Below are 144,179 nucleotides of genomic sequence, written 5' to 3'. Positions count from 1 at the left end.
CATTCGCTGCCTTTATTATTAATTTTTTTCAAGTCCGGACACGTGTACATTATAGTGTTACACATATTGGACCATATTGTTTTGAGTTATTGTGGTCTTTGTCTTGATTTGGATTTTTGAATTACCTGTTCTAATCTTCTTGCAAGTCATTTCTATTGAGCCAATAAACATCCAACATCACAAACCACTCATCACTATGTCATCCGCCATTGTAGAAATTCATTAATGTATAATTTTAAAACTGGTCAATCTGATCTTTTAGAATATTAATAATCAAAATTTACTGTGTCTGATTTGTTGACCAATGGCCAGTCGTGTGTCAGTGGACGTTATGTCTTACGTTGTGGAGAGGAGTGTTTGTGCAATATTTTTCTCTGAACCTGTGTAATCAAGCTAAAGAGCCATTTCTGGTATATCGACGGGGGAGTATGTAACTAGCCCAGCACCCCAGGCTGTGCCGATCTCACCGTGTCACCCTGTTTACAGAACGCCCTTTCACTTCCATGGAACTTGCAGAAACAATGTAGTGCAGGATGCTTATCTGTTTCCATAACCCCCACCCCCCCACCCCACCTCTCAGAGCCTGGATGCCGTGACCAGCTAATGAGAGCAGCGGGTCGGCGTACCTATTACCCAATTTATATTTTGAGGATTTTAACAACTACACATCACCTATTTTGCATATGTCTATACAGATCTGGAACTCTGGCCCTTTAAACTTCAGTAAATGTGTTTCCACCTTCTTAGCACTCTGATGCCACATTCCCTTTGTGCTGTTTAATGTGTTTTTTGTATTGTGATAATAGAACTATTTGCTTTTTATCAGAAATGGGAATAACGCTGCATGTTACGATTGAAAACGATCAAAATCTGCTGCTACATTTTGTTTCTAAGGTGCTGTAAGAAATCTGCCTTAAAGAAAAACTACAAGTGTTACATAAAAAGCCTTTTAGTGTAAGAAATGGATTTGTAATTCAAGCCAGTAAGGATGTAGAAGGACATAATTGGTAACAGAGATCCATCCGATGTCTCCATACAGTAGGAAGCATTTTGGAGACATCGGAGAAGAGGAGCTGCTGACGAGTAACTTCAACCACTCATGAAATAGTAAAAAAAAATAAAAATACTCTTTCCATCTTATTTATAATGCACAAAAAATCTGAACCCATGACACTTCTGAAAGGGCGTGCCTTCATGTTACTCATCAGAAGAGATGTTTTTTCTGTTATTTGTACTGTGTTTGAGAAAAAATTAATGTATTGGAGTAGTCAGTTTAAAAAAAAAATTAAAAATCCCTGCCAGCTGCCATTCCAAAGGGTCGGGTGCCACTCTGCACTCTTCTTCCAGCTCCAGCGATGATATCCTGTCATAGGGTGATGTGAGCTCTGCAGCCAGTTATCTGCTCCCTGTAACTCAGATCAGTTGATGATTGCTGACAGGGCCGGAAGAAGAGTGCAGCAGGGCGCTGTCGGAATGGCAGCTGCAGGGGGGGAGTGAGTAGGACTTGTAGGAGTAGGACTAGTACTGTGTAAAAACATACAATTCAATTCGTTTTCATCAGATTACCCCTTTAAAGGGCACCAGTCAGGTTCACGCTATTCAAAAACCGGCAGCATAAATTCTGAATGGGCACCGACATTGCAGGCATGTTGATTCTATTCTGAAATGCTGCAGTGTTTCAGTAAAAACCTACTTTAAACTCTGAAAGGGGCTTGGTGTCACTGGGATTGAGCTTCGCTCACCTGCGTTACGTGGACTCACGGGTCGCTTCCTGTTTTTAAATAGGGAGGGACTTGTCAATCTAGGTGATCTGGGCAGGGAGAGGCTGGGATTCTAATACTGCATACTGCAAGGTTACAGCACCCCCACAGTGAGGGGGAGAGCGAATGAAGTACTGTTCATCCAAGCAGTGCGCCATTCACTTTCAATAGGATCACCGAGATACCCGAGCAACACCCGCTCAGGTGTTTCTGTCAGCCCCATTGAGATGTGACCCGCTGCAGTGGCAGGAGAGCGGGACATGGGAGTTCCATTCTTGAGATTGTCAGGGGTCTCAGCAGTGAGACCCCTACAGATCAGCAAGTTATTCCCTATCCCGTGGATAGGGATAACTTAAATTTACTGGTTGAAGGGGTTGTACCAGAATTTTGACAGTTCATTACTTGACTCGTGCGTCTGCTTCCTTGTTTTTCGTTCAGGCACAGATCATCCATGACAGGAATACTGCATCACATTCTGCGGTGATTGCCAAATCAAGTAATGCAGCACCAGAGAGAGTTCAAATGACATGGACTAAAGAAAAGCTTATTGCTGAGAAGCACAAAGTTAAAGATTTGAATGTGACAGGATACAGGGATATATTTAATATGAAACCGTAAGTAATAGTAACGTTGAAAAAAGCCGCCAGCCACTGTATGCTGCCAGTAAATAATGGTAATTAATGTGATGGTATTGCTTTAAGTAATCAAGTGGTTAAACAGACCAAAGTAAGGCTCATCCACGCTGTATTTGCGGTACACGATTAAGGAGTGTTCACGGAGCATTTTTTAATGCACTGCGTGACTTTGAGAACAGTGCTGTAACGGAACCCCCAATACAAAGGAACAAAACAGTTCACTTATAATGTGAATTGGACACCACTTTGATGTCTGTTTTACAAGGTTTGTTTGTCTCCTTTTTATTTGGAGCATGGAATATATAATCCGTGAAGATCTCTCTGCATTGAGCCCCTCCACAGCTCTGATTCTATGAAGGAGTCTTCTCATAGGTGAGAGGCTAGTCAAGCCCAAAGTAATTTCCCATTCTTGCTTTGACTAGAAGGTTCTCCCAGTCTTGTAAACAGAAACGATAATTCCAAAGTTAAGACATTGTGCGCTCCTAGGAAGAGTGCAGGACAAAAAGTGAATCCAATATGATAGTCGCAAAACGAAGACTTACTTCGGAGGAGGGGGGTATGATAGACACAGAAGCCTTCTCCTAATGATGCTGATCAGAGTTGTCAGATGGAGAGACGAGAAGCTCCAGGTGGATGATAATTAAATAATTAGCTAAAAGTTAACAAAATAACAAATATCGGCAACGCATTTCCGTGCTCATAGGCACCTTCATCAAGCCATAGACACATGCACAATAACATATGTATTTATATTCGAAAGTCATACCTGTTGTAACAAGACACAAAGGGAGTGTCCTTTCGAATACTATGTGATATGAATTGGGACGCGCCAACATCACTGGGTGATGCTGCCACGCCAACCTGGTGATGGTGCCGTGCTGCCGCCGCCCCCAGCCAGAATGTGCAGCGGTCTTTCTGAATTGGATTAACTCCCGTGGCAACCTGTTCAAATCATTGATCACCCTCACTGTCAGGAAGTCTTTTCTAATATCCAATCTGTATCTCCTCTCCATCAGTTTCATCCCATTGCTTCTGGTCTTTCCTTGTGCTGATGAGAATAGGGCTGATCCCTCTGCACTGACAGCCCTTAAGATATTTGTAGACAGCTATTAAGTCTTCTCTCCTCCTTTTTTACAAGCTTAACATTCCCAGATCCTTTAAGCGTTCTTTATAGGACAGGGTTTGCAGACTGCTCACCATCTAGGTACCTCTCATTTGAACTTGCTCCAGTTTGTCAATTTTGTTTTAAAATTTTAGTTGGGGTGCTCAGAACTGGACATAGTCATAGAATAGTAGAGATGGAAGGGACCTCCAGTTTCATCTGGTCCAACCTCCTGCTCAGTGCAGGTTTCACTAAATCATTCCAGACAGATATTTGTCCAGCCTTTGTTTGAACACTTCCACTGAAGGAGAACTCCCCACCTCCCATGGCAACCTGTTCCACTCATTGATCCCCCCTCACTGTCAGAAAGTTTTTTCTAATATCTAATTTGTGGCTCCTCCCTTTCAGTTTCATCCCATTGCTTCTAGTCTTTCCTTGTGCAGATGAGAATAGGGCTGATCCCTCTGCACTGTGACAACCCTTCAGATATTTGTAGACAGCTATTATGTCTCCTCTAAGCCTTCTCTTCTGCAAGCTAAACATTAGCAGATCATTTAACCGTTCCTCATAGGACATGATTTGCAGACCGCTCACCATCTTGGTAACTCTTCTCTGAACTTGCTGCAGTTTGTCTGTCTTTATTAAAGTAGGGTGCACAGAACTAGACACAGTATTCCAGATGAGGTCTGACTAAGGAGGAGTAATGTGGGATAGTTACCTCACGTTATCTAGACTCTGCTTCTCTTAATACATCCCAGAATTGTGTTTGCCTTTTTGGATGCTGCATCACATTGTTGGCTCATGTGCAGTCCATGATCTATTAGTATACCCAAGTCTTTTTCACATGTGCTGCTGCTTAGCCCGATTCCTTCCCTTCTGTATAAGAATTTGTTGGATCCATTACTTTTACCTGAATGAGACTCCCAACAAATGTCTGGATCGGAAAAATCTCCCATGATCACCATGTTGTGCTTTTTTGAGAGCTTGGCCATCTGATGTAGAAAGAGTTCCTCCATATCTTCTGCTTGTCCAGGCGGCCTATAGTAAATGCCTACAATGGTGTCCTTTCTGTTGTTCTCTCCTTGTATTCTTACCCAAACATTTTCTACAGAACTCCCAGGTCTGAAGCTTGAATCTCTGTGGAGATGAATGTTTTCCTAACATACAACACCTCCTCCCCTTTTATTAGGTCTGTTCCTTATAAATAAATTGAATTCTTCAAGCCTTGTATCCAATCATGTGTATCATCCCACCAAGTTTCCGTGATGCCTATGACATCATATTTCTCTTCCTGTGTTAGAAGCTCCAGTTCCCCTTGTTTGTTTCCCATGCTCTGGGCATTTGTGTAGAAACATGTTAGTTTGTGATCGGTGTCTCTTGCTCCTCTACTTTCCTTCTGAATTTTTTGTCTTTGTTCTTTCTTTCCACTTCTAATAGCGAGGTTGTCAAATTCATTAACTGTATATTTTTGCATTTCACTTTCCTTCCCATATTGTGATAGTTTAAAGCTCTCCCAATGAGGGAAGCAAGGCGCCCACCAAATATATGCTTACCTGTTTTTGCAAGGTGCAACCCGTCTCTAGCAAGCAGTCCATCATATAGGTAATGCACTCCATGGTCTAGAAACCCAAATATTTGCTGATGGCACCATCGACGTAGCCAGTTGTTCACCTCTAGAATCCTCTTCTGTCTTCTTATTCCATGGCCATCCACTGGGAGGATGGATGAGACCACCTGTGCTCCTAGTTCCTTCACCTTCTTTCCGAGGTCTTCAAAGTTTCTGCAGATAGCTGCAAGGTCATTTTTTTTTGCTGTGGCATGTATTAGTAGGAATGGGTGGTGTTCTGTAGGACTGAAGAGTCTTGACAGCCTATCACTTCTGAACGATTGTCTGCTTACTGTGAATGGAGGTGGGTTGGGGAAGAACACTCCCCGGCCGCCCCGCCTCCATGCGAGCATCAGTGTGAGAGATGCCAGTGTAACTGCAGAGGACCGAGCATCACTGGGTCGAGCTGCCCAATGGCTCATCCCGTGTAAAAGGCTCATTACTCTGTTTCCGTAACTCCCAGTGAAGTGAATGGGAAACAGCCACGCGTTTTTCATCTCAGCCATGACACTCCACTACATCTGTATATATAGTTATCTTGGGGATAGAATTCTATCTTCACTTGATCTTTTTTATGTAATTTCATTTAAGATGTACAAATTTTTTCTATATCTGACCATTGTTGCTCTTTTCTCCCGTAGGTCACATAGTTCTGGTTGAGTGCTAACTATTATTTAAGGCACCATATAGTAACACTACTTGGTAATGGATATTACTTATATGGTCGTCTTCTGTTGGTTTTTGGTTGACATTTCAAATCTATATTATGCTATACAATTGTCCTGTTATTGTGGGTGGGATGTAAAACAATGTAATTCATTAATGTTGTCTTTTTTCATGCATTCAGGGAATGGGAGAACTTGTAAGTTACTATGAATTTTTCTATTGTGTAAATTGTTTATATGGTTTGTGGTTGGATGTTTATCTCCCCTCCCTACAGTTTAGAACCAGCTGGATAAAGGACATTACACCGTTGTGGACAACTGCGCTTGTTTTACTTCAAATAGCTGTACCTCTGGTTCTATCAGTGCCAGTGACATGCTTTTAGTGTCATTTTAAATTCAAGATTCTTACACTTACAAGAGACATTCCACCCCCCCCCCCCCCCCCCCCATTGTAAACAAATGTCTCAGTCCATGAACGGGGCTTGAGCTACGGAAATTTGGCAGCAGTCTAATTTGTGTCTTTCCCAGCAGCAGGCCTGTTGGCTAACTATTTGGTCCTATAGGTGTGTACGCCTAATGTTTCTGCTGGGGCCGGCTTTACTTACAGTTTGATGCATGTGGGTCACAGCTTCTACCAACCAGATCTCTTCAACAGTGTTGTCCAGAGTCAAGAGTGCCACTCTCCGCTCTTCTCTCCAAATGGCACATGTTGCAGCTGCAGCACTCCACTCCCTCAGGCCCGTGGAATGACTGCTCCTCTCTGTCCCAGTTAGTGTTCTCCCATCTCCTCATCCTTCCTGCATTAGCACACTTCTCTTCTGTCCAGCTCTGCTTACTGTGCAGCTGACTTTGCCCTCTTTCTAATCAGAGTATCATAACTCAATATGTAATTGTCCACTGGGCATGCTCAGCTCAGTTTGGAGCAGCAGTTGTGGTGCTCCATTGTGAAGCCCAGAACCCCCTAGGGATTGCTACATCTCCAGTCCCTTCCAGCTGTGCAGCAAGTAATAGCTGAATAAAAGCTGATTTAATGATGTATTATAACTGTATTGTAAATCCTATTTGTAATTCTTTTTCTTTCAGAAATCAGTCAAATGTTAGAAGAATGCACACTGCAGTGAAACTAAATGAAGTGGTGCTGAACAGATCCCAGCATGCACAACTGGTGTTACTGAATATGCCCGGGCCGCCCAAGAATAAACAAGGGGATGAAAACTGTATCCTTTCTGGAAGCGGTTTCGGTTTGAAACATAAACTTCTAAGTCTTGTTTTGAGCGTCTTCATAGGCCGGTCCTAGCAGGCTTCAGTTTTATGAAATGTTACTACTGTCTGTCACCATTTTCTGACCACCATACATTTTTTATTGTTCTGTTGGGTTTGCTTGCGGTACAATCTATACTTTCTTTTCATTTTGGGTTGAAGAAGAAAACCGATAGAGCTCACCGTTGGACGTTCGCACATGAAAACCAAATGCCCTTGCAAAGTGTTCCACGGGTGCACATTGTAGCCGGCCAGGTCCAGGCCCGGAGTAAAGATGGGAAATGTGAGAATTTGACCCAGCACCAGTATTCTTTTAAAAAATTACTCCATTATTGAAAACACATTAAAAATTCCCACGTGCGCAGGGATTAGAAAAACAGGCCGATGCATTCCGACTGTCATAACAATGTGCTTCCAATAAAGGAGTGATTTTTTTTCTTAAGGATACTGTTGCAAAATGTGAAAAATTGATCCAGCATCATTTTGGGGTACATGTGACATTTTGGTCTCTTTTTATAAAATTTTACCTGGCTAACAGGGTGATCAAAGAAGCACATTTCTGGTGTTGTGCATTTCTTTTTCAGACAGCGTTCACCCTGCGGGATAAACAATGCATTACTTGAGTAGAACGGACACTTATGGACACAGCGATGCCACGTTCTGTATTGTGACAACCTGGGGGGGTCCTCACTTATAGGATTGCCATCCTTGCCTTTCAGCAGAAAATGGCACCACAGGCATAAAGGCTCCAGAGATCACTTGACACTCTGGCATTGGCCAGCTTTATTTCACATTACAGCAAGTCCTTGTGAAACATACAAGACTTGGGGTTCACAACCCACAGGGTCTCCATCACCTGGGACGTCTAGAGAGTGTCCTTCCCAGCAAGACCTTATGATGGGCTCAGACTGGTCTACGCCAGACCTCAGGCTCCCAGTCCTGATACTGCTGCTGCTACAGCCTCTCTCTCTAGCTGGCAGCGATCTTTCCCATGAGTGTGGCAGGAACTGATACTTTTATGTTACTTCCTGCAACACCCACAGACGGTCTTTCTCACCTCTAATACCAGAATGCCTGTCTTCAGCCCCCTACAGGCCATTCTGTGCACTATACTTCTTCAGTTTGTTTAATTTTTTTATGTTAAAAAAGGAAAAAGGGGGTTTTGCCTACTGCTTGCCTTTTATAGTAATAAAAAAACTTTTTTATATATTTTTTTTTGTTTAGCACCTATAAGGGGCTTGAACTAGTGATTGTTCGATCACTTATACCAGTGGTGGGCCGAGCGCTCTGTGGGTCAGCCACTGCACTTCATTATACGCAGGGCCAGCCACGGTCAGTGACAACTTGCCAACATGTGGCCTGCCTGTATATAAGAACTGCAGCGCCCAGCCTGCCCAGCTACTACTGTGTGTGCTTGTGAAGTAAAGGAGTACACTGGCAGATGAGGAGGAGGATTCCAGGGTTGGGCACTTAGAGTTCAGCCACTGTTGTTGCTGCTCCAAGTTGTTGGATAGTCCCTGTGCAGAGAAGAGCCTAGAGGAAGCCATGCTGAGTGAGTCTAAGCCAGTGAGCCATCTCATTGGTCCAGCGCTTAGTCCCACGTCGAGGCCGTGCTGATCTCATGCCACCCTGCCGGTTCGGAGGCATCAGGATTTACTTATGGAGCAGCCGTGAGCTGCCTGGTGCCATTATTAGTTCTGTCTCTTTCTCGAGCCGCATCTAGGTCAGCTCTTATTGCCCCGCAGCAGTGTATGAGTTAATGAGGGTGGCCCAACAGAGAGGAGTCAGTAGATGAGCCACGTCTGCCACCTCCGCTGCAGTAATAGGGAAGTTTTCTGGTCAGTGCTGCTTGCCTGTGTGTCTCAGGTTAGTATTAGTTGATTATTGAAGCCCTAATGGTATTTTCACATGCCTGTATCAGTTGGAAGTCTAGATATGGGGGAATCCGTCATCCCTTCTAATCATGTTAAACCATCTAAACCTACAGAACACAGCAGCAGAGCGGTTTCCTAAACGTTTTGCTGTGACTCTTGCATAAAGCATACCTTTAGAAATCGCTACTTAAAGTTCCCCGAGCCGTATGCAAATGGTGGCTGTCCATTAGGTGGGCTGGGTTGTCTGTGCTGCTTGGAGTTTTCTGCATAAGCCCGCCCCTCTGCCTCTGTATTGTTCCATGATCCGTGAAACAATCCCATCCTTCAGGAAGTGAGAAGACTGGCGGTGCATGTGCAGATTAGCCCACAAAAGGGCCAAATTCTCTGCACAAGCGCTGGGCCACACCCCCACTGCGCATGTGTGAAATTTCAATTCTCATCCACACCTCATAAAATAACTTATTTCTTTAACTACAGTCAACCAGATATGGAATTTTTAGAAGTCTTAACTGAAGGCTTAAATCGAGTACTACTTGTACGTGGCGGCGGAAGAGAAGTGATTACCATCTATTCATAATAATCTGATGGAGAAGAGACAAAAGCAAGGAACAGTTTCACAAAGTGACGAGATAAAGTCACCTACACTGTTCTTGGATACTTGACTTGATGTGCCAGTCACCGATCGGACGTAACACTCCACCAATGCTCATTCAGTAAACCGCATTAAACTCTAAGTGCCAGGGTCTCTGTCTAGTTATGACGATAGTCATCTATTCATGCAGTATATTACGTTAACCGGATCTACCATTTGGTTCAACATTTCAAAAACAACAACAATGCAGTAAAGGTGACCAAGAGAAAACTTCCTTTAAACCAAAAATGTTTGTTTTATGTTCAGTTTTTATATTATTTTCAGCTATTGGTGATCTGTGATCCGGTAATCTGCCACAATTGTGAAAATTGTCACATTTTATATGATATGTTTATATTTGTTTTCCTCTATAGCAAAGTCTTATGGAGATTGCAGAAGGAAGGTTTGCACCGCTTGTATCACGGATTGAGGTCTATTCGGACAGAATACTGCACATACCTGTAATAAAATGCAATTTTAGTGAAAATACAATTCAAATCTGGGATAAAATTATTGTAACTATCAGCCGCATGTAGAGATTATACAGCTATGTTTTCACTGCTCCAATGTGAGGACATAAAAATGAGGCAAAGGGAGGAAAGGAATATTGATTAATATGGAGTGTATGACCTGCTGTTTGTCTTTGGTACGTAAAATGTACTTCAGTGTAACGGCCCTCCTTCATGGCCCATTCATCGTACAGATTCAGCTGGATCGCAGGAGTCTGAATGATGATTGGTCCATGTAAACGCCAACAGTGACTGAATGCTGAATTTGTTTGCGGTTCAGTTTCTGCAGGTATAAAGATCAAACGATTGTCCTGTGTAAACGTCTCTGAACGCCGGCCTCGTTACTGTGAGTGGAGGCTGGTGGACGCAGATCGGTCCGGCAGCCTCCACTCAGTGAGTGTTGCCCTTTCGTGTGTGAAAGCACCTGAGCGAATATTGCTGGGACGGCGGCCGGGTGCTGAAGTGCCGAACGGTCACCCATGTAGCAGGGCCCTTGGTTAGGGGATAGATTAATCTGGTAGCAATTAGTTACTTGTGTTTAGATTTAAAAAGAAAGCACTCTAAGTAAACAAACCGAATGCAGACGCATTGGACACCAGAACGATCGTCATCAAATGAGTGAAAGTGAACAATAATCGTTCAGTCTAAACACAGCCAACGACCAAACGATGAACGATAAATTGTTCACTTTCCGTTCGTCCATTTTATGCAGGACTAAAAATCGTCATTCGCTCATTCAGTTTAAATAACACTCATTCCGTTATTATTTGAACAAACCAATGATGTATCTGCTTGGCAGAAGTGGAGCTGAACGAGAGCGAACTCACATCATTCATTCATTCATTCATTCAAATGATAAATAGTCAGGTCTAAATGGACTCTTAGGGCTCATGTCCACGGGCAAAAGAAGAATTAAAATCTGCAGCGGATTTTAACTGTTCTCCTGCCCGCGGATCCGCATCCCATAGGGATGCATTGACCACCCGCGGGTAGATAAATACCCGCGGATGGTCAATAAAAGTGATTTTAAAAAAAATGGAGCATGAAAAAATCTGGACCATGCTCCATTTTCATGCGGGTCTCCCGCGGGCACGGCTCCCGCGGGCTTCTATTGAAGCCTATGGAAGCCGTCCGGATCCGCGGGAGACAAAAATCAGATTTTACTCACCCGCTCCGTTTCTTATCTTCGCCGCCGCGTCATCTTCTCTCAGTCGCGGCCGGATCATTTTGCTTCGGGACGGCGCATGCGCGGGGCACGTCACCGACGTCATCCTGCGCATCCACCGGGCTGAAGAAAGAAGATCCGTCCGCGACGCAGAGAAGATGACGCCGCATCGAAGGAAGTATCCGGAGCGTGCGAGAGGTAAGTTTATTCTGATTTATTCTTATTTTCAGCCCTCATGTCCGCGGGGCAGGAGGGACCCGCTGCAGATTCTCCCTGATAAATTATATTTAGCAAATCCGCGCGTGAAAAAAAACGCAAATCCGCATCCCATAGGAAAGCATTGACCATCCGCTGTTAATTAAATAGCTGCGTATGGTATTTTAAGTGATTTGCGGATTTCACGCACGTGAAAAAAAAGCGACGTGCTTTACTTTAGTGTGGATCATGCGTGCAGGAGCTCATATCTCAATTGATCTCCTGCATGAAAGAAAAGGCATTACTAGTGCATCCACAGCAGAAATCCGCGCGGGCCTGATTTTCCCCATGGACATGAGGCCGCAGTCTTTGCTGCGCACCAGGAGAGGCTCCAGTAGTTCGCCTTCATTCACAGTTTGTCTTCCCAGTGTTGTTCACAATAAAACCTTATCAAGGAGCCATTGGATAACTGTTAAATGACTGGAGTAAATACCAAGAAGGGTTGCCATACTCCTCATCACCATTTGTATTTAGTGCCTTCAATATCCTAAAACTCTCCTTCACATAGACTGAAGTAGAAACTCACAGCCTCAAAAATCCAGATCACTTTGACCCTCCACGGAAAACAGATTTTTAAAAATAGTTTTCTTAGAGACTCTGTTATCTACTTTTGTGCTATGCACTAAGCTTATGAGCTGAATGTAGGTGAGCCTGGAGAGGTAAGTGCTCAATGTGAGCACTGAAAGCCACCGCTGGTAAGTAGTCCCTTCATTATACAATTAGAACGGACAGACTACTTAGCGTACGACTTAATTCTGACACTGGGGTAATGATGGGGAGGTAAGTCTAACACATCCCCGGACTCCGCAGGTCACCTACAGTCAGGCCTAAAGCTTATAGGACTAACAATATTTGACAGATTCCCTTTTCGAACCTCCAGCTGTTGACAGTCCATGTTTTACATTTACTCTCTTAATACCAGTGTTACTTGCAGGAAGATCTTCAGTTGTCCACTGGAGCATTTTAAGTGCATCTCTGTCTTGAAGGTAGTCAGATGTAACCGGGCTTACATTGTATCTGCTTTCTTAATTTACCTCAAAAGGGTTTTATAGGATTTTACATTAATGGCCAACTAAACCACCAAACATCAGCAAACTGACCGGCTCCAGCGCCGCAGCCCCTTGCCTGCAGGACTTGCACAGTGCGGTCCAGGAGGCCGTGGCTTTGTCGGGTTCTGCAACTCTGCTTATTCAAGTGAAAAGAGCTGCCCCCCCCCCCCCCCCCTTCCTTTTTGGATATATTGATAGTCTATCCTAAGAGGCCATCAATACAAAATACCAGAAACCCCTCAGCATGTAACAGACCACACTGTTGTAAGCTGTATCGTGGGTCCTGGGGTCTAAAACTAATAGCACAGACATGTGCTTCTCTGGCTCCAGTGTGCTTAGAACTGTTCATGGAAGGCTGGAGAGATGCGCACCCCGGTATACAGATGTGTTCGCCCTTCCCTTGGCTTGAATTTCATAAAGCACTGCAATTTCTCATGATTTACAAAGTGATACATACACAGAATGGGGTGAGAATGTGAAACCAATATGGTCTTTAGCATGGGAGTCTATAGTGACGGATGGCTGTCAGATGGCAGCCCTCAGAGGCAGCTATGGCACGTATAGATTCTTCATTTATCTTGTACCTCTTATTTCAGCATATGTCGAATTAAGGCCTTATTCACACAAGCATGTCTAATTTTGGTGCGTGGGGGGTAAAAAAAAAATCAATCTTATTGTGCGTATCCACGTGACATCTGTGTGCGCTCATTATTTATGTCCATATATGATTTTTCTCAAAAGTTTCCACATTATCTCAAGTGCACAAAAAAACTTTTAAATTATAGAATTGCTTTGCAATGATGAGTGAAGGACGGAGTGTGCGCAGATGTTGGCTCCAGTTTACTTAAGTGGGTGACTGTCATCTGAGAAGTTGGACCAGACTACGCCATGCTGCAATTTTTGTATTCTCTTTAGGATATCTTCCCATATGGTGGAAAGTGTAGCAGGATGTCCACATTGGACATTCCGGACCAAATTCCACTTCACAATCATGTTTGAAAACCCTCTGAAAATATGCAGATTTTGACCAGGTTTTTGTTGTGGCGCTGTCGCAGGTTTCACCCCCAGGTGCCATATGTGCGGCTTTTCAAATGAAAGCATGAAATTTGCTGCGGATCTGCAAGAAAAAGTGCATCAAAATCCGCAACTCTGGGGCAGAGTTTTGACCTGTTTTCTATCGCAGTTGTGATGTGGAATTTGGTGCAGAATTCCTGCACCATTTTCGGCTACATAAGGTGTCTGTATGCCCCTTGTTGCCTGCAGGGGTCGGGGTGATGGCCATTCACAGTCATTGCAAATACAGACGCACATGGATCTGAATAAGCCCCGAGGGAGGACACAGCTGTAGCCGGCCTGGTGACTCAGGTTTGTTGAGCCGATTGTTTTCATGACTAACTAATGATTTGTGTAGAACTTTTATCAGCGATCTAAATGTTTAATTTGTATTAAATTATATTTTTCATACTAATAATCTAAATATTTTATTTTGTTGTGTTACTAAGTGTCCTAATTTTCTTATTTATGCTGTATGTTGTATCCATGTCTCGTGTGTTCCAATATGTTTAGTTAATTCGTATTCAGTCTGTTTCTGGGAATAAAGTAGAAAATGTTCATGAACCATGTTGTATGTTTTATTACTATCCGTATGCAGTAAATGTGCTGCAATAGCTGCTCTGTCACACTGGAAATGATAACGCAGTGGTGTCATGCCTGGTCAATAGGACTCGACACATGGGCATACAGTAGTGAAAACTTCTTTGCGGTCTGTCAACAACAGTTTCCGGTTTACAGTAGGCTAAAGGCCCTTTTACACACAATGATTTTCGCTCAAAGCCATCTTTTGAGCGATAATCGTTGTGTCTAACACTACTGACATCTTGCAGTTTTTGTTAAACAGTCAATCGCTGATCTTTCAGTGGGCTGAAAGATGAGCAATTAGTTATCAGTAATTCACAGCGGGATATATATGATACTATTGTTTCAGCTGTATCCCACTCCCTGAAGAGAGGCGGGGTATGAAGAACACAGCTGTCTAGCTGTGTTCTTCATACCGCGCTCGGCTGTATAACAGGCGGGTGCTCTGATCTGGCAACAGCTGGATGCAGAAGACAAGCGGGGCCGCTTGTCTTTTGCATACCCTGCTCGGAGCGCTCAGCTGTATAGTAGCGCTCCAAGCGGGGGAACAGCTGGATGCAGAAGACAAGTGGCCCGCTTTGTCTTCTGCATCCCCCGCTCGGAGCGCAAGGTGATCGCTCAACATTTGAGCGATCACCTTGCGCTGTAAAGCACACAACGATTATCACTCAAAAGATTTTTTGAGCGATAATCGTTGTGTCTAAACAAGGCTTAAGTCGTAACTGTAAAAACATCTGAATGGGGGAGTGGATAAGCCTGCAAGGAGAGCGGTCATAGAGAGAAGGAGCGCCTCTAACATAGCAGGAAAAAAGGCCAAAAAAACTGATATTTGCCACTGTCCCAGACCTCCACTTCTGTGGACTACCTGTGGGAGACCCTCTTAAGCAGCTGGGCAATGGAGAGGGAGTTTCTGCTGCTTATCTACATCACAGCTTCCTGGGCCTGCTCAGAGGGGAGAAGCCAGTCCTTCAATTTTACAAGCATCCACTGAAGCAACAACCCAGAGCCAGTGCAGCAGGGTCACATACCTGGACAGCCCCTGGATCAAGGCGAGGAGGCAGTGGAAGGGTGATGGGCCGATTAATCAGCAGGAGAGTGCTGAGACACAGTAGGGGGCCAAGCACTAGAGCAGTGATGAGGCAGATAGGAGCTCCGTGCAGCCCTCCCTATCCCGTCCCTCTCCTCAGGACACCATAAAACAGCCTCATGCCTCACTGAGACTTCCTACTAATTAAAAGAGATCCACTTCAAACTGCAACCTATTCCAAAGCCACAGAACTCCTAGAAAGGGAAGCAACCAGTCAAAAACACTGCATCTGCCAGGAATAAAGAAAGAAAGAGGGAAGCCTGTAATAAATACAGAATTCATCTATATGCATAAAATCAAATGCAAAAGTACAACAATTACCTTAATCCACTATTAGCACAAAGGGACAATTAGCCAACAGCCTCCACTTTGTGATAGTGGTGAAGATCTGGACAAAGTGAAAAAAAAAACTGACCTTGCCTGCCACCTAGTGGCCATACCTGGTTACACAGTATGTTTTCTCCTAAACCAATATGCACAATTCAATATGAATAAGTCTCTAAGATCCTAACACTGCCTGTCCACGGCCGTAGCGATATCCTGTGGTGGGAGCTGCCATCGGGGAGCAGGAAACAACTGACTGCTGTTCTCCGCACTGAGCCTATCTGACAGATAGGTATACCGCAGAGAATCGCTATGATTCTCTGCTCATGGACAAGGGGGGGGGGGGGGGGGGGGGCTGTGCTTTCCATAGCAAAGCTATGGAAAGCGTTCACTGCATTCCCCACGGCTGGATTATTGCTGCGGGGAACGCATCGAAAATACGCCCGTGGACAGTCCGCCTAAACCTTGCAGGTGGAACCCTCTTTTCTGCTACCTGATGCTCCTACATCTAAATCCAATGATCTATATATAACATTATCATTAGGAACTCGGAGCACACAGCACGACCGCCGTGTCCACAGCAAGCTCAAGCCTTACCATTTTTTGCGCAGCCTGTAGTTTCTCCTCTTTCAGTACCTATTAAATCTTGAAAGCACTTCAGCCAATATGAACAGAGGCTAAAGAAAAAAAGCCAGCCCACCAGCCTGAAAGCGCTGCGGAATAAGTTGGCGCTATACAAATAAAGATTATTATAAAACGGACTCTCTACATCCAAGGTAAAAAAGCTTCGAAATTCCATGCTAATAAAATTAAAATCAAAGAACCCAAATCTTGGATCCCTTATCTAGTAAATGCCCAAACAACAACATTATGCATCCTTCAGAAATATTGGAGGAATTTAATAAATACTTCAACAAAACACCAATTTATCACACATTCGCATCAGATGCTTATAGATCATTGTCTTGGTATACAGACACTCCTGAATGCAGCTATGGCTCTATAACATTTAGGTTCTGATCACCGACCCCATAACATGCGTACCCCTCTGTAACATGTGCTGATGGCTACCAGATTTGTATCACACATTCTGGAATGGTAATTCTATTCCTTCTAAGCAGATATAATCAAAGCTGTGAACAACAACAGATGGTTTAAATACATGCATCTCGGCACATCAAATAAAGGAACATTCATGAAGAGTTGGGAAGTCTGGATCCACAGCAATGTGTGTTACATGCCAAAATCCTATTTGCTGTAATTACTCTTCTCATGTCCGATGACTTGATCCAAAAAGTTTACAGTTTTGTCTTTTTATGCTCAAGTTACACAGTTCAACCTCTCTGTAAGAGACTCTATGATGACCCAATCAATGAGGTTATGTTATTTGTTCATTACTACTACTATTACTTTGTAAAATCTTTTTAAATAAAAATTGAATGTTTAAAAAAAAAAAAGTCTAATGTAAAATAATCCTTATAGAGGTTGTCTGGTAACCATACACCCCAGTTCAAAAGCACTACCTGCAATAAAACTATAAAGTGAAGTGTACTTACCCCTTCCACAGTCAGCAGGATCCAGGCCTGCAGCCCGCTGCGGTCCCAGGGTTTGTTGTGACAGATGATATCACATGACTTCTGAAGCCTCTCGCTGTATTTGAACTCCTGATTTGATCACAGATGCCAGGAGAATGAGCCTTTCACTAGCTATAGCTGTCACCTGCTGTCGCAACAAACACCAGGGCTGCAGCGCTTGATTCTGGTGGCCGTGGAAGGGCACGCACACTTTGTCACGAATCACACGCTTCCGCTGTAACCAACCACCTTCTGACGTAATCAAGGGGCAGGTCCGCAGTATCCTCATGGTTCTGAAAAGGTAACTGCTGTCTCGCTTGACAAATATTCTCTCAAGCCACAGGGCCGAATTGTCTCTTTGGAATATAGGATAGGGACAAATGCTTGGTGGGGAGGGGGGTAATTAACATCTATATGTCACTGGATAACTTATTTAAATTATGTGAAATTTGGTACCCTTGAGGTGTTTCTTCAAGTTTGGAAACAGATGGTAGTCGAAGGGAGCTAGATCTGGTGAATAAGGTGGGTGGTCAACCAGCTGGAAGCCTAGCTCCACCAGTTTTGCTGCGGTCGCTTGTGCAGTGTGAGCGGAGACGTCTTGCAGGAACAAGATTCCTTTGGACAGATTGCCGCACCTTTTAGCCTTCAGGGCTGCCTTCAATTGGTCCAAAGGTTCAATGTAATACCTTGCATTGATGGTGGAACCATTGTGAAGGTCGTCCACTAGCAGCACGGCCTCCTTATTCCAGAACACAGACGCCATCACCTCAGTGGCTGAACGTCTTTGAGCGAGGAGAAACGCTGTGCCTCCACTCTTTTGCCTTCTCCTTGGTTTCAGGGTCATACAAGTAAATTCAGGACTCATCCATAGTGACCAGTCCATCCAGGAAGTTCTTATCAGTCCAGAAACACTGACAAATGGATCGGGAAGTTTTCATTCGCAAGCTTTTCTGATCTGTTGTCAACCATTTGGGGACCCACTTTGCTGATAGCTTTTTCATGTTCAAATGTTCATTGATAATGACACAAACACGTTCACCAGAAATCCCCATGATGTCTGCTATTCCTGCAGCTGAAATTGGCCGATTCTCCAGTATGAGGTTGTGCGCAGCATTGACGATCTCCGGAACAACAACCTCTCTCGGTCGTCCAGGACGTTCCTCATCATTGGTGCTGAAGTGGCCCGTCAGTTCCTAACTGTAGAATATGAAGGGCATTGATCCCCCAATGTCTGCGACATATCACCATGAATATCCTTCGCGGACTTTCCTTGCAGAAACAAGAATTTTATCACTCCTCTGCTCTCATTTGCTGTGAATATCGCCTTAGAATCCGCCATTTTGTTTTCCCGCGTGCCTAGATCACTCTTGCCATAAGCTACAAACACAAAATTTTGAAAACATATATTAGACAGATAAGGCTTTTGTGTGATGCAACATTCGTTACCATAGAAACAAAAAGAGAACACAAAGCCAAAGACTTATCAGCAGCCCCTCGTACACTCGATAATTCACTGTATGGAGGACATTGTTAATAAAATGGGCCTTTCCGAAGCAAAACACCCAGATGTGAAGACTAAAGCAGCCTCAAAAACAACACCAGTCACTGGTGCTGCAGATAAGTCGGAGCTTCTACTTAACATGCCCACTCCCTCCCCTACAACATCGGAGAGTGAAAATTACGTAGTGGGAGAGGCACAAGTAGTGGATTACAAAATGCTAGCAATTAAGGTTGTGAAGTTGATCTCTTCTGACATCCAAGAGACTCTAGCAAACAGTCGCTGGTTCTCTGCGTCAACTTTAGGAGGTGCTTGGACAACATAGCGCATGAAATTAAAAGTATAACATCGGAGTGCAGCTTCGCATCTAAGCAAATAGAAAACCTCACAAGAGACAACAAAAGACTCTGGGACCGCCTGGAAGATCTAGAAAATAGATCCAGACGAAATAATCTACGCATCATAGGTGTCCAGGAAACGTATCTACAAAGAGATTTGCGCCAACTCTGCAAGATCCCAATCGCTAACGCACTTGGAATCTCTCATATCTGTAAATTCCAACGGGCACACAGATTGGGGCCAGAGACCAGAACTACAATAGATAATGCATCGTCAGCAGTAAAAATGCACCCCAGACCAGTTATTGTAAAAGTATCTGGACTACGCGGATAGAGCACTAATTTTGCAGAATTTCAAAAGTCCCCATGGAGATTGGGGGACAGAAAATTCTAATCTTTGCAGACTTTTCTCTGGAGGTTCAGCGAAAGAGAAAGGCCTATTCACCAATCTGCTCTGCATTATATAAGAAACAACTAAAGTTTGTACTTCTACACCCAGCAATACTGAAAGTTTACCAGGGCAATGGCGCGAGTCTCACTTTCCATGATCCGGAGAGAGCAGAAAAAGAACTTAGCCTGATGTCAACCCGAATCTCACCAGCTCAAACGGGTAATCGACCCCTTTTGCAAGGCAACTGATGACAAGAATTGGCAGGGGGGCGCCTCAGGTCCACCTATGTCACCAAAGAACAGCGGCATTGACACCAGCCACCTGAGGGTTTATGAGGCGGGTCGTGAGCATGCAGCAGTAAATGATACTACTACCTTAAGTGAGGACATTTACAGGACACTAGACAAAATGTTATTATACATAGATTTTGTCAAGGTTTTTAATATCCCATAGAGTAATCCTCATAAGGGGATATCACGAAAATGCTATGGGTTGTGGAACAACATTAAATAGTAGTGGAACATTTCTGGAGTGGATCTGTGGATTTATTTTTTTATGGACACTATCGAGACCTGGGTTGTACCACTGGATTGGCGCATTGCCTATGTGGTTCTAATATACAAAAAGGAGTTCAAAAGAGAGCCTGGTAACTACAGGCCGGTAGGTCTCACTTCAATCATTGGAAAAATATTCAAGGGGTTTCTGAGAGATGCCATCCTGGAATACCTCAAGAACAACGGAATAACTCCTCACCAGCATGGGTTCATGAGAGGTCAATCATGTCAGACCAATTTGATCAGCTTCTACAATGAAGTAAGTTCTAGGCTGGACCGGGGAGAGTCTATTGATCTCGGATATCTGGATTTAAATAAATGCATCTCTGCACATCAAATAATATCTGGATTTCTTTAAAGCATTTGACATCGTGCCACATAATGGGTTGATATATAAAATGAGACAGCTCGGATTGGGTGAAAACGTGTGTATCTGGGTAAGGAGCTGGCTCGGAGATAGGAAACAGTGTGTGGTAATAAATGGATCATACTCCGATTGGGCCACTGTCTCTAGTGGGGGCCACAGGGCTCAGTACTACGCCCCATTCTGTTCAATATATTTATCAATGACCTGATAGAGGGACTGCACAGTAAAAGTATAATTTTGTAGCATCTGCAAATATTGATAAAGATAATTAATACAACGCAGGACAAGGTACGGCTACAAAAGGACCTGGATAAACTGGGTGTTTGGGTAGAAAAATGGCAAATGAACTTCCATATTGATAAATGTAAGGTTCTGCACATGGGCAGGAGAAACGGATGTCATCAATATACACTAAATGGGGTACTGCTAGGGAAAAGTGATATAGAAAAAGACCTGGGGGTACTAGTGGGCTGTAGACTAAACTGGAGTGACCAATGCCAGTCAGCTGGTGCAAGAGCAAATAAAGTCTTGGGGTGCATTAAGAGAGGTAGAGGGGCGAGGGACTAAAACATTATTCTCCCACTATATAAGGCACTTGTTAGGCGTCACATGGAATACTGCGTACAGTTCTGGTCACTGGTGCTCAGGAAGGATGTTACAGTGCTGGAGGGGGTTCAAAGGGAAACTAAATTAATAAACAGAATGAGAGGACTAGAATACTCAGAGAGGCACCAAAACTGGGATTATTTACTCTGGAAAAAAAAGACGGCTAAGGGGCGATCAAATAACTATGTATAAATACATGAGGGGACGATACAAGGATCTCTCCCATGATCTGTTTATACCCAGGACTCGGTGTTGAAACCTTTGTTCCTTTGGATGTAGAGGATGCCCTCTTGTTACCGACCAACACAGAAGGGGATTCTTTACTGTAAGAGCAGTGAGACTGTGGAACTCTCTGCCTGAGGACGTGGTGATGGCAAAATCCATAGAGGAGTTTAAGAGGGGCTAGATGGTTTTCTAGAGCGCTATGATATTACAGGATGTAGACATTATGTAACCAGCGGGGTTGTTGATCTCAAATGTTGATCCCGGGATTACTCTGGCTGCCATTATGGAGTCGGGAAGAAATTTTCTTTTCTCCAAATGAGCTCAATTGGCTACATTTTTTTGCCTTCCTCTGGACAAACAAGGAGGGGGTTGAAACAAGCTCAATGAAGATAATGTCCATCTAGTTCAGTCTAACATACCTTGCCATGTAAACCTAAAAGTGGAAGATCAATTTTTTTTCTGTAACGCATCATACATGAGCAGGAAACATTGACTTTTTCTCATTGCTGTAACTGTGGTGAAATTGACAAATCTACTTCTGATGCTTCTCACAAAGTGGAATTTAGGGAAGTCAATTTATGCATTCTCTTTTGGGGATTATGCAACACATTTATTCTTAAAGGAAACCGCATTTTATTTCCTTTTGGTTCTCGGCACCATGTTAACCGTGAGGCGTGAGAGCTTTGAGTTACGCACGTCTTTTGTTTTATTATTGTTTACAGTGCATTTTTAGATTGGTAGATGTATGGGTAGATCACAAAGTACATATGCATAGAAGACTCTAATTAGATATGTATATCATATCCTGGAATGTGAAGGGACTCAGGCCCCCACAAAGATGCATGCTAATATGTGTCACTTAAAATGACTGAAATATTCCCTTACTCCAAGAGACACACTTTAGTGAATCTGAATACATTCGAATGCGGAAGTTATGAGTAGGGGAGATATATAGTTCACTTGTGATCTACTCGAAGGTGGGGGTTTTGATTCTTATTAAGAAGGGATCAGGATTAACAGTCAAAGACCACTGGCATGACTCAAATGGCAGGATTCAACATAGTGTCTACAATATTTACGAACCAAAAGAACCTTTCCAGGATTCAGCCCTGGGTCTTATCAGTCCCTAACTGCCCATATCCAAAATATTGCGTCTATGTCGTTGGCACCACCAACTGCTCAACATTTTTCCTACTGTTCCCAATAATCCGATACAACAGTTTATTGTTCAAAGCAAAGTGGGGGAATTGTCGGTCAACTCCAGGGTTCTGTGTCACCCCATTTATGACAGCAACCCTTCCCCATGCTGAAGTAAGGGTTGGATCTCTCATTGGTGCTAAACCAAAGTTCTCACTTGACATTTTAAGATCGGACACACCCTGGAGAACAGAAGGTCCTCATCTTCTCCAGCTAATACCTGTAGAGAAAAAGTTAGGCATTCACATCAACATCCACATTAACAGGGCTGTCCGGTGTAGGCTGGCAGTCACCGGGCGCTACCTTAGTCTCTTTTACAGAGGCCGTTGTCTTTCCCTACAATTCCCAAAATAGGGGAAAATTTCATCCTAATATCACTTGGTGCATCAATTTGCCGACAACCTCCACCTCCTGGGACATAGTCCCCACCACTGTTTTGATAGTAGGCAGTGCTATGGAGTAATCTTTAATGTCACCAAGGATGCACAAAACACTTAGGAATGGGCATGTAGATGTTGATTACCAGGCTGGTATGGACCACTGTTACTAGACTCCCGGAGTCCAACAGGGCTCGTATGTCAACCTGGTTTATCTTTATTCAGCACATCTGAGGCTCCACGTCCAGTACAGGGGAGGCAGTAAACATGGGCTCGGCCAATAGGGTGTGACACCAGGCACCATCACACTCCATCAGCTTGGAGGCCAATGGGCAGCGGGCCAAGACACGGTCCAGCTCCTAGCACCTCCAGCATCGCAATAGTTCCTGCCTACTGGGCGGAGAGTTTGGTCTGCGACTGAGGTCTGTCTGCTCCTTCAACCTTGACCCGGGCCTCTTTCCCGACGCACGTTAATCTTCCCCTGGAAGGTGATACTGGCTTACTCGCTGAAGACTGGCTACCTGGAGGAGGGCTCTGGATAGCAGAGGCGTCTCTGGGTTCCCAATGTTCGACCCAGCGCTGTATCTCTACTGGTAGGGCCCTGATTAAATGGTCAACGAATACTTTGACCACAATTTGCACTGCAGTACAGGTCTCTGGCAACAGCCACTTCTGCACCAGGTAAAAGAGGTCGAACATCTGAGATTGGGTGGGCAGGATGCTCCGATATGTCCAACCATGCACGTGGCAAGCACGGACCACTGTGGTAACCCCCAGCCTGGCAAGAATCTCAGCTTTAGGCCTAGCATAGTCCTGTGCCTCCTGCGCGCTGAGTTCAGGGTATGCTTTCTTTTATCAATGAGTTAAGGGGCAAGAACCTTCACCCATTTATCCTTGGGGAGTCTCTTTCTTAGCCACCCTCTTAAATATGGTCAAATAAGCCTCTACATCTGGCTTCAGATCTGAGCGGACATACGGCTTGGAGCTACCGTGACTGCAGGTAAACCCCCTGCATCTGTGGGAAACCGCCCGCCAACGTATACCAGCACCAGAGAATCTCCAGGAGACCTCCGATCGTCAACGGGGGAATTCTCCAACCGTTAGCGGTGAGTCTCCTTCCTCCGGCGACTCTGCCCGTCTCTCACCACAGCCATTTATCCACCACTCGCGGCTTGTCCTGACCTGCCGAGACCCATCTGCTTACCAGTGGAGTTTAGATACAGCCACTAACCGTGGAGCTGCCCCGACAGCCAGCAACAGCTCTGCTCCCATGAAGTCAGTAGGACCAGGTGACCAGATGTGTCCACGAGAGCCCAGCTCCAGCAAGGCAATACCATGGGCCCACTACAGCTTGCTGAGACTCAACATCGAACCCCTACCCTGGGGAACATCTGGAGACTTTTTAAGGTGTCCCCCGAAACGATGACCCACCACAGCCTGTCAGCCCGTACCATTCTTGGACTTGGAGACTGGCTCCTCAGGGCACCAAGTAATCAACGCCAACTTCCCGGTCTCCAGCTAACCACCAAAGACCATCCGAAGCCTCATTTCTTCAGTTCCTCACCATCTGCAAAAGCGGCACCCACACTCCAGTCTACACTTTTGCCAGCTCCATCTTCCATGCGCCTCATCACCATACACATAGACCGCACTCCATTCCATTGTGTTGCTTACGCCTATGCTTTGCCTTGTGTCCATGTTGATGCCCATGCCCATACCTTGCTCCGGCTCTACCGCTGCTTTTATTTGCTCATGCTCATGTTATGCTCTGCTATGTCTATGCCTGCGCTCCCCCTCCTCTTTCGTTTCACCATCTGTTATGGCCTTCTCCACACAAACCCACCTCACCTACCCCACTGCTTAAGAGAACGGCCTGCGCATCTCAACATGGCCGCTCAACAGAGCAGGAGGCAGGTTGACTCCATAAACACAAACACCCTACATATTAACACCCTCATTTTTGCTGTAACCTTTACCGCCACCCTCACTGCTTGCTTCAACACCTTCCTCCTATGCCCAGTCCCAACCACTCTCTACACAAGCCCCTCCCTACTCTCTTCACCTTTCTCAAATTCCTCCATCCCCCTCCAACCACCAACAAACACCACAGTCACCCTCACAAGTCCCATAATCACCTGCTCCCCCTCACTACCCTAATACTCTTAGCCACAGGGGCATCTCCCCCAACCCACCCCGTACTGCTCCCTGCCAAAACCTCCCTCTCTCATCTCGCCAAATTGCATCTTCCAGGTTATTCCCGTGCTCCTTCCCTCACCTTCTCATCATTCGAAGTACACAAACTGCAACTTTTCTGTCTTCTCCTCCTGTGTGTCGCAGTTATCTACTGGCCCCCGGATACCCGTCTGTTCTTGGACCACCTCACCACCTGGCTCCCCCATTTCCTATCCTGTGAACTCCCAACCCTCACCCTCTGATTTCAAAATCCCCACTAATAGCCCCATCTGCCTTCCAGCTCCTAACACTCGCCTCTTCCCTCGGCCTATCACGACTCTTGAACTTCCGCACTCTCAGAGACAGCAACACTCTTGACCAATTTTCCTCCACCTTTGCTCTGCCTCTCACTTTACTAACTCCCCCCCCTCCTCTCAGATCACAGCCTCCTCTCCCTCTCTATCAGGCACCCCAATGTCTCTTCAGACCTTCCCACCTATCAAACCTCCAGACCGTCCATACCCAACAGTTCGCCGAGACCTTACAGACTTTCCTGTCCAGCATTTTTCTTCCTCTCCTGCCCCAACCTGGCTGCCGAACACTACCACTTCACCCTCAGATGTGCACTGGATAAAGTGGCACCCCCATGACCTGAGCCGTCCGCCACAGACCACGACAATCTTGGCTCACACCCCAAATGCGCTTCATTCGGCAGTGCTCCAGCTGTGGTAAACGGCTGTGGCGAAAATCCAGACTGCCTGCAGACTTCGTATACTTCAAATTTATGCTTAAAATATACAATCTCACCCTCCACCATGCCTAACAAGTTTACTTAACCTCCCTCGTCTCCTCCCTATCCCACAACCCTAAACGACTCTTCAACGCCTTTCACCCCCTCCTCAGCCCCAAAGAACAGGCCCCCATGACAGATCTCCGTGTTGGAGAGCTAGCCCCACATTTCATATAAAAATTTTTTTAAACAGCCATAAAAGATACCCCAAAACATTGCATGGCTAGCCCCGATGCCGCTCTCTTCGGTGAGTGAGAGATGGGTGGAGTGCTATCACTGCTAGCGGCCCTCTCCCGCCTTACACCTCCTCCAGTCCCTGTCTCTGGCTGTCATTACCTTCCTCACCACCATCTTTAATCTCTCTGTCCTCTGGCATCTTTTACTCCTCAAACACTCCATCACAACGCTACCACTAAATAAACCAACCCTTGACCTAACTGACACTACCAACTACCAACCCATCTCTAACTTCCCCTTCATCTCCAAACTACTTGAATGTCTGATCTATTCCTGCCTCACACGCTTTCTCTTGGGTAACGCTCTCATCAACCCCCTACAGCCCGGCTTCTGCCCCCTACACTCAACTGAAACTGCCTCACTAAAATATCAAACGACCTGATGATGGCCAAGTCCAAGAGTGACTACTCCCTACTAATCCTCCTTGACCTCTTTGCTGCATTTGACACGGTTGACCATGACCACCTCCTCGCTATGCTCCACTCTATCAGCCTGAAGCACACTGCTCTCTCCTGGTTCTCCTAGATCTCTGACCGCTCTTCCAGCATTTCATTCGCTGACTACCTCCTCTCCACTTCCTCTTGCTGTTGGGGTTCATAAAGGCTTGGTCCTTGGCCCCCTCCTCTTTTTTATCTCCACAGCCCCAATTAGTGTAATATCATTAAGTTATTTTCTGCCTTTAGTCTGATGATAAAATTGTTAGACAAAAGTATAGTTTGGCACTGATTTGAAATTGAAGTGCATACTTGAATACATACTGCCAGATTATCCCACAGATTACAGGTGACAGTTGGGGACCTAGCGATGGGACACTTTGTGATCAGATCATTTTTAAAAAGGACCCTTCCCTGAAGTAAGGATTGTTCAAAGCAGAAAACCCCTTTAAATCATGTTACTACTATGAAATGATGATTACTAGATGCAGCTGTAAAACACAGTTAAAACCAAATTTCAATGTTTTACAGTAATGCCGTCTCATACTCACTCACTATAAAACACATGGTATCTCTTCTGATATCAGAGAAAACACAGCATGCTTCAGAAGCCGCCACTCACCATATCACGGCTCCTTCCACATACCCATTGGAACAGAAAGTGAGGCAAGCCGAGATGTGTGACCACTTGAGAACATTTACTTGAGGTGGACTGAACACATGAGGTGGACTATGCTAACATCATTTCTGAAAAATTTGGCGATTTTTTTAAATTAGCGGAAATATGAAAGATAATTATGGCAACGGGTGAAAACAAAAAGGGTTTTTATGAATGTCCTATATTACTTTAGCCCAGCTTATGTCTTACAAAACCCTTACAATTTGGTATTGGCATAATCGTATCGGCCTGTAGAATGAGCGGTTTAAATAATATATTAAAGAAAGAGAATGCAGTGAAAAATAAAAATAAACATGCCAGAATTACCGATTTTGTTAATCTTGTCACTAGAAAAAATGGAATAAAAAGCGATCAAAATTTTACATGTTCCAAATAATTAGATAAATGAAGACTAGTTTCAGTTGGACCTGCAACTGAAATGCATTGAACCATATAAATCACATCTGAACCACAGGAATTACATCTGAATTAGAGATGAGCGAATATACTCGTTTCGAATAATTACTCGATCGAGCACCGCGATTTTCGAGTACTTCCGTACTCGGGTGAAAAGATTCGGGGGGCGCCGGGGGTAGGCGTGGCGGAGCGGGGGGTAGCAGCGGGGAACAGGGTGGAGCCCCCTCTCTCTCCCTCTCCCCCCCACTGCAACCCCCCACTCACCCACGGCGCCCCCCGAATCTTTTCACCCGAGTACGGAAGTACTCGAAAATCATGGCGCTCGGGTGAAAAAGGGGCGTGGCTGAGTAAGTTCGCTCATCTCTAATCTGAATCTCTCTCTAAGTTCAGTAGACCTCCCTTGTTGGAGGCCGACTTTTACCGTACCGCATTTACACTTGCGATCATCAGGATAGGATTCTTTCCCTCGTCTATTTAGGCTAAGTTCGTATCTATTATAGATGGTTTGTCCGGTAAATCAGCCCAGAACACACTAATCTAAAAAGGGGGTGGACTACTAGACCATACTATACCTACAGTCAGCTTGATTATCACGAACCCCATAGATTTTGGGACTGATCTCAGACATTACCGGGAGCGCTCTATTGTTTTCCATGGCATATTTATTCTAAAAACCAAATAAAATAAAATAAAGTTTGATATTTAAGACGAATCAAGATAGTCCCGTATAGAATTTTCCCCATTGGAATAGTGTGACACGCACGAGTATACTTGTTTCTTTTTTTTTTTTTTGTCATTATTCATGATTTGTTCCCAGCCCAGTGTTTTTAATATATATTAAGATTTGATTTTAGGGATCTTCTGTGATTACCGTTTATGGGAGGAGACAGGCTGCTGCAGCCTTTACACATTACAGCCGGGAAAGGCAGCAGCTCCTTATTTTTTACCGTTGTGACCTCCTTTAGCTACAATTTAAATAACGTAGGCAACTCCATTAGCTCTAGACACTCAGAAATAAATCTGTCGATACCAACAATTGTAAAATCATATCTGATGTGAACTAAGTAGTTGCTCTATTTGACATTGTACAAGGACGTTACATGGCTTCATCCTAAATGTAAACATTGCATCCCAACCGTGAAGACCGGCTCCTGGGACGCTCTGACATTTCCTCCGTGTATCACTGAATCTACAGGCGAACTCTATGTTGGGTCTATCCACCTCTTTTGTAGTTGCATAACGCCCTAAATAATAGCAGCTCAGAAGCCTTTACTGCCCCAACCGTGTCTGCGCTTGTCCATAAAACATGTGTCCATAAGAAGCAGCGTCATTTAGGATCTTGGTATGAAAGGTAAATCAATATTTTTTTACATTAGGTTTGTGAACATAGAATAAAAACACATCCATATAAAAAGGCAACAACAATCAAATGATAAAACAAGGGGCTTTTCTTGCATCTTTTATACAGGTACAAAGATTATCAGCAGTGCTTCTTGCCCTTGAAGAAACAGGGAGCACTGTCAACAAGAATGGAACATGTATGGAGGAGGGAGTAAAGGCCCGTTACACAGTACGAGCTATGATGCAAGCGATGCCCATCATCCCCGTGTGTAATCGCTGCGGTTACACAGGAGTGAACATCGCTTGATCGCTCACAGCAGGGAGGCAGGGCGGCTGGAGGAGAGTTCTCTCCCAGTTCTCCCCCCACCCCTCTCCATTCACTGTAAGCAGCGGCCAGCAGGGCGGCTGGAGGAGGGTTCTCTCCCAGTTCTCCCCCCACCCCTCTCCATTCACTGTAAGCAGCGGCCAGCAGGGCGGCTGGAGGAGGGTTCTCTCCCAGTTCTCCCCCCACCCCTCTCCATTACACTGTAAGCAGCAGCCAGCAGGGCGGCTGAAGGAGAGTTCTCTTCCCGCTCTCCCCCGCCCCTCTCCATTTACTGTAAGCAGCGGCTGCTCAGTGCTGACCTACTGCTGGTTACACTGAATGATGGTGGTTCTGGATTTTAAGCCTGCTCGTCCAGTCACTTAGTCTCCGCATGCTTTTACACGGGACGATTATCATTCAAAACCCCGAAGGAGCCGGACCAACCAGAACGATAATCGTGCCGTGTAAAAGGGCATTTAGTGACTGAACGATTGTACAAGCAACCATTCACATGAAACACAATAATTGCACCATATAGTTGTTTTAAAGTCGTGCTAATTGACTTGCTGTATCCGCCTTTAAGGCAGTTTATCTGTCCGCTCTTTATTTAACCCTAGGCAAGGAGAAAAAAATAATCAGTTTACATTCAGCTGATTAAAACAAAATGAAGAAACATGACAAGTGGAGGCCTTCATGTAATTAAAAATACGGTCGATGATCATTTGTCTCAAAAAAGAAAATAAAAACAATAAATATAAATGTTACAGACATTACTGCTAGAACTTCACAACATTCCAAAACACAGAGTGTACTGTGAAATGTAGCTACTGCTCATTAAGGCCGGCTGCAGGATCCTGCACTGGGTCCGACCCTGTGCCCAGCTGGTGCCCCGCGTACCTGGCATTTCTTTTTATGCGCAGGTTGCCTTATGTACTGCTGATGGTCCAGCCAGTGAGCCGTGAAGACATGCACAGATTTTTTTTTTCTTCCAAACCCTTGCTTTTCCCCGCACCATCGCCTAGCGATGATATGGAATCCGCAACCTTTCTGCAATGTCAATTGCAGATGGGCAGCAGGGCGGTCGGCTTGCATTGACTCTGATTTTTCCTCTGCGAGCAGAAAATTGCAATTAATTTCTGCTCGTGTGCAGATAAAAGCACTTTGCTGTGGCACCCGGAGGTTGACGCCCGTGCTGGATTCCGCCATGCAAATCTGGTCATTGCAGCCGGCCTAAAGGGGCTTTACACAATTTCTCTGCACCAACAAGGGAGGAGTGGAAACTGGCGGAATTAGATGGACATAGTAACAGTTAGGCTACAGGGAGACAATGTTACAAAGAGGTCAGAGCAGAAGCAGCAGAAGTCTCTAGTGGCCGATGCTTGTAACTGCAAGTGCAGCTCTCATTGAAATCAACGCAAGCCGTGCCTGCAGTTACAAGCACCAGCCGCTTCACAGAGGTCAGAGTAGAAACATCCACTCCGACCCCTCTGTAATTGCAGTGCTGTCAGCAGGCGCACAATCAGCTGATCGTTTGGGATCCGTCGCTCAGAACGCCTAACGATCAACTATTGATGACCTATCCTGAGGAGACATCAATAGTATTCTCCCTGGAAAACCCCTTTAAGTGAAAAAACAACAATACATTGAATGAGAGTTTCCAAGTTCTATATAAAATTCCTCTTTTTATGTTTAAAGTATATTTCCAGTAAAAACAAATGGTCAGTATCATGAGGCTTTCTGCCGGCGGCACCATAAACACGTATACTCAGCTCCCCCTCTTCCCTGATATTTGCAAGCTGGCCTCCATACACATCAGCTGATCCAACTGGTGATAGCAGCTTACAGGAACCTTTTCCATGTCTGGTCCGGTGCTCAGCCTTAGCGTTGGTGTACACCAACTTCACGCCTCCTGTATGAAGCATACATTCCAGACGTGATATGACAGCTGTAGGGTACCACCGTTGTAAACGAAGAAAGCAGCATATTATACAATAGGTTGTGTTGTGGTGGTCCTCTGTACAGGGAAGTGGAGCTTGCTGCACTTACATATAATTTGCGAAAAAGTTATGCCAATGCACAGTGGAGGACAAAAGGACACTTTGGTGCCATATGCATAAAGTTAACATGTCCACAAGGAGCTCTTCTTAAATGTGCACCAAGTCTAAGTCTGGCAAAAACTAACTTTTGATCATTTGAATAAAGTTACAAGTGGGAAGAGTTGTAACCATTTGGCTCACCGAAAAAAAACCGACTCACCTACACACTATGCATTGGCAGTTAAGTGTTGTTATAGAGACCAGATAGCATTTAATCAAATGTCGCACTGAATTTTCTACTCTGCTCCAGAGTAAGGGTTTACACGTCGCAGAAAAGAATCTGCACCAAAATCCACATGCGCAAAATTCACTGTATTGCAACAAATAAATTCGGCAGCATTTCTGCACCCAATAGAGAAACCGGGTTGACATGCATGTGATGCCCACAGGTGCTGATTGGATGCTGGACGCATGGACTTTTCAGGCTGGGCTCCCATGTCCGCTCCAGAACTGCAAACACATATGTAGCTCCCAACCCTGTTTTCACTGTCCCCGCTAGCTTCCCATTTCAGGTCTGCTCCCGACCCCGCTGTCACTGTCTCCGCCAGACTCCCATTTTCCCTTTCCCCTGCTCGCCCCGGGCGGCCTCCCAATCGCCTCCTGGCTCCACTGTCCCTGTCGCCCTACCATCTCCCGTGTCAGACACACTGTGACCATCTTTGCCGCCGCCCTCCCCTCTGAGCTCCCGCATACGCTCTGCTTCGGCTTGTCAGCCTCCCATCTGCGGTCCTGGGACGGCTGTCACAGTCTCCGGCATCGGGCTCCCATCTGCAGTTCCAACCCGGCTCTCACTCTCCACACATCACCCTTCGTGGCCACGCTGCCCGGTTGTCACAGTCTCCGCCGGTGGCCTCCCATGTGTAGTCCTGGGCCGGCTCACACTGTCTCTGGCGGCCGCACATCTCCTTCGTGGCTCTGCTGTCACATGAATGGAGACTGTCTGCAGTTGTTGGAGTGAGAATAGCTTGGAGATGGGCGTGGCTGTGCAGAGGTGTGGGAGCATCAGCCAATGGGCAACATTTGGGCGTGACCTTCAACTGAGCCAGCCCAACCCATAGCTACTAGTGCAGCATGTCAACATTTCCAGTGGAGACATAATGCACCAGTACCCACTTACACTGCTCTGTACATTGCTCCATGGTGTGTGAACCCGCCCTAAGAGGAAAAGTGCATTTTATTGGCTGTTAGGATAGTAACAATTACATTGCGCATGTGAAGAAATGGTATGTACCAACAATCTTTCATAATGGTACTGAAATAAGGTATTTAAAATAAATTTCACCTTTTTAAAACACATCAGGGGCTTTTATATAGATATTCTGGGAGCTGCCCTTTAAAGGAAGAATAAAGAGCGATGAGCTGCAGGTTACACATTAAACGCTTACCATATTCGTCTGACTATAAGGGCTCTTTTACATCAGGACTAACTGTAGTGTGCAGGCTGGGGAAAGGGGCGGCAGGACTGACTGCAGTGTGGAGGCTGGGAATGTCATAGAAAGGTAAAGTTGGAAGGGACCCCCGGGGTCATCGGGTCCAACCCCCTGCTCAGTGCAGGATTCACTAAATCATCCCAGACAGATATTTGTCCAGCCATTGTTTGAACACTTCCATTGAAGGAGAACTCACCACGTCCCGTGGTAACCTGTTCCACTCATTGATCCCCCTCACTGTCTAATATCTAATCTGTGTCTCCTCCCTTGCAGTTTCATCCCATTGCGTCGTCTTTCCTTGTACAGATGAGAATAGGGCTGATCTCTCTGCGCTGTGACAGTCCTTCAGATATTTGTAGACAGCTATTAAGTCTCCTCTCAGCCTTCTCTTCTGCAAGCTAAACATTCCTAGATCCTTTAACCGTTCCTCAAAGGACATGATTTGCAGATTGCTCACCATCTTGGTAACTCTTCTCTGAACTTGCTCCAGTTTGTTTATGTATTTTTTAAAGTGGGGTTGCCCAGAACTGGACACAGTATTCCAGATGAGGTCTGACTAAGGAAGAGTAGAGGGGGATAATGACTTCACGTGATCTAGACTCTATGCTTCTCTTAATACATCGCAGAATTGTGTTTGCCTTTTTGGCTGCTGCATCACATTGTTGATTCATGTTCAGTCTATGATCTATTAGTATATCCAAGTCTTTTTCACATATGCTGCTGCTTAGCTCAATTCCTCCCATTCGGTATGTGCATTTTTCATTTTTCTTGCCCAGATGTACGACTTTGCATTTCTCCTTGTTAAATACCATTCTGTTAGTCGCCAACCACTGTGAAGCTTTTCTAGATCTTTTTGAATATTCTCTCTCTTCCCTAGTGTTAGCTATCCCTCCTACCTTTGTGTCGTCGGCAAATTTGATCAGTTTCCCATGAATTCCCTCCTCTAGATCATTTATAAAAATGTTGACCAACACTGGGCCTAGGACAGAGCCTTGTAGTTCCCCACTTGATACATTTTTCCACTTGGATGTGCAGCCATTTATCGTTGAGTACGATCACTCAGCCAGTTGTGAATCCACCTAACAATTGCCTTGTCAATCCCATATTTGGTAATTTTTTCAATAAGTATGGTAGGAGATACTTTGTCAAATGCTTAACTAAAGTCAAGATATACAATATCCACTGCATTTCCCTGATCAACCCAGTCAGCGATTCTGTCATAGAAGGAAATTAGATTTGTCTGACATGACTTGTTTGTTACAAATCCATGCTGTCTCTGTCTCTAGATGTTCATCAGGACTGACTGCAGTGTGGAGGCTGGGGGATGTGCAGCAGAACTGACTGGAGTGTGAAGGCTGGGGGAAAGGGCAGCGGATGCTTCAAAGAGTGGAGGAATTGCATCAGGTGGGATATCTCTAATCTATTAAACCCTAATGTCTTCACAGGTCAGACAGTGGACTGGAAAGGGTTAAGGCTGTACAGCTCCGTTGTTGGTAGACGTCCGTCGGGGTTCTCTTACTGTATATTGCCAGCCTCTCTGCTGTCGGAGCCTATCCTACGTGTCAGCTCATGCAGTACTGGCTTTAGCCAGCATATAGCGCCGTTGTATAACGGCAGAAAAAGAGTAAGCCCCCTAGGAAAACCATATACAAATTGGATTGGAAAGGGTTAATGGAGCCTTTTAGGAAAGTTGGATGGCCTAGGAGAGGTCTCTGCACTAAAAATCTGCCCTGCATTCTAGCAGTTATCATCTTTTTCTAATCCCACTTCTCATGTCTCCAGTACCCCGCGGTTGCAGGGGCTTGGAGTGTAATACACAAAGGGGCAGAGAATAGGCTATGCACTCTGTCCATCTACAATCAGTCGCACATATCCCCTGATCTGTACACAGGCAGGCTGACCAAACAATAGGAAGCCACCATAATAGTACAAGTCCTCCTGTCAGTATCCTGCTCCGTACTGTTAACAAACAGGCAAGTGAAAGCCAGTATAATATTCAAGGTACAAATACCCCTCTCTGCCACCTCCTCCTTAATATCTACATATATTCTTCATTATAGTCAAGACCACCATGTCCATAAATCATAGTGTTGGCCGCAAAGGTCCCCCATAACAATGTGTCGGCTGCAGATGTCTACTTTATTGAACTTTTTTGCACACCAGTTGGTTTGAAATATTTTTTCCTTACTTTTCTTCCAACTAAACCTTAGGTCGGTCTTATAGTCCGAAGAATACGGTGTATGGGAGCACAGAACATGCGACTCTTCACAAACACTTGTAATAAGTCAAAACAGTCTTTCTTGGCATGAACAGCTTATTTGGCTCGTTTCTTATATCCTCTTTGTGGCTTCTAGCATCTGATTAGTGTCTGATTTCAGGGAATTTTCTATTTGTGAAGCTAACTTTATCTAGCAATGATGTTCCTTTAGGAAGTGCAGTAGTACAATCATATGCGACGTGTGAGAGATATATAGTGAGATATCTCACTAAACATGGAGAGATACTAACCATAACAAAACAAATCACCATTGCTTTTACAAAATGTTAACATTGATTATGAATGTAGATTTTCTATTAAGATTTGGTAGATAGAAACCATCCCAGTAGCCCGTTGTATCCGAGATCACATGTGTGACTCAAGTTAAAAAAAATGGGAATAAAAGTTTGTGCCCATTCAATGGGAGAATGTAAAGATTGAGCAGATGTTAATGGGATGACAGTATTGTCAAGTGTCCTGATAGCAATAAGGCACATAAGCTTTAAGAACCTTGCTACCACAAGGCTTCTGGCACTGCATTGCATTGATAAGTCAGCTACAAAAGGCTCATTGGTAAGTCATTGTGACAAGTGTCCAAGGCCCAGTAAGAAGTCCTTCAACACTGGCTCTTAGGTATATTTTTCCATTTATGTGTATTGAGTGACTCAAGTACTGACAGTTCTCTATCTTTTAGAGTTATTTGGTGCTTCTGATCATAGGAAAGTGTCTTCTTCCCCTCCCGGGTCTTCGAGAAGTAGTGTATGTTTGTCAGGATCATTTAGAGGGACGCTCTGCTGAGAATGTTTATCAGACAGAAAGGAGTTGATGGAAGCGCGGCTGTAGTGCACAAAGCGATCCAACATGCTAAGCTTTGGGGAACTTCTCCGGTTTTCCGAGATCCCAATGTGAACGCTAATTTCTGATGGGGACTTTTGCCTCAACTGACCTTGAGCTCGCAGTTCCAGTTTCTCACGACTTGGCTTGCGGTAACTGCACAAACAGGAATAGACATGTATTTAGTTGGTTTTGTATAGCTTGTCCCCATCTATGGCCGATACTCATGCAGCTACCAGTGGCTTACTTCTATCTGGCTGCATATGATGCATGTTAATCGGCACATGTTATTGATACCGTAGAACAAGAAGAAACTAAAACCATGTCAACAATCAAATATTTTGTTACACAAATCCCTGGTAGCAAAAGGGGAATGACAATTGACTTACAGTTTTAGCAGCAAAGAGGAAAAAACAACAGAGACTGAAGAGGCGGCCATAGCTGCAGATCCCATCCAGGGCTGCAAAATCAAACCAACCGGCATGAACACACCTGCAAGAACAGTGAACATAGTTAGTCATATATCAAATAAATGGATGTGAATTATCTTAACTCCTAACCCCAGCTACTATATGTAAAACAGCCTGTAGCATCTATTTAGTGATAGGGGTTCTCTGAGACACAGATTAGATATTAGACAGTGCAGAGGGATCAATGAGTGGAACAGGTTGCCATGGGAGGTGGGGAGTTCTCCTTCAATGGAAGTGTTCAGAGGCCGGAAAGACATCTGTCTGGAATGATTTTGTGATCCTGCATTGAGCAGGGGGATGGATCCGATTTACCCGGAGGACCCAATGACCCTTCCAAATGTAACATTCTGTGAATTCTATATCTATGGCAGCAGCCATCAAGTTTTGATTGCTGGTTAGTCTAGAATGTCTGTCTAATATTCCAGCTCATCGCATTCAAGGGAGGAACATGCTTCAGGATCAGGTACAGCCCCTTTGCCTCTGTCTACTAGGAAGGACTCTCATCCTGGAAGGTGTACTTTGAAACCTGCACCTTTCTGCAGAGGTTAGAACCCCACCAAATATGGATGGCCCATCATAAGGGTAGCTATCAATACTAAATAGGTTGTCCCAGGAAAAATATTGTTTATACTTAAATCCAGACCATATTTATACTTTTTTTTTTTCGGCTTTACACTTATTTAAAAAAATAAAGTTTCTGTCCCCAAATATTCCAGTGCTAATCTTTGAATAGCGCAACCTATTATGTATTGTAAATCCAATTGCCAGCTCACTGCACGGACACCAAAGCAGTCGGGTGCACGAACAGGTGCAAGCACACCCCTGAGCAGTAGAAAACAGAACCTCCAGCACTTCCATGGATAGCAGAATAAAAACCGTATTTTATTTAGGACTTCAGGGATATAAAAACATCTTCCCAAAAATGTTTTGCACTTACATGTTTCGAGCAGAGTTCTCATTCCTCGCATCTATGAATCTTATTCTATGAAGAAGAACTCTGTTCGAAACATGTAAGTGCCCAAAAATTTTTTTGGAAGATGTTTTTTATCCATGTCATCTAAATAAAATACGGTTTTTATTCTGGTATCCATGGAAGTGCTGGAGGTTCTGTTTTCTACTACTGTCTATTGTGTCCACCTCAGTAATACCCATTGTACCCTGTTTATTGTTGCTTCCCTCTCTGCTCGCTGGGTATGTGGGCAGGATCCCTGGTCTGGGGAGCGGCTGCGTATGAAGTTTTGCAGCATCTCTTTTGACAACAAAGAAGTTGAAGCAAGTGATGAGTGAGATGGTGTTACCACAGAGAAGTGAGACAAAGATGTGACTAGTGAAACATTTACTGAGGTGGACCAATCACAGGAAGGCTCTTCAATAGGCACAGCAGGTGGCGCTATTCTAACATCAGATCTGGAATATCAGGGGATATAAACATTTTTTTAGATACAAAAGCTATTCATAATTATGGCTTGGATCTAACAAAAGCTATATTTGACACGGTGCCACATATTAGGCTGATATATAAAATGAGATCTGGGTAAAGAACTGGCAATAAATGGTTCATACTCTGATTGGGCCACCAAGGGGGTTCTTTACTGTAAGAGCAGCGAGACTGTGGAACTCTGAGGACGCTGTGATGGCAAAATCCATACAGGAGTTTAAGAGGGGACTTGATGTTTTTCTAAAGCGCTATGATATTACAGGATATAAACATTAAATAACCAGCGGGGTTGTTGATCCGGGTCTTGGAGTCAGGTAGGAACTTTTCAAATCGTTGATCCAGGGATTATCCTGACTGCCAATATGGAGTCAGGAAGGAATTTTTTTCCCCCAAATAGGCTAAATTGGCTTCTGCCTCATTGGGGTTTTTTTTGCCTTCCCCTGGACCAAGAAGGGGGGTGGAAACAGGCTAAACTGGATAGACATTGTCTCCCTACAGCCTAAAATACTATGATACTATCTCAAGTTAATGAAACTGTGCTTGGTAAAGCCAGAGGTCTGTTTAGATCTGCCGATTTCTCATGTGAACGGACGAACAATGTCAGAGTTCGCTTGTGGAGCCTGTTTATACCAGCAGATACATTGTTGGCTTGAGAACTTGTGCACTCACTGTATAAGTGAATGAGAACGACAGGAAGAACGGTATTTAAACCGAATGATTAGTGAATAAGCCAATGATGATTGTAATGCCTGCATAAAATGAATGATGAAAAAAGTTACCACCGCACACCTGTCTATCATTGGCGGCATTTACACTAAACAATAATTGTTCATTGTTGCTCTTTTTTTTCTCTTAATGTTCCTGTGTGAAAGGGCTTTAAAGGGCTGACTAAATCCTCCAGTTCATAAATAAGGGCTGTGGATTACATACCTGCCGCTATAGGGATACCAATGAGATTGTAAATCAAGGCAAAAACAAAATTTATTCTTATTCTTTTCACAGTCTTGCGTGATAAGTCAATGCTGGCGACAACATCCAGGAGATTATTCTGCATGAGAAAGACATATATTTAACTCTCAGAATGAGAAATATTATATATACACACACACACACATATACATACATACATATATATATATATATACACATACATACATATACATATACATATATATATATATATATATATACACACATATATATATATATACACACACACAAAAAATTTAAATCACTCTCCAAGAAGTTGTAGTTTTGCTGCAAAACTCGGCATGCACTTCCATTCCAGGCAAATACGCCAATTATTGGAGTTGTGGGGTAATTAGATGAATGGTCTCTGCAACTGAAGCCTATAAAAGGCCCTCAGAGGCTCCTTGTGTAGAGCTTGACGACCACTAGGTTTCGACCAGATAGTAGAGTCTGAGAGGGGCGCGTTATTGGGATGTGAGAAGCTGGATGGTCGTTATCGATGAATTATTCCCCACCGGCCGTTCTGACCAGACTGTTAGGAGGTACTGGCAGCAGATTTGTGAAGGCAAACAAGGCGCCTGTGCTCAGGACGCCCCCTACAGACCATACAGACCACCAGTAGAGAGGATTGCCTGATCATTCGACAAGCAGCTCCAAATGCTTTGTTGTCCGCCATCCAGAGACAGGTGGCGCCATCGTTACACCCCAGTGTGTGTCGGAATCATTTCCAGGCGCTTGGCTGAAGGAAATTTGGTCTCATGATCCCCATTACATGTAAGGCCTCTGACACCCACCATCACCTGTGTTTGCAGTGGTGTAGTCAGCGAAAAAAAACTGGACTGCTACGGAGTGGAACCCGACTGTCTTCAATGACAAATCCAGGTTTAGTTTGGGCGCTGACGATGGCAGTGTTCCTGTCTGGAGACCTCGGGGTGAGCGCCTCAATCCTGCCCCACTGCTGGTATAATGGCCTTGGGGTTTCACATACAACAGTCGGTCCCCCCTAGTAGTGGTACGGGGGACCATGACAGCTGCGATATGTTCAGGACATCCTACAGCCACTTGTGTTTCTCTCATGGAGGCTTCCAAGAGGCATTTTTCAGCAGGATAATGCTCGGCCGCACACACAAGAGAGTCACAGGAATGTCTTCACAACACTGGAGTTTGCATGATCTAAAGGCTGTTTTAGCAAACAAGGCGCGATATGCTGCAGGACACCATATAGAGCCTGTATGCTTTCATGCCGGCTCCTATCATGGGAGAGGGGGGTGCGGGGGAGCGCGCGAAAGAGGGGAGATGGGGGGGGATATTTATCAGGGGTCAGTATAGAGATCTCCTCCATCATCGATTATACCCAAGACTGTAACAAGGGGGTACTCAAATAGATATATTAGAGGACAATACAGAGATCTTTCCCATCATCTATTATACCCAGGACTGTGGCATTAACAAGGGGGCACTCCTAGATGATAGAAGGTTTCCAGAACATAGAAGGGGGTTCTTTACTGTAAGGGCAGTGAGACTAGGTCAGTCTCTGCCTAAGGACGTGGTGATGGTGATACAATAAGAATATAAGAGGGGTCTGGACGCCTTTCTTGAGTGTTACAATTTTACATGTTATATCACTGACTACTCAGCAGGGTCGGTGATCCGGGATTATTCTGACTGTTAGACTGAAATCTAGAAGGCATTTTTTCACTTAAATAGGAAAATTTGGCTCCTACCTCATTGGGTTTTTTCGCATTCTTCTGGATCAACATTGGGGAGTAATCGGCCTTACATACTATGTTACAAAGTATCTCTCCCAAAGCCCACAGCACCTTGTGTTAATGCATATAAAGTTGATGCAACTTCTCTGGTCCCTATAGTACAACCCATTTTTTTCTGTGCTAGTGTACAATTTCTCTCACCAGCAGCAGTAGATCCTCTGTAGACTCTCTTGTCCCAAGTACAGAGCACGTTTTCTATAGACATATAAATGTGATGCAGCTTCTATGTTCCCCCCAATATGCTGCAGTTTCTCTGTCCTGTGCCGAACTGTAAAATAGCCGCAGCCAACATAGTGCCCATGTTATTTATGGCTGGGTCATGTAATGCAGGAATCCAAAGTGCTGCCGCTATGTAAGATGGAAGACACATTTGGTGACATTATTAAGGTGCCTTGGCCGAATGCTGACCTCTGTACCAGGCATTAGGGAATTCCCCCCCCCCCCCCTTGGGAAGGGGGGATCAAAAGCAAGCATGGACTAACCTAATCCAATTTAGCGAAAATCAGGTCGATTTTATCACCCAGCCGATCGAGACTAGTATCACTAATCATAATATAGCTGCGTTTACTTTCAATACGGTTTTCATTCCATTTTTTCAGTTTGTTTCACTCTATGTAATACATGTTTAAAGAAAAAAAAAAATCTTGCAAAGTGGAAACCACCATCAAGTAGGTCAAGTACTGCTGGCATACTGTATCCAGCTTAGGGTGGTTTCACATCTCCGCTGGGAATTCCGCTTACCTGCTCCATTAGGGAAGCAGGAGAGGGAAATCCCTGCAGCTAAACGCTTCAGTCTCTGGACGGAACCGAACAGCACTGAGCGGACCCCATTGACTATAATGGGTCTGCCCGCTTTTTGGACTGAAAAAGCACGCTGAATGCAGAACTTTTTCTTCCGGTATGTTCAGACGGATCTGCGACGGAATCTCTAACAGGAGGTTTCTACGCAGATGTGAAACCGGCCTTACCTAGTTGTATATGATTAGTACATATAAGGGAATGTGTAACTTCTTAAGAACTTACCCGTATCAACACAACATCTGCAGCTTCAATGGCTACATCTGTGCCAGTACCGATGGCAATTCCCACATTGGCCATTGCCAGAGCTGGAGAGTCATTGATTCCATCTCCCACCATGGCCACTCGTGTACCTTGGTCCTGCAGCTGTTTTACCTTGGCTACTTTGTGAGATGGAAGAACCTCAGCAAATACTTTAGTTATTCCAACCTTGGGGGAAAAAATGGTTAAAATATATTAAGTATTTAAATAAATATTGCAATATACATTATTGAAAATCAACAAATAGTAAAATGTACATCTCCCCCTCCACCCGCAACCTTCATCGCAGGGTTTTGGCTCGCATGGCAAAGGCGGCATGATGGGGTTTAACGTGTAAAAAGCAGAATAGTGTAGTTTCACAAGGCTTCCATTCCTGTCACTTTTTTTTTAGTTGCATGGAAAGCGCTGTCCTCTTGTCCACCGCTGAGTAGAAGTCAACCAGATCTGATATTGTAATATTATCTATAGCATACACTTGTATATAATCAAACATCCTCAGTTAGCTTTTTTCCCCATAAATGCCTTTCTGGGTATTGTAGTCCACCCATTCATTACTTTACTTGCCCATCTTTGAACTAGCACTAGCTTTACTATGTCTACCCTTTATATTGGAACAGATTTATTAAAGGGGCTGTTACAAGATTGCCAATTGGTGGGGGTCTCATTGCTGAGACTCCCGCAGATCTCCAAAAGCAGACTCCCATGTCCCGTCCTGCACGTCACTGTGGGAGTCGCTTTTACTTCCCAGCAAGGACGTCAGCATGAAGGGAGTGGTGGCCGAGCATCACAGTCAGCACTTCATTATTTCATTGGGAGTGACAAAAATACCTGAGTGGGTGTCACTTGGGTATATCTGCAGCCCACCTGAAAGTGAATGGAGCACCAATGCACTTGCATGACCAGCACTCCAATCAGTCTCCTCCTCACTGCAGGGGAAGGGGGTGCAGTAACCCCACAGTAAGGAGGATGGAGGACATACGACCCCCAATCTGGAGATGGTCAAGGGTCTCAGTGGTGAGTCCCAAACGATCAGCAAGTTCTTCCCCATAGCAAATCAGAACAGAATTCTGGTGCATTTTGCCTAGTGAATCTCCCCAATATTCCATTTGCGGTCTGGATAGTGATTTTCAAAGGTTCTCACTATGTACAGTACTGTGCAAATATTTAGGCAGGTGTGGAAAAAATATTGCAAAATAAGAACGCTTTCAAAAAGAAAATTGTGAATAGTTTATTTTTGTCAATTAAGAAAATGCAAAGTGACTGAACAAAAGAAAAATCCTTATCAAATCAATATTTGGTGTGATCGCCCCTTGTTGTACTGCATCAGCAAGGTCTCCCCCAGGTTGGTAGCATCTTTCCTACTAGATTACAACGTTTGGATCACCCTGTCTGACGGATCCTTCCCTAAGAGCATGGGTTTCCAGTATTCCTGTTGAGAGACGAACCGTCGATATATTTTGATAGGTTAATGGACCCTGGTTCGATAAATCTGGAAGGGTTGGAAAAAGTCGGATGGTTGGAGATCTTGGATGCTCAAGCTTTCCAGCAGGAAGAATCAGCATCTCCCAGGCCAAAACAGGACCACAATAATCAGAGGACATATTTTGTGGAGAAACTTCTAGAGTACTCTGGCACTCAGAGGAATTGGAGGGTATGTGTGAACTAGTGCGTGTCCCCAGTCCTGTGTAAACACACCCACAGTGGTAGAAGGATCTCGTGGATTAAGGGACAAAATGTTTTTTCACTTTGCGATTTTTTTCTTGTAGCAAAAAAGTCTGTTGGGAGAGACAATTCCACTGGATACACTATTTGGAGGCTGAGAAAATGAGCCTTTGTATTTAGGGTTCAGGGTCCAGTTGCTGATATGGAAACATATGGCTCCGCCCAGCTGAAGATCTTTTGCGCAATGCTCTGTAGAGAGGTATGCCTTGTACTTGGTGATGAATGTAGGCTGCTGCCATATTGTCTGAGAATACTATTGGTGTCGGCTCCTGGTTACGTCTGCCGACTGCTGGAGGGCTTTCCATAGTGTATAAAGTTCTCTGAAATTTGAGGACTGATTCTTGATGCTCTGAGACCAACGTTCCTTGATAACAAAGGTCTTCTAGCGGAGCCTCCCAATCGAGAGTGCTGACATCTGTTGGGATCGGAATTAAGGGATCTTGAAACCATTCTACCCCCCTTCATCGGGTGGTTGGTTGATGGCCACCAGAGTGGGGAAATTTTTACCGTTTTCCCCATTACCATCACCTTGCCTAGTAAAGTCTGTTTCTTGTCCCAAATAGAAAGAATTGCGTGCTAGAGATTTCTTGTACGAAACTGGGCCCATGCTACAGCTGAAGATATTATATTTTGTTTGTGGGGAAAAAATAAAGTTGTTTCCTGGAGTCCAGGATTATGCCTATGACCAGGAGTCATTTCTGATTTTTCTCCATGATTATCCAGCCGAGAGATTGAAGAAGCTGGATGGTTATCTCGAGTTGGGAACGTCAGAGTTCCTCGGTTTTGGCTTTTGACTTATCCGCTTAGGATAAGTTTCACCATTGGATTATTTCTTGACCTCAGCGGCAGAGATGGGGTGTAAAAAGTGGTGCTCTGTGAGGCTACGTAAGCATACCGTGGCCCACGGTGACATCTCCCTACCGGGAGCAGGGAGATTTTAGATCTCACGACGATCGCTCATAAGTAAAAAAAAAAAAGTTAAAGTTAAAAGTTTCATCTCCCTTCATGGATCGAATCCATGAGGGGAGCTGAAAGTACTCACCTCCGTCCTCCGCTATGTCCTGTGGCGTTCTGGTCCTGCCAGGACCTAACGCCGCCTTCTGTGCATGTGCGCCAGGCATAAAATTAATAAAGGCTGCCATGCGTGCCGATGATTTGACCGATTCTGCCGTTGTGTCTGCCAAGAAGCTTGTGGCCAATTTAAGAACCAGGACTGAGTCTAGAATCTGTTCACAGGGGTACCGTTTTAGAATTGTAATTTTAAATTCTTTTAGCCAGACATTAAAGAGTCTTCGCTACACATGTAGCTGCCACTCTTGGTTTAAGCAAGGCTGAAGCCGCCTCATATCTTTTTCAGAAGAGTGACCCCAATTGCTTTAATTAGTAATTTTTTGTAATCATTATCAACTGAAAAATCATTTAAGATTTTCAACTTCTGCAACTTTAGGCCTCTTTCACAAAGGCGATGCGATATAGTTGAGACTTTTTCTAAATCCTGACCAGGAAGCGCTGCGGCAGAACTTCAAGCAAGTGCAGGGGAGCTTCGAGAGATGTGCGGCGGCCCTGGACAGCGCCTCTTAAGTGATGTGTGCTTTTTTGTTTGTTTTTCTATGCAGCTAGCGCTGAGTTTAGAACAAACAGTAGGATTTTCTACTGTAAAAGTTGCATTGCACTGCACGAAAACAGTGTTTTCGTGCGATGCAACAGAAAGGGTCCATAGGGAAACATGGGCTACAAAACATTGCACGTTGCAGGCATATCTAGCAACCTCAGGTGGTGCAGTCATGGAGACGACTGGGGAGAGAGATCATGCTTACATCCCTTCTAAATCGAAAGCTGTCAAGCAGCATCATCAGCTCAGAACTAGGGTTGCCACCCGGCCTGTATTTTTCCAGCAATACACATGCGGCAGATGATTTCTTCATCCCCGGGGGAAATAAAGAATTAATTCCCTGCTGCACATGTCAGAGATGTGACAGATGCGTCAAAGTAGTTCTTCATCCCCGCGGGGAATAAAGAATTCCCTAGCGCAGCTGTTATCTGTGACAGCTGCGGTAGAGGATCCAGCTGCCGTCACCCTGTAATTGTTTTTCAGGGAGGGGCTTTAAATATAAACCCTTCCCTGAAAAACAACCCAAACTGGTGTAAAATATATATATTAAAAAAATAAATAAAAATCACACTCACCTTTCTTCAGCTGCTGGGTCTCAGCAGCGTCCTCTCTCCGCTGTCCCCGTCTCTGCACTGATGTTCTTTCAGCAGGCGGGGAATTCAAATCCCTGCCTGCTGAAAGAGCTGCTTCTGATTGGCTAAGGCGCTAAGCCAATCACAGGCAGCTCTCACCTGTCATTCATTGAATGGCCAAGATCCGCCTGTGAGAACATGCTAGCCTGGATCCCACACATGCGCACAGCCGCTGGACAGGATCCAGGAGATAAAGGAGAAAAAGAATTCAGTGATAAGCCATGCCCTAAAACACGCCCCCTTTTAAAAACCATGGCCGGTATTTTTTCGTGACAAAAGGTGGCAACCCTACTCAGAACTGGCAGAAACCAGAGGGACCCGGGTACACCCATCTACTCTTTGGAGAAGTTTGGCCAGAAGTGGTCTTCATGGAAGAATTGTGGCCAAAAAGTCAGAAACAAGGCCAAGCAACTCAATTATGCACAAAAACATAGGAAAGGGGGGGGGGGGTGCACAGAAATGGGAGCAGGTGTTCTGGACTGACAAGTCAAAATTTGAAATGTTTGATTGTAACAGAAAGCAGTTTGTTCGCCGAAGGACTGGACAATGGCAGAATAACGAGTGTCTGCAGGCAACAGTGAAGATTCCTTACAAGTCTGTGGCGGCATTTTAGCAAATGGAGTTGGGGATTTAGTCAGGATTATCGGTGTCCTCAATGCTGAGAAATACAGATACTGTTACATCATACAGTACCATCAGGGAGGCTCTGAAAGGCTGTTCTGCAGGAGGACAACCACCCCAAACATACAGTAAAGGTCATTACCAACTATCTTCAGCGTTGGGAAGAACAAGGAGTCCTTGAAGTGAGGATATTTGGACCCACAGAGCCCTGAACTCAACATCCAGTCAGTCTGGGATTACTTGAAGAGACAGAAGGATCGGAGCGAGCAGACACCCACAGAAGATCTGGGATTACAACCTCCCTGCAGAGTTCCTTCAAAAACTTGTGCAAATGTACCTAGATAAACTGATGCGGTTTTGAAGGCATTAATGGTCACAAGTAATGATTCAATTAGCATTTCTCTTTCATTCATTCACTTTGCATTTTGTTTGTTGACTAAAATAAACTATTAACACTTCTCTTCTTGAAAACTTTTTTTTTTACTTTGCAAAAGTTTTAGGCAGATGTAGAAAAAAATGCAGCAGAGTAGTGAACATCTTTATCCCTTTTGATGTACCCCATAATCTTATTTGCCTTGCAACCTGCGAGCGCCGCGTCCTCAATGCTCCTCCGTCCACAAGATGGCGGACTATGAAAGTGCACGTGACTGCAGGCATCACCCAGCCTTCTCCACTGCGCCTGCGCATGGTGTATGGAGGAGGTTAACCGCCGTGTACAGTCAGCCTATGGAGCTAGCAGCTTGCAGTAGGTTACTTAGAATCATAGCTACAAAGCATTTTTTTAATATTAAAAGGGGTGTTTGCCCCTCAGGAATCCTATTTCTACGTGTTTGAAGTTGCAACACCACATTCATTCATAAGATGCTTATTTCCAGATATTGGTTCTGCTGCCTTCTGGTTGTTTACTGTTCATTGCCAGAAAAACGGACCATCTGTTCTATGGAAAGAAATAGCAGAACAGAGTGGTGATGGTGGCCGGACGGGATCCAGTGCACATGTGATCCTGAGATCCCACCACCAGATTTAGATGGATGAAAGAAAGGAGCAATGTCCCATTCAGACGGGACGACCGTCGTCGAAACAACTGCAGAGCGCTGATGGCAACGATAATTTTATTAGCGCTTGTGCAGGGCATTTAGGCGGGCAGATCATCGCTGGATCGCGGGCTTCTCACTCAGCGCTCCCCCTTCTATGTGAAGCAGGGAGCATTTACACTCTGCGAGAATCCTGTGATGTTTTTTATACTGACTGGAAGTCAGCGAGAAGTGAACGCATAGTAAATGAGGTTTAGGCATTTAACCCCTTGAGTGGCAGGTTTCCTACCACCCTGTCGTGCCCACCAGGGCAGGTTTTTTAAAATGGTCTAATCATTGAATTTCAACTAGTTTTGCAGTTGCGTCTCAAGAGCCATAACTTTTTCATTTTTCCATTGACATGGCCATATGAGGGCTTGTTTTTTGCGGGACAAGTTGTGATTTTTTAAACAGGTGGGAGGAAAAAAAGAAATGGGGAAAAAAGAAAAAAAGGGGCCATGTCATTAAGGGGTTAAATAATGTATTAACTTCCTTCTCTGGGTCATTACGACGCACACGGATACCACATGTGTGATTGTATTTTTGATTTTTTACAAAGTAAAAGGAGACAAGTGTTTTTTTATTTTTTTAATAATTTTTTTACTTTTTTTTTTTTTTTTTTTTTAATTTTTTTTTTTTTGTCCCTTTAGGGGACTTTCACAGGGACCCATTAAGACCCCTGATCACATTCCGGGGGTCCGATGGTGACAGCCCTTTTCATGCTGCAGTGACAGCCCTTTACATGCTGCAGTCACATAGACTGCAGCATGTAAAGGGTTAACACAGCAGAGATCGGAGGTTTTCTCTGATCTCTGCTGTAAGAGCTAGTACCTAGCTGTCCTCTGACAGCTAACAACCAGCTCTCCCTGCCACAGAGACCATCGGCTTGCTTCTGACAAGCCGATGGTCTCTATGGCAACTTGTAAACAAAGCAGGACATTGCCGACATGTCGGCAATATCTTCTGCTGGTTTTTCAAAGCCCTTGCACTGCTCTGTGTGGGTCTGTGCAGGCAGAGCACACTGTCACAGCTTGTAGCATTGTGCTCTGCAGCTCCCATAGTGATACATAGCCCGGAAATCTTCCGGGCTATGTTGCTATGAGCAGTGGAGCTCGTCCCGGAAATTTTTCGGGCGTGCCACTCAAGGGGTTAAACAGGACAATGATCACTCATTTCGTTGTAAAGTGACCAGCCCCTTTAACAAAATAACCTGGGATCTCCTACACTATGTACAAAGAGCTCATTCTCCACTAGATCTGATAAGGAGATTCCATCAAGTGGACAGACTCTTCCTTGGAGGGGTGCTTCACGGAAATTACCTGGGCGGCAATGCTTTTTGCAGTTTTGCTGTTGTCTCCAGTCATCAGAACGACATCCAGTCCCATTGACCGCAAGGTATAAACGGCTAATGCCGCCTCTGGTTTTACAGTGTCTGCTATCGCTATTAAGCCACAAAGGACACCTGGAAAAAAACACAACGTGCATGAACATCGGGCAGCGTGCCAACGGCAGTATGTCCATCACCGCAGCGCAAGCGGCTTACCATCAACAGCAACCAAGACCGCGGTACGGCCTTTTTTCTCATGCTCAGCCATAAGAGAATCCGTCTCGGTTTTCATAGTAAGGAAGTTTCTATTCATCCACTCCCGGTTGCCGATAAGCACAGAATATGTCTGAGGAGAAGCCGCTGCACAAGTAAGAAGTACAACAAATTAAACTTAATACCTTCATTACTTGTTCAAGATCCAACAAATGTGACGTCACAAGGCCTCATGGGAGATTTCTTCAATATTTAACATAAGTTATCTAGATGTCGCCTTCTGTAGGTTAGTACTGATACATGTCTGCACACCGCCACGGATCACACACACATAAGGATGCAATATGTAGGTTAGGCTAAACTGGATGGACATGTCTTTTTTCAGCCTTTTTTTCTTCAATGTTGATCCAGAAGGCAAAAAACCCCAATGAGGCCAAAGCCAAATTTTCCCCATTTTAAAACGAAAAAAAAAAAAAATCCTTCCCAATTCTAATCTAGCAATCACAATCATCCCCGGATCACCGGCCTTTCTGAAGTCAAAAGTGATGTAAAATGTAATATTATATTGCTCAAGAAAGACATCCAAAACCTTATACTCTTATCTAGTTTACCATTACTGCGTCCTCAGGAGAGAGTTCCATATTCTCACTGCACTTACAGTAAAGAACCCCTTCTATGTTGTGTAGAAACATTCTTTCCTCTAGGCGTAGAGAGCGCCCCCTTTTTACAGTCCTGGGTATAATAGATGATGGGAGAGATCTCTGTACTGACCCCTGATATGTCTATACATAGTTATTAGAGCGCCCCCTTGTTACAGTTCTGGGATTAATAGATGATGGGAGAGATCTCTGTACTAACCCCTGATATCTATACATAGGTATTAGAGCGCCCTCTTGTTACAGTCCTGGATATAATAGATGATGGGAGAGATCTCTGTACTGACCACTGATATCTAGACATAGTTATTAGAGCGCCCCCTTGTTACAGTCCTGGGTATAATAGATGATGGGAGAGATCTCTGTACTGACCACTGATATATCTATACTTAGTTATTAGAGCGCCCCCTTGATATGGTCCTGGGTATAATAGATGATGGGAGAGATCTCTGTACTGACCCCTGATATATCTATACATAGTTATTAGAGCGCCCCCTTGTTACAGTCCTGGGTACAATAGATGATGGGAGAGATCTCTGTACTGGCCCCTGATATATCTATACATAGTTATTAGAGCGCCCCCTTGATACGGTCCTGGGTATAAGTAGATGATTGGAGAGATCTCTGTACTGACCCCTGACATCTATACATAGTTATTAGAGCGCCCCCTTGTTACAGTCCTGGGTATAATAGATGATGGGAGAGATCTCAGTACTGACCACTGATATATTTATACATAGTTATTAGGTCGCTCCTCAGCCGTCTTTCTTCTAAACTAAATAGTCCCAATTTTGATAACCTCTCTTGGTATTGTAATTCACCCATTCTGTTTATTATTCAATTGCCCTCCTTTGTACCTGCTCAAGCTCTGATATGTCCTTCTTGAGTACTGGTGCCCAAAACTGTCCACAATATTCCATGTGTGGTCTGACCAGTGACTTCTAAAGAGGAGAACAAGGTTCTCATCATGTACCTCTACACCTCATTTGTTGCACCCCATGATCCCATTTGCCGTGGCAGCACTGGTTGTTCCAGATAATCCCCGAGTCCTTTTCCATGTCTGTGTTCTCCAGTGGTTTCCCATTTAGTGTATATTGGTGACATGTATTTCCTCTGCCCGTGTGCAGAACCTTACATTTATCAGTGTTCAACCTCATCTGCCCGGCTTCACGTGATCAAGGGCTACTAACTAGTTTGGCCTGCGAGTCTGGATTCGGTAAAGTGGTGCTCTAATGTCTTTACATCACTTTTGGTGATTTGGCACGTAGAACATTCATTGCCTAGCTTTACAAAAGATAGAGACAGCAGCACAACCAATAGGTACCACTATCAGTGGAGGAGCAAGATGTAATCCAGTGCACGTTTCTCAAAGGCGGCCCAGACTTCGGTGGAGCCAAATTTAGCAGTCCATAAGTAAGTAGTGAAGCTGCACCGCCGGGAAAAAGAAGTTCTTTACGATATCATCAGATGAATAAAATCTTCATTTTTATTAAATATCCATAAAAGACAGAACACGACGTTTCGGCTGACGCAGCGGCCTTTGTCAAGCTTATGGACTGCCTAGCTTTACAGTATTAAGATGCGCAAGGGGGGTGTTATCCGTATATGCAGTGAATGGCATGGTAGCAAGGTAATGTTTAAAATTTTCAGTGACCGCCCCTACAAGAGCTAACAACTCTAACTTAAAGGAACTGTAGTTTGCATCGTTCCTTTCAGCACCTCGTAAACTATGGCTTCCATATGCAATGACCCTGTCTTTGTTATCTTGAACTTGAGACAACACGGCTCTTTGATAGCTGGCATTAGTATAGAGACAGAACAGTTGGCTATAGTCTGGATACACCAAAAGTGGAGGTTGGGTCAAGACCGTTTCCAACATCTGAAAAGCGGTTTCTTGTCTTTCTGACCGGCTTATTAAAATGGAAACAGATAGACCCCTTTCCCCGAAAGTTCCTAGCGGGAGGGGATCATACAGGATGTGGATGGCATGAGCGATGCTCTGGTGGCAAGGCTCTGCAAAGTGGTTGTTCACTAGCTGAGGATGTGGACCAGACAGAGAGTTCTTGCAAGGTTTTAGTCATTTCTATCAGCGTCTCATTCATTAAGTCCACCTATTTTGGAGTTAGGGCTTTAGGAGCAGGGGTAGAAATTAGCACAGCATGTGCAATCTGTGAAATACTGTGTAAGGTCTTTGCAATAGCATCTTCACTTAGCCTTGCTGGAGAGGTTAGCTTTATCTAAGGAGAGCAATAAATTCCACCCCTTTTCTTTTTTTGGTCACTAGCACATGCAATGCTAACTCCAGCAACCTAGTCATTGCAATCTAAGTAGCCACTCACAGCTGTATCTGTTTTCTATGAGGAGGGCTGCAGCAAAGCTGGGAGCGGTGGCGGCGTCAGGAGATCGCGAGTATGCACAGGCTGCGCCGGCAGGGGAGAAGAGTGGCAAGGCTGCGAGAGGTGGCGGTGCAGGCGGCAGCATGGCCAGGAGATGCTGAGCCAGCAGCGGAGCGGCTGCGGCAGGAGAGACACTGCCACTGCAGTGGCACAAGCACAGCCGCAGCACTGAGGCAGTGGAGGCACTGCCTCAGTGCAAGGGGATTGCTGCAGCGCGGAGGTGCCGGCTCCAGGGAACCACAGAACGAGGACGCGACAGCTCCTGGGAAACTCCTACCAGCAGCAGCGTCTGTATGGATTGTTGCCTGGGCTGGACGGTTAGGGTGAGTTTTCATGGTAGGCTTAGATTATTACGCGTAAATGCTTCCATGTTACCCCTTAAACATGCAAGTATTTACAGTGAAGAACGTAAGCTGAACATCGAACATGAACCCTAACCTTAACCGTCCAGCCCAGGCAACAATCTATACAGACGCTGCTGTGAGGACCTTACTGAAGTCACCCAATCGGAAGCTAAGTGTGTGACAGGGGCGTTCCTCCATACAAACCCTGTCAAAGCCCTAGCTTCCGGTGGTGACGAGATACAACAATACCTGCACAGCTCACATGCACTCTTTACTTTCTTACTAAGCCTTAAACCCCCAAATGCTACTGAGAAACATAAATCTCTTAACCACCTGCTCACCCTCACTATCCTGCTGCTACTAGCAGCTTGGGATATCTCTCCCAATCCTGGCCCACCCTCCACTGTTCCTAACTATTACCCCCTACCTGCTTCACTTAGACACCCTCCAAACCCAACTACCAGTCCAAGCATACCCTCCCCTGACTCCTTTAAATGTGCGCTCTGGAACTGCCAGTCAGCATGCAATAAACTCCCCACCACCCACAACTTATTCACTGCTAAATCTTTAAACCTGCTAGCTCTCACAGAAATATGGATACAGCAGTCTGACACGGCCTCCCCTGCTGCATTGTCTACAATGGCCTGCAGTTCTCCCATACCCCAAGACCGGAAAACAGGTGTGGCGGAGGTGTAGGTGCTCTTCTCTTCTCGAAATGTACCTACTAGATCATTCCCCCCGTACCCTCACTCATTTTCCTATAGTCTTAGGTACATATGCTACAACTTTTCCGTCCACTGTCCATGCGAGTAGCAGTTATCTACTGCCCCCCCCCCCCCCCCCCCCCCCAGGTGTTCCTCGCCTGTTTCTGGATCGCTTTGCTGCCTGGCTCCCCCACTTCCTCTCCTGCAAAATCCTAACCCTCATTTTAGGCGTCTTTAACATCCCCATAAATGACTCCATCTGCCTCTCAGCTTCTATCGCTCACCGCCTCTTTTGGTCTCTCACAACTCACAGCCTCTCCCACTCACAAGGACGTCAATACTCTTGATCTGGTCTTCCCGTTTCTCTGCTCTGCATTCCACTTCAATAGTTCCCCTCTCCCGCTCTCGGACCACAACCTCCTCACTTTCTCTGTCAAGCTCCCTAGCATCTTTCTAGACCCACCTACCTACCTACCTACCATAAAGGAACTTTCAGGCCGTTCACACTGAAAATTTTGCAGAGTCCCTACAGTCCTCTGTCCCCCATCTCTCTACTCTTCTGCCCCAACCTGGCTGCCACACGCTACAACACCGCTCTCAAACATGCCCTAGATAAAGTGGCACCCCCATGACCTAAGCCATCCGATGCAGACCTCAGAGACCCTCAAATACGCTTCATTCGGCGGTGCTCTAGATGTGCTGAACAGCTGAGGAGAAAGTCACAAACGTCTGTGGAATTTCTCTACTACAAATTCATGCAACCTACAACCTCGCCCTCCACCACGCCAAACAAGTCTACTTCACCTCTCGTCTACTCACTATCTCACAACCCTAAACGTCTCTTTGAAACATTTCACTTCCTTTCAGCCCCCGGTGACGGATCTCAGTGCTGAAGAACTGGCTGCTTACTTCAAAAAGAAAATAGACGATATCTGGCAAGAAATAAGCCCTGACCCTGGTCTCGTCAGTACTGCATCTAGCTCCTGTTCACTCTCTGGAAAATTCTTCCTCCATCATTGATCTGAGTACAGTCTGCTCTCCTCTGCTTGCCCCAGCACCTGAGCTAGCAACCCTCTTCCCTCACACCTTCTCTGGTCCCTCTCCCGGTGATTATCTACCATCTCACCTCTATATTTAACTTCTCTCTGACCTCTGACATTTTGCCCTCCTCATTTTTTTTTTTTTAAAGGAACGTTTATTTAGCCAAAATAGATACATATACAAAAACAGCAGACACCAAAAAGAATGCACATCTTGTTGATACATCACAGTATATGAGAATTGAGAAAAAAAAGGGGGACAAAAGTAAGAACACTGAGTGTCTCGCATATTCGTGTGCATTTTTCATAAGACATAGTATTTGGCTATTCATTTTTGCTTTTATTTATCAACTACTCATAATAAAACAAACCCAAACCAGGTTAGGGCTCCAAGCCTCGGAGTCCCAAAATATCAGGAGAAAGAGCGGTAAGAAAAAGAGAACGGGAGGAACCCCCACCCCCCACCCCCCAGGACAAAATAAACAAAGGAACATAAGATTAGAGAGAACACCCCCCCAGAAAGAATTTTAACCCCCCCCCTTAATCCCTTAAACAACAAACCTGCGCGACTCAAAGAAGAAAAAAAAAAAAAAAAAAGGATTAGCCTAAACATCGGTTGAAGCGGGTGTACCTTATTTTATCCCTTCCTAGTATCTAGACAGGCATCTCGGCTGCCGTTGCATGACAGTCTACCCAACTCCCCCAAATCTTGTCAAACTTCTCAGGACATCCTCTCGCCATATAAGTCAGTTTGTACATTGGAAGCACAGAGTTCACCACCTGGATCCATGCGTTCCTGGTCGGCCTACCAGGGTGTTTCCAATTCAACAAAATCACCTTTTTAGCATAGAAAAATAGTAATTTATATAAGGTGCGGGTTGCCGCTGCCACTGGCAGGTCTCCAACAAGCCCAAAGAGGCACACCCCAGGGTGCATGATCCTCGGGGCCCCCAGGTGAGACTCCATAAATATGAGGACGTCCCCCCAGTAGTCTCGCATGACACCGCAGTCCCAAAACATGTGCATGATGGTCCCGTCGGCAATTAAACATCGGGGGCAGGTCGCCGAGGGGATGCCCTCCTCATTTAAACATGCTATCATACCTCCACTGCTAAAGAAACAGACTCTTGGCTCGACCAATGCTGCAAACTACCAACCCATCTCAAACGGCCTCCTGACTGCCATATCAAGGGATGGCTACTCCCTACTGATCCTCCTCGACCTCTCCACAGCATTTGACACTGTTGACCACAAACTCCTCCTCAACATGCTTCACTCCATCAGCCTAAAGCACACTGCTCCCTGCTGGTTCTACTCCTATCTATCTGACGGCTCCTTCAGTGCCTCCTTTGCTGGCTCTACCTCCCCTCCTCTTCCCCTTGCTGTTGGGGTCCCCCAGGGCTCTGTCCTTGGCCCCCTCCTGTTTTCTATCTACACAGGCCCTATTGGACAGACCATCAGGAGTTTGAGCTTTCAGTACCATCCCTATGCTGATGACACCCAGTTTTACACCACCTCCTGTGACATCACAGCAACATTCCTCCAGAACATCATTGACTGTCTATCTGCGGTCTCTAACACTATGTCCTCTCTCTTCCTAAAACTGAACCTCTCAAAAAGACTGACCTACTGGAGTTTCTGCCCTCTACTGACCGATCTCATCCTGACATCTCCATCTCAGTGTGTGGCACTGAATATTGCAAGAATCCACCCCTTTCTCACTGTGGAAACTCTAAAAACACACACTTTTACCCTCATCCACTCTCAGCTCCATTACTAAAAACTCCCTGCCGATTGGCCTCCCCTGCTCCAGACTCTACCCCCCTCCAATCCATCCTAAGTGTGGCAGCCAGGCTCATCATCCTATCCAGCCGCTACTCAAACCCCTCTGCCCTGTGCCAGTCACTGCTCTGGCTGCCCGTCAAATACAGAATTCAATTCAAACCAACTACCTTCATCCATAAAACTCTCCATAGCACCGCACCGCCCTACATTGTATCCCTCATCTCAATCCACCATCTAGCCCTCTAATGAAATCAGACTAAGTGCCCCTTTAATTCGAACCTCTCTTTCCCGCCTCCAAGACTTCTCCAAAGCAGCACCAGTCCTCTGAAATGCACTACCCAAAACTATCCGGGCAATCCCCAACACACAAAACTTCAGGCGTGCTCTAGAAACGCACCTCTTCAGGAAGGCACACCATAACCCCTAACCAAACCCCTATTTACTCCATCTGATAACATGCTCCCTGTCCCACAGACTGCAATCCCTGCCAGCCACAATCAAGTCTGTCCATCGTCTATGTGTATAGCATCCCTCACTCTCCACCTCACCATACCGCGCACATCTCCAGCCCCTTTACCTTCTGTATCACCCCATTATCTGTAGCATGTTGGCTCGTTGGAGCCCCCCACCCCTACTGTTGCCATCGATTACTGTAAAAGGTTTTTGTATCTGTTCAACCCTGTTTTGTAAGCGCTGCGGAATATGTTGGCGCTACATGAAGATTATTATTTACACAGGTCAGTTAACATAACGATCATTTGGAATCTAGCAATTCATAACGATAATTATCCATGACATAATGCTTTATTTACACGGGACGACTGTCGGCTAAACAATCTGCATGAGCGGGTGACATCAACGCTAGTTGTTTGCGCAGAACGTTTAGACCGGCAGATCACCACCAAATACCGCTCCCCTCTCACATTCTATGTATACACGGAGCGGGGGAGGCTTTTAGACGCAGCGAAAAGCCAGCAAATCAGCAATGATTTTAAACTGGTCAAAAATGAGCAACATATGAAAAGTAAACATCTAATGCACGATGGCTTCGCATTTAGACGCAATGATCAGCGCGCATTTTCATTTGTTTGAACAAAATTTTGCGCGACGAGCATTACGGGTAAATGGCCCTTAAGGTTTGTAACCGACATCCATAATACTGATGACCTGAATAGGGAGGAGACAGGAAAGGGTTTCAATTAGTCAACTGCTGGCAATAATAAATGTATCCTTACTTGTTTTCTGGGAATCAGCGAGAGAATGAATATCGGCGTCCTCTTGGCCTCCATCAATCTGCACTAGCACGGCATTTTTACTGCTGTTGATGCTTGTTTGGTTGTTGCTGTGTAAAAGGTGTTCAACGTTACTAACTTTGCAGCTGATCCCACATCCAGGAACTGCTTGGAAATCAGAGCAAGTCCCCAGAATCTCCGTGTTAAGGACCTATTAGAAGGAACAGATAGAAAAGAACAATCATCTTTGTGGTCCTGTGGAACTAGAGATGATCATAAACAGGAGATAAAAGTCACAAGAGCCAATACAGTTTTCTGTCCGGGTATCGAGGCCCCCAGGGATGCCACAGATCTCTGCCTGCAGAAATACAGGGGGTGGACAAAAATATGGAAACACCGTATGAAATGCATGCCTTAAATTAAATGGGATTATAAATCATTTTCACAATACTACCAGTAAGTTTTAACCATCATTAAAACATGTAGAGACCGATTTTTAGTCTAACAGTCATGTTAGTCAAGGTTTGGGGCTTTGTTTTTTTTGTTTTGCGTTTTCCTTTACTAGATCAAATAATTGCAAGTTCAAGCCCCCTTAGGTGACCAAAAACAGACAAGTTATAAAAACTAGGTTTAAAAAAAAAAAACAACTTAATTTTTGTAAAGCATAAAAGCATATAACAAGTTTAAACTTTAATCTTTAAAAAAAAAAAAACAGTATTCAAAATAAAAAAAAAAACACAACAAAAAACCAAAACATATTTGGTAATGCCGTGTCCACAAAAGTCTGATCAAAATAATGAATCATTTATCCCACATGGTGAACGTTGTCAGAAAAAAATAGAATCCAGAATTGAACTTTTTGGGTTATCCAGTCTCCAAGAAAATGCAATAAAAAGCAAGCAAAAAGTTGCACATACAACAAAATGTTACCAATAAAAACAAACCAGAGGACATTCCAAAAATACCTCACACAATCCCATTGATAGACTTCAATAGTAGCCCAGATTTGGTATCATGGCAATAGTACTGACCAATAGAATACAGGTATGTCATTCTAGAAGTAGGGTGTACATTATATACACAAGACCCCCCTCTTAAGATGGCACGATTGCACCTTTTTTTTCGACTTTACTCAACTTAGAAATTTTTAAATGTTTTTCAATGCATTACATGGCACATTAAACAGTACCAATGAAAAATACAACTTCTCCCACAAAAACAGCCTTTAAATGGCTGCATCAACAGAAAAATAAGTTATGATTTCTTGAGAGCGAGCCATATTATTTGGCGGAGTAGGAGGTTCCTGGGTACTCCTTAGTTTATAGTCATCTTAAGGTATATTCATAAAAATCATGGCTGGACCGTCGTCTTCTCACTGAGTGTAAACATAGAATGTGAAGCCGGCTGTGATCTGCCTGTCTAAACACTGCACAGGTGCCAACCGCCCAGCGGTGGCGTCAGCGCTCCTGCATTCGGTTAGACTATCGTCATGGGACTATATTGGGATATTGTGCTTAGTTTGACTATCATCATTAGGTGTAGGTGATTAGTGCCCTGCTGCATGCGTTTAGGGTTGGGTGTGTTCTTTGCTACCTTCTCTTCCTGCTCCTCCTCCAGTATGTAATGCAACCAGCATCTCAGATTATATGTATAGGCAAGAGACAAGACGATGAGTATCCTTTACCACAGTTCAAGAAGTTAATATAATGTCATAGAATGTGCAGTGTATGAGAAGTCTTAAATAAGGAAGATGGAACAATAGCTCTGAAACGCCACCAGAGCTATTGTTCCATCTTCCTTATTTGCATAAATTACCCAGAGGAGCATGCGTAGCCTTATAAGTTTCCTCACTCCCTTTTCAGAGGTCTTCTCATACCCCTTTTGGGTGCTCTCCTTTGGGAGAGACGATGCCATCTCCCGACCCACTCACCCCCCCCCCCCTCCCCTAGGCTCTTCCACACTGGCGCTAAGCTAGTATTTTTAGGATTGGTGCATTACAGTAGTTTTATTTTGCGGGGATCGTAGATATTAAGTAGTGGATTTTATAGGATTTTCTAAGGACTTCAGGCATTTTTATTTGGTCGTATTGTCGAACAAAATCCACAGGCTCTCCATCTATCTAGATTTGTGCGTGATTCGTTTTGCACTTCTTTATCCATCATGAGTTTGAGAGGCATTTTTCAATCCAACAGCTGACCCTTTTTTCTCTTGGTGTCTATGAGCTCTTTTTGCATCTGTCAGATAATATCTAGATGGTCTTTCATGCATAGAGGGTCATTATGAAACAATGTCAGCATATTTCCCTACAGTATAGGGGGCTTTCACCTGGCTACAGTTCCACACACTAAGGCGGGAGGTGGTCATGTGAACATCCATTACTCCCTGTGTATGAATACCTAAGGGGCTAATGTACACGGACAGATTATCGCTGCGGAGATCGCAGCCAACCACCCTGAATTCCGTAGCAATAACCCTCCATATACATGTCATGTAGAGAGATTCTCCCATGCCCATGAGTGGAAATCAGCTGCAATTATCCACTCGCGGGGAAGAATCGCAGCAGGTTCTAATTTGTGCGTAAAACCGCACGGGCGGCTTCCACTGTAGTCAATGGAAGCTGTCTGTCCTCCGATACCTCTGCTGTGAGCACAGCGGAAGTATCGAGGGAAATCGCGTCACCGCTGGCACATCATGCGCTGCACTGCGCATTCGCCCCAGCAGAGACTCTCGCCGTGGATCCAGAGATGTGAGTATAGGGTCTCTGGGGGGCGCCGGGTCTGATTCCGCTACGATATTCCGCAGTTGGAATCCAACCCAGCCGTGGGCATTAGGCCTAAAGTGTTGAAATCCAGTTTGTTCCCCTGAGTGGGGGCGGTTTGTCTATTTGTGCCGGTCTATGTGTCACAGGTCGCAGCCTGCATTGTTGTCCGTTTTCTCTAATTATCCACTCAGCCTTTCTATTTTCAATTTATTGATATTAAGTTATATTTTAAAGATTCCTTTCAGTAAGTTGGATATTCCGGTTGTGAAGCAAAGATATGAAAGCTGTCTGCCATGTTCATGCACAGCTGTTTATGGGTATACAACACTCAGTACCTTCTTCTCCTGTCCTCCATTTCTGATGTTTCCCCACATAGCAGTCTTCCAAAATGGCCGCTGCATCCCTGATGACCTGCAACTTGAAGCTACCATTTACCACAGTTACTGCTCTGTACTGCCTTTCTGTGCAGGTCCCCACTAATGGCCCATTTATACAGGACAAGCCGTCAGGCACCCGCTGCCCAACAGCTAGTTCTAGTGATGCTCGCTCCTGCGCTGTTATACAAGAGCGAGTATCACTGGCATTGCTCAGAGTGCGATCGGCATGGAGGCGGAGCGAACCCGGGAGCTGAAGAGGAAAAAGACGCCGTTCCTGGTTGACCTGTAGCTGCGGAATGCCTGCAGATCGTATTTATTAACATTTCTGAGGTGCCGGAAGAAGGGAATGGTTTATAGAGTGAAAGACACAAAATCCAAAGCAGAACCACACTGCAGACTGGAAGAACGTTTGAGGAGTATTCAATTGCCAAAACCGTTGACTATCTGGAATCCCCCACTAACCGATGCTTACCCCTTTACAATGCTTGGTAACTGCTGCTCCGAGGGGATGCTCACTGTTGTTCTCCGCAGTCCCCACAATTGCCAGCAGCTTGTTTGAAGGCATGCTGTTACTTTCCACTAGAAGCTTGATTTGCACAACGACAGGAGAGCCGTGGGTGATTGTCCCCGTCTTATCAAACACAATCGTTCGAACCTGAGAGAACACAACATTTTTATTTTTCAATTTCAAGCAACTTCAGTAAAAGTATAGTATTCAGAGACAATATTTAATGTGTATCCACCGGGAATTAACAGCCCCAACTCCACTGTATACCCTGATAGACTAGCAGGCTGACCGTGCACAACGCACGCCATGTAATCTCTACTGCGGCAGCTTCCTGGTGACCGGAGTACGAAGCCGGGTACATCTCCAAAATAAACGGTGTTATCGGGTAAAAGCAAGATGCAAAACAATCAAGGTTCACTTTAGGGAGTCAAGTAAGCTGGCATGGTTTATGTTCACTTACTTTGTGTGCCATCTCCAGAGGTTCACCTCCCTTAATCAGTATGCCATTCTGAGCACCAACTCCTGTACCAACCATAACTGCAGTTGGCGTCGCCAAACCAAGTGAGCAAGGGCAAGCTATGCACAACACGGTGATCGCCGCTTGAAAAGCAAAGCGGACAATTACTTCTCCTCTTGAAATACTCTTGTTGTAACCCTGTAAAAAAACAATGACTGCCTTAGAACAACTGGAACAACAAGAGGTTAGAATACAACTCCCTCATGCAGCGCATCTACTTAAGGCCCTTGTACACAAGACAATCATCGTTCTCCCACATTTTGAGCTATAATCGTCCCGTGTAACAGCCTGCAGAAACTGAACGAGAATCATCCAGTCGTTCACTCTTAAGCCCCCTGCACACGGGCGGAAATACCGCCCGTACCCGCTGCCATAGGATTGCATTAGATAATGCAATCCTATACAGATGGCCGCGATTTGTCCACATGAAACCACGCGCAAGAAACAAATCGTGGCATGTCCTATTTTTGTGCAGGTCTCACAGAGGCCCGCACAGAAACGTCACTAGTGACGAGCCGGCTCCGCTCTGCACAGCGGGATCCAACCCGGCGTCTGCAGGCGGCCTTAGGCAGCCTAAAATCCGAACCACACATCGTTCAGTATAAGCAGCAGGACTGAGCGGCAGCTGCTTACAGTCAATGGAGAGGGGTGGGGGGAGAGCACCCCCCACCAGCCACTCTGCCTCCCTGTTGGCCACTGCTTACAGTGAATCGAGAGGGGCGGGGAGAGAACCCTCCTCCAGCCGCCCCGCCTCCCTGCTGGCCGCTGCCTACAGTGAATAAGGGGCGGGAGGAGAGAACTCTCCTCCAGCTACCCCGCGCCTCCCTGGCGGCCGCTGCTTACAGTGAATGGAGAAGGGCGGAGGAGATCGAGGAGAGAACTCTTCTCCAGCCGCCCCACCTCCCTGCTGGCCGCGACATCAGCAATCCAACGATGCTTGCTCCTGTGCATCGCTTGCCCGACCCTCATTATGTGTAAAAGGACCCCAAGTTTTTTCCCCAATGGTTTGTATAAAGTTGTAAAACTCTTCCAACAAATGATCAAATGTACACAGGAGGGTGCTAAATAAAACAGAAGAGGAACAGATTATGGTATGACCGGTATGTATTCAGCAGATGCACTGTGCATATAATGCTAACCCTACTCTATATATACACCTGGACAAGATGTGGTCTGTGTAGTTGTGGTACATCAGATTTCTGGGACCATAACATAAGTAAGAGTACATTTAGGTGCCAAGTCCAACTAATGTTCATCACGAGGAGTGTGCATATTAAACTGCCCCACAGTGCTAACGGGCATGTTACACACAAGCTGGATGTGTATTAGATCAAGGGGGAGTTCTGTTTTTGAAAAACTTCCCATTAACTTGCACTATACATGCAAATAGGCCTGCTTCAAGTCATGGGGCCGGCCTCTCAAGTCCCGCCATCCAGCCTTTCAGTACGCCCCTGCAGTGCTCCAGCGCTTCCCTTTGCCGCTTGAGCCCAGGCTCACATGACCATATGAGATGTACTGACAATATTATGTCTGTAGCGGTCATACACGTGAGATCCGCAGCAGTAGATACTAAAGACCAATTTTCTACTGATAAATATCTAATATCTATTGGCGGCAAGCATTCGTTTTCAGACCCACTGATATACAATTTACTCCCTGCGCCTAGTTTCAGACTTGGTATCCTAGTAATATGTGCTGGATGTGAAGTCTTTGTATCCATTAGCCCTCATGTATCAGCACAGCTTCCTTCTTGTACAGATCCCCATGAAGGATTGCCTTCTACCTTGGTGATGCTGCCCACATGTATGAGACCCCTCTGCTCTCACCGCTCTGGAGGGAGTTCTCTCCCATCTACCTATATACACCCGGCCTCTGCGATAACTCTGATTATGCTTCCTGTGCAATATAGTTTATGCTTCCATGTACAACCTCCTCCCTCTCCCTCCTTGCTGGCATTTCTGAGGGGCTGTTCACATCCAAACACAGGATTCATTTGTAACAGTAAGTGTGTAGCTTGAGATTAAGTCAATCTGCATTCATTTACTTTAGAAGGAAGTAATATTAATGAGCCTTGAGTAGTGCAAAGTATTAAGGCAGCAGAAATGCGGTCCTAAGCTTTTGTTCACGACCTGAAGGTTGCAGGTTCAATCCCCGTGTGGTTCAGGTAGCTGGCTCAAGGTTGACTCAGCCTTCCATCCTTCCGAGGTCGGTGAAATTAGTACCCAGCTTGCTGGGCGATAAAAAGATGGAAGGCAATGTCAAACCAGCCCACAAAAACAGTCTGCCTAGAAAATGTCACGGTATGTAAATTTATTAGAAGAGCCAAAATTGGGAAGATTTTGAAAAAAAATTGTCAGTTTTTCATGTTTTTAACTGCAATATGTCAAATATGTGCAAACATACTGTATAATGTTTTGATGAGATATATATATTTCCATCTGTTTAATTTATTCTGGAAGCACATTGGAAAACTTTAGTTTTTTTTGGGGTGGTGGTGGGGGGTTAAACTGTTGAGAACATTTTGCTTTCCTACACCAAGCCAAAATTGCAAAGGCTCATGGGGTCTGTTTTGGGGATATCTATCATTCTGACACCCATTTAAAAAAATACACCCCTTAATATAGTCACTGAGGGGGTCAGGAGTATTTTGACCCAACAATTTCTTTTCAGGAGTTAATGCAATTAAGAGGAGAAAAAAATAAAATTAAATATTTTTGCAAATGTGTTATTTTAAAAGACAGGGTTTTTTTCTATAGTGCACATGAAAATGAGGATTTACACCCCAAAATGGATCCCCCTGTTTGTCCTGTGTTCAGAAACATACCCACTGTGGCCCTAATATTATGTCTGTATGCACAACGTGGCCCAAACCGAAAAAAGTAGCTGGTGGCTTACAGAACCGCCTTTTTGCATGAAGGCGTTTTAGGCCCCATTGCCCACTAGTAGAGCCCTTGAGCGGCCAAAACGACAGAGAACCCCAACAAATGATCCCATTTTGAAAGCTAGACCCCTTAACGAATGCAGCTAGGGGTGTACTGTGTATTTTGACCGCACAGATTTTAAATTAATCTAAGCTAGGCAAAAGGAAAAAAATATATGATTTTCAGGATTTGGGCAATTGCGTCATTTTAAAAACAGTCTTTTTTGTACAACACACACATGAATGAAGACTTTCACCCCAACATGGATCCCAATGTTTGTCCTGTGTTCAGAAACATACCCATTGCGGCCCTAATCTGCTTCCTGAACACATGGCTAGGCCTGTAATGGAGGGAACGCCCGTTGGATTTCAGTGTACAACTGAATAAATTCCAGGCCCCATTGCTCACTTGTATGGAATAAAAATTACTACCTGAAAATAATTTCCTTCCGAGGGGTAATTATGGAGGCTGGTTGGGCTGGCTACATGGGGCAATAAAACCGGGTATCCCTCCTACTACCATGCCTGCTGCAAACCCAACCTTTTTTTTTTTTCTTTTTGAGCACCATTGGCTCAATGCGGCGGATATCTGCGGTAGAATAGAACATGCTCCGTTGTGTTTTCTGCGAGTGAAGTACGCGATTCTGATCCACTAATGTGAGTGGAATTGCGCAATCCAATGCATTTGATTGATCAGTGTATTACCGCGGATCAAACACATGTAGAATCTGAAATTCCTATCCGTCCGTGTGAGACCGGCCCAGGTACATCACTACCTTATTATACCATTGGATAATGGCGATCACATGGGGAGCGCTCCCCTGCTCAGTGGAGGATTCACTAAATCATCCCAGACAGATATTTGTCCCACCTTTGCATGAACACTTTCATTGAAGGAGTACTACCTGCCTTCCGTGGCAACCTGTTCCACTCATTGATCCCCCTCACTGTCTAATCTGTGTCTCCTCCCTTTCAGTGTCATCCCATTGCTTCTAGTCTTTCCTTGTGCAGATGAGAATAGGGCTGACCCCTCTGCACTGTGACAGCCCTTCAGATATTTGTAGACAGCTATCGAGTCTCATCTCAGCCTTCTCTTCTGCAAACTAAACATTCCCAGATCCTTTAACCGTTCCTCATAGGACATGATTTGCAGACCACTCACCATCTTGGTAACTCTTCTCTGAACTTGCTCCAGTTTGTCTATGTCTTTTTTAAAGTGTGGTGCCCAGAACTGGACACAGTATTCCAGATGAGGTCTGACCAAGGAAGAGTAGAGGGGAATAATGACCTCACGTGATCTAGACTCTATGCTTCTCTTAATACATCCAAGAATTGTTTTTGGCTGCTGCATCACATTGACAACTCATGTTCAAAGTCTATGATTAGTATACCCTAGCCTTTTTCACATGTGCTGCTTAGCCCAACCCTCCCATTCTGTATGTCCCTTTTTCATTTTTCTTGCCCAGATGTACGACTTTGCATTTTGTCTCGTTAAATACCATTCTGGAGAAATGAAGTCCTACATCGCGGCAAGAAAAATGAAAAAATGACACAGAATGGGAGGAACTGGGCTAAGTAGCAGCACATGTGAAAAAGACATGTGTATACTAATAGATCATAGACTGAATATGAGTCAACAATGTGATGCAGCAGTCAAAAAAGCAAAAACAATTCTGGCATGTATTAGGAGAAGCAGAGTCTAGATCACTGAGCAATGGGTTGGACCAGATAACCCTGGAGATCCTTTCCAACTCTACAATTCTATGACCACTCACTGTGGCCCTCGGTCACTGCTCGTGGCTCTGGGCTACTTTGGTAGCCAGAAAATGTTAACATTTTCCGGGCCTTCCCCAGCTTGTGCACTTGCGTCTGCCATTGTGCTGACGGGCACATGCGCAGAAGTCGGGTAAAAGGTCCATGGATAACGATTCCATCGGGGGAAAAATCCAGGGGCCTTAGGTAAGTAATTTCACCTCTCCCCCCGGATATGTTCCATGGGGAGAGATAAAATTAACTTAAACTAAAAAAAAAAAAAAAAAAAAAAAAAAAAAAAAAAAAACTTTACATGATTGCCGTTATTCTTTTGATAACGGTGATCACGTGACCGGGGATCGCATGAAATCTCCTTGCTCTTGCAAACCTTTCATAATTGGGACCAGAGAGATTTTAAATTTGCCGGGCTCTCCGGCCTTCTGCGCATGCTCCCAACAACTTTGCCGATCATGGATCTGATCTGTGAGGAGAGATGAATCTTTAACTTTTTCTAACTTTTATACGATCGCCGTTAGCCATTGGATAACAGCTATTGCAAGACTAGGGGCTGCACAACGCGGCCCCCGCCGACAGCTGCGGGTTCTCGTCTACCTCCAGCAGCTGATAGCAGGGAGGTATCACTCACAGACCCCGCGGCTTTAGTTTACAGGGCCGGCGTGTTTTTACGACCCTGTAGATTAAAAGCACAGACACCCAGAACGTGTAAACACGTGTGGATGGTAACTAAGGAGTTAAGTGTAGTCAAAAATATTCTCTTTGAAGTACGTTTGACCAATTTTAGTCTTTAAGTATGTGAAGCAATATGTTTCCTTGTATTAGGACGTATACAATTTAGCTATCCGGCAAACACCGAGAGGGGGGGGGGGGGGGGGGGAAGAGGAGAAAAGACGTCAGCCCTGTGTTGACAGCAGCAGGGAACACTTGGTTGGTTTTGCATATAGGAAACAAAAAGCATCCCAAGTCTTCTTCCGAAAACACAACCCAAGTCTTCTTCCGAAAACACAACAAAAAATAAACTTCAGACCATTTATACTTACAGGGAAATATTTCTCTACTATTTCAAAGTCTTGGTAGCCAATAATGATCCAGACAAACAGAGTGACAACAGAAACTATGACGATGAAAGGAACAAAGTAACCACTGAGCTTATCAGCAAACTGCTGGATGGGAGCCTGGAAGATAAAATATTGACGACTTTGAGCGATAAAAAAGTGAGGCGTTATATCAATATGCAAATAAAAGTGGAATTTACACTTCTAAAGCATCACATTATTAATAAAAGAGCAAAATTGCCTTACATTAAGCAGCTATGAGACCTGCAATCCTGTCTTATGAGAGATGAACCCTTTATTGTACAGCACTGCACATGTTAAGGAATGAAAGGATTCACAGAATCTCTATGGTCCCTGTTCAGAAGGTTTCTCCATGCTGAACAAGATTAATAGATACAAAGGAGAAGATTATTTCTGAGTCTGTTATACAACGGTGCCACCTGCTGGCTAAAGCCAGTGTGTGTGCGCCAGAAAGGCACCGACAGCTGGCAATAGATAGTAAGAATACCCTGTCGGACGTCTTCTGACATCAGAGCTGTACAAGCTTCAATCAAAATGTAGGAAGATGTCAGACAGTGGATTGGAAAGGGTTAACGACCTCCCCCCTCCCCAACCAGAGGTCTTACATTAGGTCATAGATGGTAAAAACAGTTAAAAATTAAGTACAAAAACTAAAAAAAAAATTACAGAATAAAATAAAAATATATACATAAAAAAAGAAAACTACTCAAAGCAAACGCCAACCAAAACCAATGCCTTGTAAAGAATAAAAATAAATCAATCTTGTTACATGTATAGCGACAAACTTATTCCGCAGCGCTCTCAGGTAATTTATTACCGCCCCACCAAGCTGGGTGCTCATTTTACCGACCTTGGAAGGATGGAAGGCTGAGTCAAACTTGAGCCGGCTACCTGAACTATGCAGGGATTGCATATATTTATTTTCAGCCCCACTTCAGCACTATTCACCAATCAGGTTGCTGGAATTCTGAAACGGAAAACCTAAACAACCAATCAGGTTGCTGGAATTGTGAATCAGAACCAATCAGGTTGCTGGATTTGCTGAATAGTGCTTAAGTGGGGCTAAAAATAAATATATGCGCAGGGATTAAAGTTGCAACCTTCAGGCCATGAGTGAGAGCATGCGCAGTCAGTGAAAAATAAATAATAATAATATATATAGCAGCAAAAATAGTTTTGGTAGCTGAAGAAAAAAAATAGGGCAGCAAGACCCCATTACATGGGTGAATACCTAAAAAGTGTCTGGTGCTTCAGGACCAAAACAGTCTGGTCCTTAAGGGGTCAAGTAAACACTCTAAAAAGGTTTGTGTAGCTCTTAGCAACTGCTCAGATGTTTCTATACCTGGAAATATTCTCTAATAGCCAATGACAAATGCCAACACATACCCAAGATGCTGGAGCAATTTATAAAAAGGTTTTCTGGCCCAAGATTACAGACTTTGCCTTAGGCTGCCTGTCCACGGGCGTTTTTGCATTGCGTTCCCTGCGGCGATAATCCGCCCACGGGAACACAGTACATGCTTTCCATAGGGTTGCTATGTAAAGTGCAGCCCCCTGTCCACAAACGGAGAATCACTATAATCGCATGCTGCGAATTGCTGTGATTCTCCGAGGTGAGCCTTCCCGTCAGATAGGCTCACCGCGGAGATCTGTCAGTCTGCTCCTCCCTGGAAAAATCAGGGCATTCTTTATTTTGCATGGAACCGGCATCATCGCTAAGCGACATGCGGGAAATACAAACATTCAAAGAGGAAAAAAACCAAAACTGTACTATGCATGACAGACGGCGAGCCGCCACACCATCCACATTGCAGAATAATCAGTTACGCGGGGTCGTCGGCTGGCTTGACCGCCAGATTCTGCTGCGAGATCCCGCATGTGGAATCTGACCGAGTCGTGTGAAGCCGGCCTTCTAGTGGCACAGATCCCTGCTAAACCGCATTAAGAAAGAACATTAATCATCAGATGGGTGAGTAAACTGCTCAGTGCTTCATAGAAGTTGTTACCTTGGACGTCTGTGCTTCTTCCACAAGTTTAACTATTTGTGAGAGGGTAGTGTCCGAACCAACATGGGTGGCAGAGATGAGCAAGGAGCCATTCTGGTTAATAGAGCCAGCAATAACGCTGCTTCCTGGCTTCTTGGTGACGGGCATCGCCTCACCTGGAAGGCACACGGTGCAGGTTTAGGTCATGTATATTGTCTTCTGCACTTTATCTTCCATAAGCAGGTGAACACAACGATTACAAAGTATATCTGCAGCTCAGCTGGATGCTGCAAACAGGCGCAGATTTAATCAGAAGTAATCAGCTTCCATGCACGCAGGATCTCTGGGTACAACGTCATGATTAAGAGAAGAGGAAAAAATCCAGCAACTGGAAAATGTATAACATTAAAACAGTTTATACCTTTATACAAGAAACATGTAAAATTCACATGGGAGGGAGATTCTGCTGACGAGTTTAGAATACACAATCCTTAGTATCTACAAGCATCTTTAGGCCAATTCACCAATAAATACAATGTAACTTCTTCCACTACTTATCAAATAGAGAAATACATCCCCATGTTCCATCAGGATAAAACATCGCATGAGGCCTTAAAATACCAAATCAATTGGTCTCAAAACATGCTGCTACATTCTAGTCACCTAGCACTACAAGAACAAGCATGCCATGGCCATCCGGATGAGGACTTTATGGATGTGAACACAAGGTTTGCAGTTTGCAGAATGTTCTTTAAAATTTGCCCCCAGAATCACTGGCAGAATGTGCAGCATGCCAACAAGTGGCTCTGGAGTTGGTGCCGGAGCGAGGGCTTCGGGTTCCTGGAGAACTGGGCTGATTTTGCTGTTGGCTACAGGTTCTATCATAGGGTGGGCTGCATGTCAATGGGGAGGGGGCAGCTGTGCTGGGGGAGAAGATGGTGAGAAGATTGGAGGAGAGTTTAAACTAGGGACTGGGAGGCAACTAGAGAGATAGGGGGAAGATGATGTAGACAGTGACCTGGGACTAAGTAATGAGAATGGGGGTGGAGCAGTAGGAGGGGTTAGTACAGTTAGAACTGGCAGAAGAGTTAGTAGTGATACAAAAATAACCAAAATTTTCTAAAAACTGTATGGTGACTAATGCTGGAAGACTGACCAATAAAGTAGACCAACTGAAAGTAATGTCTGAGGAACACTATGACGCAGGGGGAATAATAGACACCTGATTGGATGGAAGCTGGACGGGACGGTCAACTTACAGGGTTACAGGCTGTTTAGAAGGGATCATAAAAGCCATAAACGAGGGGGGGGGGGGGGCAGGGGGTTGTCTTTATGTGAAGTCCCATGTAAAGCTCACATTATGGGAAGAGATATGGGGGGGGGGGGATGAACATGTGGAGTCTCTATGGGTGGAAATACATGGAGGGTAAAACAAAATCCTCTTAGGGATTTTCTATAGGCCACCAAATATAACAGAAGCCATCGGAAATTACTAAGGCAAATAGATGAAGCAGCAAATCACAATGAGGACATGGGGACTTTAACTATCCGGATATAAAATGGGAGGCCGAAACCTACGGAACTCATGAAGGTAACAACTTCCTGTCAATTACTAAAGATAATTACCTTGACCCATTTTGGACTTAATACTAACCAACAGACCTGACAGAACAACAGGGGTGCAGGTTGGGGACACCTGGGAAATAGTGCCAATAATATAATAAACAGCCACTTGTCCTTCAAGACGAGGAGCCGGGGATCCAGTGAGAAGTCCTTCTGTTTAAACGCTCTGCACACTGGCGTAACTATAGGGGATGCGGTTGCACCCGGGCCCAGGAACCTTAGAGGGCCCATAAGGCCTTTCTTCTCCATATAGGGAGCCCAGTACTATAAATAAAGCTTTACAGTTGGGGGCCCTGGTACAGGTTATGCATTCGGGCCCAGGAGCTTCAAGTTACGCCTCTGGCTCTGCACCGGCGCTGATGAACTTAGCGGTGACATCCGCGCTCATGGAGTCGTTTACTCGACTGTTGGCCCGTGTAAAAGGGCCTTAACATGTTAAATGCATTTTTCGGTAATTGCCATGATGGCAATTGCAATTCTTTTTAATTGAAAAAGGGCCTGAGAAGGTGACTGAACCCCACAAGGAGAATGGACTATAAACCAATATTCAAAATGCCTCACGATTTAAGAGTTTATATTCCAAACCCGCAGCCCGAAGGGGAGGCTTCATCATTCCTACTGAACTAATGCTAGAGCCTTTTTATCATCGTTGGGGTTTTTGAGTCATGTGACCAGTGTAATATGGTAAATCGCACCCGAGTTATATGTTTTGACTAAGGATTTTGTCTCTAAAATTAGTCATCTCCTTCCATGTGAACTTACGTAGTTTTTAACTTTAAAAGTCTAAGTTTTAGGGTTCTGGATCTCTTTCCTTTATCTGAACCATGATTCCATCCTGTGTCTAACACAACAATTCATTTGCAACTATAGTTTTAAAAGTAATTAAGTTTAACTTGAAGCCATCATTATAAAAGACAACAAGCTATCTGGACTGTAAATGTTACCACATGGATACCAGATCAAAATATTTACATATTTAATAATAGACTAAAGGCCCTTTTACACACAAAGATGATCGCTCAAAAATGGCTTTTGAGCAATCATTTTACATAAACTATTCATTGATACCAATGCCTATTAGTAACCTAATAATGCGTGTGAGCCACTGGGAGCTATATTCGGAGAACAGCGAGTGGTCTGTTCTCTCAATATTGTACCTTTATTGTGCCGCAGGGCTGACAGCTGAGACCATGTTATCCGTGCTCCCCGCGGAGAACACAGCGTGAAGTCCCTGCTATCAGCTCTTCTACCAAACGATGGATTTTATGTCGAACATAAAATCATTGTTTGGCAGAAAAGTGAAAGATTGGCACATTTACACGCAATAATTATCGCTCAAAAGATGGTTTTTGAGCCAATTTTGAGTGATAATCGTTGTGTGTAAAAGAGCCTTAAGTATTTACTTGACACTTACATTTTTTAAAAGGAGTTTCCCATCTTATAGGCCATGTTCACACTGCCAAGTTTGGAAATTGGTGTGTTTAAACATCTCGGCTAATGTAAGGGCATAGCATCATATACATATAATGGCTCATTATTATAGATGCCCCTCTAGCAGAGTGTTAAACCCCTTTGGCCCACAGAAAAGCAGCAATTCATTGTGGCTTAAATTCCACTAGGCATTGCAATAATTCTGCAAGAACATTCACCCAGGGGGGCAGGACCGCTTCTTGCTAGTTAGATGGAGGTCTTGACATGCTCTCAGAGAAATGGTTCATAGATTCAGGTTTGCTCAAAATTCTGGCTCGTCTAAAAGCACGGTTTAACAGAAATCTGGATTCTTCTGATCAGGCAATGTTTTTCCACTGTTCACAGATCCAATTTCTAAACTTTCCCACTGTTTCTCAGACAGCAATGGCATTCAAACTGCTCCTCTGCTGTTACAGGTCATCCATGCTAAACAATGGAGCATATTCATTAAGGCTTGTATGCTAGATTACTGGCGTACAAAAGTTGCAACTCACCAATATTGCAGCTTTTTGCACTTTACTGCCACATTTTTAAAAAGTGGGTGGGGCCTAGCATTATGGGGTAAAGCTGCATGCATGCCACCGCATTTACTGCAATTTTCCCCAGAAACTGGCATTATAGCCCAAACATACAACACCTTCTAGCTGACATTGGTGTCCATCTGGCACACACAGATGCCTCCAGATTCCAGGCTTATGCCTCTTAATAAATTTGCTGCAGGAATGCCAGCACACACATAGCCCCGTGTATGGAGTGCCAGTCTAAGTAAACGTGTCCCACTAGTTTGGCTTTACTGTTCATCAGAATGGTTCTTGACATCCTATTCTGCCCCTTTTTGTCGTTGAGTTGTTTACATTCACAAGATCCTCTTCCAATGGACGATGTTCCTACATCCCACCATTCCCAGTATAAGGTGCATGCGAAAACCCCACAAGATTGGCCGTTTTTGAAGTACTGGTCCCAGTTAGTCAGCACCAATGACCAGCCTCATTTCACGTGGTTTAGATCACTTGATTTTCTCAGTGTAATGTGGCATCACACTGAAACCGATCCACGGAAATAGTTTTCATTTGATGCTGCACTCCGGGGTCCCGGGTCTAACGGCCGATCATGAAAACAGCAGGTGTCTAAGAAAAGTAGTCATTCCATTAAAAACAATCAGGATTCACTTTGAACTTGCAGCCTGCCCGGGTCTTAGCTGATCTTTGTCTACTTATGAAGAGAATGGGACAATTCACTGCATTTTAGCAGACTTTTTGGACATCCACTGAAACGCAGGAGGTCGAGGTTGTCACTGTTAGTTGACTTAGAATGAGAGCAGAAGCCAGGTGTCACAATACACCAACGTGTATAGCCATCGTGTGTGATGTATGTGGCGGCATGATGCGGGGGAGGTTAAAAGAATACATTTTTATACAAGTAATTACATACACTTTTAAATCTCAGAGAACAGCTCTAAAATGTGGTTATACCAAAAACATAAGATTACTCACTTGTAATCAGTTTTCCATGACCGCACCAGTCAAAGAGCGCCTCCCATCCGGACAGGCACACCCTTCACCTCCTCAGTTCTGTAGCAAGATCCAGGGACTAATTTAGGCCGATCCCTTCTTATTTACAGTTATATTTAAAAATTGATAAAATTATATAAACTTGAACTCAAATACTGCAGCAGGTGGGAAATGAACGGTGCCGTCACGGGCTAATGGAAATCGGATTACTGGTAGATGGTCGTCAGCAGAATATTTCTTTAGGCTGATAATTTATTGGATTGGAGAATCCACCAATCAAGTACCGATGGAAAACTGACCTGGAGCCCCTTAGTATGGATGATGAAAACTGCCAGCCAAATAGATGGTCCAAATTACAGAATATACAGACCCCAGGATCCAATTTGCCCCCATTGTACTGGTTTCTCCATTAGTGCCAACTAGACTATGGAAACTGCATTGATGTTGTTCTTAGGAAGTCCGATTACCAGAAAGGAACTATTTACACAATATTACATCAGTATATTGTACTTGGGATGAACCCAAGCCAAACTTCTAGCTTGGAGTTCTCGATTTTAATGTTAGGAGGATCAGTTTAGATAGCTTAACAAAAATAAAATGTCCCAAAGTATAAAAACATCCTACAACTATTCCATGCGAGGATGCAACTTCAGGAAGAATGGTTCCTACATAATAATTCCTCATCGAAGATTATGGAGCACACATATAGCCATCCCCTTAAAGTTTTCATTTGTTAAGGCAAAGGCTTCCCTTCATAAGCTTCAGAGCCAGGGGAGCACGGCATCCTTTTGCTTACCAAGAGGCTTCTGGTGGAGACTTACACCGGGCACAGATAACCTATCATGCCCTAGAATTTTCGGAGTGAGGGCCTGCAGTCCACCACCTATATAGATCCCTAGAAATCCCTGAGAGCACCACAGCCAAGCAGCAGCTATCTCCTCCAACCTATGTTATGGACAGGAAACAGAGGTGGTGTAGGGTCTGCCTGCCTTCAAAGAGATCTGGGAGGTTCCGCTTTCGTGTTTGGATGGAAGGCTCTCACTGGTGCGGTCGTGGGCATAAAGGAACAACAGATTCTGGATTTGTAGAATTTTGTGTCACGTTTTATTGCTGCAAAAGTCATATTAATGGAGAATTAACATAGAACAGCTGGAGGCTGGTGCACAGCATCGGCAAATACCTGTAATGAGGGATTCATCCACCATGGAGTGGCCTTCAATAACTCGCCCATCCACAGGAAACTTTCCTCCAGGTACCACCTTCACAAGGTCTCCTCTCTGAACCAGTTCCACATCAACCTGCTCCTCGCTGCGATACCGAAAAGGAATTTCCGTTAGTCTGAAGAAGTAATAAGGCGTCATGTTCACAGGCGGGTCGGATTCTGTATGCGGGAGCCCGCAGCGGGATAAGACCCTGCCCACAGCCAGCCACCCTGCGTACCTGACTGGGTTTTCTTGCGGATGTGCAGAAGAGGTTTTATCTTTTAAATCTGCTTTCCCGCGGATGGGCTGCGAATCGGACAGCTTCCATTGACTTCAATGGAAGCCATCCTGCGGGATCGGCAGACAAAATGGAGCATATTGCGAGTCCTTCCCGAGCGTGCGATTCGCACGCTGGAGGAGGAAAAAAAATAAAAAAAATCACATCCGCATGCTTTAAATTGCCCTATGGATGCTAATGCATCACTATGGGCTTCTAGAGCTGCGGATCTCCCACCCGTGGACATTGGGCCTTAGAGTTTGACAGACTGATTAATTTTTAATAGGCTGCATCCGCACGGGTTACAAAGCATTGCTACAGTGTGAGGCTCATGGATTCCAACGGGTTCTTTCACACTAGAGGTTTTGTAGCCTGAAAGAACCCATTGGAGACCATGAGCCTCGCATACTGCATTCTGTAGCCGGTGTGATCGAGGCCTTGGGGCTACAGACTGCAATATTTAGGGGTACTGCGGTTTGATAACTTGTGAGCTCCGCATGTCCTGGGCTCGTTAGTCTTGTCCGCAACCCATCCGGTTTCTATGTAGAATATATATTAACTGCTCTGCACAGTGGGCGTAATCCAGGGTTACCGGCGCGTATGGCGCATTCCAGACGATGCATTTCTGTTGTCCTCGGCTCCACTTTACTTCTGTACAAGCCGGAGCAATTATGAATTTTTACCATTTCACTCCTTTATCATAGTTTCTTAGTAAATTATATTGCATCAGTCAAAATGACAAACTCCTCTCATAAAGAATAACGGCTACATCAACGGAAAATAAGAGCAGGGAGGAGAATGCAAAAATACAAATGGGGTCCCTAAGGGGTTAAGTTAATAAAGTGGCCTCAGCGAGTACCAAGAGGTTACCTCAAGACAGAGTTGTCAGGCCTCAGGGTCACAATGGTAGCCTCCGTGGCTTGCAGGGAGATGAGTCGGGCGAGGGCTTCCGAGGTTTTGCTCTGAAAAAGAGTTTTATCACAACAGATTTTTCTTCTTCCCCACAACTGGTGTACGTGTTAACGTCCGCGAACGCGTCTTCCCTGCGCATCATGCGTGTTGCAGAGACATGCGATACGCGGTGACTGGAGTCAATGAAGGTCGGCCATGCACACTGGCATATGGACACTGCGTATCGATACACAAGAGAAAAATCACAGCACGCTCTATTTCTCTGCGCAGCGTGAGCGCTGTACCTGCAGTGTGTTACATATGGGCAGTGTCGTCACACGCACCCCCGCTCTGAACAAAGTGCGGACTTTAAAACGAGGAGGAACTAAATCTCACTACGCATGTCCATGTGATATGCGGGCATGTAACGTGCCACACACAGTCTCTGCCAGCAGAGCATATGGCTGCACAATGCTGCGTGGAGACCGGTACATGGCCGCGGGCGCGAGCCCTTACTCGGACAGCAGTCTCAACGCCATTTTTAGCCTTTTACACTCTAATGTAAAAGTTTTCTAAGCAACACAATAGATACTGTCTGGCAAGTTTTAGCCCCTTAAGGGAATGTCACCTGCTGCCTGAAGATAACTTATGGCCCACAAACAGAACGAATCACTGAATTTACTAAGGGCTCATTCACACGGCCGTATGCGGAAAATGCTGCGTAGGTGACGGAGTGTTTTAGCAGTCTTGTCTCAAAGCAGCGTTGCGTAGGTATAGTCACCCAAACAATGCATTGCGTATGGACAGCGTTGCATATGCTGCCCATAGAAAGGTATGGAGTTCACGATGCAAGATATGTGGTGAAATAGAGCATGCCGTGGTCTTTTTCACGAGTGTATCTACACGCAGAGTCCACACGCTAATGTGACTAGATCAGTGAAAGGCCATGTACTGTCACTGACTCCATTCACCGCAGGCCACGTGATGGTAGATCACGTGTATAATCCACGCTGAAATCTCAAAGTGGGGGATTTAACCTGATAAACCCCCTAATCATATAATTGGGAGGGGGGGGGGGGGGGGGAGTAAAATATACGTATATATAAGTAGGCTACCAGTCAAAAGTTTTAGCACCCCTCAATTTTTTCCATTTATTTTTGACATGAACTGTGCAAAAGTCCAGCAAACAACGAGAAATAGTTCAAAAGGCTTAAAAAGTAAAAAAAACAAAACCAAAAAAAAACAACCACATTTTGAAATTTTAACTCAAAACTTATCTGAATTTATGATTTTAACCAAAGGGCTCTTTCCAGTAAATACACCAGGGTCAGCCGCGCTGCAGCACAGAAAACAAATTATACTTTGAAATTGGATGCAAACCATTCCTACAGGAGGCTCAATGTTTGTAGACGACTTCCAAATCAAGGAGACAGACAATTATAACCTTTAGGCTGGATTCAGACGAACGTATATCGGCTCGGTTTTCACGCCGAGCCGATATAGGTCGTCCTCATCTGCAGGGGGGAGGGGGAAAGAGTCGGGAGCAGGAACTGAGCTCTCACCCCCCTCTGCACGATTTGCAATGAAAGGAGGTGGGACGGGGGCGGGGCTAAGTTCTGAGAATTAGCCCCGCCCCCGCCTCTCCCCATTGCAAAAAGTGCAGAGGGGCAGAGAGGAGGCAGAGAGGGGGCGGGAGATCAGAGCACTGCTCCTGGCTCTTCCAGCCTCCCCCCCCTGCAGAGAGAGACTACGTATATCGGCTCGGTGCGAAAACCCGGCCGATAGATGTTCGTGTGAATCCAGCCTTAGGGTGTATTTAGATGCAAAGATGATCACTCAAAAGATGGCTTTTGAGCGATCATTTTGCATAATCTACTAATTGGTACTAATGCGTATTAGTACCAATTAGTAGCTTGAGAGCCACTGAATTTATTTAGAGGACCACCCACTGTTCTCTGAATAAATTCCTTTTGTTCTGCCAGTGGGGCAGAGAGCTGAGACAATGTAATCAGCTGTTCTCAGCAGTCCCCGGGCAGAGCACAGCTTGCGGGTCTATCTCATCAGCTGTTCTGCTGAACAATGGGTTTCAAGCTGAACTGAAATCCATCATTCAGCCGAAAACTGAAACATGGGCACATTTACATGCTACTATTATCGCTCAAAAAATGGCTTGAGTGAATTTTGAGCAATAATCGTTGTCTAAATGGGCCTTTAGACATGTAGGTCTGTCCTACAGAGAAACTGTCAAGAAAGCCGAGGTGGCAGTCAGTACAGCTTCCTACACCATCAAAAGAAACTTGGGAACAGCGGGAAACTGGCAGGAAGAGGTCTGGCAGACCAAAGGCCGCTACAAAGTCAGATCACAAGTTGTTGGGAGTCAACAGTTTGCGTAATCACAGCACAAAATCTCCAAGCACAGCTTAATGCAGCAAAAAGTGACCAGGATAGATGATAAAAGCTGATCATATCGATCTCACCACTGATCCCCCCCCACCTTCCTGCACGATCCCGAGAATGGGGGTCCTGTGTGCCAGCGATTTCTCTGCAGTGACGTAAAGATTCAATGGAGTGGTGGTCGCACATGTGGGGCTGCAGGAACAGTACAAACACTTGGCTGTCTCCGGCACCACGCACGTGCGACTGCATGCTCCATTCATCCTCCTCCTCACACAACAAGGGGTCACGGGACCTGCATTCTTGACATCGAGATTTCCAATCAGACTTTTATCACTTATCCTATGAATAAGTAATAAAAGTCAATTGTGGTACATCCCCTTTAACCCCTTGAGTGGCGGGTTTCCTACCACCCTGTCGTGCCTACCAGGGCAGGTTTTTTAAAATGGTCTAATCACTGAATTTCAACTAATCTTGCAGTTGCGTCTCAAGAGCCATAACTTTCTCATTTTTCCATTGACATGGCCATAAGGGCTTGTTTTTTTCGGGACAAGTTGTGATTTTTTTAAATAGGGGGGAGGAAAAAAAGAAATGGGGAAAAAAGAAAAAAAGGGGCCATGTCATTAAGGGGTTAAATAATGTATTAACTTCCTTCTCTGGGTCATTACAACGCACACGGATACCACATGTGTGATTGTATTTTTGATTTTTTACAAAGTAAAAGGGAGACAAGTGTTTTAATTATTTTTTAACTTTTCTTTTAAATTTTTATTTATTTATTTTGTCCCTTTAGGGGACTTCCACAGAGACCCATCAGGACCCTCTGATCACATTCCGGGGGGTCCGATGGTGACAGCCCTTTACATGCTGCAGTCACATAGACTGCAGCATGTAAAGGGTTAACACAGCAGAGATCGGAGGTTTTCTCTGATCTCTGCTGTAAGAGCAGGTACCTAGCTGTCCTCTCACAGCCAAGCACTAGCTCTCCCTGCCACAGAGACCATCGGCTCGCTTCTGACAAGCCGATGGTCTCTATGGCAACCTGTAAACAAAGCAGGAGATTGCCGGCAGATCGGCAATATCTTCTGCTGGTTTTTCAAAGCCCTTGCTTTGTTCTCTGTGGGTCTGTGCAGGCAGAGCACACTGTCACAGCTTGTGGCATTGTGCTCTGCAGCTCCCATAGTGATGCATAGTCCGGAAATCTTCCGGGCTATGTCGCTATGAGCAGTGGAGCTCGTCCCGGAAAATTTCCGAGCATGCCACTCAAGGGGTTAAAAGGGATCCTGTCCTCAGACCCTTGCTGCCCAATCCACAGGCTGCATAAAGCTAGGATAGGGATGCCTGTTCTGTGCTGGATGTATTCTGAGACCGATTCACGAGGTGGGCCGCACCAAGGCTGACAATCCTCTCCCCTTCTGTGTATAGGCAGGGAGTCTTCATGCAGCAGGCAGGCTTGGCGCTCAGCTAGAGGGCAAATTTGAAGGTGTATATTTTTTTTTAAATTCTGCAGTGTTTTCGAATACAACTACTACAGAGACCATCAGCATCCCTGTCCTGGGTCCATGCGTAAACCGATGACATACTCACTTAAAAGGCTCAAAAATCTACTTGCTTAACCCGTCAACACTACAGGATGTATATTTACATGTTGGTATGGAGGGGGATCGGGGGTTGACCTCACTCTATAAAATGCGGGTGTCGGCTGTTTCTAATAGCCAACACCGACCTACAGCAGCTCCAATGAGCCGGGCCGCTGATCGGAGCTGTTAACCCATCAAATGCCACCAATCGATGTCCCGATCTATCAATGTAATGCCAGAATCACGCTTTTTGATAACCCCATCTTTTATTTCATTATTTTAGCCCGGAGCCCCGATTGTTATTTAGAAATTGGCCATATTTCTCAATAAAACTAAAAGAAAAAGGAACAATTATACAAATTTTACACCAAAAGCATAATTACAAGACAGTTATTAGGCCGTGTCATTTCATGCCCTCTATAACAGGTTTTAAAGCTTTAACCTCAAAGTATCCGTGGTGCCCCTACCGCGTATACCCTGAATACCGTATGGTTGTATATGGCACCCATTGGCTTGCACCGTGTGGTACAAGTCCTATTGCTGGACCCCCCGTATTGCATTGCATAGTCAACTACGTTTTTCAACAGCTATTATGGACTAAGAACATGTTTAAGTACACAGGTTCACCGAAGCCAGAGCCTTCCAGACAGATAGTAGGTGCATCTGCTTCATGGCCCCCGGCCCCCGGTAAACTTATATTAACATGACCACTTACCTTAGCGACGTGCTCCAGCCACCGGCCCAATGCAATGAACACAAACAGCATTGGTGGGGTGTCAAAAAAGGTAATTGGGTTTACTTTGGCTTTTTCAAACATTGCAACCAGAAGGACAACCAGCGAATAAATAAAAGCAATGGAGGTGGCTAGGACGATGAGGACATCCATATTAGCAGTCTTATGCTTCAGCGCTTTGTATGCTTGTATGTAGAAGTACCACCCACCTAAAAACTGAAACACATTGACAGAAGCAGCCTGTCACTAGTACTCTACAAACATCGTGAAATGTCTAACAGTAATACGGGTAGACACAAGATTGGAATTGGGAAAAGGCTTTACAATATATGACTACAGTCTACCAAACTGCACCAGAAAACTGAGCTAGGCCTCCTGTGCACAGGCGATACTTCATTGCGTCATCCGCGGCGATATTCTGCACGTGGGTAACGCATGAAACACTTTCCATAGGATAACTATGGAAAGCGCAGCCCGATGGAAATCTGCCGCGATTTTCCACTTGCGTTTAAAAGTCGCGGCATGCTGCGATTTTCTGTGATAAACCTATTATGATCGGTTCATTGTGGGAAATGGCGGTGACTACTAGCGTAGACAGGCAGCCTTACATGGTTTGCGCCACATTTTCACTTAACGACAGGCCCAACAAAAGGTTGTGGCTTTGTAGAAATGAGCATGACATACAATGCGAGAGCACCAAAAACTGCGCCAAAAGTTTGGCGTAAACTAATAACAAATAGATGGTATAAAGTGAGACTAGACAGTCAGATTCATCATCCAACACAAGTCACTGGGATAAGTTTGGCGCACGTTAAGACTGTTCAATCTGCAGTATGTAACTAAGTAGACAGTAATCATAAATCTGCCTCTGTTTCCCATGTGGATTATTGCACCAGGCGCTGATTGTTCCTTCTCTTGTATGGTGAGAACTTATCGAAAAGAGAAGTAATAACGGAATATTTGCTCAGCGTGACGTTTATAACGTGGAGAGATTACCTACAGTGCGGAGCCAAGGCCACAGCGACAAGGTGCTTCCTCTAATAAGGTCACTTACCTGTACGGGGACACACAACAGGAACGACAGCAGGTTCATGATGGACAAGCCTGGCATGAGCTGATACTCCAGGACCATCGTAGGGGGATATGTTGTTATATCATCCAATGTTATATTGTGGTGGTGAAGCAACATGTGCTGGGTGTCCATGAACATCATAAAGATCATTAGACCCATCACAGGAATGCAGAAGAACAAACTGATCAGAAACGATCGCTTCCACCTTAAAAAAAAGAGAAGTTCCCAGATGACATTACTTGCTAGAGCCAAGACGTTCTCACTGACAAGGGGAAGGAAACATTGTAGATTATCAAGTTATAGTCAAGACAATCATGTCCAGGAAATACTGCAGGCAGGTATCTTCCGAGAAAGGGTAATACGAGCGTCAGAAAGTTGGAGATGCCACGAGATCCAATCTGAATTATTCAGGGGCACACCGGCTGTACCTCGATGTGGTACAGAACTATCGGCTTACACAAATGACTTCCCCCAGTGAGTTGTCTGACTGCGATACGGACGGAAGTTGCACGGGAAAGTAACTCCTTGATTTTAACTGATTAATAGTGGGGGGGGGGGGGGGTTGATATCGTGAAAATAGTCCATGTTCTCCTCTGCCCCCCGCCCCTCCCCCTTGGCACACAGATAGGGCCGCTGTGAATCCAGTATTCCTGACCCCACTACGAACAGCTAGAGCTCTGGTTCTACCACAGCAACAGACTTGTCTTGTTCTTCAAACCACTGTAGTTTTAGACAAACTAGCTCAATTCACCTTTTCCTGTAGAAGGAACAGAGCTAGAGGTAATCAGTAAGGGGTTAAAGCCTGGATTTAACTTTATACAGGCAGTTCTGTAAATGCATGGCTTAAGGTATTCTGTTCTGGTGTTCTGCCACCAGAGCCAATAGACATGAGGGCGGAGCTTCAAGAACGCACTGTAGTCTATTGGACTGCATTCTAGTGCTTCCTACATAAGACTACTGAGCAGTAAGGCCTCCTTCACACGGGCGACTAATCGCATGTATGAGAAGCCCATGCATTCCTACGGGTTCCTTCACACATAATGTGTTTTGTAGCATGCTACAAAACGACACACAAACCTCGCAGGTCCGGCGATATGCCCGCTACACGCGAGGTTTTGTAGCCCATGTTTCCCTATGGAGTTTGCATGCGATGCAACTTTGGCAGTAGCAAATGCTACTGTCAAAGCTATAATCTAAGCCCTTACTGCTGGAAAAAAAAAACGAACAAAAAAAAACCACACATACATCACCTTAGACGAGCTGTCAGTCTGGCCGCATCTTCTCCTCGAATCCCGGCACTGATCATCTTCTCTTTTGGCTGGGAATTCTAAAATCCCCGCCTCATGGAAGCGGTGGCTGTGATTGGCAGACACTTAGCAAATCACAGCAAGTCCTCGATGAATGGCAATAATTGAACCAATCACAGCCATTCTTCAAGCACTGGGTGTGATTGGCTAAATGCGTCAGCCAAATCACAGCCAGCGCTTCCAGAAGATGAAGATGATGATCAGTGCCTGGAGAGAAGCTGCGGCGGTGCCCCGGACAGCGCGGAAGAGGTGATGTATACTTTTTTTCCCCCCTCCTTTAGTTACAGCTTATTTTTGGGGTAGGGCATATATTTCAAGCCCCCACGAAATTCTTTGCACGTGATGCTACAAAGTCGAGCGATTTTGTAGTGTCACATGCGACTTTGTAGCGCTACAAAATCGCTGTATTGCTGCGAGAAAAATCGCAGTGATATCGCACGGTGCAGCGATGCAATATCGCTGAGATTTTCTCGCAGCGATGCGGTGTTGCCCGTGTGAAGGAGGCCTAATGTTGATGGTTTACCAGACTGCAAAACACTGCAGCAAGCGGTTAACACTGATCAAAGGAGTGGTTTTTAATTAAAGAGCCACACTAGTGAAATTTTCTCTTCATTATGTAATTAGTCCCCAGTATATATAAATCAGCTAGCATTATCTCGTTTCGTTATTTGGAAATTCTCCGAATCCATCTCTTTGCATCATGGAATCTCATTGTGGCCATCTGAGAATTACTTGTCTCGGTTTTCTCAAAAAAAGTCACTTTTCAGTCACCAGAATTCCTATTTGATGTTACATGGAATGAACTATAAAAGGCTCTTCACAGAGGGGTGGGGGAAAAGTTTGATCACAGCTGCTGCGGACGATGATTAGAGGCTCCCATCACAGCGCTATAATCAACTTGACAGTTTTTCCTCCCTGACTGTAGACTTATGTAGGTGTCTATAGCAGGTAATGATAATCAGACTGTCCTCCCAGCAGGCAGACACGGTAATCGTTCTACGTAGTCATAGGATGCTGTGCTGATGTTTCATGGGATTACTAGCAGATCATAGAGGAAGATGAAGAAGGGCGAAGTCTAAAACATAAAGACAGTGTCTGATAAGTATCACACAGGAGGCTACACAACACGGAAGGCAGTGCAATATTTATTTAGATTATATATGTCCGGAGTGTGACAGTGCGGCAGGGCGAAGGGATGGAAATATGTGTTTTCACTAGGGTGGCCCTTTAACATAGTCATTTCTAAATTAGGGAATCCTACAACTTTCTAGTATACACATACTAATACTGCTCTCCATCACTGCAGGCCGCGGACAGCTCCCACCAGCAGTCATCTGCCTCTCATGTCCCGTGTGTGCACCGTGTCTGGGATGTGTATGTGCTCATTATGAAAGGATGGGGTTGTGACAAAACCCAGAGCAGAGCCGCCGGCAGACTGCCAGGTGGATTGTTACAAGTTAATTTGCACAAAGAACGCTCGACAAGAAGACTGCAACAGGAGCAGAGCAGTGCGGTGGGGAAAACGAAAGGCATATTGATACTGCAGCGCCGGCCGCATGATTGTCTGGCAAGTGGTGCAGAGGAGAGCAGAGCCCCCGGACATGGTACAACAAGGTATGCACCGCATGTATAGCTGGTATAACTTATACCAACCGTACATATCTAACTATATACAGGAAATATTAGCTTCTACTAGCATGCTGCATATCACTATATACAGGGGGAATGTATTTCTTCTGTATACAGATGCTGGTAAAGATTAGGAAATTATTTTATCAGTGTTCCTGGTGATGCAATTCGCCACTTACTGATATAATATAGTTCAGCCTGCCCACCTCCCCCATCCTTGTTGGTCCAGCAGGAGGCAAAAAAAAACAAAAAAAAAAAACAAAGTAGGTGCCAATTTAGTTCATTTGGAGGAAAAAAATTCTTTCCCGACTCCATAATGACAGTCAGAATAACCCCTGGATCAGCCTCTGATAGTTCCTACCTGACTGTAAGACCTGGATCAACAACCCTGATTGGTCACCTAATGTCTATATCCTGTAATATCATAGCGCTCTGGAAAGAGGTCTAGTCCCTCTTAACCCATTAAGGACCAGGCACAGTAAATTTACGGCGGCTGGTCCTAGGCTTAGAGCACTGCCGTTAGTAAAATTATGGTGGTGCTTTAAGTCTCCTGCTCTGCAATTAGTCAGAGACAGGACGGGTTATCAGTTGTTAGTAACAGCTGATAACAAAGAGCAGAAGGCAGGAGGGGTTTTTAACCCTTTCTACCTTCTGCTTCCCCAATACACAGTGCTCAATGAGCACCTCCCAGGATTCCCTGCTACTGCAGAGGGTCAAACTAGACCCTGCCAGCTCTGCCAGTGACTAATATCACTACAGGGGTTGCATTCCCCTGTAACTGGGGCTTCTATGGACGCCCCAGCTACAGTGGGAAAGTGTCAAATGAAGAAAAAAAAATGTGAATGGCCCCAGAGGTCTTATATGACGTCATGGGGGACATAGATAGTAAACAACATGATTACATACACAAAGAAAACAATATTACAGAAGTAAACAACAATATATACATAAGAAAGAAAATAACACAAAGCAGACGCCAACAAAAACCATACATACTATATATCAAAACGTCCGAAACAAATAGAGGAATTCATTCCCATACTTTATTTTAGTGGAAATATAAAAATAATTTTTTTAAAAACTGTAAATGTGAAAAAAAAAAATCATGTTTTTTAGCTTTTTACCCGCAATAAAACTAAAAACGGGGAAAAAAAGTCAGTGAAAAAGATATATAAAAAAAAAGTCCTATATGTCACAGAAAAAATGGTGATGAAACCTGCTTTCTTCTAGACGTAGCGGATGCCCTCTTGTTACAGTCACAGTCCTGGGTATAAACAGATCATGGGAGAGATCCTTGTGTCATCCCCTCATGTAGTTATACATAGTTATTTGATCGCCCCTTAGCCGTCTTTTTCCCAGGGTGAATAATCCTAATTTTGGTGCCTCTCTGTACAGTGATAGGGACTGGCATTGTAAGCGCACGGCTGCTGGTTTCGGACCTGTGATGATGTCACAGTCATGGCTCCTCTAGGGTGTGTGTTAGATAGAGTTCGGTTGCACGCGTCACTCACACAGATCAACCGCCGTATACTAAAATGAAGATCTAGGGTGTAGGTAAGCATTTCATTAAATAAGATAACTGCTCCATTGTAGTGGATGTCGACTGTCGTAAAAGTTTAAAATCGGATAGCAATTATTCTGAGTGACAGAAAGCAGAAGTAAAAGCTGGCACCATGCAGCCTGCGCCACACCGCGGGTTCTTCCTCTTCTGGGGTTTTGGTTCCCATATGTCCATCCCATATCAGAGGATGGCGAAGCAACAGCTGCCTGCTTGTCTCATGGATGCATCTAACAAATGCCCCGATTACGCTTTGTAAGAGTCCCTCAACAATAAACAGATGACAAAGTCCGACTGTTGGAGCCCCAGATATAAACTCCAATCGCCATGGGAACTTGGAAGTTTTATTTTCCTGCAGCAGCCATACAAACTAATGTCTGTAATACAGAATATGAGGGGTTCACAACAGAATCCCAAACCAACTGAACTCATTTCTCATTGATAACTTTGATCATTCCGTCACCCTCATCCAATGGGATACTTTGAAAAATAATTTAAGGACATTTAAATATCTTAAAAGAGACATTGAGCGCAGAAAGCGGATTAGCCTATTAGGTCTAAGAGGCTAAGCAGCGGCATATTGTACGTCTACAAGAGCGGGCATCACGGCGCTTATTGTTCACTAAACAATCTTTCTTGGAATCCGTTCAGAAAATGCTGCCCCCTGTGGTGAACCGATCGCACTCCTCTCCCTCCATACTCCAAATTAACACAAATAGAGGTATTGGCCTAAAGCATAACACGAACATTCCATCATGGGGAGCGCCCTGTACGTCTAGAGGAAGGAGGGTTTCTACATAACACAGAAGGGGGTTCTTTACTGTAAGAGCAGTAAGACTGTGGAACTCTCTGCCTGAGGACGTGGTGATGGGGATACGATAAGAGTTCAAGGGGGACCTGGACGCCTTTCTTGAATGATACAATATTATGATGTAAACATTAATAATTTAGAATGGTCGGTGATTCGGGGATTATTCTGATTGCCAGATTGGAGTCGGGAAGGAATTTTTTCCCTTAAATGAGGAAAAATTGGCTTCTGCCTCATTTGGGTTTTTCCCCTTCCTCTGTATCAACATTGGGGGTAGTGGGCTGAACTGAGTGGACATTTTTCAGCCTTACATACCAATGTTACTACCCTTCCAAGAGTTCTACAACTCAAATGTACCCATCCACTATCTCCACACCCCAAGAAGAGATGGATTATAAAACTTAGACCTTTTGCAATTCCCAACACTGCCCTTAATTTTTAGGTAACTAGCAGCACTATGGAAAGCGTACGCTGCGTTTTTTAAATGCGATTATCAATGGGACTTTCTAATGTTAAAAACATCGCACAAAAATTGCAGAAGCGCCAACTTGTGATGCGTTTTTACATTAGAAAGTCCCATTGATAATCGCATTAGAAAAACGCAGCGATATCGTCTGAAAAAAATGCACAAGAAAAACGCAGGTGTGCAGGAGCCTTATAGTCATTTTTGAACTAGAAGAACTTCAAGTGCAGATCGCTCACACGCTCGCATTGCCCTTTTACATGACAGTTATAAGGTGATAAAAAAATTCTCACCACCACCCTATATTCAGTCATTACTTCTATTGTCCATCCTGACCAATTCAGACTTATCCCAGGTAGATCCATAACAGGTAATCATAGTGTAGGTGCTTAAGCAGCTGGAACACACCGTGACCAAGAACTGGGCCTCCGCCTCACTGGACGCTCCCAAGGCCTTTGGTTCAGTTGAGCGGTCCTTTCTACTAACTGCCCTCAGGAGTTTCACTTTGTAGGAAGATTTATCTGTTGGATCCCTATTAGAGATGAGCGAGTATACTCGCTAAGGGCAATTACTCGAGCGAGCATTGCCCTTTAGCAAGTACCTGCCCACTCGAGACAAAAGGTTCGGGTGCCGGTGCGAGGGAGCAGGGGGAGGGGAGAGAGAGAGATCTCCCCTCCGTTCCTCTCCGCTCTCCCCCGCAGCTCCCTGCCTGCCACCGGCACCCAAACATTTTGTCTCGAGCCGGCAGGTACTCGCTAAGGGCAATGCTCGCTCGAGCAATTGCCCTTAGCGAGTATACTCGCTCATCACTAATCCCTATTATTTACAAATGTACAAGGCCAGTAGGACCCATCAACACCTTTTACCTGCACAAAGGCATCCTCTATCGCCTCATTTTTTTTAATAAAGACTCTTTCCCTCAAAACTCAAAAATTCAGTCCCATGACCTTAATCTGTTCACGTACTTCCCCTGTAATCCTCAGATGGTTTTAGAGTTTTCTTCAACATCCAAATTAATTGGAAGATATATATTAGTGTGTGTATAATTGTACATCCATCTATCTCCCATCTATCGCCAACCTCTCCGCGTGGAAGGAACTGATCTTTCTATCTACCGTAGTTCCTGCCATACCCACAGGTGTTCTTACTTTTCAGGTTCCAGAATGCCTGTCTATCCCCCTCTGCAGACAATTTTGTATATTGCACTTCACACACACTCCTATTCTTAACCTCGTCCTACATGGTTATTGGTAATAAGCAAATTTAAATATTTGGAAATTATAACACAAAATTTATTCATAAAGTAACTGGCTGTTACAATTTCTCTTATAACTTGCCACTAAAGCACTGATTGGACAATGTCAGTAAGTAGGGACACACCCAGTTGTCAATGTAGTCATTAATTCCAAGGAGGAATAGTAGAGGAATCAGACAATTCAGAGTTGGATCCTCCGGAATTCTTAATTCCTGGGGAACACGCATATTTACTAACACACAAATGTGAGGAGAAGTGACAGGTTATGCTTTAATACACATTTAAGAGTAACTCATGCAATAATACACACCTCCGGATTTCAGTCCGGTGATCCAGATGACTTGCAGATCTATCTTTTTTAACTAAAGATGAACTGAATCCTAAATCCTAGATAACATGGAAAACACAATGATCACATGATAAACAGGTAATCCACTTAGTAGAGCACATCTGCCCATGACATGCAGCGCTGCGGACATTAAACACTTACATTAATTATCTTCATGAGGTCTCTAGGTCCAATCACCTCTGGATCATATTTAATGTGAGCTTTATTTGTTGCAAGTGCAACCGAACTGTACTGCACCCCTGGAGTCTTCATCAGGCAGGACTCTATTTTATGCACACAGGATGCGCAGGTCATCCCTCTAACCTGGGAGAGACAAGTATCACAAACCATTCTTCATCTGTATCACAAAACCCCCAAACAACTGGTGTGTTTAACGTGGAACTTATTTTTAAAAGTGTCTGGGCAAGGCAACCCCTTTAACACTAGAGCGGTCCTGCAAGTTGCAACGACCTCAGGATACAATATTTTCAACACGATGGTCTTTCCTCACAAACATGGCTGGTAATGGACTCGCGAGCACCCTCCTCCCCCCGTTTTATGTAGGTTTTTCCCGATTTCTAAAGCGCTGTGGAATATGTTGGCATTATACAAATAATTCTATTACATAAAAGGACTTTTTTCTTGTATTCGGTATCGGTTTGTTTTCTCTAATCTTTAGTTTGTGCTACTTTTGAGTAATATTTTGGGGTTTCAGAACCAATTATCAGCGTTCCAAAGAGTCCTAGTATCAACATACAATGATTAGTGCTTCACATGGAAGGACTACTGGATTGTGGATGTCCTTGACTAGCTACAGAATAAAAGGTCCCTTTACACGGGTCAACTGTTGGGCTAGTTAGAGCCTGGCACCTGTTCAGAGATCATCACGCCTGTGCTTTTACGCAGGAGCAATAGTCATCCTATGAACGAAGGCAGAGTGGTCAGAGATCGCTCCGGCCGCCCGCCTCTATTCACAGTAAACAGGCAGTCGCTCAAAGATCGAGTCACTCCTGTTTACACAGTCTGACAGTCCATTAGTTTTTAGTTCTACTACAAACCAAGAGACTCTGACAATCGACGTGCCGCTCGGTGCCCTGTCGGCAGCCGCTTGTACACAGGGAGACTAATCACCCAAATTTGCAGTTTCCAGTGATTAATCACCCCCTCTAAAGCTGCCTTATAAAGTCAGCTGTCCAACTACAATGAAAAACAAAAATAGCAGACGGAGTAAAAAAATCCAGTAAACGAATGTGTAAATGGGTGAAGTTCATCATGCTAGAAGCACATCCCATGGTCCCACCATAAGAGATGAGCCTCGTCCTCTTACCACCAGCTCCAGAACACCATCTCCTTCATCGTAGTCCTCCAGTACGGATGCCTGAAAGCCCAGTTCTTGGATGAGCTCCACAATGTCCGAGGGCTGTAGAATCATTGGGTTGTACCTCACTTCTGCTTTGCCTGCCATTAAAGCTACTAAGACAGAATGTATACCTAAAAAAGACAAAACATGGCACCATTAAAGGCAACTAGACATTTTGGGTGGGTGCGAACGCCACTCTGTGCTCCTAAGGGTTGCAGCGATGCATTAGAGGACACTGACCGTCTTCCCTGCGGAGATTCCTCTCTATGTTGGCTACGCAGGACGCACAAGTCATACCGGAGACCTGTACGAAACATTTGGTGCTTGCTCGGGCTTCCTGGTTGCTGGGTTCCACGGATTCTTTGCTCATGCTTTCTTTTAGGTGAAAAGAATTGCGCGGAGGTTTCTGTGCGGGCTCCTTACGAATTTCAGATGAAAGACCTTAAAATGTCGGGTAGATAAAAAATAGCCTTTAATAGAGAAGAAAGCTGAAACACTTTATTCAATAGAGCAGAATCGGGTTACATATCAATATCTAAAATGTCCATCATATTCTGGTTACTGGAGGAGACGCATATCCAGACCGATCCCTCTAAAAAATAGCATCATCTCCTTTCTTTTTGCGATATCGCCCATTGGTTTTCAGTGGTGACGGTGGCAGCAGCGCCGGCCCCATTGGAAACAATGGGAAAACATTGCAATCCCCTGCCAGGGATGTCCTCCAGCCCAGCAGGGATGTGAGGCTGTTTCCAAGTGAAGAGACCTCGCATCCAGAGGTTTCCACATGGATTGTGAGGGTGATATTGGGCTGTGATTCACTACCCGATATTGCCCTCGCCAATGTGAAGGAGCCCGACTCTCCCTAGCGGAGCTGATGGCTAAAACATAACAGCGCTGCTAGACTTAACGTAGGAACGGCGGTGGTGAGGATGTCACAAATCTAATGACACCAAAGCCCTCCACCAAATGTCACGCAGGGGGTCAGAGGGCGGTGCAAGGAAAAGCCTGCAGGCCAGGGTTGGGACATCGACACAAAAATATCGATAGTCTATAGTATCAACTATCGCTGAACAAACTATCGATTATTGTAAAATATCGGTGGAAAACTATCGATATTTCGATATATCGGCTTTTTTTAAATGCTGTATAAAAATAAAACAGGTCCGGGGTTATTAAAGCAACAATCAAGAAAAAAATTAGTTTTCTGTTAAAACTTTAAACTGTTAAATTATTAATAACATGAAAATATATTAAAGTTACCAATGAAAATAAAAAATTACAGATGAAAGATAGAATTACAGTTAGGTATGAAAAGAAGTTTTTTATCATCGGCCCCAATAATCGTTATCTAATGAGCCAAGTATTAATTTGCTCGCCTGCTCTCCCTTCACAATGCTCCTTCCAGCAGACATGACCGGGAGTGCAGAGAGATGATTGGAAGTAAACACACAAACAAGGTCCTGCCAGCGACAAGGAAGCCAGAAGCTGGCTGCTGGAGCTGATGGGATGCGTGCGTGATCTGTGTGTGTGTGTGCGTGTGTGCGTGCGTGCCCTGCATTTTTTCAAGTTGCCGCTGAGGGACCAATGGTCTCTATGGCAACCTGTAAACAATGCAGGGCCTGGTAACGCGAACGCAGTGCCCCGAACACAATTGTAATTGCGGTAGCTGGGTCTCATCTTTTCTATGGGGACTGCGTTCGCGTTAGACGCTGAAAACACGACATGTCCGTCTCCTTTTCTGGATGCGACCTTCGTGCGTTCAGCGCAGCCCTCCAGCTTTCATTTAGAAAGCATTGCCCACAGCCATTGTGTTACACACCAGCGTTCAGAGCCTGGGCCTAACGCGATGAACAAACGCATGTGGAGGAGGGCCGAAGACCCCACTATTCTGAGAGTCGTTTTGCCTGGAGCCAACCTTATTGGTGACAGTCACCTCACGCTTTCCAGAAGTTTTTAGAACTTGTTTATAAGTTCATTAGTGCCTCGAGCAAAACTACATCCTGTGCAACACAAAGGAAAGGGCGGAATGTAAAGAAAGATAATCTGGTCACCGGACCACAAGACACCTTCCTCCCTTACAAAAATCAATATCATATCGCCTTAAACTATCGATGTTACTGATATATCGGACATAACACTATCGCTGACAAGTATCGCCAAAGCATTAGCAATGTATCGGTTTTCGATGTCCCAACCTTACTGCAGGCTTCCTTATATTAGATGTTACAGCAGCCACAAAGTAGCAAAAATTAAAAAACAAAAAACACCTCCACGATCACCGGATTGAAAACAGACTACAAAATATTGTATCCATTCTGGCAAGGTTTTACCAGCAGCTTGAAAATGCGGCGGCTACAAACTATTCACGCAGCTCGGAAGATTTCCAATTATCTTTGATGTTTAACAAGAAAAATAATAATTTTAGTGCAAAACGTGACAATAGAATTATTTTTCTAAATGACTGCATTGTTATTTTGCATAGACCGACCACATCCTGCCCTACCAGCTGGGCTATCGTCCTCATTACAGGAGCCAGTGCCATGGGATCCTACCCTGAAGATGGCAGGCAGGGCACGGCCACTCATGTCGCAGTTAAAAAGCTAAATCCGCCATCATTGCAGACAGAACTGGAAGCGGATATCTCTTGCCAACGTTGCAGTGGCCCGGTCTGGTATTGCAGGAGCCCCCAGATCATTCAGGCTAAGCCCACCAGGAAAAAAAAAAATAAACAAGACCTTTTCTACCCGGCTTTTTTATGAAGTTTGGTAGGATGGTAGAGGCATAACTAGAGAAGAGTGAGCGTACTACCGTAGTTAGGGACAGATACTCAAGCGAGTATCGTCCTTTTCGAGTACCTGCCTACTCGCCCGCAAAGATTCGGATGCCGGCGGGGGAGATCTTTCTCCTCTCTGCTCCCTTTTGTTCCAGCTCTGCTTCAATCAGCAAAAGAAGATGATGCCGGCTGGAGGGGACATGCCTGGCGATCGGTCCTGGCCAGGCAAGGTAAGTAAAAGTTGTTTTTTTTTTTTTGTTATGTCAGAACCCCTTTAAACAGCCATACATTTTTGCCGTAACAGTACTGACCCATAGAATAAAGTTATGAGGTCATTTTTGTTGCAGTTTGTGCGCCATAGAAACAAGACGCAATGAAAGATGGCAGAATGTGATATTTTTTTTTCATTTCTCTCCACTTACAATTTTGTAAAAGTTTTTCGGTACATTATATGGCACGTTAAATAGCACCAATGAAAAATACAACTCGTCCCGCAAAGAACAAGCCCTCATACAGCGACGTCGATGGATAAATAAAGGAGTTATGATTCACAGAGGCAAAAAAGTCTAAATTTAGTCAAATGCCCTTCACAGTTTAGACAATATTAAAATATCATAAATTTTATTAGATATCAATTAAATATATATCTCATGGGCACGCGGGAAACATGAGGACAAGAACAAAAACCTCAATAGAGTGAATATCATGATATCAAAGAAAATGACAAACCCACATGTACCCCGTTTCCCTGAAAATAAAACATAGCATGATTTTCCAGAATTTTTGAGGATGCAAAATGATTTTTCAGGCTTTTTGAGGATGCTTGAAATATAAGCCCTACTCCAAAATTAAGCCCTGCTAACAGTTAATTAAAAAAGTCAATTTAAATAGTGTCCAGGCAGCTATACATGTAAAAAAGTTAAACCTTTTGGAACAAAAATTAATATAAGACACTGTCTTATTTTTGGGGAAACACAGTAGTCCATATAAGACAAACGCCGCGGTCTGCACTATTGTACGGGAGTAATCCTCCAAGCAAAACATTAATTCACACACATTATACGGTCTCCGATTATAAACATATCTCCTAATCTAATGCCGCAATGTAGGACTTTTAGATTTACCGATCTGGGATGAGAATACGGCTTGTTAATAAGAGACAAACGTGTGGATCCGAACTGCTCCATGTATCAGACGGGCCACCAGTATATGTAGAGCAATCCGATGGTATATCCTGCCTTCTCATACAGAACAGATTTACTGGGTTTATCTTCTACTGGTTTCTCCCAGTTCTGTTTCATTTCACGCTCGTTTTCTCATCAGGGGATGAGGCCTTCCAGTAAAGCTGCGAGTACCTGTCGGTAACACGGAGCTCTGTGTGTCTTTTGTGCAGATGTAAAGCTGGACTGATTATATGTTCACTGTCTGTTCAGGATAGAAAGCCTTCTGGTAAAGCTTTATGTATTAAGTAGCAGTGCGGGGGGATTCATAGATTTCTAGATATTTAGGAACTTTTTGGATGTTTCATACTAGTAGGCGGCTCTTTGTATAGTTCGACGCATTTCCCGCTACGTATCGGCGGATCATCAGGAACAGATGAGCGGGATGTTATGAACATCAGAGAAAAAGATGGATTTTCATCTACTGATGATCTGGGGATCCCCACAGGTACCCAGAAATATCAGTGAGGGTAAAGATGGATGTGCAAACTGTATGATGAAAGGGGTTTGTTCACGGGTCCAATAGATGTGCGCAGACCAGCCCCACAAACATTCATTGCGGTACTTGTGAGGGAAACCATGTTAAGAATGTCATTGGGGTTTATCTGGTTTATGTTGTGGGGTCCGGATTAGAGCACTGCTGATTGGACCAAGTGTTGGAAATGTTCCCTTTAGTATAATGGCTAAACCAACGCTAGGAAGATCAAGGATTAATGGGATTTCCACTAATTCCTTCCCTATTTGGAAACAGTTCGCTCCTAAATGTTATTTGATATAGAGAAGTCTTGAATTCAATAGAACTAAAAACCGATATAAGGGTTTTGTACGATCAGCCTAGCGTTAGCCTTTAGAACAGAGGAACTGATGAAATTAATGATATGAGAGGCAGAGCCTCCGGCCTTGATAGTAGGTCAGAGCTATGTGTGCTTAAGTCATCTGTCCCATGTTAAATAGAGGGGTTAGCTCCTCCCATGGGTGGTGCTTGCAGAGGCTAGTCCAATCAGAAGATTCCCAAAACAAAGTTAGTCACATGATTAGTTCTTCTAGTTAGACTACTTTGTTAAACTTTTGTTAAGACTGTCTAAGATAGGCTTTAACACCAAAAGAATGTCCGTAATTACGTCAGATCCCCAATATGGGCAGAGATATTCAATTTCAGTCCCCGATCTCGGACTTACTTTGTTATAAGGGTCAACGCGCAGTTTGATGACGTGATGCGAAGCGGAGCGTGATGACGTCATCACGCATACCGCTCAATGACGTGTGCGTGTTGATGCAGAGACGTACTTCAGCCTGATAACGTAGTGCCTTCCTGGAGTACAAAGTAATTAAGTCTTTGACTGTCCGATGGCTATTACTTTGGACTCCGGGAAGGCCTTTTACAAAGATGGCCGTTTCCAGCTATTCGCCCTCCCACTTTCGGCCAGTAGGCCGTCGTACGTGATGGCGTCAGCATGCACCGCTGACGTACTACGTCTCCGCTCGCAGGACTCAAATCGCGACATGCTGCAATTTTCCGTGGTGAGCCTGTCAGATAGGCTCACCACAGAGAATGGACAGTTCTTCCCCCCTGCTCCTGGGCGGCGGAATATCACTAGCAATATTCCGCCTCACCCGTGGACAGGGTTCCTAAAGGAAGCAGCAGAGGTAATTGCTGAACCACTCGCCATAATCTTTGAAAATTTCTGGAGAACATGAGAAGTCCCAGAAGATAGGGACAACATTTGCGCTTTTCCAATCTTCAAGAAAGGAAAGAATGTGGATCCAGGAAACTACAGGCCTGTGAGCCTGATTTATATACCAGGAATCTTTGAATAACTTTTTAAGCAGCATGTATGTAAGTATTTGGATGAGAATGGCGTAATTAACCAGAGCCAGCATGGGTTTGTAACAAACAAGTCATGCCAGACTAATCTAATTTCCTTCTATGATAGTATTACTGACTGGGGTGATCAGGGAAATGCACTGTAGTAAGGCATTTGACAAAGTATCTCTTACCATACTTATTGAAAAAAAAAAGACCAAATATGGGATTAACAAGGCAACTATTAGGTGGATTCACAACTGGCTGAGTGATCGTACTCAAAGACTGGTCATAAATAGCTGCACATCCAAGTGGAAGAATGTATCAAGGGGGGAACCACAAGGATCTGTTCTGGGCCCAGTGTTGTTCAACATTTTTATTAATGATCTGGAGGAGAGAATTATGGGAAACTGATCAAATTTGCAGATGACACAAAGCTAGGACGAATAGCTTAATAGGGAAGAGAGAGAGAGAGAGAGGATTCAAAAAGATCTAGAAAAGCTTCACAGTAGGCAGCGACTAACAGAATGGTATTTAACAAGGAGAAATGCAAAGTCCTACATCTGGGCAAGGAAAATAAAAAAGCACATACAGAATGGGAGGAATTGGGCTAAGCAGCAGCACATGTGAAATCCATAGCCGCAGGAATCTACCACACTGGACAGGATCCAAGGTGCAGACTGTGCCGAGAGGCGTCAGAGACCGTCCAACAAATAGTGACAAGATGCAAGCAGCAATAGGATACACTGAACGGCCCAACCAAGTAGAGGGAATTGTGAATGGGCTAAACCTTCCCAAATCCAGAAGGGAGACCCTACAGAGAGTTATGGACAACAGAACTAAGATCCTGTGGGACTTCCAGATACGAACACACAATCTAGTAGTGGCCAACCAACCAGACATCGCAGCAGTTGTCAATGACCAGAAGACAATGATAAGAACACAGCGGTGGTGATAGATATAGCAGTAACAGGATCAGGAAGAAGGAATATGAGAAGTTGGAAAAGTACCAGGGCCTGAAAGAAGAGTTAGAGGATGTGGAAAGTAAAGGCTAAAGTGGTCCTGGTGGTGGTCGGAGCACTCGGGGGCCGAGACCCCCGCGGTCGGAGCACTCGGGGGCCGAGACCCCCGCGGTCGGAGCACTCGGGGGCCGAGACCCCCGCGGTCGGAGCACTCGGGGGCCGAGACCCCCGCGGTCGGAGCACTCGGGGGCCGAGACCCCCGCGGTCGGAGCACTCGGGGGCCGAGACCCCCGCGGTCGGAGCACTCGGGGGCCGAGACCCCCGCGGTCGGAGCACTCGGGGGCCGAGACCCCCGCGGTCGGAGCACTCGGGGGCCGAGACCCCCGCGGTCGGAGCACTCGGGGGCCGAGACCCCCGCGGTCGGAGCACTCGGGGGCCGAGACCCCCGCGGTCGGAGCACTCGGGGGCCGAGACCCCCGCGGTCGGAGCACTCGGGGGCCGAGACCCCCGCGGTCGGAGCACTCGGGGGCCGAGACCCCCGCGGTCGGAGCACTCGGGGGCCGAGACTCCTAAGTTGGGTGAATGGCTTCAACAAATCCCAGGAGCAACATCCAAGTACGCCATCCAGAAGAGTGATGTGCCAAGATCCTGCTCAGAACCCTCAAATGCCTAGAACTCTGGCAGAGGACTCGAGGTTGATGCAGACACATACCACCCATAGGGACAAGGAAATGTATTACACACTTATAATATAGATACATACACAGACACATTGAGTGGGTGGGGGGCAAGGTCACAAAACTTCAGGGGTGATACAGGGTAGGGAAGTAGGGCATGGGCCATTAATTACAGTCTGCAAAGAATTGCAAGAAATGGCTGTAATTAAGGCTCAGATTTTGGTTCCGGAATATGCAGTGTATTCACGGATCGAAACACTACATATTTTGTGCACGTTGCAGGTTTTTTTTTCATGCGAGTGAACAATTATTTTTTTTTTTTTGCATGCGTGAAAAGCACAAACAAACAATCGCAATAGGCCCCAATGATTTCATAGTGAATATGTATATATTTACGGGGGCCAAACTTTAATGATCTATTCTCGTCTGAAATATGGACAAAACTAAGACATGATAGCAAAGTTCTGTATCTTACATTGCTATTATCAATTATATAACATTCTTATTCACCACTTTATGACTTTTAATGATTCATATCCACTAATTGATGATAATCTATGATATTAATTGGGTTTTACATAGAGGTTCACTAGATGCATTTTCATGTAATTGATTGAATATGTATTTATAATTACTGATAGCGATGTAGAATGTTAATATTGTAGCAATAAGAGACTCCCGACAGTTCTGATAGTGGGAGGTGAGAAGAACCATTTTTTACTATGAGATAGCTCGTTATACTCTCATACCGTTTTACGAATGAGGACAGGGAATGGAACACACGTTTCGTTTCACCTACGCCGTGCATGTGACTTACATAACATTGAAACCGGAAGTCCATCCCACCTTAGTGACGTCATGACGACGGAACGTCTGAAGCGGACATGGCGATTGTAAGTCTCATTACTAGATATACCTTGTGAATGCTATTTGTATGCTTGAGAAAGGCGCCGACATGCGCCAAAACACGTTGCGGAAATTATCTACTAAACAACGGTTATTTTAAACCACTAGACCCGGTGGGTCCGGAAATCGTTCTCAGTCCTAGAGCGCAGAGTTTTTTTGCTTTTTTCCTTTTCACATGGCTGAAAATTGCATGAAAAATCCGCATGTGTATAAACCCATTCACTCTGTATTACGCGCTTCATACGGTGCATATTTACGCCTTTGTGAATGAGCCCCGAGTCACATCTGATGGACAACTGCTTTAGGTGTCATTTATACAGGCTTTAATGGTTTCCATTTTCTTGCTCCATTCTGGGTGCAGGAGAACGGAATCCGACGGCTGAATGACTCCATCTAATGGCAGTATTGAACAGCGTTGAACGGGGGTCTATTCAGTCTGTCTGGCAATTTACAGAACGGAATAGAGCTGCACTATTTCATCTTGGATTGTATCAGATATCAGCCAACGAGGCTCCACACTAAACCTCCAATGCGACCGAGCCACGCGGCTTTATCCCACGCCGCCATTAGTTTTTCACCATGTTGAGTCTGTTTCAGGGTGCCATTTGAATCCCCTAAAAAGCTATTCAGACGGAACCCTGAACAGAGCTGTAACCGTTAGTGAGTCAAATGGAGACTTAAAGGGGTTCCAGCATTAAAAATAATAATAAAAAAAAATCTATACTTGCCCCTTCCTCCCCATTAGTCTCCTTACCGCATCTTCTCCTCACCGATCTCCTCCGGTCCCCCGGGTCACATCACCTCCAGCCGGCCAGATCTGTGTGTGACGCTATGTACAATACTTCTCCTTCCTGCAGGTCTGTGTACCCGCTCACTAGTGTCGTAGCCCTCACTGCCTAGCAGAGAATACCGAATGCGCGGCAGCCTGCTTTAGCGCGAGTGCGTACGTGCGAAGTCTCGCCACTTGTTTTTTATATACTACTAGCTTACCCATCGCGCGTTGCTGCGAAGACAGACAGACATACATACCTTCGTTTTTATATATCTAGATGACAACCAATCACAGCGCAGCTTTAATGTTACCTCAGCAGTATAATATATAGCAACCAATCACAGCACAGCTTTCCTGTTACCTCAGCAGTATAAGAAATAACAACCAATCACAGCACAGCTTTCATTTTACCTCAGTGATATAATTTATAACAACCAATCGCAGCGCAGCTTACATGTTACCTCAGCTTTATAATATATAACACCCAATCACAGCGCAGCTTTCATGTTACCTCAGCAGTAAGAGAAATAACAACCAATCACAGCGCAACTTTTATTCTGCTCAGCAATATAAAAAATAGCAACCAATCACAGCGCAGCATTCATTTTACCTCTGCGGTATTATATATAGCAACCAATCACAGCGCAGCTTTCATGTTACCTCAGTGGTATAATATATAACAACCAATCACAGCGCAGCTTTCATGCAACCTCAGTAGTATAAGAAGTAGCCACCAATCACAGCACAGCTTTCATGTTACCTCAGCAGTATAAGAAATAGCAACCAATCACAGCACAGCTTTCATTTTACCTCAGCAGTATAAGAAATAGCAACCAATCACAGCACAGCTTTCATTTTACCTCAGCAGTATAAGAAATAGCAACCAATCACAGCACAGCTTTCATTTTACCTCAGCAGTATAAGAAATAGCAACCAATCACAGCACAGCTTTCATGTTACCTCAGCAGTATAATATATAGCAACCAATCACAGCACAGCTTTCATTTTACCTCAGCATTCTCAATATCCAGCAATTGTCTTGCGAAACGTTCGGCGGTTGCATCATTTTCTGGTTGAACACTCATCCCGTTGCTCGTAATGCCTTTTGCTTTTGTGCTTGAGATGGAAATCAAACGATCTTTGTCTGGGGGGCATAACTGTCGACGATGCTCGCACGCGCGCCACCTATCGTAGGATAGTTGTACTATGCCAGTAATCTTCCCAGGAGTGTACTCAACAACTTCCCAAAGTCTCATGGCAATTGGATGAATGGTGTAGTAATGCATAAAGGACAAACAGACAGACATACATTCATTTATATATATCAGGAAGTGAGAGAATTAGATTACGTACGTAAAATTTGGACGCTAATTCTTTTGCGCATAGAATTGAATAATCGAGACATTCAATGCCCGTGCCAAATTTCAAGTTTCTATGTGAGAAAAGTAGATTCTGTACGTAAAATTTGGACGCTAATTCTTTGGTGCATAGAATTGAATAATCGAGTTGGGACCCATTAGCGTTTCCTATTTATGACATAATTAATGCCCGTGCAAAATTTCCCGTTTCTATGACATCAGGAAGTGAGAAAATTAGATTCCGTACGTAAAATTTGGACGCTAATTCTTTGGCGCTTAGAATTGAATAATGGAGTTGGGACCCATTAGCTTTTCCTATTTATGACATATTCAATGCCCGTGCCAAATTTCAAGTTTCTATGTGAGAAAATTACATTCCGTACGTAAAATTTGGACGCTAATTCTTTGGCGCTTAGAATTGAATAATGGAGTTAGGACCCATTACCTTTTCCTATTTATGACATAATCAATGCCCGTGCCAAATTTCATGTTTCTACAACATCGGGAAGTGAGAGAATTAGTGGCAATGATGGAAATCGAACAATCTACGTGGGGGGTTGTAACTGTCGACGACGCTCGCACGCGCGCCATTTATCGTAGCATAAATGTACTATGCCTATAATCTTCCCAGGAGTGCACTCAACAACTTCCCGAAGTTTCATGGCGATCGGATGAATGGTGTAGTAGCGCATAAAGGACAAACAGACACACACACAGACAGACATTCAATTTTATATATATAGATATGAAACACTGGCGGTGAGATATCGTGCTAAAGCAGGCCACCGATTTTTGGGCATTCCCTGCTAGGCAGTGGACGCTATGTCACTAGTGACCGTGTACACCGGAAGTGAAGTGCCCCTAATGTATGATCCAAAAACAGGAAGAGGAGGATCCAGAAGGCTGGAGGTGATGTGACCCAGGAGACTGGAGGAGCCGAGGGAAGATGGGTGAAGAGAAGATGCGGTAAGTAGAGATGAGCGAACCTACTCGGCAACGCCCCTTTTTCGCCCGAGCCCCGCGATTTTCGAGTACTTCCGTACTCGGGCGAAAAGATTCGGGGGGGCGCCGTGGGTGAGTGGGGGGTTGCAGCGGGGAGTGGGGGGGAGAGAGAGGGCTCCCCCGTTCCCCGCTGCTACCCCCCGCTCCGCCAAGCCTCCCCCCGCCCCCCAAATCTTTTCACCCGAGTACGGAAGTACTCGAAAATCGCGGTGCTCGATCAATTACTCAAAACGAGTAGGTTCGCTCATCTCTAGCGGTAAGCATATGGTGGCGGTGGAATAGGCAAGTATTGATTTTTTTTCCCCTAATGACAGAACCTCCTTAAAGGTGCAAACTAAAGTCTCTAGTGCTTATGCAAATCGGAGTGCTGCGACTTCCTGCAACGCTAGGACTGTGCATAGAAGAATAAATTATGGGACCTTTCTGATGGTAAAGTCATTTTAAGAGGATAGAGCTGGGTAGTACGCAGAAGACAGACCACAATACTTACAAGCTAGTGAGGCATCAAATCCCATATCTTCTATGGCTGCTAGGAGAGCATCAGGGCTGGTCACACTGGGGTCATACTCTATTGTCCCATTTTTCATTAGCAAAGACACGCTGATAGTTTTTACACCCGGCTTCTGAGAGATGAAGTCCTCAATAGATTGCACACAAGAATTGCAAGTCATCCCTTCAATGTTCACCACAGTGACTTTAGAGGACACCCCCTGATGGGTCCAGTCGGAGGAGATTTGCTCTGCATTACTGCTTTCTGATGGACATGGGACAATGGAAGGGTCACCACATTCCAGGTCATTACAAGGTCTAGCTTTAAAGGTTCCTGGTGCCAGAGACTCTATGGCCCTACATACGGCCTCAGGACTAAGGACATGTGGATTATAAGTGATCGCTGCTGATTTCCTTTCTAATGATACTTCCACACTGGACACCCCGGGGCGTGAGGAAAGGTTCCTTTCAATGTTCAGAACACATGAGTTACAGTGCATGCCCTCCACCTGGAGGACAACTCTTGTGAGGTCACCGAGAGACTTTGGCCTGGTCTGGGATCCATCATCAACACCATTAGTCAGGCGTAGAATATCAATGGCTCCCAGGTTTGGAAGGGCTTTGCTTATAATCGATGCTGTAAAACCAGCTTCTTCTATTTGGCTCCTGATTTCTGCAGCGGAGATGAGGTGAGGTTGGTGGATTATGTGAGCTTCTTGACTGTCCAAGGACACTGTTGAAACAGAAAATGTGCAGATCACTTAGCAAACCTCATATAGGCATCTGAAACATGTCTGAGAATAAAGAAACTTTATCCCCATCCCAAGCTGCTAGTCAATGTCAAACTCACATTTTGTATGCTACCAATCAATACCGTTTGCCCAAAGGGCCCCGTACACTAATGATTGGTAGCATACAAGATGTGAGTATGCCAATGTCAAGGGTAGTCCAAACCCACCAACACTGGCGAAACCGCTGGACAATCGCATGTGTATGGCAGCTTCATGACTCCCCCTCCTCCGAAGATGATGATGGAGGAGAGAAAGAGCAAGCTTGTTGATCTTTCTAACCCTGTGGAGATAAGCTGCTGCAAGAACGGTGGCTTCAGCTGTCTCCACCATCTAGGACATTCTGCTGAGCCCAGCGTTTATACCTCTAGCAGAGAGGGAAACAGCCATCGGGGCCGCTATCAGAGGACTTGGCCAACTCTCTATCACTATAGATAGACTTCAGAGGAACAGGATAATGAGATAAGACACTTGGCTTCCAACCGGCATCTCAGAGTTCAGATTATAAAATAGGCCCTAAAACACTTCATCAACGACTTGAGAACAAGCGGTCGTAAACCTGACCGCCGGGCTGCCAACAATCTGCCCTTTGAACTCTCCTCTTCACCGGCTCCGCTCTAGATCATCATTCACTGTAGGTTTCCTACATTATTATTTTGGCACAATTCTCTGTAAATGGTATTATTCAGCAGTGTGATGAGCGCCAGCGACCCTACAGTACTATGGAGGTACAACACTATGCGATTCGCCATGACAACAATAAGTTCTGCAAAACACAATATAGACCAATAGAAAGGATTCTAAGATTAACGCTATTAAGGCCAAAGCGTGAAAACCCACAGACACAACATCTGAACGTTCTATCTATAGGCAATATAATGTATATACCAGCACTCAAGTAAGGGCTATACAAAGAAGCCAACAGCGGCTGGCATGCATTACATGATTACACATCAGCATGCAACTTTGAAGTGACCGGTGTATAGGAAACTCCATATGCTCAAACCTTCTGCTCTTTAAGGGGTTGTCCATTTCCAGCTGTTCTGCTACAGGAAGCAGACAGCTCTGTACATTGCAAAGTGGCCCAGGTTGGTACTGAACCCAGCAAAAGAAAAGGAACTCAGCATGCAGTACCAACCCAGGCCACTGAGCAAATGTACAGAGCTGTCTGATTCCTGTAGCAGAGCAGCTAGAACTGAGACAACCCAGATTAGAGTCAGGAAAGAGTTGTTTTTTTCCCCTTAAATGTGCAAAATTGGCTTTTTTTTTGCCTTCCTCTGGATGAACATTGGGGGGCAATAGGCTGAACTGGATGGACATGTGTCTTTTTTTCGGCCTTGCATACCCCGAAAATAAGACCTACCACAAACATGAGCCCTAGCATGATTTTTCAGGATGCTTGAAATATATTAGCCCTACTCCAAAATTGATCACTAGTTACAGTTAAAAGTACAGTAAAGTAAAAACTTTTGGCGCAAAAAATATAATTGTCTTAATATAGCTAGAATATTGATCATAAACATTAGTTATTTGATATATCACTTAAGGCCAATTTAAACAATCATCGCTTAAAGATTCACTCAAAGCCGTCTTTTGCGCAATAATCGCTGTGTGTAAACGGGCGGCCGCCGTACATTTTTCGTTACCTATTCGTCCATCGTTGTTTTTCTGTCTTATAATCCATCGTTCGGCAGGTCGCTTTTCGTTTGGTTTAAATGACATTCGTTCGGCGATTTGATGGGAGTGTTTAATAGTTTGGCGGGGCGTACATTCAGCCGGCTAAAGGCAGAGCCATTGGCTGTCGGGAGGACAAAGCTTCGGTTTTAACACGCCCACCTAGTGCTCCACCATTGCCCGCGCTGCTGTGATGTACCCTGTAAGCAGCAACCAAGACCATTGAAAAATGAATTCGCCATTTTAAACGCACGTGCGACGGTCTCCGCTGCAGCGGCAGAACTGAACGGCTACTCTTCACACTGATGACTCTTCGTTCAGCTATTCCTCCCTCGGTAATGATCAACGATGAGCTAAACGATGAACGTGAAGTGTAGATAATAGCCGCTGTGTACCCCGCTCTGTACCCCCTAGTTTTCCTATAACTCTTTCACAATTCCTCAGCATAGATCGCCTATGAGCGACATATTATATTAAAGACATCTAGTTTATGTCGCTGCTAAACAGCTGTTTTTTTTTTTTACAGACCAGATAAGCGCAGCCACGTTTTTCGCAGGCCGATACAAAGCAGCTCGTTTGTTTCCCTTCACCAAATTCATGCGCCTTTCATACAAACTATCGTTTAACCCTTTCCAATCCAATTTGCATCCTGGTTTTCCTAGGGGGCTTACTCTTTTCTGCCGTTATACAACAGCGCTATATGCTGGCTAAAGCCAGTACTGCATGAAGTGACACGTTGGATAGACTGACAGCAGAGAGGCTGGCAATATACAGTAAGAGAACCAAGACGGACGTCTTCCAACATCAGAGCTGTACAGCCTTAAATCATAATGTCTTCAGACGTCAGACAGTGGATTGGAAAGGGTTAATGCAAACACTACACAACGATAGTCTAACGACTGACACTCCGGCCGCTACGTCCATTTTCCAACGTTTTTGATAGGTTAAAACGTCCGGCTTTAAAAGCAAAACCACTTTTGATCATTCTAACGAGTTTTGAGCGATAATCGTTGTGTCTAAATGGCCCTTTAAACTTTTTATTTCTCGTTTGCATCCAGGCGTACTATATTACGAAGAATATAAGAGGGTCTGAGAAGCTCCTGATATGTTCCAAATTTATCTCCCAAACCAAGCCGCCAGCTCCACCCTCCTGCCTAACGTGAAGCCAGTCTCATGCAAAACAAAGCCCACGAGGCGTCAATGACTTCTAAAAGCCTTAGGCTGGGTTCACACATCCGCCCGCGACCGCTAATCTCGGGATTAGCCAGCCATGTGGACGAGATTTCTCAGAAACCTCGTCCACACGGGACGGCCAATCGGCTGCGGTAAATCCGGCTGAAACCGCGGCCGCGGTTTCAAAAGATGCAGCATGTCTGTTTACTTTTTTTTGTTTGTTTATTTTCGTTGCGGCCGCGCTCTCCTCTATGGGAGCGCCGTCCGCAACGGAAAAGCAAGCGGCCGGGCCGCTTCAAAGCCACCGCGGTTTAAACCGTGGCGGTTCTCCCGGCGGAAATCTCGCGGTTTTTGCTGCGGCCAAACCGCGAGATTTCCGACGGGAATCCGCCCTGTGTGAAGCCAGCCTTATTGTGACCAATAGCAGATCATAGAGGCACCTCGTTTCAAACATATGTACATCCATGGAAGTTTTCAGCAAAACTGAAGATGGTCGAGTGGGGACCCCTGGTCCAGTTGACATGGAGTGACCTAAATGATCTGACATTAACTTGGACAAGATCTGTGATGTAAATAAGCCCCTTCCTTTCCCAGTCTGTCACTACCTGTCTGTTTAGTTTAGAATTAGTATGAGGAAACCAAATTGTGAGACCAGTTAATTGTTAACGAAGTCTAAAGCCCTATTTACACACAACGATTATCTCTCAAAATTCATTCAAACAATGTCTTTTGAGCGATAATTGTTGCGTGTAAATGCTCTTATCGTTAGCTTTTTGACCAAACGATGATTTTTAGTTCAGCATAAAATCCATTGTTTGGCCGGAGAGCTGATAGGGACCACATGCTGCGATTCTCCACTGGAGCACTGATGACATTGTACTCAGCTGCAGTCCCGCAGGAGAACAATGGAGCTGTATGCAGATAACAGACCACCCTTTGTTATCTGCATACAGTGAGGGAAGCCTCATTTAAATGCAAATGATGTCAATAAGTTACTACTGAGCATTAGTACCCATTAGTAGTTTATGCAAAATGATTGCTTAAACTGTCATTCAAGTTATCTTTGCCTGTAAATGGGGCTTTAGGATTCTAACAGACTCTATGGCTCCGGGATTCAAATTAGGGGAATATCTTTTAATAAGGATTATTCATCGTGTGAAGTTCCTTGCCCGAATCGGAATCGGGCTGGCCAGCTGAATAAAACGCATCTAAAAACTAACTGAAAACTTTTCAGACAAAGGCAACGCTCCTGGAATTAGAAGAGTCACTCTAAAAAGAGGCAGACTTACAACAGCAAATAATCAACAGTAAGTATACACACATATACACACACACATTATATATTATATATATATATATATATATACATACATACATACATACATACACACACACACGCCAACATTATGTCTTCAGTACCTATATATTATTTTCGGACCGCTCCATGCATATATGCCTGTGTACCCCTATGCACACAGCCATACCAGTAGGGTTCTACAACGAGCTCGAAGGTTTTTGTCATGATGCATACCTTATGAATAATCTTTTAAATAATAGAAATGCCATTTCCGAAACAAATGATCTTAATGTTAATTGATGTAATTTTTTTTAACCCTTTCAATGGACTAATCCTATTCATAGTATGTTGGGCTGAATGAAGACATTGTCTATCTAGTTCAGCCTCTTTCAGAGGTCCAGAGGAAGCAAAACCCCCCCCCAATGAGCCAGAATAATCCCTAGATCAACGTTTTGAGTTCCTACCCGACTCCAAGACCCGGATCAACGACCCGCTGGTCACCTAGTGTCTGCATCCTGTAATATCGAGGCCTAGTGTCTGTATCCTGTAATATCGAGGCCTGTCCCCTTTCCCCCATCTAATATACCTACTGATGATTAAGTGTAAACGCACACTTTTTTACAAACTTTTCCTCACTTTAGTTTGCACTATTAGTAGTGTTTTCCAATTTTTGATAGCAAATTGTTTCCCATTGACCCTCCGGTGTTGATATCCTACATGGTTACACAATTCTGTGCTATACCGAACTTATTTTGAGATCACATGACTGATCGTCATGTGACTGTCCCACTGGTATCAAGTAGATTTATTTCCGCATCCTTGATGTATATGTGTCGGCATCACAATCAGAATATAAACCAGTTTTTTCTATGATACATCTTTTAGACCCATGACGGAATGGCATGGCAGTCTGACCGCACACGTCACACAAACACACGTGACTTGACATGTTACATTGTTTTCTTTCTAGCCTCTTATAAAACCCTTTAATAAAGGTCTTCAAAAATACCCTCATCTATGACCCCCTGATGGGGTACATCATAAGAACCCCCTCCCTCCCCGATTCGTCACATGATCTGCATTTACCTACAAGTAGCGCCTCATTCCCGATGAGCATCCAGGCTTGAAGGCGTCACTACACAGAAACGCGTCGCCATTTTCCTGCATAAGTTTGTATATACATGTATTTTTGTTTGTATGTGGCTTTGCAGCCTTTACTACTATATTAACCCCCCTTAAGGACCAGGCTGTTTAGTACCTTAAGCCTGGGTTCACGCGGGACGGATTCCCGTCGGAAATCTCGCAGTTTGGCCGCAGCAAAAACTGCGAGATTTCCGCCGGGAGAACCGCCACGGAAAAAGCCGCGGCGGCTTTGAAGCGGCCCGGCCGCTTGCTCTTTCGCTGCGGCCGGCGCTCCCATAGAGGAGAGCGCGGCCGCAGCGGAATCAAAAAAAGAATGGACATGCTGTATATTCTGAAACCGCAGCTGCGGCCGCCGCAGCCGCGGTTCCAGCCGGACTTACCGCAGCGGATTGGCCGTCCCGTGTGTACGAGATTTATGAGAAATCTCGTCCACATGGTTGGCTAATCCCGAGATTAGCGGCCGCGGGCGGATTTGTCGTGGCGAAATTCCACGCGGCAAAACCGCGGCAAATCCGCCCTGTGTGAACCCAGCCTAAGAGATTTTACCCATGTGGTGGTTTTACTGTCCTATTTTATTCCCCTTTAGCTACCAAAATTATTTTTGCTGCATTTTTTTTCCTGTTACACATAGGGCTAATTTATAAAATATTTTTTTCACTGACTTTTCCGTTTTTTAGTTTTATTGGGGGTAAAAAGCTAAAAAGAATGTCACCATTTCTAGTTATTTTTTTTCAATTTGTATTTTTTCGCTAAAATAAAGTATGGGATTGGGTTCCTGATTTTGTTTCTGACTTTTTGATATATAATATGTATGCTTTTGGATTACAGGGCGCTTATAGCAACGGTTTTGGTTGGCGTCTGTCTTGGGTTATTTTCTTTCTTATGTATATGTTGTTGTTGTATTCTATCATTTTTTATTTACTGATGTAATTATGTTTTTTTTACTATCCATCTATGTCCCCCATGACGTCATATAAGACCTCTGAGGGACATTCCCCCCTTTTTTTTTTTTAAATATTTGACATTTTCCCACTGTAGTTGGGGCATCCATAGGAGCCCCAGTTACAGGGCAAAACATCCCCTGTAGCGACATTAGTCACTGGCAGAGCTGATCAGGGTCTTCTATGACTCTGCAGCTCTGCTGTAACAGGGAATCCCGGCCGTCACGTGACCCTGGGCTCCTATGGTGGAAGAAACACTTCCACTTTTTAGCACATAGAGCCCATCGAGCGCTGTGTACTTGGGGAAGGAGAAGACAGAAAGGGTTACAACCCACTTCCTCCTCCTCCTCAGTGTTATCAGCTGTTACTGATGGATTACAGAAGCAGGAGCCTTTAATCCCCGCTGTAATTTTACATACGGGTGTTCTGGGGAAACTTTAAAAACTAAAGGTGCAGAGGGACCCAGGGTTAGACCTTCGGAGGTACGCTATGGCGTATGGACTGTCCTGTCTGTTTCCAGCGACTCCACACAAGCAGAACCTTGGGCCAAACATCCCAAATCTGGTTTCTCTTATACTCCTTGTTTTATTTTAAGTGCTGTGCCTATAAAGAGATAGCTGCCAGTCATTGGCTGGAGGGCGGGTGGGTGTGGCTGCAGCTCATGAATATGCAGAACTAGTTCTGCACAAACCCACAGCAGACATAGTGTAATCAGCATGACAGCCATGACAGCCCTGTGGCGCTGTCAGTGACGGCTGCGAAGAGATACAGTCTGTTTTATGGTTCTACCCTAGTGCCTATTCTTGGTGTAACAGTGCCTTACCTTTGATACGCTGGACTCCTTTTAGCTTCCCAATCTTGCCCTCTATAGTACTGGTACAGGAGTGGCAGGTCATGCCCTCCACCCTCATTCTTAACAGCACATCTCCATTTGGATGGTCCCGATAAGCTGAAGACCTTTTATTTGTGTCCAGACGGAGTCCTGGGAATTCCTGCAGTATACTGTCAGTATTCAGGGCGGAGGGTATAAATGTCACGCAGACGGTTCCTTCTGGAGACATCGTAGCATCCAGGACTCCTTTCAGTTTTCGGAGGCCGCTGCAGATGCTGTCTGTAGACTGTTCTGAGGACACGTAGAGGAAGGAGCTCTGTGTAGGGACAGGCTGGGGACTTGTAATGACAGGAGCGCTCTCAAACCCCAGATCCTCGATAGCTTCCTGCAGAGCGGCCGCCGTCTGCAGCGCGGGGCTGTAAATAACTGTTGCCGTCTTCCCCTCCAGAGATACCTGAAATGTAAATAGAGGACATAGTAGCCAAACAGAGGAAGCAGCCGGCCTGCCAACAACCTGGATGCTAGACGGAAGATAAAGAGTGAATGCAATCAGTTTTATCGTGTGGATTCAAGGTGTACTTCTAGTTCTTTTCTTATAAAGACACCCAGCACAACACCCCTCCCACCCGTAAGAGAAACTCGTCACTTGTAGTCATCACACCGCATAGGTGTGCTCTGATGAGTTTAACCCCAAGTGACTAAGGCTGCCTGTCCACGGGCGAGCTGTCATTGAGAGACATCCTACTCCAGTGCAGTCCATACGGCTGGGGACGGACCTCTTACTGAAGCAGTGATGCCTTCCTGGCTAACAGACCCCAAGCTTTCTATTCGGACATTCAGCAGGCATTTACCGTCATGAAAACAGAAATTGTATCACTTGGCGACTGAGAATAAAATGGCGGAATAGACATCTGCTCATAAAGAGCTCATTGACATTGCCAACTCTATGGAAGTAGAACTGGAAAACCATGAAATTAAAACTTGCTGATGTGGAAGATAGATCCAGGCGGAATAATATTAAACTTAGAGATATTCCTGAGTCGGTCAAGGCTGAGGGTCTAAAGGAATCCCTTATTGATTTCTTTATTGCTTCACTGCAAGAATCTCACCATTTATTCCAGACAGCTTTAAAACCATCTCACTCCGTAACTGCCGGAAGACGACGGACGTGGGGAAGAGAGCTCCGCTGTCAAAGGCAAAAAACCCTTGACCAACCACGACAATCAGGCCCAGTACGGCCTACTGAAGCCTCCGGAGCCATAGGCTAAATTTCTGGGTTGGTCCACACTGTAGTTGGCCATGAAACGGACCAGGAGCAGCAGAAGCTGACCAATGACCCAAAAGAACCACCGCAGCACCCCCTGAGGCCAGGGAAGAGGTGAGGGGGCTTCCTAGTGGGCCCAAAATCATGGCACAGAGTGCTACCAGGAGGGCTCACAGAGCGGCTCCCTAAGAGGGGAGGAGGGCCACATCACTCTCCAACATATCTGGGGCAGCTGATTTTCCTTGCAGGGTCACCCCACCGCCTTCTGCATCCTGTACGTAGCCTGGTTCTCTGGTCTGCGGAGCCCCTCCTTTCAGTAGACAGCCGCCATCTTAAGTGAGGGCATAGAGCAGCTGTCTCTCTCTGCAGCTGCAGAGGAGAAGAGAAATAACAGAAGGGAGAGAGAAAGTGAGAGACCAATCCATCCAGCGGCACAATAGGGCAGGCTGTCCACCCACCCAGCTGCAGAAAGAAACGTACAGGCCATCCATCTATCCAACTGCTGAAAGGGGACAACCCATCCATCCATCCATCCATACAGCAGTAGAGGGGTGCGGGCCAATCGTCCATCCACCCAGCTGCAGGAAGGAAAGCGAGTAATCTCCACCTATTTTTAACAGGGACTTTAAAAAGGAGCTTTCTGGAGAGGGACCCCCAGCCCACCAAGGCAGCAGCCATCAGCCTCGGGTCTCCTGACCACCAGAAAGGAAAAAAGCAGCCCGGAAACTCTACTGCAGCAAAGACTCCCACCATCAAGACAAGAGAACCACGCAAGAGCGTGATCACAATCTAACCTGGAAGGGGGGGGACGCACATAAAAGGGAAAGAGATAGCATGTCAAGCCCACTGCCTCCCTTTATGTGCCTCCCCCAAAACACCCGAGAAATGCACACCGAGGCTAAACAGAAAGACCACAAAACAGCCTGAGACTTCCGGATCCAGTGCTACCACGATGAGAAGCAGCTAAATGAACTCCAGCGTCTTCCGCGGCTTCAGATAAGAGACAGTAAACGTAAGTCACCCCTGCTCACCGGAGATAGAGCACAAACTACAGCAGGGGAAGCCAAGCCCAAACACTGCGAACCCCTGAACCATTAGCAGACAAAGGTCTCAGTAGTAGCCCTGACTCCAGCTGAGGAACACATCTGAGAAAAGTAGGTGATGGCAACACCAACCGCACAGACAAGACCGATAGCCCACAGGGTCAACCCCTGAGACAACAGAATACCGATACACAAGCAAAAGAAAATAGACACCTGAGAAAGATCAAGCAACGAGCCCAAAAGCAAAACGAAACCTAACACAGGGGTATAGCTCACTGCCTCCGACTATACAAAAAGGCCAAGCTCAAGGAAAACATTGCATGGAACAATACGTACAAATAAGTGCCCAAAAGCGAACAACCAAAACGAGAGGCACAAGCACCAAGAACATTTCCAAAATGTCCCCGACTCCAAAGACGCCCGACACCCCAACAGCCCAATAGAAACAAACACAGAGCACCACACAACAGAGGAGCAGACTCCAAACCTTCCTCTAGGTATACACCAAACTGCATCAGAAATGGCATCGTACATAATGCCTGACATATAAAGAACCCTAGAACAAGCCCTGCAAGCCTCTCTCACCTAAATCTTTGCGGAGTTAGCATCCAACACAAAAAACAAACAGACAAACTGGAGCAATCAATGCAACAACAGCAAAGAGATGGAAAAATGTCAGACAGACAGCGTGGGAACAACATACCAATATCCAGAACATGGCAGACACACGATGATCTGGAGAACAGATCAAGGCGCACCAAACTGAGACTAGTGGGTCTGCCTGAATCAATCTGCCAATAGGATTTTTTCCAAATTTGTGAAAAAACTCCCAGGATGCACTGGGCCTTGAATATTACTGCAGAATAGAAAGGGTCCGCCGTGTAGGCCTGAAACCACCAACCGCCAGAAGGCCCTCAAAAGGAAAAGCCAACACAACAAAGACCACGCCAAGTAATCATGCGCTTTTTAGACTTCAACGACAAAACAGCTCAGAAAGTCTGCTCTGCAGTCACAAACATCCGCAAAGCTCACTCATTAGGAGAACTTTAAACTAGAACAATATGGGAAGGGAAGTGAAAGGTAAAAATATACAGCTAATTAATATATTGGAGAATCTCGCTATTAGGCCGCCTGCAGATGGGCGGAAATTCCGCGGTGGGATTTCCCACGGAATTTCCGCCCTTGGAAGCTGCCATTGGATTGCGTTAGCAAACGCAATCCTAGGCAGACGGCTGTGGTTTGTCCGCGCGACATCTCGCGCGGCAAACAAACCGCAGCATGTTCTATTTCTATTTTCTAGTTCTATTTCTATTTTCAGAGGCGGCGGCCGCTGAGTGACGTTTCTGTGCGGGGCCCCACACAGAATCGTCACTCACCGGCCGCCGGCTCCGGTCTGCACATGCACCGGCAGCCGGCACATGAAAGATCCAGAGCTGCGGGGCGCGGGCGAGTACGCGCTGCTCTCTGCAGGCGCTCGGGTCGGGTCCCACGGCGAGAATTCTCGCAGCCGGGTCTGACTCGGCCGTCTACAGGTGGCCTTAGAAGTGGAAAGAAAGAACAAAGACAAAACATTCTGAAGGAAAGTAGAGGAGCAAGAGACCCCGATCACAAACTAACATGTTTCTACACAAATGCACAGAGCATGGGGAACAAGCAAGGAGAATTGGAGCTCCGAACACAGGAAGAGAAATATGATGTCATAGGCATCACGGAAACTTGGTGGAACGATACATGTGATTGGAATACAAGGCTTGAAGGATATAACTTATTTATGACATAACAGACCTAATAAAAAGGGGAAGAGGTGTAGGTGGCGGAGTTCTGTAGAAACTGTTTGGGTAAGAATACAAGCAGAGAACAACAGAAAGGAGGTCCCTTCCAACTCTATCATTCTATGAAAGTCCTGGTAACACTCAATGCCTCGTGTGGTGGAGTGTGTTAAGGCAACAGTACACAGTCCTAAGCTCTCGTTCACGACCTGAACTTACATTCACAGCCTATAGCTTACAACCCCAGAGCCAGAATACACACGCCACGCTATCAACCCCATTAGAACTCCACAAGGGCACAAGACAGGGTTGCCCGCTACCACTCCTACTCTTTAACCTGGCACTAGAGCAACTAGTCAAAAGATTGTCCTTATCCTACTAGGTTATGGACGTCATTTGGTTGGCCGACCACCATAGCCAAACCCTTTTATCATCGAAACAGAAAAGACACCAAGCTCCGTCCACACACTAAACTACCCGACAGAATAAAGAAAGACCTAAAGCGATGGCTACATTTTCCACTATCCCTATTGGGACGATGCTTCTCAAAACCATTATGTCCAATGCAGACGACCCCCCTACTGCTCAAACACCGAGACGTGACCCACTTAAACTTAGAATTCACTAAATGTATCTGGGCAGGCAGAAAACCCTGCATCTCACTCAAAAAGCTAATGCTGGACAAAGGGGAGGGAGGAATAAACTTACCAAATATAAGAAGCTACAACATAGCCTGCCTAACCCCCCAGATAGCAGATTGGATACAGAAGATTGATTTGTATTCCTGCAGAGAAATGGAGTCCAACCTAGCTGCACCCTGGGAATTAGTTGCTTGCTTATATACAGCCTATGCAACCCCCAGCAGACAAAGAAATCCCAGCTACTAAGAGCCACCATAATCACGTGGAGGGAACTGAGAAAGGCTTACGGCCTCCCCTTCCTCATATCTAAGAATATGCCCGACAGGTCACCCCAACTTCTACAGGGGACAAGACAAGTTATGCAAGATTATGGCACATGAATGGCCCAAACCAAGCTGCGTACTTCATGCACGACAGAGCGGAGATGGCTGAACCAACTAGAACTGCAACATAAATTCCATCCACCTCCCTCATAATTCTTACAAATTAAACTGGCCCTTTCCCTCTGTAAAAGTAGGTCAACTAACATAGCAATAGAAGCCACTGCCACCGATTTGGACACTTTCATTGAGCAGTCGCATACAACGCCATTGCTATCAACAATACAGAAAACCATTAGAAGCAAATTCAACGAGCTAGGTAGACAAACTCTTTACACAATGGGAAAAAGTCATACAAAACAACAACTTAGAGATCGAGCTTCTCTGAAGGTGGAACACGAAACGCAAACATGTACAGAGCGAGAAATGGAGAGAGACCCTCAAAATAATGCATTATGCCATTTACGGTTTTAACATCCCAGCCAGGGCAACAAATCCTGACTATTGGGAAGGTGCCCAAATGTGGCTTCCTGCCACAGACTCTGAACCGGGCATATGGTCATGCACACAAACTTATTCTGGGGATCTACAGCACAAAACATCCAAACCAAATGGAAGATACAAATAGGTGTAAACAGGCTCTCCTGGCTCTTCCATGTTACACCACAGCAGGCATGACCGAACAACCATCCATCCCACCCGTTCTGCATGTGTTCCTCTTAGCTGCCAAATGTACAATCCTAAAACACTGGCTCTCGCAGACGCTCCGCGAGGTAACAGAAGTGGTGGCCCAACTCACTCACATAATGACCATGGAAAGAATAGAAGTCAAGTGGCACAAGGAAAGGGGCGCAAAAACATGGAAGAGATTTCTTACGTCCCACTTCTCAGAAGCGGAAACATCGTCTATAGTAACCCACTTTAGATATACAGGATGATAACTAGTGGAGGAACTAGGGAGGAATGCTGGACAGGCTAGCGGTGAGCAGGCAAGGGGCAGGGAACCCCAACCATAAGGCAAAACGGATCATGGTCTCATGTAGTAGACGTAGTCACTTCATGTACCCTCTCCCCAACCCTTCAATATCTGTATCCCCCTCCCCCCTCACTGGACCCCCAGGAGCGGGTCAGGGGCATTAAGAGTTAAGACTGTTGTGATACTACCTCATGATAAAGAGGACAAGATGCTAATGTCCCGGCCCCAAAAAAACAAAGAATGAAGGAACGGAGTAAGGAAACGAGAGGGGGATGGCAGGAAGATACTGTAAGAATTATTAATATTGACATTGGCTCAAGTAAGAGGAGCAAAATCATGATGCCAGTATAGAATTAAACTAACCTGAATACTGTGAACTCCATCGAGACTGCCAATCCTCTGCTGGATGGTCTGAACACAGGAGTCACAGGTCATCCCCCCCACAGGGATGACGGCCAGCAGCGCCCGGGACTCCATCTTCAATCACTAGAACATAGGGAGGTAGACTGTTTAGTGGAAGAGATGCAGAAAGCATGGCAATACAAGGCTAGGGCATCAGTATCCGGCAGCTCCGGTAAAGCCACAAGAATATATGCTGAAAATAAGTGTCAGAGCCCCGCAAACACAACTCCACGGAGTACTGATTGTCTGCAGAGTCCGGGCTGCTGACGTCACCAAGACCCTCCAGCAACTCGGGATGACGTGGCTAATTGGATTTGGTGTAGGCTGCTCTGACGATCCCAGCTCTACGTGTCCAAGATGTAATTAGAGGATCGATTTGGTACTGCCGCTCTTCAGCGCTGGGCGGTGGTCTCAGATGCTGTGCTTGACTGGCTTCTGAGAAATGAGGCTGGGTCACGGGCACCCGTGTCACTGCCTGGCAATGGCATGGGACAAGAAAAACATTTGAAAAAAATATATATATATGTACTGTGCACGTCCGACAGCGAGCCATCGGGTCCGCCTGTAATACAGATTTAAACATTTCCACCCGGCCGCGGTCAGAGCAGGATTCCGCTGCGGGCTTCCGCATGCGGAATCGGGCTGTGCCGTGTGCAGGCGGCCTAAGGGTACAGTCACACAACTGCTACTCACGCACGATATCAGACCGCTAAAAGTAAAATCATCTTTATATATTAATCAATAATTTAAATGATTTAATTCACAAGAGATTTGTTTCTTAGACGAGATGAAGAAAAACAAACACGCATGACCCATCTCTCTGCGATTTGTTTATTCTTACTTTTAAAACATGCTATTTTCACAGGCATGAAAACCACATACTGCAGAGCTGCGCTCACACGCATGAAAACCACATACTGCAGAGCTGCGCTCACACGCATGAAAACCACATACTGCAGAGCTGCGCTCACACGCATGAAAACCACATACTGCAGAGCTGCGCTCACACGCATGAAAACCACATACTGCAGAGCTGCGCTCACACGCAGGGCGCTGCAAGGACAATAATCAGGCCAAATTTATCAGACGGATATTGTAATCACCCGTGTGAATGCCCCCCTGATGGTTATAACTTGGCTAGTCACAGACTACACCATAGCCATGTATAGATAAGAGAGCGGGACTGCGAGGAAAGGCGATAGGAGGATTGATGCGTTGGAGCTGTGGTGCTGGCAGAATTTGCTGCATATACCCTGGACAGCGAGAGTAACAAACAGAGAAGTCCTGAATCATATAAGACCCGATATATCACTGGGGGCCGAGGCTCGCCCCGGGGCTCCGACCCACTGGGGGCCGAGGCTCGCCCCGGGGCTCCGACCCACTGGGGGCCGAGGCTCGCCCCGGGGCTCCGACCCACTGGAGGCCACGGCTCGCCCCGGGGCTCCGACCCACTGGAGGCCACGGCTCGCCCCGGGGCTCCGACCCACTGGAGGCCACGGCTCGCCCCGGGGCTCCGACCCACTGGGGGCCGAGGCTCGCCCCGGGGCTCCGACCCACTGGAGGCCACGGCTCGCCCCGGGGCTCCGACCCACTGGAGGCCACGGCTCGCCCCGGGGCTCCGACCCACTGGAGGCCACGGCTCGCCCCGGGGCTCCGACCCAGGTATTTTTGCCATGCAATGCGGGCAGAGTCGCTAGAAAAATCTGTAATGCTTAGACAGATCAGTGGCAAAACACAACCCAAAGAACACGATGGTCGATACTGTCAAAGCAGAGACTGGCATGGCTATCACACAACAGAGAAGCAAAATTAAAAAACAGGGAGCTCGCCTGTAGGGTCGCCGAGGGGCGTGAACGACTAGACGGCTAACAAACAACTATCAAAGGCTACTTTAGTTTTTTTACCAGCAGCCTTCCCTTATTTCTGCTACCATGATGCTTGTTGAGAAACTGGCATATGAAGGCTAATGCTGCACGACCGCACTGTCCCACGTGTATTGTCGCCAGCGATGCTGAAATGACAACTTTTTACCGTATTCGATAAGTCTGTATCTGTAATGCTTGGGACTGATGGCTTTATGGAAATGCAAAAATGAAAAGTTTGGAGCTATGAAGTCTCCAGTCAGTTCGTTAAGTGTTACTGTTGCATAATATCCCGCATATACCCATCACATGAGGTTACAAGCTGTAAACATGCAGTCAGCTGACACCGAGAGATGACTGCTGACTAATATGCAGGCAGACAACACCGAGAGACAATTAACCGCTGACTAATACTGAAGGGACTTTCTCAAATATAAGTTCCTAGTCAAGAATACTTGGATGAAAAGTTAGATTATACTTACCGATAAATCGTTTTTTTAGGGAGTCTCCACGACAGCAGCACCTGATAGCGCCTCCTCCTGATAGGACAGGAGCACAGAGGTTTAAAAACGCTCTCCCTCAATGATTTATAACGAACCGCCAGGGGTAGGAGCTTAACTAAAGTAATTACCCATACTGGTATACTTTAATGAAAAATAAATTATATTTTCTCAGCGGGGAATGTACGGGTGCTGCTGTGGAGACTCCCTAAAAAACTGATTATCGGTAAGCCTAATCTAACTCTTCCCCATCGTCTCCATGACAGCACCACCTGAGACGTACCAACTAAATTCTTGTCCGGGTGGGACTGTGGCTGAAGGACAGATCCTCGTCCTCCTGAATATCTATTCTGAAAGGTTTGGTGAAGGTATGGGGTCTTTTCCATACTACAGCCTTGCATATGTGTTCAACTGATGCTGAGGCATGGTCGGCCCAGGAAGTGGATGCTGCCCTTGTAGAGTGGTCTTTAAGGCTAGTGGGGGCCTCTTTATTGCCACACAGGCCTCTGTGATGGCCAGACGGATCCATTTGGCTATAGAGGTCTTCGCTGCTTTTTCCTATTATGGGGGGGGGGAATTGGATAAATAAGTTATGGTCCTGCTCGTGGCGCTGATATATTGCAGAACTGCTCTCCTGATGTCCAGACAGATTCTCGTTCTTGATCATTCTTAGGATTATCGAAAAACAAGCGATTAATGTCCTGTGACCTATGAAAAGGCGACAACACTTTAGGCATAAACGATGGGTCTAATTTGATAATTTTACTTTCAGTGATTCTGAAAATAGGCTGGCGACTGGATAAAGTCTGCAGCTTGCTAATCCGTCTGGCCGAAGAGATTGCCACAAAAAAAAATATATATATAGTTTTTGTCAGAACTCTAATAGGGAGCGACTCTGTAGGTTCAAATGGGTCTGAAGGCCCCAAGGACCCAATTCAGGTTCTAATCAGGGACCAGGGTAGTAAATTTGGCTTCAACCTGTCTGCTGCCTTCATACATCTATCAATCCATGTTGTTTTGGAGAGTCTGATGTCAAAAAAGGCACCAAGGGCTGCTACCAGGACCCTCAGTGTACTTGGGGAGAGGCCCTTGTCCGGACCCTCCTGAAGAAATTCAAGCATTGTAAAGATGTCAGGGGAAGAAACCGGGAGCTTCTTCTCCTGTCCCCATGAGAAATATCTTTTGCAGACCTTTAGATGAATTTAATTAGTTGTTATTCTTCTGCTAGATAATAAGTTTGTGCCAACTTCTAGGAGAAGCCTCTTCCCGGCAGCATGGATTTTTCAATATCCATGCTGCAAGGTGGGGGCTTGCTACATCCGGATGGCTTAGGGGACCCTGGGCCAGAAGGTCCTGTTGAGCGGGCACGTGGCCTGGGTCCCGTAGGCTTAGATTTTTTTAGAAGCTAGAACCAGCTTCTCGTTGCCCAGAATGGAGCTACCAGTATGAGAGTGCATTTTTGGGAGCGGAACTTCTGGAGGACTTTTGGGATTAGCGGAATTGGGGGAAAATGTGTAGCCAATCCTCTGCTCCAATCCAGAGTTAAAGGAGATGTCCCGCGCCGAAACGGGTTTTTTTTTTTTTAAACCCCCCCCCCGTTCGGCGCGAGACAACCCCGATGCAGGGGTTAAAAAAACCACCCGCACAGCGCTTACCTGAATCCCGGCGGTCCGGTGACTTCAATACTTACCGCTGAAGATGGCCGCCGGGATCCTCTATCTTCGTGGACCGCAGCTCTTCTGTGCGGTCCACTGCCGATTCCAGCCTCCTGATTGGCTGGAATCGGCACGTGACGGGGCGGAGCTACACGGAGCTACACGGAGCCCCATAGAGAACAGCAGAAGACCCGGACTGCGCAAGCGCGGCTAATTTGGCCATCGGAGGCCAAAAATTAGTCGGCACCATGGAGACCAGGACGCTAGCAACGGAGCAGGTAAGTAAAAAACTTTTTATAACTTCTGTATGGCTCATAATTAATGCACAATGTATATTACAAAGTGCATTATTATGGCCATACAGAAGTGTATAACCCCACTTGCTGCCTCGGGACATCTCCTTTAATGCATTCACCACTACTAGGTGATCTCCCGGGCTGAGGGAGAAGAATCTCTCCACTTGCGATTTTCTTTTGATGCAAACAGGAATCTGCAGGATTCCCCACCTGTTTGTCAAGATTTTGAAGGCTTCCTGGGAAATTGACCATTCTCCTGTGTCTATGCGTTTTTGACTGAGTCTGCTTTCAGGTCTAAGGTTCCCTTCAGGTGGGCTGCCGTAAAGATGGGAATCTTATTCCCCCCTGATATAGGAGACTGCTCTGATGTTGTCCGACAGGATCTTCAGATGTTGGTTGAATGTAGGATCTCTCAATTGCTGGAGAGTCTCCCAGATTGCTCGTAGTGGTCTGTAATTTGAGGACTGATGTCTGATCCGTGGGAGCAAGGACCCTGAATACATAAGTCCTTACCATGAGCATCCTAGCCACTTGTGTCTGTCGTAATGCATACAACTGGATTTCAAAGCCAATAGGTTCAAGGTGGACAGCCACTAACACAGGGATACCCTTACTGCAGGCTCCTCCCCCCACCAGTGCTGCCACTTAGGGGAGCCTCAGAGAATCACACCTGCCTCTGTGGGCCCGCAAGCCTCCATGGACCAGCAGTGTCGGGGAGAAGCCTATTTAGAACCCCCGATGGGCCACGGTGGGGAGGAATCCGGTCTGGGCGCACTGCTCCATGTAGCGTCCGAGAAGACGATCCTTAACTGTAATCCTTTCTAAGTATACTCCCGCTGGGATCTCTACCTGCACCTGGCTGCGATACCTGCTTCCTAGCAGTGCAGAAAATACACGGAGGCAGGTGGGAGATGGGGGAAGGGGGGGGTTAAACCACTCTGTGTACCTGCCCTATCAGGAGGGGGCGATCTCGGGTGGTGCCATCATGGAGCAGATAGGGAAAACTGATCTTTTCCAGTCCCTTGGCAGGTGAATGAGCCCCAACACTGCGAGCTAAGCTGTATCCGTATCTTGGGAGATGCATAAACAGGGAGTGTAAACCACCGTACTTTGCTGTTTGCGCAGCTGCCATTGACTTCTAAGGCCTCCCTCACACAGGCGTTTTTGTACCGAGTTTTGCTCTGCGCCAAACACTGTACTAGGCTCCCATTCATTTTACTGTTGCTGCTCACACAGGGCCGAAAGCGCAGTGTTTTGAAAGCGTTGCATGTTGTATTCTTGGCCGTTTTCAGCTGCGTCACGGCACAACTCTGTACTGCCATTTTTTATGGCGTTAAACGCAGGTTGCTGTCGCAGCACGTCTGAAAAAAAGTTTCCAGTTTCCTTGGCTACTCAGCTGTGCTGAAAACACAGCCAAAACGTTGGCAAAACGCATGCCATTGCTGAAAACGCCTGTGTGAGGGAGGCCTAAGGGAATCCCAGGAACAGCGCAGTAGGGCCGCTCGGCCGCTCCCGTCATCCCGGCCCCCTGGTGGTCTTTGCCATGTTCGTCTGAGATGTGAATTCTCCTATAACAATCTAGAGTTGCTGAATAGATAGAAAGTCATTTGCTTACAGAATGGCCTGAAGAGAACAGAGGGAAAGATAACAGTTTTTGCAATACTTGTGCCAGTTCTCAATAGTCTGGACTGTACAAAAAACAGCAGATCCTGGCAAAAACAACACCTTGCGAAAAAAAAGTAACTGAACCTTGAAATGTTAAAGGAAACTGCTGCACAAACTTTATTCTGGACCGCCGCTGTAACATGTGTCTGCCGGCAGCACCGCGATGTCACACGTCCATATACTGCCGCCGCAATGCATCTACTCCCTCCTGATTGTCCAGGACTTTGGTCGTCGGCCAGCGGGGCGGTGCTGAAGAACCACTTATTACAAGCATTTGCTGTAAAGCGGCTTATTGCTTATCTAGAATAAACACATTTACTTGAGTCTTAGTTACCGGCAATCTGAAGACATCCTCCATCAGGAGAGAACTGGCTGCAACAATCTCCCAATTTCCAGCCTGTATAACACGGCACCTGGGTCACGCCCCCCCCCCCCCCCCACTGTATGGCATGGCACCCGGGTCACTGTATGACATGAGTGTTGTATCATACAGTGGGGGCCCGTGACCAAACACCCCACTGTATGACAACACTCGGGCCACAGACCCACACTGTATGACATGGCACTCAGATCACTGTATGGCACGGCACCCTACTGTATGACAACACTGAGGTCACAGCCCCCCACTGTATGGCATGGCACCCGGGTCACTGTATGACATGAGTTGTGTCATACAATGGGGGGCCGTGACCAAACACCCCACTGTATGACAACACTCGGGCCACAGACCCACACTGTATAACATGGCACGGCACCCTACTGTATGACAACACTGGGGTCAAGGCCCCCCACTGTATGGCATGGCACCCGGTTCACGGCCGCCCACTGTATGACAACACTGGGGTCACGGCCCACAACTGTATGACACAACACCCCACTATATGACACAACACCCCACTATATGACACAACACCCCACTATATGACACAACACCCCACTATATGACAACACTCAGGTCACGGCCCCCCGCAGGTAACAAAAGAGGAATAAATAGGGAGATGCAAACTGTTGTGTAAGATGTCCTGCCCTTCCACGATATGATCCCATTCCTAAATATACGGCACCCACAGAGGCAGACGATCTCCCGGTATAACAGTGTACATCTCAGACTGCAGTACACGTAACCCAAGAACACGCATGGACATCAAAACAGCAATTTAGAAGGATTTGTGCATATGCTGATCATCAATAATCTGGTGAAGAGACCCTGCAGGTCTAACAGTTCTCTATTATAAATATAAGCAGCTGGGACTTACCATGTGACTTGTCAAAGGGGTGTGTCACTAACATTGCAGAGCACTGATTGGACAGTATCAGCCCACGTACCTGACAGCGCTCTAAGGCCTCATGTCCACTGGGTAAATGGAATTGCGGATTCCGCAGCGGATTTTGCCCATAGGGAATCACTGCCATCCGCGGGTCCATTAAATTGATTTTTGCACCCGCAGATGGCATTTTAAAAGAATTGCGTTTTTCATGTGCGGGAGAAAAAACGCGGCATGCTCCATTTGCCGTGGAATCCACGCGGATCGGCAACATTGCTATCACATTGATAGCAATGTGTGCGGATATCTGCATGCAAAAAAATGCCATTTAATGCAAATCCACGCAGAATCCGCGGCAGATTCTGCGCGGATTGTATTTTTTGAGTGGACATGAGGCCTAAGAGGCTGCACAATTATTATATTATGGGGAATACAAGGATTTACTAAAACAGACGAGTCCAAGAACTCACTGGCCTTCTTAAACCCCTTCACGACCAAGCAGTCAGCTTACAGTGCTCAGTCCTGGGCTAGAATACCAGCTAATAGCAACATTACGTCGCAGGATTAAAGCTCCTGCAAAGTAGTCACAGCCGAGGACCCAGAGAAGCAATTAACAACCTCTGCCTTCACAGAAAATTAAAACAAAAAGACCATGTGAATGACGCCCAAAGTTCTTACGATGTCACGGGCGACGTACATGGTAAAAAAGTTACAAAAAACTAAATAATTCACAGAATAAAAAAGAAATACATACATAAAAAATAAAAGTGGCCTAAAGCCGACGTCAACCAAAGTGTCGCAGCATGCGCCCTGTAACCCGGGACTATACAAATTATATAGCGAAATGAGGAACCCATTCCCATAGTATATTTACACTAAAATAGAGTAATTTTAAAAATAAACTATAAAATTAAAAGTTTCTTTTTTTTTTTTAAGAGCTTGCTACCTCCGATAAAACAAAAAAAAAAAAAGAATCAAGGAAAAAAGATAACTTAACTGAAGAAAAATATTAGGGCAGTACAAACATCACATCCCTAAGAAGTGTCTGGTGCTTCAGGACCACAACAGCCTGGTCCTTGAGGAGTTAAGGAAAGACGCGACAACAGGTAGGTTACCATAAAGATCTGTGCATATTGTACAGCAGGAAGGTACAGCAGAGACTCAGGAAGCACTCCCGGCACAACTTCCTCACTTCTGCCCTTTCCTTGTTACTTTATGCAAACATGCAGCAAAGCGATGTGTCTTGTAGGGCGCAGACAATGCGGTCCCAGCAGCCAGGAACAAGATTCATGGCTCCCGCTGCCAGTAGCACCAGGATGCCCTCCGAGGGTTTCCTTTCCAACAGCCTGGCCAAGTAATACACAGGAGAAAGCTGCAGCCAACATTGTGAACAGCGCCCGCAAGCTTCACACATTGTAAAGGGGTTATATTAACAGATTGGGTTCTTAAGCCTGGTTTAGACAACGATTATCGCTCAAAAAATCTTTTGTGCGCTAATAATAGTGTTCTAAGTGATCACCTTGCCAGCTGTTTCCCAATCCCGATCCATGTCAAGAGAAGAAAAAAAACCCATCACGGCCGGTCCCGTCTCCATGTGTTGTCCAACGCCATCGGCACCCAAGAATCCATACTGAAGTGTGAATAAGCCCTAAGTGTGTGAGATTTCATGGTGAAATGTTACAATGTCTCAGACAATTAGAACTGGAGGTCCGTGAGAATCAGGAGCAACATCTGTGATAACCCAAAGGCCGATGACCGGAACATGATAACCAGAGGCAAAGGCATCTAGTACAGCTGCTTCTACACTGAACGATGTCAGCGTGGGCCCGACACCAGCAGATACATGGCTAGCGCATTCAGGCGTGGGCCCGACACCAGCAGATACATGGCTAGCGCATTCAGGCGTGGGCCCGACACCAGCAGATACATGGCTGGCGCATTCAGGCGTGGGCCCGACACCAGCAGATACATGGCTGGCGCATTCAGGCGTGGGCCCGACACCAGCAGATACATGGCTGGCGCATTCAGGCGTTGGCCCGACACCAGCAGATACATGGCTGGCGCATTCAGGCGTGGGCCCGACACCAGCAGATACATGGCTGGCGCATTCAGGCGTGGGCCCGACACCAGCAGATACATGGCTAGCGCATTCAGGCGTGGGCCCGACACCAGCAGATACATGGCTAGCGCATTCAGGCGTGGGCCCGACACCAGCAGATACATGGCTAGCGCATTCAGGCGTGGGCCCGACACCAGCAGATACATGGCTAGCGCATTCAGGCGTGGGCCCGACACCAGCAGATACATGGCTAGCGCATTCAGGCGTTGGCCCGACACCAGCAGATACATGGCTAGCGCATTCAGGCGTTGGCCCGACACCAGCAGATACATGGCTAGCGCATTCAGGCGTTGGCCCGACACCAGCAGATACATGGCTAGCGCATTCAGGCGTTGGCCCGACACCAGCAGATACATGGCTAGCGCATTCAGGCGTTGGCCCGACACCAGCAGATACATGGCTAGCGCATTCAGGCGTTGGCCCGACACCAGCAGATACATGGCTAGCGCATTCAGGCGTTGGCCCGACACCAGCAGATACATGGCTAGCGCATTCAGGCGTTGGCCCGACACCAGCAGATACATGGCTAGCGCATTCAGGCGTTGGCCCGACACCAGCAGATACATGGCTAGCGCATTCAGGCGTTGGCCCGACACCAGCAGATACATGGCTAGCGCATTCAGGCGTTGGCCCGACACCAGCAGATACATGGCTAGCGCATTCAGGTGTTGGCCCGACACCAGCAAATACATCGCTAGCGCATTAAGGCGTTCACATTAGCTATATAAGAACGATCCGCATTTAAACCAGACGGTGATTTTCATGCTTGCAAGAAACGAAGGATAATTAGCTTGATTCGCTCATGGTTGCCTCGTGTCACACTGAATGATTATCGCTTATTTTCAGTGATTTAAAAGATTTTTGAGCGATATTGTAAAACGGCCATTAGTCATATAGAGAAGCGATAGGAAAAAAAAAGTGTTTTGAAAAAATAAAAAAGGACACAAATTGACCACAAAAATAAGAGAAAAACAAGCCTTGCTTGTCATGTTTCACTACGGACTCATCCGGCTGCACGGTTTATTCCGTTCACATCCGTGGCATCTCAATTTTTTCCGTTTCTGTGGCGGCCTCTCTCCTCTCTATGGACAGACATGGGCGCAGCAGAATGCCGACGGACGCGGGTTTTGAAGCTGCATTTTCCAGGGAGAAGTCTCACAGAATTTCCATGCGGTCATTCCGCGAGGTTTCCACGGGAAACCATAAAAGGCTATGAAAGTCACACCAAAAATAATTGTCACCTGTCCACGAGAACGACGCACCCCAAGAGAGGGAAGCGGGGTTCATGCTTGGCATCGCTGCGGCTCCGTTCTCCCGGGTAATTCTCGTGATCCTTGCCGTGATTGGAGGATAGGCAATAAGGTTTCGGTGGGATTATCTCTTTAAGGAGGCATCATGAGAAGACAGGATTTCAAGATGCAATCCTTCTCCACCTCAGCATCAACAAGGGATTGGGTGACCCTGTTCACATTAGACCGCTGGCTGACCAAGATCCGTCTGACACGCACGAGGTTCTCAGGGGTCATCAACATCTGTCCTAAAATAATCTGTAGACCCCCTTCAAAATCTCAACCCAAGTAGGATAAAGTGCAAGTCAGTCCAGTCACCGCCAATGTGGTGCTAGCCGCCGCTCCCAGCCGACACCGGGGGAGCTCAAAATACATCGTAAGCTTCTTGTCTCTTCACAAAAGGGCGCCCCCCCCCCCCCCCCAGCCCGATGCCCCAACCGTGCCCCAATAGCGCCGGCATTACATCAGCCACTGTCTGCTGAATCTAGGCCAATCTACCAGCAGCCGCGCACATTTTGTTGCTTTCCCCGGTTTCCTCGGACTCTGCTCTTGCATTGGTCTGATCCTTCCGTCCGTGTTCCAGCAGGCCTGCGAGGCGCTCGGATCGCCATACAAATCACGGTAAAGAGCATCGAGTGAGCACAGCCTTACACGTCAGAGCCGCCGGTGGAGAGTCAGCGTGAAGGGCCGGACCACCCTCATTTTAGTCCACGGCACCCAACCGGAACATCCAGGGGGTTTCACTCTCATGATGTGAAGTCAGTAGCGCGGCACGCTGCACTACTGCAGACGGTCAGCTTCCCGGCAGCCGGGAATCCTTGGGAGGGCACGTCCGGGAACAGATGAGGCTACGGACATCATCAGCAAGAAGCAATGGCGGCTGCCGCACATAGACGGAACATCTCAAACCTTCATGGGAAAACCGCACACCCCCCCTGAGACCACCAGCACCCCGCGGCTGCTACTAGGATCCGGGGGAAATCTCACGGAAACAGCAAATCACATGACCGAGCATCTCGTCTCCTTGGTAACAGGAGACCTAAAGAAAGTTGTAGTAAAAGCCCCCCGACGATGGCCGACATGAGCGCCGGCCGTGTCCCCACCTACCCGCTACACTGAACGCTGGGAAAGTTTAAGGATTGTCCCAGGAAACCGCTCTGGAGGATGAGGAGGCGCCAGCTGCTGCCGGGCTCTTGGGGGCCCCACCACCACCCACCGGGCTCTCGGGTACCCCACAACCACCAGTTGCCGAGCTCTCGGGGGCCACACCACCGGTAGCTACTGCCAGGCTCTCGGGGGCCCCACAATATCAATGTATAGCCACCACAGACCACAAATCAAAACTCCAAATAAGGTTAACAAGCAGTCTAGGTGGCGGCATAGGCAGGGTAGTACATGATGCACACAGCGGCGGTTCTACCTGCAGGGGTCCTTCTCAAGAGATACAAAGATGTACAAACTATTCTACATACACAACACAGATTAATCAGGGAGCAGTCCTAGTGATCACATACAGCCCACCAGCAGGGGGAACCAGAGATACATTACCCACTCAGGCACAGCCAGGGTCCCGGCACGCATATTTCTGTTTTGAGCCGCGGCACAGAAACTCAGCCTCCCCGCCGGCGTTCTCGGTCCATCACTGCGCATGCGCAGGTCTGGGTCGTGACGTCAACCTCACATCCCGCGAGACCACGGCCCCGGTGTGCGCGTGTAGGTTGGGATCGTCCTAGCAACGAGAGATGCTATCACAGACCCTCCGCACCGCCCCCCCCCCTCCCGGAGTCTGTCAGTTGTTCACCTCCTCCCCTTCAAACTACCTCTATGACTGGGTGTCATAGCATGTCTGTCTGTCCAAGACTCCAAACAGCCCCACTAAGTGTAACACATCACCCCCCCATCACTGCACCCATCACATCACATCACCCCCCCAACACTGCACCCATCACATCACAGCACCCATCACATCACATCACCCCCCCATCACAGCACCCATCACATCACCCCCCCATCACATCACATCACCCCCCCATCACAGCACCCATCACATCACATCACAGCACCCATCACATCACATCACCCCCCCATCACTGCACCCATCACATCACAGCACCCATCACATCACAGCAACCCCCCATCACTGCACCCATCACATCACAGCACCCATCACATCACAGCACCCATCACATCACAGCACCCATCACATCACATCACCCCCCCATCACATCACTGCACCCATCACATCACAGCACCCCCCCCCATCACAGCACCCATCACATCACAGCAACCCCCCATCACTGCACCCATCACATCACAGCACCCATCACATCACATCAGCCCCCCATCACTGCACCCATCACATCACAGCACCCATCACATCACAGCAACCCCCCATCACTGCACCTATCACATCACATCACCCCCCCATCACTGCACCCATCATATCACAGCACCCATCACATCACAGCACCCCCCCATCACAGCACCCATCACATCACAGCAACCCCCCATCACAGCACCCATCACATCACAGCAACCCCCCATCACATCACCCCCCTATCACAGCAAACCCATCACATCACATCACCCCCCCATCACAGCAAACCCATCACAGCACCCATCACATCACAGCAACCCCCCATCACTGCACCCATCACATCAGCCCCCCATCACAGCAAACCCATCACAGCACCCATCACATCACCCCCATCACATCACATCACCCCCCCATCACAGCACCCATCACATCACAGCAACCCCCCATCACTGCACTCATCTCATCACCCCCCCCCAATCACAGCAAACCCATCACTGCACCCATCACATCACATCACCCCCATCACATCACATCACATCACCCCCATCACATCACCTCCCATCACTGCACCCATCACATCACTGCACCTCCCATCACAGCAACCCCATCACATCACCCCATCACATCACAGCACCTCCCATCACTGCACCCATCACATCACAGCACCCCCATCAATGCATCCATCACCTCCCATCACTGCAGCCATCACTTCACAGCACCCCCCATCACATCACTGCACCCATCACATCACATCACCCCCATCACTGCACCCATCACCCCCATCACTGCACCCATCCCATCACAGCACCTCCCATCACAGCAACACCATCACACCACATCACGCCCATCACATAACAGCACCTCCCATCACAGCAACCCCCATCACTGCACCCCCCCCCATCACAGCACCCATCACATCACATCACCCCCATCACATCACAGCACCTCCCATCACATCACCCCCATAAGATCGCAGCAACCCCCCATCACAGCACCCATCACATCACATCACTTCCCATCACAGCAACCCCATCACAGCACCCATCACATCACATCACCCCTATCACTGCACCCATCCCATCACAGCACCCATCACATCACAGCACCTCCCATCACAGCAACCCCATTACTGCACCCATCAAATCACCCCCATCACTGCACCCATCACATCACATCACCCCCCCATCACAGCACCCATCACATCACCCCCCCATCACATCACATCACCCCCCCATCACAGCACCCATCACATCACATCACAGCACCCATCACATCACATCACCCCCCCATCACTGCACCCATCACATCACAGCACACATCACATCACAGCAACCCCCCATCACTGCACCCATCACATCACAGCACCCATCACATCACAGCAACCCCCCATCACTGCACCCATCACATCACAGCACCCATCACATCACAGCACCCATCACATCACATCACCCCCCCATCACATCACTGCACCCATCACATCACAGCACCCATCACATCACAGCACCCATCACATCACATCACCCCCCCCCCCATCACAGCACCCATCACATCACAGCAACCCCCCATCACTGCACCCATCACATCACAGCACCCATCACATCACATCAGCCCCCCATCACTGCACCCATCACATCACAGCACCCATCACATCACAGCAACCCCCCATCACTGCACCTATCACATCACATCACCCCCCCATCACTGCACCCATCATATCACAGCACCCATCACATCACAGCACCCCCCCATCACAGCACCCATCACATCACAGCAACCCCCCATCACAGCACCCATCACATCACAGCAACCCCCCATCACATCACCCCCCTATCACAGCAAACCCATCACATCACATCACCCCCCCATCACAGCAAACCCATCACAGCACCCATCACATCACAGCAACCCCCCATCACTGCACCCATCACATCAGCCCCCCATCACAGCAAACCCATCACAGCACCCATCACATCACAGCAACCCCCCATCACTGCACCCATCACATCAGCCCCCCATCACAGCAAACCCATCACAGCACCCATCACATCACATCACCCCCATCACATCACATCACCCCCCCATCACAGCACCCATCACATCACAGCAACCCCCCATCACTGCACTCATCTCATCACCCCCCCCCCAATCACAGCAAACCCATCACTGCACCCATCACATCACATCACCCCCATCACATCACATCACATCACCCACATCACATCACCCCCATCACATCACCTCCCATCACTGCACCCATCACATCACTGCACCTCCCATCACAGCAACCCCATCACATCACCCCATCACATCACAGCACCTCCCATCACTGCACCCATCACATCACAGCACCCCCATCAATGCATCCATCACCTCCCATCACTGCAGCCATCACTGCAGCCATCACTTCACAGCACCCCCCATCACATCACTGCACCCATCACATCACATCACCCCCATCACTGCACCCATCACCCCCATCACTGCACCCATCCCATCACAGCACCTCCCATCACAGCAACACCATCACACCACATCACGCCCATCACATAACAGCACCTCCCATCACAGCAACCCCCATCACTGCACCCCCCCCATCACAGCACCCATCACATCACATCACCCCCATCACATCACAGCACCTCCCATCACATCACCCCCATAAGATCGCAGCAACCCCCCATCACAGCACCCATCACATCACATCACTTCCCATCACAGCAACCCCATCACAGCACCCATCACATCACATCACCCCTATCACTGCACCCATCCCATCACAGCACCCATCACATCACAGCACCTCCCATCACAGCAACCCCATTACTGCACCCATCAAATCACCCCCATCACTGCACCCATCACATCACAGCACCTCCCATCACAGCAACCCCATCACAGCACCCATCACATCACATCACCCCCATCACTGCACCCATCACATCACAGCACCTCCCATCACATCACCCCCATCACAGCACCCATCACATCACATCACCCCCATCACTGCACCCATCACATCACAGCACCTCCCATCACATCACCCCCATCACAGCAACCCCCATAAGATCACAGCAACCCCCCATCACATCACATCACCCTCATCACATCACAGCACCTCCCATCACAGCAACCCCATCACAGCACCCATCACATCACAGCACCTCCCATCACAGCAACCCCATCACAGCACCCATCACATCACATCACCCCTATCACTGCACCCATCCCATCACAGCACCCATCACATCACAGCACCTACCATCACAGCACCCATCACATCACCCCCATCACTGCACCCATCACATCACAGCACCTCCCATCACAGTACCCATCACATCACCCCCATCACTGCACCCATCACATCACAGCACCTCCCATCACAGTACCCATCACATCACAGCACCTCCCATCACAGCAACCCCATCACATCACATCACCCCCATCACATCACAGCACCTCCCAGCACTGCAACCCCCATAACTGCACCCCCATAATATCACAGCAACCCCCCATCACAGCACCCATCACATCACCCTCATCACATCACAGCAACCCCATCACATCACATCACCCCCATCACTGCACCCATCACATCACCCCCATCACTGTACCCAGTACATCACATCACCCCCATCACGTCACAGCACCTCCCATCACTGCACCCCCATAAGATCACAGCAACCCCCCCATCACTGCACCCATCACATCACAGCAACCCCCATCACTGCACCCCCATAAGATCATAGCAACCCCCCATCACATCACCCCCATCACATCACATCACCTACCATCACAGCAACCCCATCACTGCAACCCCATCACTGCAACCCCATCACAGCACCCATCACATCACCCCCATCACTGCACCAATCACATCACCCCCATCACTGCACCCATCACATCACAGCACCTCCCATCACAGCATCCATCACATCACAGCACCTCCCATCACAGCAACCCCATCACATCACCCCCATCACATCACAGCACCTCCCATAACTGCAACCCCATAAGATCACAGCAACCCCCCATCCAGCACCCATCACATCACCCTCATCACATCACTGCACCCATCACATCACAGCACCTCCCATCACAGCAAACCCATCACATCACCCCCATCACTGTACCCAGTACATCACATCACCCCCATCACGTCACAGCACCTCCCATCACAGCAAACCCCATCACTGTACCCCCATAAGATAACAGCAACCCCCTCATCACTGCACCCATCACATCACATCACAGCACCTCACATCACAGCAACCCCCATCACTGCACCCCCATAAGATCACAGCACCCATCACATCACTCCCATCACATCACAGCACCTCCCATCACATCACAGCACCTCCCATCACAGCACCTCCCATCACAGCACCTCCCATCACAGCAACCCCATCACAGCACTTATCACATCACCCCCATCACATCACAGCACCTCCCATCACATCACAGCACCTCCCATCACAGCACCTCCCATCACAGCAACCCCATCACAGCACTTATCACATCACCCCCATCACTGCACCCATCACATCATAGCACCTCCCATCACAGCAACTCCATCACATCACAGCACCCATCTCATCATCCCCATCACTGCACCCAGCACATCACATCACCCCCATCACAGCACCTCCCATCACAGCAAACCCCATCACTGCACCCCCATAAGATCACAGCAACCCCCCCATCACTGCACCCATCACATCACAGCACCCCCATCACATCACAGCAACCCCCATCACTGAACCCATCACATCACAGCACCCCCATCACATCACAGCAACCCCCATCACTGAACCCATCACATCACCCCCCCATCACTGCACCCATCGCATCACAGCAACCCCCCATCACAGCAACCCCATCACAGCACCCATCACTGCACCCATCACAGCACCCACATCACAGCAACCCCCCATTACTGCACCCATCACATCACCTCCATCACAGCACTCCCCATCACTGCAACCCCATCACATCACAGAAACCCCCCATCACTGCACCCATCACATCACAGCACCCACATCACTGCAGCTATCACATCACATCACACCCATCACTGCAACCCCATCATATCACAGCACCCCCATCACATCACCCTCCATCACTGCAACCCCATCACAGCACCCCCATCACTGCACCCCGCATCACGTCACATCACCCCCATCACAGCACCCCCCCATCACTGCAACCCCATCACATCACAGCAACCCCCCCATCACTGCACCCATCACATCACAGCACCCCCATCACATCACAGCAACCCCCATCACTGCACCCATCACATCATAGCACCTCCCATCACAGCAACTCCATCACATCACAGCACCCATCTCATCATCCCCATCACTGCACCCAGCACATCACATCACCCCCATCACAGCACCTCCCATCACAGCAAACCCCATCACTGCACCCCCATAAGATCACAGCAACCCCCCCATCACTGCACCCATCACATCACAGCACCCCCATCACATCACAGCAACCCCCATCACTGAACCCATCACATCACCCCCCCATCACTGCACCCATCGCATCACAGCAACCCCCCATCACAGCAACCCCATCACAGCACCCATCACTGCACCCATCACAGCACCCACATCACAGCAACCCCCCATTACTGCACCCATCACATCACCTCCATCACAGCACTCCCCATCACTGCAACCCCATCACATCACAGAAACCCCCCATCACTGCACCCATCACATCACAGCACCCACATCACTGCAGCTATCACATCACATCACACCCATCACTGCAACCCCATCATATCACATCACCCTCCATCACTGCAACCCCATCACAGCACCCCCATCACTGCACCCCGCATCACGTCACATCACCCCCATCACAGCACCCCCCCATCACTGCAACCCCATCACATCACAGCACCCCCCATCACATCACCCTCATCACGGCAACCCCCCATCACTGCACCATTCACATTACATCGCCCCATCACATCACAGCACCCCCATTACAGCACCCCCCATCACATCACCCACATCACAGCACCCCCCATCACTGCAACCCCATCACATCACCCCCCATCACTGCACCCATCACATCACCCCCCATCACTGCACCCATCACATCACAGCAACCCCCATCACATCACCCACACCACTGTAGCCATCACATCACATCACCCCATCACAGCAACTCCCCATCACTGCACCCCTATCACATCACAGTACCCCATCACGTCACATCACCCCCCATCACAGAAATCCCCCATCACAGCACCTATCAGATCACATCACCCACATCACATAACAGCACCCCCATCACATCACCCTCATCACAGCAACCCCCTATCACTGCAACCCTATCACATCACATCACCCTCATCATATCACAGTACCCCCATCACAGCAACCCCCCATTACTGCAACCCCCATCACTGCACCCATCACATCACAGCACCCACCATCACTGCAGCCATCACATCACAGCGCCCCCCATCACTGCACCCCCCATCACAGCACCTATCAGATCACATCACCCACATCACATCACAGCACCCCCATCATTGCAGCTATCACATCACCCCCATCACTGCAACCCCATCACATCACAGCACCCCCATCACAGCAACCCCATTACATCACCCTCCATCACTGCAACCCCATCACATCACTGCACCCCCATCACAGCAACCCCCCATCACATCACATCACCCCCATCACAGCAACCCCATCACTGCAACCCCATCACATCACAGCACCCCCATCACAGCACCCCCCCATCACTGCAACCCCATCACATCACAGCACCTCCCATCACTGCAACCCCATCACATCACTCCCATCACAGCAACACCCCATTACATCACATCACCCTCATCACGGCAACCCCCCATCACTACACCCATCACATTACATCACCCCATCACATCACAGCAACTCACCATCATATCACAGCCCCCCCATCACTGCACCCATCACGTCACATCACCCCCATCACATTACATCACCCCCATCACTGCACCCACATCACTGTAGCCATCACATCGCATCACCCCATCACAGCAACTCCCCATCACTGCACCCCCATCACATCACCCTCATCACAGCAAGCCCCTATCACTGCACCCCTATCAACTCACAGCACCCCCCATCACATCACTGCAACCCCATCACAGCAGCCCCCCATCACTGCACCCCCCATCACAGCAACACCCCCCCATCACTGCACACATCACATCACCCCCCATCACTGCACCCATCACATCACAGCACCCCCCATCACTGCAACCCCATCACGGCAACCCCCCATCACCCTCATCACGGCAACCCCCCATCACTGCACCCCATCACATCACAGCACCCACCATCACATCACATCACCCCATCACAGCAATTTCCCATCACATCACAGCACCCCCCATCACTGCAACCCCATCACATCACCCCCCAATCATTGCACCCATCACATCACATCACCCCCATCACTGCAGCCATCACTTTACAGCACCCCCATCACATCACATCACCCCCAAGACATGGTAGCACCCACATCACATCACATCACCCCCATCATTGCACCTATCACAACATCCCATCACATCACAGCACCCCCATTACAGCATCCCCATCACTGCAGCCATCACATCACAGCACCCCCATTACAGCACCCCCCATCACATCACCCACATCACTGAAGCCATCACATCACATCACCCCATCACAGCAACTCCCCATCACTGCACCCCCATCACATCACATCACAGCACCCCCCATCACATCACCCCCCATCACTGCACCCATCACATCACCCCATCACAGCACCCCCCATCACTACAGCCATCACTTCACAGCATCCCCCATCACTGCAACCACCATCACATCACTGCAACCCGCATCACATCACAGCACCCCCATCACATCACCCCTATCACTGTACCCATCACATCACCCCATCACATCACAGCACCCCCATCACATAACCCACATCACTGTAGCCATCACATCACATCACCCCATCACAGCAACTCCCCATCACTGCACTCCCATCACATCACTGCAACCCCATCACATCACCCCCATCACTGCAACCATCATATCACATCACCCCCATCACTGCAGCCATCACTTCACAGCACCCCCCATCACATCACCCACATCACTGTAGCCATCACATCACATCAGCCCATCACAGCAACTCCCCATCATATTACAGCACCCCCCATCACATTACCCCCCCCCCCCCCTTCACTGCACCCATCACATCACATCATCCCCATCACTGCAGCCATCACTTCACAGCACCCCCCATCACATCACATCACCCCCATCACATCACAGCACCCCCCATCACATCACATCACCCCCATCACTGCACCCACATCACAGCACCCATCACATCACAGCACCCCCCATCACATCACCCCCCATCACATCACATCACCCCCATCACGGCACCCCCATCACATCACATTACCCCCATCACATCGCATCACAGCAACTCCCCATCACTGCATCCGAATCACAGTTATAGACTAAAAATTACAAACTTTATTGGAAAATATCTAAAAAACATGGGCTGACACACACACGTTACATATAGACAAACAAAACATCCAAAATTATCACAAAAGGACGCCTCATCCTTAAAAAGGAAATAATTAGAGGCTGAAGATAATCGGTATTGCCAGAGGACAAATAGCGTTAGGACCTCTGTTTTATCAATCACAGGGGGGGGTTTTTTTGGAAAGTGACTCAAACTGCTGTAAGGGCATAAAAATAGTGCCCACAGTAGAATGATAATTTTCGTAAGAGATCACTTCCTACCAGAATTAGCCCCTATATGATAGAGAATAGAGCGCACAGCGTTCCATAAAATGGTCTAGGTATCATACACTACAAGAACAACAGTTCTCGCTTGCGCGATGTATATAGCGCAATACGTGGTCATTCAATTGTAGTAGACTTGGCTCAAAATATGGTCTAGGTATCATAGACTACATGAACAACAGTTCTCGCTTGCGCAAGGTATATGGCGCAAAGCGTGGTCATTCAGTTGTAGTAGACTTGAGCCGAGTCTACTACAACTGAATGACCACGCTTTGCGCCATATACCTTGCGCAAGCGAGAACTGTTGTTCATGTAGTCTATGATACCTAGACCATATTTTGAGCCAAGTCTACTACAATTGAATGACCACGTATTGCGCTATATACATCGCGCAAGCGAGAACTGTTGTTCTTGTAGTGTATGATACCTAGACCATTTTATGGAACGCTGTGCGCTCTATTCTCTATCATATAGGGGCTAATTCTGGTAGGAAGTGATCTCTTACGAAAATTATCATTCTACTGTGGGCACTATTTTTATGCCCTTACAGCAGTTTGAGTCACTTTCCAAAAAAACCCCCCCCTGTGATTGATAAAACAGAGGTCCTAACGCTATTTGTCCTCTGGCAATACCGATTATCTTCAGCCTCTAATTATTTCCTTTTTAAGGATGAGGCGTCCTTTTGTGATAATTTTGGATGTTTTGTTTGTCTATATGTAACGTGTGTGTGTCAGCCCATGTTTTTTAGATATTTTCCAATAAAGTTTGTAATTTTTAGTCTATAACTGTGATTCGGGCCCTATACTATAATTTATAGACTTATTCCGTCTCTGTGACAACCATCACTGCATCCCCATCACATCACCCTCATCACAGCAAGGCAATATCACTGCACCCCTATCACATTACAGCACCCCCCATCACTGCAACCCCACCACATCACTGCAACCCCATCACATCACTGCAACCACATCACATCACTGCAACCCCATCACATCACTGCAACCCCATCACAGTAACCCCCATCACTGCACCCCCCATCATATCACATCCATCACAGCAACCCCCCATCACTGCACGCATCACAGCAACCCCCCATCACATAACAGCACCCCCATTACAGCAACCCCCATCACATCACCCTCCATCACTGCAACCCCATCACATCACAGCACCCCCATCACTGCACCCCCCATCACATCCATCCAAGCAACCCACCCCATCACTGCACCCATCACAGCAACCCCCCATCACTGCACCCCCATCACATCACAGCACCCCCATTACAGCACCCCCCCATCACTGCAGCCATCACATCACCCCAATCACAGCACTCCCCCATCACTGCAACCCCATCACAGCAACCCCCCATCACCCTCATCACGGCAACCCCCAATTACAGCACCCATCACATCACCCACTTCACTGTAGCCATCACATCACATCACCCCCCATCACTACAGCCCCATCACATTACCCCCCCCATCACTGCACCCATCACATCACATCACCCCCATCACTGCACCCCCCATCACATCACAGCACCCCCATCACTGCACCCCACATCACATCACATCACCCCTATCACAGCACCCCCATCACATCACAGCACCCCCATCACTGCAACCCCATCACATCACCCCCATTACAGCACGCCCCATCACATCACCCACATCACAGCACCCACCATCACTGCAGCCATGACATCACATCACCCCATCACAGCAACTCCCCATCACAGCCCCCCATCACTACACCCATCACGTCACATCACCCCCCATCACTGCACCCATCAAATTACATCACCCCCATCACATCACATTACCCCCATCACTGCACCCATCACATCACAGCACCCCCATCACTGCACCCACATCACTGTAGCCAACACATCGCATCACCCCATCACAGCAACCCCCTATCACTGCACCCCTATCACATCACAGCACCCCCCATCACTGCACCCATCACATCACTGCACCCCATCACATCCATCACAGCAACCCCCCCCCCCATCACTGCACCCATCACAGCAACCCCCCATCACTGCAACCCCATCACGGCAACCCCCATCACCGCACCCATCACATCACATCATCACATCACCCACATCACTGTAGCCATCACATCACATCACCCCATCACAGCAACTCCCCATCACATCACAGCACCCCCCATCACTGCACCCATCACATCACAGCACCCCCCATCACTGCAGCCATCACTTTACAGCACCCCCCATCACATCACATCACCCCCAAGACATGACAGCACCCCCCATCACATCACAGCACCCCCATTACAGCATCCGCCATCACTGCAGCCATCACATCACAGCACCCCTATTACAGCACCCCCCACCACATCACCCACATCACTGTAGCCATTACATCACATCACCCCCATCACTGCAACCCCATCACATCACCCCCCCATCACTGCACCCATCACATCACAGCACCCCCATCACTGCAGCCATCACTTCACAGCAACCCCCATCACATCACTGCAACCCCCATCACATCACTGCAACCCCCATCACATCACTGCAACCCCCATCACATCACTGCAACCCCCATCACATCACAGCACCCCCCATCACATCACCCCATCACATCACAGCACCCCCATTACAGCACCTACATAACTGTAGCCATCACATCACCCTATCACAGCACCCCCCATCACTGCACCCATCACATCACCCCCATCACAGTACCCCCCCATCACTGCAGCCATCACTTCACAGCACCCCCATCACATCACCCACATCACTGTAGCCATCACATCACCCCATCACAGCAACTCCCCATCACATCACATCATAGCACCCCCATCACTGCAACCCCATCACATTACCCCCCCCATCACTGCACCCATCACATCACTTCACCCCCATCACTGTAGCCATCACTTCACAGCACCCCCCCATCACATCACATCACCCCCCATCACATCACATCACCCCCATCACTGCACCCCAATCACATCACAGCACCCCCATCACTGCAACCCCATCACATCACCCCCCTTCACTGCACCCATCACATCACCCTATCACATCACAGCACCCCCATTATAGCACCCCCATCACTGCAGCCATCACATCACTGCAGCCATCACATCACCCCAATCACAGCACCCCCCATCACTGCAACCCCATCACAGCAATCCCCCATCACCCTCATCCCGCAATCCCCTATCACTGCACCCATCACATCACAGCACCCCCCATCACAGCAACCCCCCATCACTGCACGCCCATCACATCACAGCACCCCCATCACAGCACCCCCCATCACTGCAACCCCATCACATCACCCCCCATCACTGTACCGATCACATCGCATCACCCCATCACAGCAACTCCCCATCACATCACCCTCATCACAGCAACCCCCATCAATGGACCCATCACATCACAGCACCCCCATCACAGCACCCCCCATCACTGCAGCCATCACTTTACAGCACCCCCCATCACATCACATCACCCCCAAGAAATGACAGCACCCCCCATCACATCACATCACCCCCATCATTGCACCCATCACATCACAGCACCCCCATTACAGCATCCCCCATCACTGCAGCCATCACATCACAGCACCCCCATTACAGCACCCACATCACTGTAGCCATCACATCACATCACCCCATCACAGCAACTCCCCATCACAGCACCCCCCATCACTGCAACCCCATCACATCACCCCCGCATCACTGCACCCATCACATCACAGCACCCCCATCACTGCAGCCATCACTTCACAGCAACCCCCATCACATGACTGCAACCCCCATCACATGACTGCAACCCCATCACATCACTGCAACCCCCATCACATCACAGCACCCCAATCACAGCACCCCCCATCACTGCAACCCCATCACAGCAATCCCCCATCACCCTCATCCCGCAATCCCCTATCACTGCACCCATCACATCACAGCACCTCCCATCACATCACCCACATCACTGTAGCCATCACATCACATCACCCCATCACAGCAACTCCCCATCACTGCACCCCCATCACATCACAGCTTCCCCCATCACAGCAACTCCCCATCACATCACATTACACCCCCCATCACTGCACCCATCACATTACCCCCCCCATCACTGCACCCATCACATCACATCACCCCCATCACTACAGCCATCACTTCACAGCACCCCCCATCACATCACATCACCCCCATCACTGCACCCCCATCACATCACAGCACCCCTCATCACTGCAACCCCATCACATCACCCCCCATCACTGCACCGATCACATCGCATCACCCCATCACAGCAACTCCCCATCACATCACCCTCATCACAGCAACCCCCATCACTGCACCCATCACATCACAGCACCCCCATCACAGCACCCCCCCATCACTGCAGCCATCACTTTACAGCACCCCCCATCACATCACATCACCCCCAAAACATGACAGCACCACCCATCACATCACATCACATCACCCTCATCATTGCACCCATCACATCACAGCACCCCCATTACAGCATCCCCCATCACTGCAGCCATCACATCACAGCACCCCCATCACATCACCCACATCACTGTAGCCATCACATCACATCACCCCATCACAGCAACTCCCCATCACTGCACCCCCATCACATCACAGCACCCCCCATCACTGCAACCCCATCACATCACCCCCCATCACTGCACCCATCACATCACAGCACCCCCATCACTGCAGCCATCACTTCACAGCAACCCCCATCACATGACTGCAACCCCCATCACATGACTGCAACCCCCATCACATGACTGCAACCCCCATCACATGACTGCAACCCCCATCACATGACTGCAACCCCATCACATGACTGCAACCCCATCACATGACTGCAACCCCCATCACATCACAGCACCCCCATCACATCACAGCACCCCCCATCACATCACCCCATCACATCACAGCACCCCCATCACATCACAGCACCCCCCATCACATCACAGCACCCCCCATCACATCACCCCATCACATCACAGCACCCCCATTACAGCACCTACATCACTGTAGCCATCACATCACCCCATCACAGCAACTCCATCACATCACAGCACCCTCCATCACTGCACCCATCACATCACATCACCCCAATCACAGTACCCCCCATCACTGCAGCCATCACTTCACAGCACCCCCATCACATCACCCACATCACTGTAGCCATCACATCACCCCATCACAGCAACTCCCCATCACATCACATCACAGCACCCCCCATCACTGCAACCCTATCACATTACCCCCCCATCACTGCACCCATCACATCACTTCACCCCCATCACTGTAGCCATGACTTCACAGCACCCCCCATCACATCACATCACCCCCCATCACATCACATCACCCCTATCACTGCAACCCCATCACATCACCTCCCATCACTGCACCCATCACAATACCCCATCACATCACAGCTTCCCCCATCACAGCAACTCCCCATCACATCACATTACCCCCATTACCCCCCCCATCACTGCACCCATCACATTACCCCCCATCACTGCACCCATCACATCACATCACCCCCATCACTACAGCCATCACTTCACAGCACCCCCCATCACATCACATCACCCCAATCACTGCACCCCCATCACATCACAGCACCCCCCATCACAGCAACCCCCCCCCCATCACAGCAACCCCCCATCACTGCACGCCCATCACATCACAGCACCCCCATCACTGTAGCCATGACTTCACAGCACCCCCCATCACATCACATCACCCCCCATCACATCACATCACCCCTATCACTGCAACCCCATCACAGCACCTCCCATCACTGCACCCATCACAACACCCCATCACATCACAGCTTCCCCCATCACAGCAACTCCCCATCACATCACATTACCCCCATTACCCCCCCCCATCACTGCACCCATCACATTACCCCCCATCACTGCACCCATCACATCACATCACCCCCATCACTACAGCCATCACTTCACAGCACCCCCCATCACATCACATCACCCCAATCACTGCACCCCCATCACATCACAGCACCCCCCATCACAGCAACCCCCCCCC

General features: G+C 46.5%; 2 protein-coding genes across 5 annotated transcripts in view; one reads left to right on the top strand and one right to left on the bottom strand.

Moving 5' to 3' along the window:
• The window catches only part of LOC136586879 (solute carrier family 12 member 7-like), a 203,860-nt gene extending 189,732 nt beyond the window's left edge, over nt 1-14,128 (top strand). For all 3 annotated transcript variants that reach the window (XM_066585148.1, XM_066585150.1, XM_066585149.1), the window contains 3 exons: nt 2,199-2,374; nt 6,852-6,985; nt 9,388-14,128. In XM_066585148.1, the coding sequence (XP_066441245.1) occupies nt 2,199-2,374; nt 6,852-6,985; nt 9,388-9,479 (402 nt within the window). In that variant the 3' untranslated portion in view covers nt 9,480-14,128. The remainder of the gene's footprint in view (nt 1-2,198; nt 2,375-6,851; nt 6,986-9,387) is intronic.
• A 15,447-nt stretch (nt 14,129-29,575) lies between these two features.
• ATP7A (ATPase copper transporting alpha) lies at nt 29,576-128,607 on the bottom strand. 2 transcript variants are annotated; one of them, XM_066584819.1, is made up of 23 exons: nt 128,517-128,607; nt 116,279-116,401; nt 109,894-110,356; nt 102,056-102,787; nt 90,332-90,532; nt 90,059-90,222; nt 88,894-89,055; nt 88,714-88,790; nt 81,366-81,588; nt 80,294-80,527; nt 75,584-75,675; nt 74,415-74,542; nt 68,652-68,806; nt 66,610-66,744; nt 60,823-61,017; nt 60,327-60,509; nt 56,720-56,927; nt 48,563-48,706; nt 48,339-48,481; nt 41,324-41,527; nt 38,493-38,610; nt 36,044-36,146; nt 29,576-35,810 (listed from the first exon to the last, which is right to left on the bottom strand). In XM_066584819.1, exons 2-23 carry the CDS (start codon nt 116,390-116,392, stop codon nt 35,534-35,536), a joined length of 4,455 nt encoding a protein of 1,484 aa, XP_066440916.1. In that variant the 5' UTR covers nt 116,393-116,401; nt 128,517-128,607; the 3' UTR covers nt 29,576-35,533. The 2 variants fall into 2 exon arrangements, with proteins under 2 accessions (XP_066440916.1, XP_066440918.1); XM_066584821.1 differs by having other exon boundaries at nt 128,521-128,605.
• Between the last annotated feature and the right edge of the window lie 15,572 nt (nt 128,608-144,179).

This window comes from Eleutherodactylus coqui, chromosome 12 (genome assembly GCF_035609145.1).
Source record: "Eleutherodactylus coqui strain aEleCoq1 chromosome 12, aEleCoq1.hap1, whole genome shotgun sequence".
Classification (NCBI taxonomy): domain Eukaryota; kingdom Metazoa; phylum Chordata; class Amphibia; order Anura; family Eleutherodactylidae; genus Eleutherodactylus; species Eleutherodactylus coqui.
Note: the sequence above shows the minus strand (reverse complement) of the source record. Positions and strands in the feature narration are given on the sequence as shown.

Coding starts and splice junctions, on each gene's coding strand:
- ATP7A (XM_066584819.1), bottom strand. CDS start 116,392: ATGGAGTCCCGGGCGCTGCTGGCCGTCATCCCTGTGGGGGGGATGACC. Junction 48,482..48,562: donor GGTCTTGGTTGCTGTTGATG/GTAAGCCGCTTG, acceptor GTTTTTTTCCAG/GTGTCCTTTGTGGCTTAATA. Junction 35,811..36,043: donor TCCTCTTTGCTGCTAAAACT/GTAAGTCAATTG, acceptor CTGTTTGTGCAG/TTACCGCAAGCCAAGTCGTG.